We start from the raw sequence: 144179 nt of genomic DNA, 5'->3' as shown, positions 1-144179 counted from the left end.
AGCCTAGTGGGAACAAGGACTTATCTTGAGGCTCAGAGCAGAGAGTTGGGGGTCAGATTCCTGACACATTCTTTGTAATCAGCCACTGACTTATCTTACAGCAAGGCAAGCAGTCTTAACTGATAGGTTCCCAGTATTTGAGAGTAGCCACTATTTTAGAAAAGAACCAAAAGTTTTTCCACAGAATTACCTAGAGGACTAGCCAGAGATAGATATCCTGAAACCGCCTGTCAGGCCTGCACCCCCGACCCTTTACCTTTACCCCATTCTTGAGACTCGTAGACAGAATCCCAGCTTTGACATAGCCCTTCTTTGAGTGTGCAACTTTTTACTTGAAATAAACCTCTCAGTGCTCAACTCGTTGTGTTTTGTCTCTGCACTCTTCGAGTGCTAAGTGTCCTTGTTACTTTGCTATGTCATTCTATTCTCTAGGCTGAAGCACAAGCCTTCACTCTGTCTCAGACCCACCTCAGATTAGTGGGGAGGGGCTGCTGAGAGCTTCGGTTTGGGCTTGCAAGTTCCCATCACCTGGGTGATCCGGATGGAACTGCATCTACTATTGTGCTCTTTAGGAGCCTGCTTGAAAATCTCCTTTCTATGTCTTTGGGAAGTTCCCAGAACATAATTACACTCCATCCAGTGCTCTGTGGCTCCCCAAAATCCTGGGATGGTAGGAATTTAGAGCCCATGCTGTGCAGATTTAAGAGGACACTGGATGCCAGGTGACACTGGTTTTTGGAGTTAGCAAGAGAGGTGCCCTATGCCGAGCAGGAGTTCAGTGGACTTCCCTTATCTCTTTGTTCTTCCCTGTTGTGGCTGACTGCAAGGCAGCTGCCATTCCTTGCTATTCTTGCTTTAATGAATTCCTTCCTCATGTTGTACTCTAACTTCCTGCCTCTCTGAACCAACTTCCTCCCCAACAATATAATATGATATAACATAATAAATGGTATGATACTATAATATAATATACTCCTTGCATTTATGCTGATACTTCAAATTCAAATCCAAGACTACAACCTCTACTGTCTTTTTTTAAAAATCAAGGTCTCATTGATAAACAATCACATGAGCAACATCGTGGTTACTACATTCCCCCCATTATCAAGTCCCCACCACATACCCCATTACAGTCATTGTTCATCAGCATAGTAAGATGCTATAGAATCACTACTTGTCTTCTCTGTACTATGCTGCCTTCCCTATGCTCCCCCCTACATTATGTGTGCTAATCATAATGCCCCTTAATCTCCTAATACCTCCCTTCCCACCTACCCTCCCCAGTCCCTTTCCCTTTGGTAACTGTTAGTCCATTCTTGGGTTCTGTGAATCTGCTGATGTTCTGTTCCTTCAGTTTTTGCTTTGTTCTTATACTCCCCATATGAGTGAAGTCATTGGCACTTGTCTTTCTCCTCCTGGATTGTTTCACTGAGCATAATACCCTCTAGCTCCATACATGATGCTGCAAATGGTAGGATCTGTTTTCTTCTTATGGCTGGATAATATTCCATTGTGTATATGTACCACATCTTCTTTATCTATTCATTTACTGATGAACACTTAGGTTGCTTCCATTTCTTGGCTATTGTAAATAGTGCTGTGATAAACATAGGAATGCATATGTCTTTTTGAATCTGGGATCCTGTTTTCTCAGGGTAAATTCCTAGGAGTGGTATTCCTGGGTCAAATGGTATTTCTATTTTGAGTTTGTGAGGAACCTCCATACTGCTTTCCACAACTGTTGAACTAATTTACATTCCCACCAGCAGTGTAGGAGGGTTCCCCTTTCTCCACATCCTTGCCAACACTTGTTGTTTGTCTTTTGGATGGTGGCCATCCTAACTGGTCTGAGGTGATATCTCATTGTGGTTTTAATTTGCATTTCTCTGATGATTAGTGATGTGGAGCATCTTTTCATGTGTCTGTTGGCCATCTGAATTTCTTCTTTGGAGAAGTGTCTGTTCAGATCCTGTACCCATTTTTTAATTGTATTATTTACTTTTTGTTTGTTGAGGTGTGTGAGCTCTTTATATAATTTGGATGTCAACCCCTTATCAGGTATGTCATTTATGAATATATTCTCCCATACTGTAGGATGTCTTTTTGTTCTATTGATGGTGTCCTCTGCTGTACAGAAGCTTTTTAGTTTGATGTACTACCATTTGTTCATTTTTGCTTTTTTTTCCCTTGCCTGGGAGATATGTTCATGAAAAAGTTGCCCATGTTTATATTCCAGAGAGTTTTGCCTATATTTTCTTCGAAGAGTTTTATGGTTTCATGACTTATATTCAGGTCTTTGATCCATTTTGAGTTTAGTTTTGTGTATGGAGTTAAACAGTAATCCAGTTTCATTCTCTTACATGTAGCTGTCCAGTTTTGCCAACACCAGTTGTTGAAGATGTCATTTCCCTATTGTATATCCATGGCTCCTTTATCATATATTAATTGACAATATATGCTTGGGTTTATATCTGGGCTCTCCAGTCTGTTCCATTGGTCTATGGGTCTGTTCTTGTGCCAGTACCAAATTGTCTTGATTACTGTGGCTTTATAGTAGAGCTTAAAGTTGGGGAGCATAATCCCCCCAGCTTTATTCTTCCTTCTCAGGATTTCTTTGGCTATTCGAGGTCTTTTGTGGTTCCATATGAATTTTAGAACTATTTGTTCTAGTTTGTTGAAGAATGCTGTCAGTGTTTTGATAGGGATTGCATTGAATCTGTAGATTGCTTTAGGCAGGATGGCCGTTTTGACAATATTAATTCTTCCTACCCAAGAGTATGGGATGAATTTCCATTTATTAGTGTCCTCTTTAATTTCTCTCAAGAGTGTCTTATAGTTTTCAGGGTATAGGTCTTTCATTTCCTTGGTTAGGTTTATTCCTAGGTATTTTATTCTTTTTGATGCAATTGTGAATTGAATTGTTTTCCTGATTTCTCTTTCTGCTTGTTCATTGTCAGTGTATATGAGTGCAATAGATTTCTGTGTATTAATTTTGTATCCTGCAATTTTGCTGAATTCAGATATTCTAGTAGTTTTGGAGTGGAGTCTTTAGGGATTTTTATGTACAATATCATATTATCTGCAAATAGTGACAGTTTTTAACTTCTTTGTTACCAATTCGATGCTCTTTATTTCTTTGTATTGTCTGATTGCCATGGCTAGGACCTCCAGTACTATGTTGAATGAAGCGGGGCTAGTGGGCATCCTTGTCTTGTTCCTGATCCTAAAGGAAAAGCTTTTAGCTTTTCACTGTTAAGTATGATTTTGGCTGTGGGTTTGTCATATATGGCCTTTATTATGTTGAGTTTCTTGCCCTCTATACCCATTTTGTTGAGTTTTTATTATGAATGGATGTCGAATTTTGTTGAACGCTTTTTCAGCATCTATGGAGATGATCATGTGGTTTTTGTCCTTTTTGTTGATATAGTGGATGGCCAGTTGTGTCCTTGTTGAGATGTACAGGTAGCAGATATTTCAAAATGCCTGTCTTTAGTGCTATGGAATGGTTCTTAAAATTTCCATTTTATTTCATTCTCTTCAGGATTGTATACGAGGAATCCGCCATCAAAGGAGGTCATGGTATTATTGCACATTTTACCACCAGGTGTCGCCATAGTAACCTACACGGGTGTCTTGTGGCAATTTCCCGATTAGACCTCTCTCTCCAAGCACTGACATTTCAGCTCATTTTAAATAAATGTGTCATGCAACCTGAAACAGCTCAAAGACAATAAAGAGAATTAAAAAGGTGAAGGGAATGATATTGTATGAGAAGACCAATGAAATAGGAACCATGGTAAGAGGGCACTTTCCCCCACTGTGCATATAACAGGAGGACAGATGCATGACCTTCAATGCTGTAATTCTTTTTATAAAAAGAACTTCTGTGGACACATAGCATTTGTGCCTCCCCCCACTTCCCACCAATTCATATATTGACACCCTGATGCGCGGTGATGATATGTCGAAGCCCTAATCTCCAGTGATCTTCAGTGTTGGGGCCTTTGGGAGTTAATTTTTAGGTGAGGTCATGAGGGTGGGGTCCTTGTGATGGGACTAATGTCCTTAGAGAAAGGGGAAGAGACCTAGGAGGGCACTCTGCCATGCAGGCACATGGTGAGAAGGCAGCCGGCTGTATGCTAGGAGCTGAGTCAGTTGGCACCTTTATTTTGGACTTCCCAGTATATAAGAGCCATCCAGTTTATGGTATTTTATTACATATCTTGTGCAGACTAAGACAAGTGTCCGTAATATTGTCCCCATTGTGATTTTCAAATAACGTAGATATAAAAGATTTTAAGGCTCTTTACACATTGCTCTAGATTACTAAACCCTTGAGTTTATTTCAGAACCAAGAGTGCTGAGATGGAGTGGGGGGAGTGTGGTGTGGATGCTACAGAAATTTAAGGCAGTTTCTGTTTTCAGGAAGTGCACAATCTACCTGTGGAGATAAAAATACCCCATACTTGTGAATTATTACAAGGTTTTGTTTTCATACTTGTGAAAACAAGTATGTGAGGCAGCTTAGGATCCAGGCTAAACGGACTTTGAATCACAAGGGCTGTGTTTCGGGTCGGGGTTGTTCTGTGGAGAGCTGATTCTAGGACAGAGTTTGATGTGCACAGATTTATTAAGGAGCCCTGTGGGATCAGCATCCGTGCAACGGAGGCTTGAAGAAGGACTGGGAGGATGGAGAAGTCGAACCGGCATGCAGCAGCTGTGGCCGGCCCCAGAGGAGCCCTGGGGCCAGAAAGGCCTTTCAGAGGCATCTGTGTCTGGGCCGGTGGCTTGGCCTTTGAACTCTTAAGCGTTGGAGCAGTGATGTGGGCCACCCCAGTAAAGGGGTGAGTGTTTGAAAGTGAACATGGAAATGTTAATATGAAATAAAAAAGGTGTGCCTTGAGTTTTACTGAAGTGTATGCTGCTGAGACAGATGAGCTATCACAGGATTGTTGGTTAGTCACCAATTTGTGGAGCCATAAACATGAATGACATGGAAGTTGGCTATTCGACCTTCCAGAGATTAAGACAAAACCTAAGCCAGTTAGCAGATTTGGGCCAGATTCTGAAACCAAAGTCCAACTTTCATGCATCTCTGACCTTTCAACCTAGAAGTTCCATTTGGAGGAATCTATTTTAACTGTAGCAGGCAAATGTTGAGTCTGCCCTGTGTCCAGAATCTGAATAGAGATTCCTTTCTACACTGATCTGTCATATCACCTCTGTCCTGTATAGCAAAGCTCTGGGTGGTTGTGTTTGCCTTTCTGGGGTCTCTAGTCTGTTCCACTGGTTAACTGGCTCACCACCGCAGGGTATCACACTGTCTTACTAACTATAGTCTTGGTATATGGTGTTGGAAGCCTCCCACTCTAATATGTCTTCTTATCTGTTCTTGGCCTTTTACTTATCTATCTAACTATCAAAGTTAGTTTATTCTGGTTGTAACTATTGAGACTGCAACAGAAGAAAACTGAACTAAATCTCTGGCTCTAAAATTCAATAGTAACTTCAACTGGAAAATGAACTCAAGTTGTCCCTAAAACCTTGTAACAATTAACAGGTGGCAGTTTCCCTTTGTTCTCCCTATTTTCTGAGTCTCAGGGTCAGAGACAGTGCAGAAGGCTGATTTTGCAGAACCCAAGACATCCTGTCCCAGGGTCCTGAGGAGGAATTGATAAGAAAAACAAAAAGCCAGTGGATTGGTGCAATGTCTGCTCGGATCTTTGCCAGTAGCTACTTTTGTGTCTGTGCTCATGAACACCACGGCCTCTCCCATGATTTCTCCTCTAAAAGCCCTAAGTGCTTGTGCTTGAGGGGACAGTGGTTCTCTAAGGCACAAACCTGGACTCCCTCATTTGCTGGCAACTTAATAAAATATCATTTCCTTTCCTCAAAATTTGTCATTGTGTTTTGAGACTTTTTTTTTGGTATAATTAATATACAATTACATGAGCAACATTACGTTTACTAGACTCCCCGCATCATCAGGACCCCCCCCAACATACCCCATTACAGTCACTGTCCATCAGCGTAGTAAGATGTTATAGAACCACTACTTGTCTTCTCTGGATTGTACAGCCCTCCCCGGGCCCTCCACTACATTATGTGTGTTAATTGTAATGCCCTTTTTTCCCCCTTATCCCTCCCTTCCCACCCATCCTCCCCAGTCTCTTTCCCTTTGGTAACTGTTAGACCATTTTGGGTTCTGTGAGTCTGCTGCTGTTTTGTTCCTTCAGTTTTTTCTTTGTTCTTATGCTCCACAGATGAGTAAAATCATTTGATACTTGTATTTCTCCACCAGGCTTATTTCACTAAGCATAATACCCTCTAGCTCCATCCATGTTGTTACAAATGGTAGGATTTGTTTTCTTCTTATGGCTGAATGATATTCCATTGTGTATATGTACCACATCTTCTAAATCCATTCATCTACTGATGGACACTGAGGTTGCTTCCATTTCTTGGCTATTGTAAATAGTGCTGTGATAAACATAGGGGTGCATATGTCTTTTTCAAACTGGGCTCCTGCATTCTTAGGATAAATTCCTAGGAGTGGAATTCCTGGGTCAAATGGTACTTCTATTTTGAGTTTTTTTAGGAACCCCCACATTGCTTTCCACAAAGGTTGAACTAATTTACATTCCCACCAGCAGTGTAGGAGGGTTCCCCTTTCTCCATTACCTTGCCAACATTTGTTGTTGTTTGTCTCTTGGATTGTGGCCATCCTTACTGGTGTGAGGTAATATCTCATTGTGGTTTTAATTCACATTTCTCTGATGATTAGCAATGTGGAGCAGCTTTTCATGTGTCTGTTGGCCATCTGAATTTCTTTTTTGGAGAAGTGTCTGTTCAGATCCTGTGCCCATTTTTTAATTGTATTATTTACTTTTTGTTTGTTGAGGTGTGTGAGCTCTTTAATATTTTGGATGTCAACCGTTTATTGGATCTGTCATTTATGAATACATTCTCCCATACTGTAGGATGCCTTTTTGTTCTATTGATGGTGTCCTTTGCTGTACAAAAACTTTTCAGCTTCATATAGTCCCACTTGTTCATTTTTGCTTCTGTTTCCCTTGCCCAGAGAGATATGTTCATGAAGAAGTTGTTCATGTTTATGTCCAAGAGATTTTTGTCTATGTTATTTTCTAAGAGTTTTTATTTATTTATTTATTTATATTTTGGTATCATTAATCTACAATTACATGAAGAACATTATGTTTACTAGGCTCCCCCCTTCACCAAGCCCCCCCACATACCCCTTCACAGTCACTGTCCATCAGTGTAGTAAGATGCTGTAAAATGACTACTTGTCTTCTCTGTGTTGCACAGCCCTTCCCATGCCCCCCCACACATTATAGATGATAATCGTAATGCCCCCTTTCTTTTTCCCTGCCCTTGTAACTCCCTTCCCACCCATCCTTCCCAGTCCCTTTCCCTTTGGTAACTATTAGTCCATTCTTGGGTTCTTTGATTCTGCTGCTGTTTTGTTCCTTCAGTTTTCCTTTGTTCTTATACTCCACAGATGAGTGAAATCATTTGGTACTTTGTAGGGGCCGGCCTACGGCTGAGGCTGAGTCCCACTATGGCTGAACACCGCCCTTCCACTGTAGCTGACCAACGCCCTAAGATGGCGCCCGCTTCCTGGGCGCCACCCTTCCTGGTTTGGTGGCATTAGCATAAGGAAGTTGCTCCTATAGGCTTGCCCCATGCTTCCGTGCTCGTGCTCAACTCATGCACAAGGCATGCTACCAATCAGCTTAAAGGTCACGCATGATCTTGATCACCATAGGCCAGCTTCCTTTATATAAGGCATAAGCAGGAAAGAGAAGGAGAGTCTCTCTCCTCTCATTCTTCCTCTCACTCGCTCTCTCCGGCTGTTGCTTCTTCTCACTCACCTTCTCCCAACCTTCCGAGCAACAATAAAGAACTGAAGTGAACCAGGTCTGTGTATGTATTGCTGTCGTCACTGCCACAAGGAGCCAATGCGATAGTACTTGTCTTTCTCTGCCTGGCTTATTTCACTGAGCATAATATCCTCTAGCTCCATCCATGTTGTTGCAAATGGTAGGATCTGTTTTTTTCTATGGCTGAGTAATATTCCACTGTGTATATGTACCACATCTTCTTTATCCATTCAACTACTGATGGACACTTAGGTTGCTTCCATATCTTGGCTATTGTAAATAGTGCAGCAATAAACATAGGGGTGCATCTGTCTTTTTCAAACTGGAGTGCTGCGTTCTTAAGGTAAATTCCTAGGAGTGGAATTCCTGAGTCAAATGGTATTTCTATTTTGAGCATTTTGAGGAACCCCCATACTGCTTTCCACAATGGTTGAACTAATTTACATTCCCACCAGCAGTGTAGGAGGGTTCCCCTTTCTCCACAACCTCGCCAACATTTGTTGTTGTTTGTCTTTTTGATGATGGTGTTCCTTACTGGTGTGAGGTGATATCTCATTGTGGTTTTAATTTGCATTTCTCTGATGACAAGTGATGTGGAGCGTCTTTTCATGTGTCTGTAGGCCATCTGAATTTCTTTTTTGGAGAACTGTCTTTTCAGCTCCTCTGCCCATTTTTTAATTGGATTATTTGCTTATTGTTTGTTGAGGTGTGTGAGCTCTTTATATATTTTGGATGTCAACCATTTATTGGATCTGTCATTTATGAATATATTCTCCCATACTGTAGGACACCTTTTTGTTCTATTGATGGTGTCCTTTGCTGTACAGAAGCTTTTTAGCTTGATATAGTCCCACTTGTTCATTTTTGCTTTTGTTTCCTTTGCCTAGGGAGATATGTTCATGAAGAAGTCACTCATGTTTATGTCCATGAGATTTTTGCCTATATTTTTTTCTAAGAGTTTTATGGTTTCATGACTTACATTCAGGTCTTTGATTCATTTCAAATTTACTTTTGTATATGGGGTTAGACAGTGATCCAGTTTCATTCTCTTCCATGTAGCTGTCTAGTTTTGCCAACACCAGCTGTTGAAGAGGCTGTCATTTCACCATTGTATGTCCATGGCTTCTGTATCATATATTAATTGACCATATATGTTTGGGTTAATATCTGGACTCTGTATTCTGTTCCACTGATCTGTGGGTCTGTTCTTGTGCCAGTACTAAATTGTCTTGATTACTGTGGCTTTGTAGTAGAGCTTAAAGTTGGGGAGCGAGATCCCCTCCACTTTATTCTTCCTTCTCAGGATTGCTTTGGCTATTCAGGGTCTTTTGTGGTTCCATATGAATTTTAGAACTATTTGTTCCAGTTCATTGAAGAATGCTGTTGGTATTTTGATAGGGATTGCGCTTTAGGCAGTATAGCCATTTTGACGATATTAATTCTTCCTAGCCAGGAGCATGGGATGAGTTTCCATTTGTTAGTGTCCTCTTTAATTTCTCTTAAGAGTGTCTTATAGTTTTCAGGGTATAGGTCTTTCACTTCCTTGGTTAGGTTTATTCCTAGGTATTTGATTCTTTTTGATGCAATTGTGAATTGAATTGTTTTCCTGATTTCTCTTTCTATTAGTTTATTGTTAGTGTATAGGAAAGCCACAGATTTCTGTGTGTTAATTTTGTATCCTGCAACTTTGCTCAATTCTGATATTAGCTCTAGTAGTTTCAGAATGGAGTCTTTAGGGTTTTTTATGTACAATATCATGTCATCTGCAAATAGTGACAGTTTCACTTCTTCTTTACCTATCTGGATTCCTTGTATTTCATTGTTTTGTCTAATCACCGTGGCTAGGACCTCCAGTACTATGTTGAATAACAGTGGGGAGAGTGGGCATCCCTGTCTTGTTCCCGATCTTAGAGGAAATGCTTTCAGCTTCTCACTGTTCAGTGTGATGTTGGCTCTGGGATTATCATATATGGCCTTTATTTTGTTGAGTTACTTGCCCTCTATACCCATTTTGTTGAGAGTTTTTATCATGAATGGATGTTCAATTTTGTCGAATTCTTTTTCAGCATCTATGGAGATGATCATGTGGCTTTTGTCCTTCTCTTTGTTGATGCGGTGGATGATGTTGATGGATTTTTGTACATTGTACCATCCTTGCATCCCTGAGATGAACCCCACTTGGTCATGGTGTATGATCCTCTTGATATATTTTTGAATTTGGTTGCTAATATTCTGTTGAGTATTTTTGCATCTATGTTCATCAGGGATATTGGTCTGTAATTTTGTTTTTTGGTGGGGTCTCTGCCTAGTTTTGGTATTAGGGTGATTGTGGCTTCATAGAATGAGTTTGGAAGTATTTCCTCCTCTTCTATTTTTTGGAAAACTTTAAGGAGAATGGGTATTATGTCTTCTCTATATGTCTGATGAAATTCAGCAGTGAATTCGTTTGGCCCAGGGGTTTTGTTCCTGGGTAGTTTTTTGATTACCAATTTAATTTCATTGCTGGTAATTGGTCTGTTTAGATTCTCTATTTCTTCCTTGGTCAGTCTTGGAAGGTTGTATTTTTCTAGGAAGTTGTCTATTTCTTCTAGGTTTTCCAGCTTGTTAGCATATAGATTTTCATAGTATTCTCTAATAATTCTTTGTATTTCTGTGGGGTCCTTCATGATTTTTCCTTTCCCATTTCTGATTCTCTTTATGTGTGTAGATTCTCTTTTTCTCTTAATAAGTCTGGCTAGGGGTTTATCTATTTTGTTTATTTTCTCAGGGACCAGCTCTTGGTTTTGCTGATTTTTTTCAGTTGTTTTATTCTTCTCAATTTTATTTATTTCTTCTCTGATCTTTATTATGTCCCTCCTTCTGCTGACTTTGGGCCTCATTTGTTCTTCTTTTCCAGTTTCAATAATTGTGACTTAAGACTATTCATTTTGGATTGTTCTACCTTCTTTAAATAGGTCTGGATTGCTATATACTTTCCTCTTATAACTGCCTTCACTGCGTCCCACAGAAGTTGGGGCTTTGTGCTGTTGTTGTCGTTTGTCTCCATATATTGCTTGGTCTCTATTTTAATTTGGTCATTGATCCATTGATTATTTAGGAGCATGTTGTTAAGCCTCCATGTGTTTGTGAGCCTTTTTGTTTTCTTTGTACAATTTATTTCTAGTTTTATACCTTTGTGGTCTGAGAAGTTGGTTGGTAGAATTTCAATCTTTTTCAATTTACTGAGGCTCTTTTTGTGGCCTAGTATGTGGTCCATTGTGGAAAATGTTCCATGTGCATCTTGAGAAGAATGTGTATCCTGCTGATTTTGGGTGTAGAGTTCTGTAGATGTCTGTTAGGTCCATCTGTTCTAGTGTGTTGTTCAGTGCCTCTGTGTCCTTACATATTTTCTGTCTGGTGGATCTGTCCTTTGGAGTGAGTGGTGTGTTGAAGTATCCTAAAATGAATGCATTGCATTCTGTTTCCCTCTTTAATCCTGTTAGTATTTGTTTCACATATGTAGGTGATCCTTTATTGGGTGCATAGATATTTATAATGGTTATATCCTCTTGTTGGACTAACCCCTTTATCATTATGTAATGCCCTTCTTTGTCTCTTGTTGCTTTCTTTGTTTTCAAGTCTATTTTGTCTGATTCAACTCCTGCTTTTTTCTCCCTGTTGCTTGCATGAAATAACTTTCCCATCCCTTCACTTTTAGTCTATGTATGTCTTTGGGTTTCAGGTGAGTCTCTTGTAAGGAGCATATAGATGGGTCTTGCTTTTTAATCCATTCTGTTATGCTGTGTCTTTTAATTATACATTCAGTCCATTTACATTTAGGGTGATTATTGATAGATACGTACTTATTGCCATTGCAGGTTTTGGATTCATGGTTACCAAAGGTTCAAGGGTAGCTTCTTTACTATCTAACTGTCTAACTTAACTCTCTTATTAGGCTATTATAAACACAGTGTGATGATTCTTTATTTCTCTCCCTTCTTATTCTTCCTCTTCCATTCTTTATATGTTAGATGTTTTATTCTGTACTCTTTTGTGTTCCCTTTGACTGCTTTTGTGAATAGTTTTTATTTTTTGCCTGTAGTTAGTATTTGGTCAGTCTGCTTTCTTTGCTGTGATTTTATTTTCTCTGGTGACATCTATTTGGCCTTAGGAGTTCTTCCATCTAGAGCAGTCCCTTTAAAATATCCTGTAGAGGTAGTTTGTCAGAGGCAAATTCCCTCAACTTTTGCTTGTCTGGGAATTGTTTAATCCCTCCTTCATAGTTAAATGATAATTGTGGTGAATACAGTATTATTGGTTCAAGGCCCTTCAGTTTCATTGCATTAAATATATCATGCCATTCTCTTCTGGCCTGTAGGGTTTCTGTCGAGAAGTCTGATGATAGCCTGATGGGTTTTCCTTTGTAGGTGATCTTTTTTCTCTCTCTTGCTTTTTTTACTACTATGTCCTTCTCTTTGATCTTTGCCATTTTAATGATTGTATGTCTTGGTGTTGTCCTCCTTGGGTCCCTTGTGTTGGGAGATCTGTGGGCTTCCATGGTCTGAGAGAGTATTTCCTCCCTCAGCTTGGGGAAGTTTTCAGCAATTATTTCTTCAAAGGCACTTTCTATCCCTTTTTCTCTCTCTTCTTCTTCTGGTACCCTATAATGGAATATTGTTCCATTTGGGTTGGTCACACAGTTCTCTTAATATTCTTTCATTCCTGGAGATCCTATTATTTCTCTCTGCCTCAGCTTCTCTGTATTCCTGTTCTCTGATTTCTATTCCATTAACAGTCTCTTGCATTTCATCCAGTCTGCTCTTAAGTCCTTCCAGAGATCATTTCATTTCTGTAATCTCCCTCCAGACTTCATCCTTTAGCTGTTGCATATTTCTCTGCAGGTCCATCAGCATGGTTATGACCTTTATTTTGAATTCTTTTTCAGGAAAATTGGTTATATCTATCTCCCCAGGTCCTCTCTCTTGGGTTGTCTGAGTGATTCTTGAGTGGACCAGATTCTTCTGCCTTTTCATGACTATAGAAGTGGTCGCAAGCAGGTGGCACATGTGTCAGCTGGGAGAACAAAGTCCCTTCCTGCTTGCTGGTCACCTTACCCTTCTCTACTGCCTGTGTTGGTTACCCGCACACAGGTTGCAGTCTCTGGGTTAATCCTCTGAGCTGCTGTGGGTGGGGCAGCTGTCAAGGTAGCCCAGAGCCCTGTGGGGAGTGGCAGACGCATAGGGTGTGTTCTCCTGTGAGAACGGCACCTCTTCGAGCCTTGGACGGGTTTCCTCTGTCTGTGCCGAGCAGCTGTGCGCCAATGGCAGCCTCTCGGTCTGGCTCAAGTAGCTGCGCACTGGGAGGGGACTCTGTGTGGTTGCTGTGGGCAGGCCCGCTCTCCTGCTGCTCCACAGCTTTGGTGGGTCAGCCAGTTTGCTTGCAGCGCTGGCCAGGGGGAATGAATGGCAAGCAGCTTATCACCATCAGGGGCTTCAGAGCTGCATTGCCACCCAGGGGGTTAGGGTGCCTGAACTTCCTTAGGATGAGTGTGCCAGGACGATTCCATCCAGCTGTTAAGCCCTTGTCCTTTTAAGACTTTCAAAAAGGACCCACTTTTCTGTTGTCCCAGGGGAGCCAGTTGTGGGGACCCACTTTTCTGTTGTCCCAGGGGAGCTAGTTGTGGGGACCCACTCACAGTCTCCATCTCGGATTTTACTTTTATGTTTCTCTAATATCCAGTACACCATGCAATACGTGTCTGTGCTCCCAGTGCATATTACTAGGGCTGGTTATTTAGCAGCCCTGTGCTTCCACTCCCTGTGCATCCACTCCCTCCCACTCTGATTCCTTTCCTCCCACCAGTGAGCTGGAGTGTGGGGAGTGCTTGGGTCCTGCTGGGTCACAGTTTTGTATCTTACCCTTTTCATGAGATGCTGAGTTCTTGCAGATGTAGATGTAGCCTGGCTGTTGTACTATATCTTCTGGTCTCTCTTTTAGGCATAGTTGTATTTGTTGTATTTTCAAAAATATATATAGTTTGGGGAGATTTCTGCCACCCTACTCATGCTGCCATCTTGAACCTCTCTCTTTCCATTGTGTGTTTTGAGATTTGACTTTGTTGACAAGAACTGGTTTTTGATAACAAGACCATGGATAAATTGGAGGAAACTGATGTCTTTATAATATTAAATTTTCTAGTCCAAGAGCATGGAGATATCTCTCTCCATTTACTTAGGTAATTTTTAAGCCTCTCAAAGTTTTATCATCTTCCCCATATGGGCCTCTGGTTTTTAATCTGTAAACAAATATTTGAGAGGTATTTCCAATGACCAACACTGTTGATTCTACACATTCTCCTCTCTGGACTGGAGATTAAAGTAGGCTGTTGCTGCTTTATATTTGATCTGTCTCTTTTTGTGGGACCCATCTCAGAGTCACATTGTGAAGATTCTGTTGCTAGTGTCTTGTGTTCATGTTTATTTCAGGGAAATTATGATACCACCAACACAATTTTAGTGTTAAAATCTTGCACCCTGGAGACAGCTAAGATCAGTTTAAAGGGGTCATGAATTGTCAGTAGTCTTTGGGAAAGTTTTAATGGTCACTATGTATGATATATGGTGGCTTTAAGTTGGCAGTACATTTTTCAAGTCAGTCTATTTTATAATTTTTATTTTACTTGTGGTAAGTTTACCATCTAAATCCTTTTTAAGTGTACAGTTCAGTGTTAGGTATATTCACATTTGTGTGCAGCCAATCTCCAGAAGTTTTTCATTTTGCAAAACTGAAACTCTATACCCACTAAATAATAGCTCCCCAATCTCCACAACCTGTAGCAACCACCATTCTATTTTCTTTATCTAGGAGTGTGACTACTGCAGATACCCCACATACAGTATTTATCCTTCTGTGTCTGCCTTGGCTAATGTCTTCCAGGTTCATCCATGTCGAGCATGTGTCAGAATTGCCCTGCTCTTCAGGGCTGAATAATATTCCATTGTGTGTGTGGACCACATTTCTTTTACCCTTTCACTCATTAATGGACACTTGAGTTGCTTCCACCTTTTAGCTACTGCGAGTAATGCTGCTGTGAGTTCTTTTTAACTAATGCCACAGAATTAATTTTGAAAACTCTAAAGCTCATTTCCCCCAGCATTTGCCACCAGTGAATGGTGCAGTCTTTTACCAAGGTTGAAGTGCCCACCAGAGGCTTTCCTAAGGCAAATTCCTAAGGCAGAAAGACAAGAACAGGTAAGGGCCAGGGTAACTCTGGGGAAAAATCCCAGGGCAAAATACCTTTGAAACTGAAATCAGTCAAAGGGAGAAATACAGTGGGAGAAACCCGTTTATTTCTTAAAAGCAGTCATCCACTTCTGCTCTCCTGTGTCTCTTGCGTCCTGGCTGCAGAAGAGGAGACACTCTCGAGTCCAGATATGCTCTTGCTCACCCTTGTAATTACCCATTGGTATGGAGATGGACTACTTCTGTCCATCCCTTGAAACACCTATTGATATGGAGATGCACTAAGGCCAGGTGAGAGATTCTGGAAATATTGCCATTTTACCCACAGCCAGTCAATGATCTCTTTTAAAGTAAATATAACTACAGTAGAAGCCTTTTTCTCCAATGCCACCAGGATCAGTAGCTGGCAAGATAATGAAATTATCTTTATCAAACTCTTTAGCCTAAAACACAAAATGAGCATTGCTTTGCTGACCTCTTCATGCAGGGCAAGGCTTCTCTCTCAGGATGGGGCAGTGAATCAGCCTTCTGTGTACTTTCTTGAGTCACCACACTCAGAACTAATCAGGAACAGTATCCAGGTTTGGTTACTTCAGTGCAGCATGGATGTAGACGATGCTAAATAATCAGAGTGCCGAACCCTTCCAAGTTATCACAGTTTCTTCCTCTAACTGTTGAGTGGTTTCTTCCCCACAGAGAGTATTAAAAAAAAGGAACTCAAAAAAGTAACTTGTCTATATCTAATCTTTCCAAAGTTTTCCAATTAGTTTACATAGAAACTTTTGGCCTCATGTGTCATTGGTTTACACATTTTCAGTGCCATAGGTATAGTGAGATTAGTATAATGAAATTTGTGAGCAAGAAAATTAGATGTTTGCAAGCAAACAATTTGTATCAGCCAAGGCTGCTTCATGCAATGGTGCCCAGGAGAGCAATCTTGGAAGACAGAGGTTCAGTGTGTTCCCAACCCAGGAATGCATATTGTAGCAGGAATGGAGAGCAGGGGACGATGGGGTGGACTGGTCATCTGGAGGCCAGTTGGGAGCATGTCTATTATGTTTGAATAAACACATAAACATTGAACTATTTCAAAGCACTGCCCTTGATTCACAAAATAAATTTAAAAAGGCACAGTAATATTTAAAGAACTACAAAAACTAAGGACACATTAAGTACATCGTCTGGATTTTTACCAATTAGTAGCTCCCTTTAGATTTTGTCTCCTCAGTTGGAAGGAAGCCTTTCCTGTCCTCTCAAAGTTTAGTGTGCATATGAAGCACGTGGGGTGTTTGAATATGCAGATTTAATAGATCAGGCTGGTTTCATAGGTCTGGCATGGAGCCTATGGTTTTGTCTGCACACCTCTGCCTCCCCCTGTGCCCACAGGCATGGAGGACTGGTTCTTGAGTGAGTGGCCGGCAATTCAAGGACAAACGTTGCTCTGTGGCAGCTAGGAAGCAGCAGAACTAGTGCAAAACTAGCAGCTGGGGAGCAGAAAAGACAGGCAGGTTGGGGGGTTGGCACATGTGTATGTGCATGTGGATCTGGGAGCATAGGGTGACCACTCCCCACCCCGCTGGGTGACAACACCTGAGGAGAGCCTCTGCTGTCCACTGGAATCCCACTGTGTGGGGAGGCCACCACGGCCATCCCTCCAGGAACCTGCAGACCTGGGCAGTCCCCACTCTGTCTGAGAGCCTGCTGCCTGTCTCCTGCACCATGCAGCCATCTCTGGAGGTTTCTGTGCCCTTTGCCATGGAAGAAACTCCCCAGTCACTGTGTCTGTTGGCATCTCACCTTCCAACGCTGCATCTGCATGCTGTGACAGTGAAGCCAGCTGGGGTCTGTCCATCGAATGAGGGGTTGCTTTACTTGACGAGGTATAAAGAGACATTGGATCTTGGGAAGTCACTTAACCCCTCTCATGCTTCAGTTTCCTGGCCTATAGAAATGAGTAATAATATACATTTTCTATAAAGTTTGTAAGATGCTCAAATGAGATAATTATGAATGTGCTTGATAAACTGTAAAGCTCTAAAAAAAATTGACTTGTTAATGTTCTGTTATCTTTGCAGAAATAACAGCAATTGAAGGCAAGAAATGCAAGAGGGAGAGAAAGTGAGCAAGAATTATGTCCTGGGTGGAAGGAAGCCCTAAATAATGTAAGTCTTAGAGGAGCCAGCCTTCCTAGACCAGATTCCCATAAAAATCAAACCAGGAAGAAATAAAGAAAAGAAGTTAAAGTTCATGATGAAAAAACCATGTTTTTCTTTTAGCCCCTGTGGAGAGGGGTTTATTATTTTAGTGTGGCCATAGGAGTGTAATTCAGTTTTTCCCAATCAGAGCCTTCTGATGTGTTACCGTGATTCACAGACAATGGCGCACAGATTAAAACTCTCACTAGTATATTACTAATAGTTTATATTCCTGAAAAAGGAGGTAAGCTGAAGCAGAGAGATTACATAATTACTTTCCAGTTTATACCTTGGGTTTATCTGACATGAGAATTTCAGGAAGAGAAACTTTCTCACCCCACGGCAAAGAAAGAAAATCTCATTTCTTTTGTCACTAATCATATTTCCAAAATGCTTGTTAAAATCAACCTCAGCATGGTTACTGTCACACTTTGTAAATTATTATGTAAGAAATTCATTTTTCTAGGGCTAGGAAGGAGCTTAAATTGATAGGAACTCCCCTTCAAAATTTCTTCACTGGCGATAGTTATTCTAAAATACATTTATTATGCACTTTTGAATTATATTTGTCCTTCTGAATTATGTTCATCAAGATTCAAAAATCCATCAGTTCATGAAAATGTTAATTAAGTGCACTGCTTTTCTACCACCCACCCTTGTCATCAAAAGGATCAAATGCAATAAAAACAGCAAGCCACATTAAAATAAATTTCATTTATTCCATCTGATTTAAGACTGACACATACCTAATCACAAATATTCTAATCTGTGTGCATTCAAGACCTATTGATGATTTAAATCTTGTCTAGATTCTATTTAAATGTGTCCTATTAATGTAAAGCCACAAACTTCGAGAATAAAGGAATTCATACACTATTTTAGTTTGACAACCTTGACTTCATTAGGCCAAGTTTATCCTGACTCCACAGAACATGGAAATAGTGGTGATGGGGATGATAAGTATGTATTATTCACTGGAGTAACTACAGTGGCTCAGGCGCTTTGCAAGTATGCATTTTAATCTGTTCCACAGCACTCAAGTTTGGGGAAATGACTCAGAGCATTCGAATAACCTGCCAACATTCACTCAGTGAGAGGCTGAGCTTGAGTCCCAGACCAGGTCAGTCAGTCTCTTTCCAACTGTGGAAATACTTTACCAAATGAAAGGATAAACTTAATTTGAGGAATTTTAACAAGGCACTTGATTTAAATTTGGAGGCCACGTAATTCAGGCCGGTTGTCTTCCTTGGTTAACCTACTTCCCTAGTGTGTCTGGATTTGAGTCTCAAATAATATGCACTTGGGAGAATTAAGAGGAAAAAAATGTATTTGGTCCGTGGGTCTTTAAAAATGATCCAAGCTCTCTTTCTATTGTGGCTCTGTGGTAGAGCCACACCCACGAATCGGGCTTTAAATCAATTTCTTTCTGCCCATAAATTTCGAAGCAGCAAGTTCCGAAGGAGACTCGGGGACAGTTAGACAGTGACAATCATGGAAGAAAAATGCCTGCACGGCTCTCGCATGATGTCCCCTCCACTCTGTAAGCGTTGTCTAGAGTTTCCAGCTGTAGCCCTGCTGTGCTTGGACTGGAATCTGGGGCTTTTGGCAGTTGTATGAGTGTCCCATGGTCAGGCATGCTGTTGTCCTTCCTGTCAGGGACCACTCATGAGGCAGAAGAGATGCCTTTCAACATAACTAGCTTTTAATTCAAGGGAATCAAAACAGGAGCTGTGTGACCCTACTCCCAGTTCAGGAACTGTGAGAGGCTGGAAAATACTAGCCAAAAAAATGTGTTTCTTGGAAGGAATTTATAGCAGTATTATCTTCTAGGACATTTCATCTGCTGTTTCTGGCAGACAAAGTACCCTACACTGTGGCTTCCTGAGGCTCCACTGAGACAAGGCTCCTACTGACCCCGTGAATAAATAATCAGCAAGTCGATCCTGTGTCATGTGGGAGGAAGATCTGGCTGAGTTATTGAGAACCACAAACTGTCTATTCTAAGGAGGAGATTCTTAACCTGGGGCTATAGAGAGGCTTCAGGAGGTCCACGGACTGGGGAAGTTTGGCCTTTCCTGTGACAGTGACCAACAGAACTCAGACATTTTTCTATTACACTGTGAACTATCACAAAATTTTTAAATATTTGATTTGTTTTCTTTATAATCCTCTGTATTTTACTTCTAATGTATATAAAAGTACTGTTCTTGGAAGAGATGCACAGACTCCAGCAGAGTGCCCGCAAGCCCATGGCACAGGAAGGTTAAGGACCCCCCACCAAGTTCTCGTCACTGTGGGTCTAAGCTCTGTGCCTCTGCGGGCGTTGCCGCAGGTGCTCCGTAAATATGACTCATGCATCAAAGAACTGCCAAAACATGGGACTGAACGGAACACAGTTGCCTGGAGACTAACTCCCTATTAAATTGTTAGTTTTATTTTTTAAGGAAAGAAAGCTTCGATGCCTATAGAAGGCTGGCATGTAGTCTCTTTGCTCCCAAGCACCTCAGTAGCCCACCCCGGGGAATTTCCAGCCCCAACCAGAGGTCAAGGGGCACTCTTCCCACCGCTGCACTTGATGGCTTGTATTTTTCTTTAATTTGAAGGTCTGTTGCTGGGGGTAGGGATCAGCATACTTTGAAATAATCAGTGTAATCCTTCTATCCTCAAATATTAAGTACTACCTACATACAGGACCACGTGCTGGGTGCTAATGTATTACAATTCATAGTAATACTTGATTCCTTACAAATTCATAGTAATATCTCACATTTTATTGCCCTTAACAAAGGACTTCTCTATTTCCCATTTCATTCTCACACTGTTGAAGATGGTAGAATACCCCCATTCTGCAAATGAAGAAAATGAGGCCCAGAAAAATGAGGAAACTTGCCCCTAGCCAGTGGCAGAGCCCCAGCTCGAAACAAACCCTTTGCTTCCAATGGTCTGGGCGGTGGTGGCTGCTGCTGCGGGCTAGGGGCTGGGGCTGCACCTTGCTGCAGGGCCCGCCCTCCTACCTGCCTCAGGAGATCAGCTCCTCTCAGGACCCTGGTGCCTGTGTCTGAAGGATGGGTGAGGCCTGCCCTAATTCGACCCATGCGAGTAGTCCAACGGTTAGAAATGACAGTGACAGTAGCTGTCTGGCAGCTTGGAGAAACCCAGGGGTGTTCTCCCGTGTTGTCCCAAGCAAGGCTTTCTTTATAACCTCCAAGGAAATAAATCGTCGATATGTAGCCTATAGCCATGTGCCCAAGGGAACCTTCAGGTCTGGGGAAGTAGCCCTGGCCTCCAGAAAGGTGCAGTATGGCACAAGGACCAGTTTCCCAGCCAGGGCAAATATCCCACCAGACCCCGGGTTCCTTCTGCTCCTCTGTTAGCCAACCAGTTGCACTGTTCATCTCCCTGAATCTTGACCTCACCTGTTGACTTCTGTAGATGGATCACCACCATCAGTTCTGGGTTGATGTTGCTGGAGTGCAAGATGATAAATTCAGCCTGGGTCATGCTGAGCTTTGCCACTTGTGAGGTGGACCTGGCACATTGCATGGAGACACAGACTCGTGCCTTCCTTACAGAAATCTAAGCCACCAGCTTACACTTTTTTAAACACTATTCTGGCAACTGTTTTTAAATTTGTATATTGAGGAAAACCAAAACTTATTTTTTCAGACTTCCCAACAACTTCATGCCTGAAAAAGACTGTGTTAATTATTTCATTACAGACCTTGAGGAATGCTCCAAATACAAGGTGTTAAGTATTCTACTATGAAGAAGTAAAAATTTAAAAATCTATTTGTATTCCCTTCCAAAAATAAAAAATGTGCACCCTGATAAATTGTGGTGTTTCTGCCTCAGGGATACCAAGGTGAGCATTTCATACTTAATAGATTCTGTCACAGAGATTTTCTCTGCTCTTACAAATGCTTTAGTAGGATTGGAAAGCTAAAAATAGAGCTGAGGATAGCATTCATCCCCCAAATATACATACTTAGGAAGGCGTGCTGGGTTCAGGGACTGGAGGGGCCGCAATTTTCTGCTGCCTGCTGTCTGTTAACAACCCCCCTCTCCTAGATTTTTCAGGTTATAATGCTGCTTAAGGCTTCGCACCGGCAGACATTTTAATTTCCATCACCTGGGAAATTTAAGCTATGCATGTGTGGTATTCCAAGGGAGGTAGCAGTGATCATTCATAAGGTGTAACCTGACTCTGGACTTGAGATATCTGAATTCCAATCTGATTTTCTTGTGAGTTACTGTATGACCCTGAGACATTACTCCACAGGCCTTTTGGGAAATCTGGCGGAAAGTCTCTCCTGTCAGACAGAATGAGTATGCTTTTCTGGAAAGGGTTTTGAGTACATTGAAGGGACAGCTATGTCCACATGTGTATGCACAGCAAGCTGGGTAGGGTGGTGCCCTCAGCTCGAATCCATATGACTTTCCAGGTCCTGCACCCACCTATCTAACCAGAAACTCCCAATTCCAGTCTCTGGGCCAGGCAGTTTGGGTTCTAGCCTCTGTGGCCTGGGAGAAGCGGGGTCATTTAATATGATGGCAGTTCTTATAGACAGGAGAGTGGGTGGGCAAGCACCCCCATCTGGCTCCCTGGGCCTCATCCTGGGCTCTGCCTTGCCTGATGGAGCCACACAGCCAATCAAGCAACAGCAGAGCCACTCCCCTCCCAGCTGGGAGAGTAAGAAAAGCCAGATTTCTGCCAACATCCCATCATCGCTCCACACTTTCTGAAGCATAGGAAAGTCTTGAAAATGTATTTGGCCCTAACATTTTAGGGGCCACTGTCCAAACTACAGAGACAACTGCCCATGCAAATATTTTCTTTTGAGGCTATGTGGGCTATCAAGTGTTAAATAAGGCATTTGTTGACTGAAACAAATGTTTTGGGTTTCCCTAAATAAGACATTTGCCAGAATACATGCAGCCCTTGGCCAGCTGTCTTCCAACACAGCCGAAATGGGGATAAGCTGGTCTGCCATGCAGGGCTCAGCTCCGGCCTGTTAGGCTCCCTAGACTTTCTGCCCCGCTGTTTCAGGGGTTTCTGGCAGCTCCAGGCAGCAGACTGGCAGTGAGGGCCAGCGGGAGGCCCTGGGGAGTGGTGGCCCGTGGTCACTGTCCATGTGCTGCCTCGTGATCATGGCTCTCTCCGACAGCCTCATGCTGTCCTTGGCAGGGAGCAAATCTGGTTGTCTCCATCTTGTTATTTCACATTTTTTTTCCAGATGTGGAAACTGAGACACTAAAAGAAAGTAACTTGACTGTGTGGTAATCATTTTGATTTTGTGTTTTAGAATCTCCAAGCAGAGTGAGATAATCATCCCCGGGGTTTCTGGAAATACTTACAAATAAGCTGCTGTGGCCTGTATTGCCTGTGGCCCATTTGTGGTAAAATGTTGGGGGCACACCCCATTCTCGGAGACCTTGGGATTTCTTCTGGGCTACAGACTATGTCAAATTATGTAGAAATCTAGGGCAATTGCCCAGGCAAATCTCACTTGCTCCTGAATTGACTCAAATAGTGGAGGTGGGTGGTTTCAAACTTCTGTCCAGATTGCCTGGATATATGTGTCTATTTTCCCTATCACACTGCACTAGGAGGCCGTAGTGATGAGCTCTCTGTATGGTAGCCTCTCCACATTTTTTCCTTTAGAAATGTCCAAATATGCATAACAATAGGGAATATAACAATCCCCATGTATCCACCATCTAGGCTTTAACAATCTTAGATGTTTTGCCAGACTTGTTTCATCTATCTATTCCCCCCTTTCTTTCCTGGATGGTGTAAAGTAAATCCCAGACATCATGATGTTTCACACTTAACATTCTTTAGTATGCACCTCAAATATTTTTTATTGGAAATTTATTTTTGGAAATTTATTTATTGCGAATTTAGTGATGTCTGACCTCAAGGCTGCATGAATATTCCCGTAACCTTGACATACTGGTGGTAAGATCTACCAATGCACAGTAAAAGGGGGAGAATTGGGTCTACTCATAGCCTCTATAATAGCACACAAACATTTGAGCGTGTTATCCAATGTCCTTGGATACAGAATTTACTTACCTAAAATGGGAACCAGGCCTTTCCTAGGATGCATTTATTTCATCAAAATTTTATCTTAAAATATCTAGGGCAGAGGGGATTCAAGATGGCAGTGTGAGAGGTGAGACAGACAACTCCTCCCAAAACCACAAATAATACAAACATATAGGTAATTAATACAACTAACCCTAAAACAGCAACAGGAAAGAAGGGTGAACCAGACTGCATACAGACCTCATGAACAGAGCAGACCTCATGAAACAGGGTAATGTACAAAAGCCTTGATCCAGCAGGACCCAAGCTCTTCTGCAACCCCAGCTCACTGGCGGGAGGAAGAGAAATGGAGCAGGGAGGGGGTGGAAGCCTAGGACTGCTGAACACCTGGCCCTGGAGATCTGCTTTGTGAGCAGGAACCTACATTGTGTGGTGCTCTGGAGGTTGGGGAGCTCAGAAAGGCAGAGTGCCTGAGAGACTGAGAGTCTGGCCGTTTGTGCAGGAGGGGATCCACATCTGGCTGCTCTGTGACAGAGGAAAGGCAGGCAGTCTAAGAGGCTTCCTAGCAGTGAGAGGGTTGCTAAAAGGGCGGCGTTTGCACAGAGCTTGCTGCATGGGAGATGGGAGAGCTGTACAAGGTTGTCTGAGCACGCTCTGCCCAGCAGATTGGAAACTGAGGAGCTTCAGGCACTCTATCTCCCCAGCTGGCTGCTTAGCTCCGAGGCTCCCCACTGTGACCTTTCTCCTGGCCTGAGAGCAGTGGCTCGCAAACTGGCAGTCACTGCACTGGCATCAGGCCAGCCAGTGGGAGGCCCCACCTACAACAGCTAGAGACACCGAGCACAGCGGCTTACACCTGTGTGCTCAGCCCACTGGCTCTGACACTGGAGACAGGAACCGCAGACAGGAATCAGGAAACAGATCTTTACCCCCGAGGCACTGGCTCCACTCACCTATGACCTCCAACCTCACTCTAGGGACTGAGCATCTCCACAGACTGCAGCTTCTGGGCACTAGAGGGCAGCACATAGAAATATGAAACATCAAAAGAACATGGTTCAGACCAAAATCTCACAGACCCCAGAAAAAGGGCCAAATGAAATGGAACTACCAATCTGCGTGAAAGAGAGTTCAAAATAAAAATCATAAACATGCTTATGGAGGTACAGAAAAATATTCAAGAACTCTGGAACAAATTTAAGATGGAGATTCAATCATTAAGAAATCCCATATCTGAAATGAAACATACAATGGAGGGATTTAAAAGCAGATTAGATGTAGTAGAAGAGATGGTAAATGGAACAGAAATTAGAGAAGAGGAATACAAAGAAGCTGAGGCACAGAGAGAAAAAAGAATCTCTAAGAATGAAAGAATATTGAGAGAACTGTGTGACCAGTCCAAATGGAACAATATTCGCATTATAGGGGGTACCAGAAGAAGAAGAGAAAAAGGGATAGAAAGTGTCATTGAAGAGATAATTGCTGAAAACTTCCCCAATCTGGAGAAGGAGATAGTCTCTCAAGTCATGGAGGTGAACAGATCTCACAATGCAAGAGACCCAAGGAAAATAACATCAAGACATACAATATTTAAAATGGCAAAGATCAAGGATAAAGACAGACTTTTAAAAGCAGCTAGAGAGAGAAAAAAGATCACATATAAAGGAAAACCTATCAGGCTATCATCAGATTTCTCAACAGAAAACTTACAGGCCAGAAGGGAGTGGCATGATATATTTAATGCAATGAAGCAGAAGGGCCTTTAAATAAGAATACTCTACCCAGCAAGGTTATCATTTAAATTTGAAGGAGGGATTAAACAATTTTCAGATAAGCAAAAGCTGAGAGAATTTACCTCCTACAAACCACTTCCACAGTGCATTTTGGAGGAACCCCTATGGATCGAAGTATTCCTAAGGCTAAATAGATGTCACCCAAGGGATAGACAAAGAGTACAGAATATGATTCATAACATACAAAGAATGGAGGAGGAAGAAAAATAAAAAGAAGGGGAAAAAAAGAACCTTTAGGGTGTGTTTGTAATAGCACACCAAATGAGTTAAATTAGACTGTTAGATAGCAAGGGAATTGCCCTTGAACTTTCGGTAACCACGAATCTAAAGCCTGCAATGGCAATAAGGACATACCTATCAATAATCACACTAAATGCAATTGGTCTGAATGCACCAATCAAAAGACATAGATCACTGAATGGATAAAAAAACAAGACCCATCTATATGCTGCCTACAAGAGACTCACTTCAAACCCAAAGACATACACAAACTGAAAGTAAAGGGATGGAAAAAGATATTTCATGCAACTAATAGGGAGAAAAAAGCAGGAGTTGCAGTACTTATATCAGACAAAATAGACTTCAAAACAAAGAAAATAAGAAAATAACGAGACAAAAAAGGACATTGCATAATGGTAAAAGGGTCATTCCAACAAGAGGATATAACTATGATAAATATATATGCACCCAATAAAGGATCACCTACATACATTAAACAAATACTAACAGAATTAAAGGAGGAAATAGAATGCAGGAGCCCAGTTTGAAAAAGACATATGCACCCCTATGTTTATTGCAGCACTATTTACAATAGCCAAGACATGGAAACAACCTAAGTGTCCATCAGTAGATGAATGGATAAAGAAGAGGTGGTACATATACACAATGGAATATTACTCAGCCATAAGAAGAAAACAAATCCTACCATTTGCAACATCATGGATGGAGCTAGAGGGTATTATGCTCAGTGAAATAAGCCAGGCAGAGAAAGACAAGTATCAAATGATTTCACTCATCTGTGGAGTATAAGAACAAAGAAAAAACTGAAAAAACAAAACAGCAGCAGACTCACAGAACCCAAGAATGGACTAACAGTTACCAAAGGGAAAGGGACTGGGGAGTATGGGTGGGAAGAGAGAGATAAGGGGGAAAAAGGGGCATTACGATTAGCAGGTATAATGTAGGGATGGGGACACAGGGAAAGCAGTACAACACAGAGAAGACAAGTAGTGATTCTATAGCATCTTACTACGCTGATGGACAGTGACTGTAATGGGGTATGTGGTGGGAACTTGATAATAGGTGGAGTCTAGTAATCATAATGTTGTTCATGTAACTGTACATTAATGATAGCAAAACAAAAAAATATATATCTGGGGAAAATATTTGGTTCTTACAGTAAAGAGCGATTTTGAAATGGTTTTCTTATAAAGTCTACACTAGAATGAGGGCAATATCCATAAGGAGAAGAGGCAAAATCTGTTCTGTCTCATTCAAGTGCTACGCTCCACTTCCAACCCTGATATCTGGGTAATGGCAGGTGTTACCTGGGTGATCTCACTCTCCCAATTCACATCTCTGCTTACAAATGTGTCACCTTTCACACATAGGGATGATGTCAGCCCTGAGCACTGGCCCAATCTCCTAGGGCTCAGCTGGCGCTTCTCCACCTGTACCTGGTCGCATGGTCAGCCGGTATATTGGAGACAGGGGAGGGTTAGGCTGGTGCTGAGGCAGGCTGGCTCCTGGGTGGGCCCCCTTGGCATAGTGCTCTCTCTTACAGAGATGACTGGCCTTTCCTTCACTGTCCATCCCTCAGCTAACTGAAGCCATCTGTTTTCTTCTCTCCCACATCTCTGTATCCCAAGTTTTCCTGGGGGAGTTTCTAGGAGTTTGAGTTCACAGAGCTTGTCATTAGCTCTCGGCCTTCAGTAACAAAGGCATGGCTTGAACTCGTGTTCCGGGAACCCGTGTGTCAGGACTTGTGTTGGGGGGACCTGTGTGTGCTGGGCAGTGTTGGGACAGCAGATAGTGTGGGCAGGGTTCCACAGCAGCAGCACCACGCCTTGGGCACTCGCTCTTGTCGGGCACAGTCTTAGGCCCTAATGCCTTGTCTTCTTTGCCCGTCATGATGATAGTAGGTGAGAATAGTACCCTCATGTTCTGATTGGACAACTCAGGTTGAGAGGTACATACTCAAGGCCATATTGCTAATTCTGAACCAAGTCTGTTCATAACCCTGAAGCTTATGCCTCTTTTTCTGGATTTGAGGTACCATGGGGTATGTTCAAATCTGCTGTTCTTCTTTAAAATCCCTATTTTATAATGCAAGTTCTTCTTACCTTTGGAGATGCCAGGGCTCAGGTGCTATTCTGGATATCTGGGTTAGGACAAGGTGGGCCTGAGAAACCTGCTTCTTTCTGCTCAGGGCTTGGGAATGTGGAGTGCTGCAGTGTCTGGCCAGCGTTTGGTCCAGATCTCCTGAGGTGCATGAAGGAAAACTGCCTCCAAAATGCCTTTATGCAGAGTGCTCTGAACTCTTCTCCAGGACCCTGGCAGGGTAGCTAGTAAAAATTCAGGGTCCCCAGTTAAATTTGAGTTTCAGGTAAACTAGTAATTTTTTGGTGTAAGCATGCCTATGCAATATTTAGGACGTGCTTATACTAAAAAATTATTTGTTTATCTGAAATTCACATTTGACTTGGGGGCCTGTATTTTACCTGGCAACCCTAGGCCCAGGGTCCTCAGGACTAGCCTGGGCGGCTGCGGGTGATGACAAGTGTCTGAAAACTGCAGTGTCTAAGCCCGGCCTGAGGCGCCATCGGAGGCCCCCAGACCTTCCCTTGCCTGGGGACACTGGGTGCCCTGTGAGCAGCTGCAGATGCACAGGCCTGGCAGGAGAGAGCATCCAACTTTGCATGGAGGACCCTGGGCGCTGGACTGTAAGGAAGTGCCTCGTGGTGTCTGGAGACAGAGTGACCTAGGAATAAGAGAGGTGTGTGAGGCAATCTGAAATGGGTCAGTCCATGATTTTGTTTGCTGAGGCTGCTATAATACAATACCACAGACCAGGAGGCTTACACATCAGAAATTTAGTTTCTCATGATCCTGAAATCTGGGAGTCCAAGATCAAGGTGCCCACAAGGCTTGGCTTCTTCTGAGACCTTTTCCCTTAGCTTGCAGACGGCCACCTTCCCATGTCTTCACGTGATCTTGCCTCTGTGTCTGTCTGTGTGCTCTTCTTATAAGGGCATAAGACATACTGGATTGGGCCCCACCCTCAGACCTCATTTTAGTTTTATCACTTCTTTGTACCCTATCTTCAATGCAGTCACCTTCTGAGGTTATAGGGGTTAGAACTTCAACACATGAATTTTCAGGGGACACAGTTCAGCCCCTAAAAGCCAGAATAAGATTCTGTGAGCATGTGAATTGGTATGTGCAGGGGAATGGCTCTGTCTCAGTGCCCCAGGGCCCTTCCTCATACACATCCACAGAAGCCACATGAGCTAGACTTGTATTGCAACTGAATCCAAGTCTTGGCAGAACACCTGTAATCCTGAACAAGAGGGCGGGCAGGCCTTGTGAGGTGCTGCTGAGTATTTCCCACTTGCGTCCTTCCTTCTGGGGACATAGTTCTCATTGTCGCCCAGGTTCTGACAACCCATGAGATCTTCTGCCCTGTCCTCCCCTACTTACAGAGCAGTTGCAGGCTCTGCACTGGCTGGAGCAGAGCATTAGCTCTCTGGGAACAGAGTCCCACCATTCTGGCTACTGTCACCTGGATCCTCCAGTTTCAGTGCTGCCCTGTGGGGGCAGTGGCATCTTTGGCTCCACTTCCTTTCACTGTCCGTGTAAATAATCCGGCTGAGATGGGGCTTGTTGCGGCTTTCCTGCCCAGTCCATTAGTCGGGACTTAACCTCAGGCTCCACTCTGAGGTACGGGAGGCAGGCAGTACAGACAACCTGAACACAGGGAGGAGGCACCATGGGGAGCTGGGGACACGCAAAGGACACTGTTCAGATGTACTCAGGGGCTGTGGCAACTGAGAGGCTCCTGTCCAGATGACTGGAAATTTGGAAAGCTGGATAGTTGGGTTTTTTTCCTTCCTGTTTCTTTGCATCCAAAGGCTACACAAATATCAAATGCTGACCCCTAAGTATTGACTGTGGACATTTTAGAGGATATACTAAAAGAGGAACTCTGTACTGATAGGGGGAATAGTTGAAAGCCTGAAAGCAGTATTGTCAGTTAATACCTCGGGCTCAAAAGAATCTGGAGTTCAAATCATGTTTCCTTAACTTAGAAGCTGTCTTATCTCAGATAAATTACTTTACCTTTGTAGGCTTTGCTTTCTCAACCAGCAAAATGGGAATAGACTTCACTCAAATTGTGAGGAGAGCATAACAATTTACTCATTGTGTAGAATTTGCAGAGTCCAGCTCTGCGGAACCTGAGAGCAGTTGGTGGAAGTTGCAAGAAAGACACAAAGAAAGAAAAGTTGGGACGACAGGAGGTCCGCTGCCTGCTGATGGCAGACCAGTGGCGCAGTTTTATATCTTAGCACAGCTTATATACACAGGGTCACTCCCGTGAGCTGCCCACAATGTTCTCATTTCCGGGCTGTTCAGGGTGGTGCTGGCAGGCTCTCACATCCGGCTCTCCACATCTCCCCCTTCTTTCTTTATTTGATGCAGAGGGAGAGAAAAGAAAAAGAAAAAAAAAAAAAGAAAGGGAAGAAGGCCTCCCAACACAGTTCTCTCCTTCAGCTGCCCCTTCCTGGTGGTTCACAGCAGAAGCGGGAAACAAATCCTTGTGCAATGAGGGGGTGGCTGCTGTTGGCCAGGTCCCTGTCTGCTACCTGAGTCCTGATCTGAGCTGGGCTTGGCAGCGAAGCAGCCATGTGGGCAGGAGACCTCCCTCCAAAGAGATGAGGATTTAGGCCCTTGCAAGGTCGTGGGGATGAGGATCTGTGCCCCACCTCTGTTGGCCCCTCTGCAACTGTGCCTGACTTAGGTTGTTCCTCCCCTGAGGAATCATACCCGTCTCTGGCTTACCAGCCATTGGCCATCCTCTGAGGCCAAGCAGGGTGGTGTGAGTGACAGAGGATCAGTGTCCCCCGAGAGGGTCAGTCCTCTGTCTCCTTGGTTGTTTATGCCCCCGTGGCCTCCACGCCCAGCACCTGCCTTGGGATTCCCTCACCAGCTGGTGGGGCCCTGGCTCTGGTCACATGACTTGGGGAACCCAGGTTACTTCTTCAGGGAGAGCCCAACCCACAGCACTGGACAAGAGAGACAGATGGCATGGCACCAGCCCCCAGGTGGCTTCACCCTCAGCATGGGCAGGAAAGCCCAGACATTGCCTTGGGCGAGTGGACCGTGAGACTCTGCAGAGTGCTGAAGGAGAAGGAAGGCTCTGCTCAGGAAGGAAGAACAGAAAAAGGCTGTGTTCATGGTGGAGGGACTGCATCTCCTTCTTTGTTCTTTATTTGAAGCTGTAGGTGGTGGATGGCTGCTTGGTCTGCATCGATTCTTCTTTGGAAGGCATGCCAGGAGGCTGATAAAATGCAAAATAGAAAGATTATAGCAAGCAACAATATAAGTAAATACCAAAGGGTATGCCTGAGCGTAGAGAAAGGATTAAACCCCTCAAGATGCTTAAGAACTTCTTTTCCTTGAATCTAGGGTTTTCACTAGTTCTGGAACAAAACAGCAATTACAAGTGATAAAAGACTTAGAAATGGCTATGATTAACACAATTGACAAGAAAATTTGGTCATTTCTGTAACGTGTAACAGGTAATAATTTAAAGTTTAGCATCATTCATTTGACAGTGGTTCCCAAGTAATTACATATTAAATGTATAAGCCGAATTAGCCAGATATTTTTCCCTGATGAGGAGAAAAAATTCCTCTGACATGTTCCAGGGGCCCTGTGGAAAATATCAGTTAGCTAGAGGTAAAAGCACCTTTTTGAATTTGATTTTGGGAAGTTGTCAAAAGAAAGTTTTTAAGGCACTTGCTTAAATAAGATTATAAATTGTTAAAGAAACAATATTTAGTTACTCATTTAATCAAAGTGACACAGAGGGCCACATAGTTGTTAGCAAAACTTAGCTCCTTTAATATTAAGATTTTTGTCTTTTTTGAGTATGCAAACATATTGCTGAGACATTAAATACAAGAATAAGCTGTTGTAAACTGGTATACTAGCAAGTCTTTATGCACAGGAGGAAGGGTTTTTCTCCCACAGAGTATCTTTATTATTATAATTTCCTGGTTTGGGTCTCTCCCCATGCTAGTCCCACCTTAACTGAGACTACAGCTAGCATGGCCAGAAATAGGTTCCCCAGTTCTCTTGGGTCTTGTCCCTGGCACCGGATTAGCGTTTCTCCTTCTTCAGCCAATCTTTTGAGTTGTCCCCACGTTGGGGAAAGTGCTTTTCGCATTTGTTGTGATGATGGGTGTCAAGGGAAGCAGACTTCAGGGGTGGTTCACATCCTCTTCCGGGGAGTCAGCCCCTGCATGATGATGCTTGACCAGCCGCTCCGGGAGCCAGTGGGGACCTGTAGCAGACTTAGGGAAAATACAGACGTGACCTCTCCCCCAGAGAGGCACTGGGTCAGGTCTTTGCCAGACACCCGTGAGGGGGTCTTTCCATCTGACCAATGCAAATTTTTTGTTCTGAGGGGTCCAAAATTTGTCTGCTGCTGTGAGGCCTTGCCCAGCCACAGAAAGAAAAAAATAATGTAAACAAGGCAAGATTTAGTTGGTTTGCTGGGGAGGTCCCGTATTCTCCCCCCTTTTGTTTAAATAACTGATTTTTAAGAGTGAGATGGGCCTTTTCTACCATACCTTGGCCCTGAAGGTTATAAGGAATGCCCGTCATGTGCTGGATCTGAAAGGTGGAACAGAAATGCTGGAAGGCTTGTCCTGTGTATCCAGGCCCATTATCAGTTTTAATTTTAGGAATACCCATGATGGAGAATGCGTGCAGAGAATGGGAGATGATGTGTTTACTGGCCTCTCCCATTCAGGGGGGAAGCACATATGAAGCCAGAATAAGTATCAAGGGAAATGTGAAAAAAAGGGGTATTTTTAAAAGATGGGACATGGGTAACGTCTGTTTGCCAGATTTGATTTGGAACCAGGCCTCAAGGGTTGACACCAAGGGGGGAGTGGCAATTTTGGCACATCCAGACTATCTGCCTGGCCTGTTCAAGAGTGACTCTGAATTGTTTTTTAAGAGTCCAAGAATTCTGATGAAACAATCTGTGCGACTGTTGGGCAGCTGAGATAAGAGATTCTGAAGTGAAGGTTAATCCTTTAGGGGAAGCTTTCAGGCGGTAGTGTCGGCAGCCGCATTACCAGTGGTGAGAGGTCCAGGAAGACAGGTGTGTGCACGGAGATATCCAACATATACTGGACGGCCCCTTTGAGTGCTTTCTGAGCTCTGTGGAGTAGGTGAAAAACTTTCTCAGCAGTGGTGTGAGGTATAATGGTGGTCTCCACAGTATGGAATGCCGTGAACACATATTTACTATCAGTATAGATGTTAAGGGGTTGTTCTGGGTATAACTCAAGTGCCCAAAGCACTGCCACCAGCTCCACCCTTTGGGCGAGCAGTGATGAGTGCGGCAGCAGTGACTGCCTTCATGGGTGTGAACAGCGGAGGTGCCTCAGCTGGATCCGTCCATGTAGACAGTGATTGCACTGGGGATGGGTTTGCAGCACATAATCACAGGAAAGGTAGAGGAGTGTCCTTAAGAAATTGTAAGAGCTTGTTGGACAGATAGTGACAATCAATTTTCCCAGGGAAATTAGCGAAGGCCAACTGTCACTCCTCAGAAGTGAACCACAGCCAAACTTGTTGCTGGGCATTGTAAGGGACAGTAACGAGGGAAGGTTCAGCAGCCATAAGCTGCCGAAGCTGGGCCCTGGCCTTACGAACCACATCACACACCAGGACATGATAAGGGGTAAGATGTTGAGGAGGGGAATTTGGGAGATGAACCCATTCAACAGGTCCCAGGGGTTGCCATAAAACACCGGTGGGAGTTGGGCTGTTGGTGCAATGACTGAGACAGGTGCCTGGGGATCAAGGTGAAGCACATGAGCACGTTGAACGGCATCCTCAACAATCTGTGAAGCATCTTTGGTGATGAGTGTGAAGTGTCTGGGGGAAGAAGGGTCAGGGTCATACTGAATTGGAAAAGAGATTGTAACTGCCCCGTGGTATGTCTCAGGGATGGTCTTAGCCAATTGATGTCTCCAAGTAGTTTTTGAAAATCATTGAGGGTATGAAGGTGCCTAGTTCCTATCTCCACCTTTTGGGGCTGAATGGTCCTTTGTAAAATATGAGTTCCCAAGTAGGAGAATGGAACTTGAGTTTGCACTTCTCAGGAACAATGCAAAGTCCATGTCTATCCAATTGTATTTTTTTACAATTTTTAATCAAGCTATTATTGATATACACTCTTATAAAGGTTTCATAGAAAAACAATGTGGTTACTACGTTCACCCATATCATTGAGTGCCCCCCCCCACCCCATTGCTGTCACTGTCCATCAGTGTAGCAAGATGCCACAGAGTCACTACTTGTCTTCTCTGTGCTATACTATCTTCCCCGGGATCCCCCCCACACCAAGTATACTAATCATAATACTCCTCAATCCCCTTATCCCTCCCTCCCCACTTGCCCTCCCCCACCCCTCCCCTTTAGCAAACTGGTGTGAGGTGATATCTCATTGTGGTTTTAATTTGCATTTCTCTGATGATTAGCGATGTGGAGCATCTTTTCATGTGTCTATTGGCCATCTGAATTTCTTCTTTGGAAAAGTGTCTGTTCAGATCCTCTATCCATTTTTTAATTGGCTTAGTTGTTTTTTGTTTGATGTATGAATAGTTCTAAAATTCATATGGAACCACAAAGGCCCCAAATAGCCAAAGCAATCCTGAGAAGGAAGAATAAAGCTGGGGGGATTATGCTGCCCCCATGAGCTCTTTGTATATTTTTGATGTCAACCCCTTATCAGATATGTCATTTATGAATATATTCTCCCATACTGTAGGATGCCTTTTTGTTCTCCTGATGGTGCCCTTTGCTGTACAGAAGCTTTTTACTTTGATATAGTCCCACTTGTTCATTTTTGCTTTTGTTTCCCTTTGTGTATGGGGTTAGACAATAATCCAGTTTCATTCTCTTACATGTGGCTGTCCAGTTTTGCCAGCACCAGTTGTTGAAGAGGCTGTCATTTCCTCATTGTATGTTCATGGCTCCTTTATCATATATTAAGTGAATATATGCTTGGGTTTTTATCAGGGCTCTCTAGTCTGTTCCACTGGTCTGTGGCTCTGTTCTTGTGCCAGTACCAAATTGTCTTGATTACTGTAGCTTTGTAGTAGAGCTTGAAGTTGGGGAGAATAATCCCCCCAGCTTTATTCTTCCTTCTCAGGATTGCTTTGGCTATTTGGGGCCTTTGTGGTTCCATATGAATTTTAGAACTATTTGTTCTAGTTTGTTGAAGAATACTGTTGGTATTTTGATAGGAATTGCATTGAATCTGTAGATTTCTTTAGGCATGATGGCTATTTTGACAATATTAATTCTTCCTAGCCAAGAGCATGGGATAAATTTCCATTTGTTAGTGTCCTCTTTAATTTCTCTTAAGAGTGTCTTATAGTTTCTAGGGTATAGGTCTTTCACTTCCTTGTTTAGGTTTATTCCTAGGTATTTTATTATTTTTGATGTAATTGTGAATGGAATTGTTTTCCTGATTTCTCTTTCTGCTAGTTCTTCATTAGTGTATAGGAATGCCACAGATTTCTGTGCATTAATTTTGTATCCTGCAACTTTGCTGAATTTGGATATTAGTTCTAGTAGTTTTGGAGTGGAGTCTTTAGGGTTTTTTATGTACAGTATCATGTCATCTGCAAACAGTGACAGTTTACCTTCTTTACCAATCTGTATGCCTTTTATTTCTTTGTGTTGCCTGATTGTCATTGCTAGGACCTCCCGTACTATGTTGAATAGAAGTGGGGAGTGTCGGCATCCTTGTCTTGTACCCAGCTTAAAGGACGTTCAGTTTCTCACTGTTAAGTATGATGTTGATTGTGGGTTTGTCATATATGGCCTTGGTTATGTTGTGGTATTTGCCTCCTATACCCATTTTGTTGAGAGTTTTTATCATGAGTGGATGTTGATTTCTGTTGAATGCTTTTTCAGCATCTATGGAGATGATCATGTGTTTTTTGTACTTCTTTTTGTTGATGTGGTGGATGATGTTGATGGATTTTCGAATATTGTACCACTGGAATAAATCCTACGTGATCATGATGGATGATTTTTTTAATGGATTTTTTGAACTCGGCTAACATTTTGTCAATAACTTTTGCATCTATATTCATCAGGGATATTGGTCTGCAATTTCCTTGTTTTTGTGGTGTCTTTGCCTGGTTTTGGTATTAGAGTGATGCTGGCCTCATAGAATGAGTTTGGAAGTGTTCACTTCTCTTCTACTTTTTGGAAAACTTTAAGGAGGATGGGTATTAGGTCTTCACTAAATATTTGATAAAATTCAGTGGTTAAGCTATCTGCTCCAGGGGTTTTTTTCTTAGGTAGTTTTTTACTACCAATTCAATTTTATTGCTGTTAATTGGTCTGTTCAGATTTACTGTTTCCTCCTGGGTCAGCCTTGGAGGGTTTCATTTTTCTAGAAAGTTTTCCATTTCTTCTAGGTTATCCAGTTTGTTAGTATATCATTTTTCATAGTATTCTTTAATAATTCTTTGTATTTCTGTGGTGTTTGTAGTGACTTTTCTTTTCTCATTTCTGATTCTGTTTACATGTGTAGACTCCCCTTTTTTCTTGATATTTCTGGGTAGAGGTTTATGTATTTTATCCATATGTATTTTGAGTAGTATGTAAAGCTGAGACAAGATCTCTTGGGGTCTGCATGGGAGCAGAGAATGTCATCCATACAATGGATAACATATGCCTCTGGGTACTTGTCATGCAGCAGTTGAGTGACCTGTGCCACAAAAGTTTGATATAAAGTGGGGCTATTAGCAATTCCTTGGGGAAGTACTCTCCATTGGTATCTTTTCATGGGCTCTTTAAAATTCACTCAGTGCAAGTATTCCCTATCTTCTAGATGTAAAGGAGTAGTGAAGAAGCAGTCTTTCAAATCAGTAACATTTAGGGAGTGCTTCCAAGGGATCATGGTAGGTGAGGACAGTCCCAGTTGGGTCGTTTGCATCGTAATCACGACAGCATTAATCTTGTGGAGGTCCTGTAGGAGTCCCCAGTGACCGAACTGTTTCTTTTTTATCACAAAGATGGGAGTGTCCCAGGGACTAAGGGATTCCTCAGTATGTCGGCTTCCAATTGCTCCAATACCAGCTGTTGGGCAATTTCTAGTTTCTCCTGAGTCAGGGGCCACTGGTCCATCCAGATGGGCTCGTTAGTCAACCATTGTATCTTAGATGTTGGGGAGATTCCTTGGAAGCCTTTTGGGTCCAGCGAGTAGGACTTGAACGACCTACTTTGACTCTTCAGAGGCAGGAGATACCAAGGCCCTTAGGGCAAATTTGGTTGGTACTGTAGGCCAGACCACTCCTGGTGAGGCTGTGGGGAGATCAGGAGTGACCGACCTTGGCCCCCATTTCCCAGGCAGGTCCCAGGGACATGTCCTTGATCAAGCATCATTTGAGCAACTGTGGCATTGGAGCTATAGAGCAAGATGGACATTTGGGCCAGCACATCTCAACCCCATAAGTTGACAGGGAGATAATCAATGTAGGGCTGAAAGGCACCTGTGTGACCCTTTTTATCTGACTATCTCAGGGATTTGGAGCTATGTAAGGGACCCTGAGCCATCCCTATGCCCTGCAGGCTAGTCATGGATTCTTGTGTGTGGGCAAGAGGGGGCCATTGCTTTAATGAAATAACTGACACATCAGCTCCTGTAACCACTAGGCCTTAGAAATGCTTCCCATCAATCCAAAGAGTCAAAGTAGGTCATTCAAGTCCTACTCGCTGGACCCAAATGGCTTCCGAGGAACTGAAACCTCGGTCCCCTCTTGACCGGGTGGACTGGCACTGGTCAGTTTATACATAAGGCAGCACACCAAATTGTGCCACACGGTCTGAGGACAACATTTGAATAATTCTGAAAGGTGAGCAGCACATTAATTTCACCCGTGTAGTTGGAGGCCATGACCCAGGGGTGTACCTGCAGTCCTCTCAAGTTCCAGCTACTCCTGCCTAAAACAAGGAGGTAAGGGGCCATATACCCCCATGGGAATAGCTTGGGGGTCCCATGTCAGGAGTTAGTATGAATTGGGAGGTGGGAGTAAGGCCCAATCCTTCACTTCCTGGGGTTGCTCAGCAAAGCTGTTCGACTGTTTTGTGTGAGAAGAGTAATCGAAGGAGTCATGGACAGGGTCCCCATTATTTGTTGGGGCTGGGGCAGGCTCTGTCAGGAGTTTCCCGACAAAGGTAGTTCCTGAACATCAGTTTGTGACTTACAGTCATTGGCCTAATGCTTGCCTTAGTGGTACCTCAGGCAAATTCCAGGGGTCCTAGTCTGTCTTTCCCAGGGCTGCAGGCAATGGAAGGAGGTGCCCTCAGAGGCTGCTCTGGGTAATGGCACTCGAGCAAAATGGCTGACTGTCCACAGCGAAAACATCTGCCATTAAGGTGACACTCTGTCCCTTGTTGGGGGCAGGACTTTTGTAATGTGGCCACCAATGCTGCACACTGCACGTAGGAAGGTCCCACATCCATGCAGGGTTTAACAGAGTCAGAAAAGGTTCCCTTTTTTCTATAAGTCTGAATGAGGCCCCATCATGTACCATTTGCATTTTCATAGGTCAGCTGTTTAGCAAGAATATTCCCAACCTTAGAATCAGGAACTACTCTGGATATAGCCTGTAGTAAGTGAGATACAAATTCCTGGAATGGCTCATCCCGGCCTTCCTGAATGCAGCTGAGCTCTTCAGTTTTAGTTTCTGCGGTGGGCAGGCTTCTCCAAGCCTTGCTCCTGCAAATATTAATTTGCTGATATGCTTGTAAAGTGAACTGAAGCTGATTCAGCATGGCAGAATACTGCCCTTCCCCAGCCAGCATATCTAGGCTGATGGGGATGTTGTGCATTTGATTTCTATCAGCCTGTTGTGTGCACAAGTCTACAAATTCACTCTTCCATAGTAAGTAATCTCTGCCTGTAAGGCAGGCCTTAGCTAACATCTTCCAGTCATTAGGAGCCAGGGCTTCAGATGATATCCCCTCTAAGAGAGCAAGAGTAAAGGGGGCAGTGGGACCATACTGGGAGCAGGACTGTTTGAGATTTTTCAAAGTTTTGAAAGGGATAGAGGTATGATATCTGACATTTCCATCCCCCTCCCACCTCTCCATAGCTGGTAGGCAGAGGGAGTGGAACCCAGATGTATCCTCACCTGCTTCTGGCTTCCTGGATGCTGAGCTGCAAAACTGAGCAGTGGGTGGGACCAGGGGTTGCCCTGGTGGTAATGGGAATGGAATGCCCCCAGTTAGACTGACTACTAGGGGGGGTGCAAAGGCACAGAGGGGTTCCCTGCTTGCAGTTCTTGGCTCCGAGGTCTATTAGGACAGAGGGGTGACTGCGGGGATTTAGGGAAGACACTTTCAATTTTCGGAAAGCAGCCAAGATAGCCCTGGTATCGGTAGGGTGTTACAAGGTATCAGGAGGCCCTGTGTTGCCCTCCCCCTCCATCTCGGATTCCAAGGAGGAAGATTTCTCCTGCTCAGAGTATGAGTCCTCCTGGTCGCCATATTGGATGCCATGTTGCCCATTTCCAGGGGGCTCCTTCTCATATTGCTGTTCCTCCTGTAACATCTCTTGTTCATACTTGGGGGGGCAGTGGCTCATTGTCTAGTTCATATGTAGGAGGCAAAGTTTCATCACTCCCTGTGGCCATGGACTTTAAAGGCACCTCATACCCAGTCACTGTCTGCTTAAGGTATTCAGCCATAACGTTTCCTTCCAGAGGTTTATCTGGCAAATGGGAGACTTCAAGGGAGAGGTACAGACTCTCCTTCACCAAGTTCCATAAAGCAAAGGTCTCTACAGGAAAGTCCCAAGGCCCATGAAGGGTGAAGCACTGTTGAAGCAGCAGCCCCACCTTTTGCCAAGTCTGCTCAGTTACGGTCCCTTCTTCGGGAAACCAGGGGCAGGTCTCCTGCACAAAAGCGTGAAAAGATTCTAGCTGCTGGCTGTGCACAGTTACTGCCACAGGCGCGAAGGATAGCTTTAAGCATACGAGCAGACTTCATGGTCCTTAGACCCTGATTGTCCCATGTTTTACTCCTGACTCTATTACTCTCGTAACCTATTACCTTATTTCCTGATGTGCGTCTGTTCCTGGGAGAGTCTCCTCACCTCAATTTTCAGTCACCCCATTCTCAGGTCCCTGTTTGGGCACCACTTGTAGAGTTTGCAGAATCCAGCTCTGAGGAATCTGAGAGGGGTCAGTGGGAGATGAAGGAAAAACACAGAGAAAGAAAAGTTGGGACGACAGGAGGTCCATTGACTGCTGATGGCGGACCAGTGGTGCAGTTTTATTTCTCAGCACAGCTTACATACACAGGCTCACTTCCGTGCGCCGTCCACAATGTTCTCACTTCCAGGCTGTTTGGGGTGGTGCTGGCAGGCTCTCACATTCAGCACTCCACACACAATGCACTTACTATGTGCCCAGTATATGCCACATGCTTCATATACATTACCTCATTTAATTCTCACAACAATCCCCAAAGATAGGATTGTTATATCAATTTTAGGGGTGAATAAGCTGAGCCATTGAGGTTAAGTAACGTGCCCAAAGTTAAAGCTAGTAAATGTTGGATGGAGCCAGAGCTCCAACTCAGGACAGACTCAGTCCAGCTCCTGCTCACTTGTCAGCGGCTACAAAATAAACAGAAAAATCAGACAACCTGTCAGGTAGAGTGCTTAGCACATAAGCATGATACATAGTAGCTGCTGTTATTTTGATTTTCCCTAGCTTGAATTTGAGAAAACTGACAAGTGCAAAAAAAGAGGATGTTTTCTTTCTTGTGTTTTTCAAATTTTCCACGCGAAAAAAATCTTACGTTTGCAATCAGAAAAAAGTATTGAAAAACAAAAATCAATGGCAATCTTTAAAGAGGCCAGATGAAAGAAATCAGGTTTTGAGATCTTTCTTGAAACTGGCTGCCTGCTGGCAGAAAAATACCGAACACCTGAAACCAGTCCACAGCCGACAGCAAGCCTCCCACCATGCATGCAGGCCCAGACTGAAAGGTAAACCTTGGCCCAGGGAGGCTGTGCAGCCACCTTCCCTGGGGCGGTTGATAGGACAGCTGTCCCTCGGACCGTCCTAGATCCCTTTTGCATGTTTGAGGCCATGTCTGATGACTACCCAGCAGACAACGTGTCTGGCTGATTTGGGGTCCAAGGAGTTCCTTGGGACTCCGGGGTCTCCTCAGTTGCCGAGGGTGGGCACGCTCGGGGCTAAGAAGGAAAGGGCCCTACTGGCCATTGTGAAGTCACTGTTTGGTCTCCTTGACAACCTGGGCCCTTACGCAGGGCGAGCCTGGGAGGCCGCAGTCCTGGACTAGACGGGTCCCCTTGCGTCGCGGAGGCCCCCACTGAGCAGCATGGCCATCCGTTCCGAGACTTGGGCACATCTGCCCAGCGCTCCGACGAGAGGCCTGGCCGGCATGGCGTATGCGCGGCCCAGTGGTCCACGGCGCGGCGGCCCGCAGCATGAGCTGCTGGAGAAGACGGCGAACCTGACGCGGGGCGGCCCGGCCGCGGCCAGCGACGGCGGCTCGGGCTCCTGGTGCTGGCGACGGCTCTTCCGGAGAGGCGCCGCCCCCGGCTGGCGCAGGACGAAGGCCAAGTACACGCGGCCCGGCCCGGCGGCCCCAGAGCGCGGCCTGTGGGGCCACCCGCGCCTGCAGAGGCTGCTCCAGAGGCTGGCGGCGTGGCGGGGCCGCTACCTGCGGCGCAGAGAGAAGCCCGGGAGGCTGGAGGAGATCCCGCTGCTGGGACTGGGCCGCGTGCGCGGCGCCGACTAGGGGCGGCCGCGGCTGCCGACCACGCGAGGCCCCGTGCGGGTGGCCCGCGGGCCCCTAAGGCCGCCCCAAGCCCCCAGAGCATTGGCTTGGTTTTGTTTATAAAAGATGAGAAATGAAAATAAATCGGACACCATATAATGGAAAACAGACTTCTGGGGTATTTGCACTCGAAACCGTGCTCCGTCGTGCCGCTGTTTCAACAGTTACCCGCCCGTGGTCCCCGGTGGGGCCTGTCTTTCCCTCGGTGGCGCCGTCCCTGCGGGGCTGTGGGACCGCGGGTCGGGCCGGGGTGGGGCGGTGCTCCTCCCGCACACCGGGAGGGTGAGGGTGGCGGCGGTTCGGCCTCGGCCCCGTCCCGGGTACCGACTGGCTCCGCCCTGGGGACCGACTGGGTTGAGCCGGGCGCTGAGCTCCTCTCCCGGGGTCAGTGAGAGAACTCTACGTTCCTGTTTTGTTCACAGACATTTATGAACCCGCATAAACCAGCATTAGAACCAAGGTTTTGGGGTGGGATGTGGGGACTGGGAACCAGAGCCAGAGATGAAAGAGCAAAAGGACAGAGGGACCCGGGATCGGTGGGTCTTTATCCTCGTTCTTTAACTCATCAATAAAAAACTGCTAGATTCTCTGGCTCCACAGGCCTGTGGGGATGAAAGTAAAATATTAGAAGCGGAAATGCTTTAAGTGCAGCACGGAAGGGCTATACAGAGTCAAGGTGTTGATTAAACTTCAGAGTTGTCGTCTCTCCTCCGGCTATTCCCAGACCACTGTCCCCACTGCCTTCCTCCCGCCCACCCTGCCCAGCTGCCCTGTAAGCCAGAAGCCCTGAGCAGTGGGCCTAGAGGCCTCCCCTGCATGTGCTGTACTGGTGTCTGGGGAGCTGCCTTCTGGGGGCCTCCCTTTGCCCTTGACCTAGAGACTCAATCTCTGGGGCCGAGGGTGGTGGATGATCACAGAACCTGTTTAATTCACTGGAAGTGATGAACCGTCCCCAAGCAGGAACCTGGGAAACAGGCAGAGAAAACAAGGCCTAGGCCAGAAAGCGAGCCCAGCAGGACAGAATTCTCTGTAATTAAAGTCAGGGGAATCTTGTGCTTTTACACCTTTTTATTCCCGCCTTAGCCCAGACAGCTAACTTATTCTACAGGGCTGTGATGTGATAGGGGGAATGCACTCTCCTCAGAAAAGCCGTCAACGCTCATAAGGAAACCATTCCTGCTACCTAACCTATCCCAAGATACCTGAATTAAAAAGCTGTTCCGTAGGGAGAAGCCCAGTAGAATCTTTGCTACTGGAGAGGTTGAAGCTAAGAGGCCAAAAAAGGAGACATGTAAGAATACCAAACTGCTGAATCCTCAGATACCAATCAGAGGGGCTGTTAAATAATATGTAAAGAATTCCAGCTCAGTAACGCTTCCTGGGTTTCTTTCAGAAAGGAAAGAGCCAAACTAAAGCAGAGTTAATCCTCTCCAACCCTTATTTGAATGTAGCCGTGCCTTTTTCTTTTGACTGACAACCCATGGCTTCCACCATACTTCCTGCTCATGAGGCTAAGGGAATTGGTCTGTGTGTGTGTGTGTGCGAGCATGCTTGCGCACACACACACACTCGCACAACACGGAGGCCAGCTCTGGGAATGAGCACAGGGCACGAGGTCACTGTTTAAGAGAATTTATTATGGTGGTTCAATTTGTGTCCCTGTCTTCCTCGTTTCACTGTAGGTCTCCACACGTTTTTGGTCATGCTGCCTGCTGGAACTGTCGCCTCCTGGCCATTGATTACAGTGGATCCCTCGCAGCTAGGAGAGTGGTTCCTGGGCTTACACACTAGCAGGTGTCTCCCAGCAAAGCCCAAAGGCAGCAGAAACACCGCCTTGGAACGCAGATGCTACACAGGGTGTTGGGATGGAGCGCCTGGCAGACCCTTGCCCCGCTACCTCCACCCCCCAGCACACACACACCATCCAGGAATTTTCCTTCTGATCTTCCAGGACTTGGGTGGTACTTGCACGTGACTTGCTCCTCCTCCTACACGCATATTCCTTCAAGCTGAAAACCAGTAAAAAGGAATGCAGTGCCTCATTATTCAGCCATTTTCCATCGAGCACTTTCCGGTGCAGATATTCCAGAAGAGCATGTCTCTTGGCCAAAGGAGGTAGGGTCTTTGCCTAAATAGAACTTGTTCAGCTGCTTCTTCCTCTTTCGAGGCTTTTCTAGCCCCAGATTCCCTTCAGGTAGCTCTGCCTCAGGCCACTTCAAGGGGAACTGTTTGCTGTAGGGACACCCTGGTACTGAAACTGGAGCTGGAAGACGTAGACCCCCCCAGGCAGCTCTGGGACAGCTCCTTCCTCTGCCTCTCCTGGGCCCCCACGCCCGCCCCCTTCCTCTCTCGCCATGGAGAGCCAGTCATTCTGTATTCTCCTGGCAAATCTGGGGTACATGTCTGAGGGTCAGATAATCACCATTATTCCTTTGGCTGAAGCCAGGCTACTTCCTGGGCGGTTGACCAGCCTGGAGTCTCGCCTCCTTTGAATCAACAGGTCCATCCCCGTCCAAGGCCCTGGCTAAGAGAAGCCTCGAACTGCTTCCTGAAGAGGCAGTGGGGAATGGGCTGGGAGCTGTGTAGTTTTCTTAGAATGGATGGTTAGGTAAGGCGGACACTGAGATTGACATGTTCATTCTGAGTTTGTGAAACTTGCGGCTGCTGTTCCACATAAGCCATGAGGTGGGCATCTTTTTTTTTTTTTTAAACTTCCTGTTCAATGCTGCAAATCTTTCAGTTCAAACCTCTGCTCGCAAAGCAAACAGCACCAAATTGTAACATTCCAGTTCTCTGAGCTGGTTTCTGCAGTCTTCTACGTCTCCTCTGTCTTCTATGCCTTCTCTATGAGGAGAATGAATTGATGCCATGATCCTTCGTTACTTTCAATAAACTGCCTCACAACTAGAGGTGAAGTAAATGCCATCCATGTTATCACAAATGACAGGATTTCCCTCCCTTCCAAGGCTGGATAACATTCCATTTCATAGACATACCACCATTTCCCCATCCATTCATCTGTGGATGGACATTCAGGTTGTTTCAATATCTTGGCCAATGATGAATCTAAAATAGCCAAGCTCATAGAAGCAGAGAGTAGAATAATGGTTGCCGGGGGCAGCCAATCAACTCTAAGTTGCTAGGTGTAATCCATATCTGATTCTGATAAAAATGAAAACATCATCTTGATATATGCTCTTCTTCTTTCTCATATGCTTGTCCTTCATGAATGCTTTTCTGGGATTTCTTTCTTCTTTCCTCTGGCCCCTGGCCCATTCCTTGGTCATCACGGTTTCCAGCAAGCTTTCTCTGACCCTCCCCTTCCCCAGAATGCTAAGTACTTTGCATATTCACTTAACAACTTTGATTAAGCACCAGGTTACTGCTCTGGATTCTGGATGGAGTGAACGAGAGAGGATGAGGTCTCTGCTATCATTCTAGTTCTTCCAACATGTTTCACTTCGACCTCTCCTCATGCTCGAATCCCTTCAAGTGTCTTCTGGAACCCTCAAGTTGGGACCAATTCTCAGTGCAATTCACACTCCAGAAGTCCTTGTGGGATCAGACTGAAGCTAGTTCCCAGCTTATATATCCTTAGTTTCATCCTGGTTTAGTTTTCTTCCACTTCCTTCTCCTGTCAGTGGCAAGTGGTTACAGGCTTGTTTTCTTCTAGCATTCCCCAAATCAAGTGCATTTCACCGTCTCGGGGGGTGTCCACACCAGCAGGGCAGCTGCCTTGAGTCCACAGTTCCAGGCGCTTAACCAGATTCTGGGCTGTTAACCCGAATTCTCCCCTTGCTTCTCAATCCCTAGAGATGAGCACTGCCCTCTGCAGTTACTGTTGGCGGTTTACTTCAGTGTTCCTTGTTTGTTCTTCCAGTTTTCCAACACCATTTAACGAATTCCTTATATTTAATTCACTCACTTCTGATGATTTAGCTGAAGAAAGAAATCTCCCTGGTGGAAGAAGGCTACTTTTCATGTTCAAGTGTAGAGATGGCTGTCTAGCCTCCAAGTGGGCTTTCAAGGTTTAATTTTAGGAAATAACTCAATGCTAATTCTTCATTCCTAAAAAAGTATGCTATCAATCTGGCTGTACGTGAGTGAGCTTTGCAATTTTCCCCTCTTCTGCAAGCAGTCCTCAATCCGGCGCAACCTACTCAGCGGCTAGTAGCAGCTGGACTGTGCCCAGCCTCCACAGGAGACCCGAGTTAGAGACCTTTGCCGACTCGAGCTTCACAGTTCGGAGCCTTATCTCTGCTGTCTGGAGCCCGGGTAGTGCGGAGGGGCCGCAGGGAGGAGAGAGGAGCCGGTGGGGAAACTCCGGGCTGCCACCCGGCCCCGGCCAGGCGGCCGGAGGACCCGGGACCCCGACGCCCCCGCCCCGGCGCCTTGGCGAGGCGGGCGCGCTGGGTCCCGTGCTCTCCGGGGTGCTCCGAGGGCTCCGCCGGCCCCCCCAGCTCCGACCGCCACCGCGGCCCGCGGCCCCTCCCCTTCGATGCCCCGGGGCCACCGGGGCCGCGGCCGCGCTCCATGAAGTGGGCATCTTGAGGAAGTCATCCTCACCAATTCTGTACCCTGGATGCCTTGTGATGGGGTTTCTGGACCTGCTTCTGCCCGAAAGGTGGCCTGGCCTTTCCATCTTGCCTCCCTTCTTTCTCTTTAACAACAGATCTTCTTTGATTATAACGCTGACGTCACTCCTGCTGTCGCCGGCAGTTCTCAGGAGAGGTGTTCGCACACTTATGAATCTGGCAGGGCAGGGCAGGGCACTGCATTTTAAAATAAGAACTACGGGGCTCAGAGAGGTTGTATTAAACTCTAGTGGTAAAACAGGGATTTAGATGTATTTCTTATTTCAAGTGCAATGCAGTTTGTATATCACAGATGCAGTGATGCTGGAGGGCCTTTGTAAACAGAAAATTTTATCTGATAAATGCCTGGTACATAGTAGGTGTCCTTACTGAGTGAAAGAATCTGAGGGAAATTGGTAAACTTTTCATATGGAAAGCCTCCTTTCCAAAGGGAAAATGTCATTAAGTTCCGAGCTTATCCTCAAGTAACAGAGCTGCCAGAGAGGCTCTTCTCCTTCTGTGGAACAGAAAAGATGCTGAAGGCTACTCCCCACAATTTTGGGAGTCCACTGACCCCAGTGACAAAGTGAGGCAACTTAGTGTGTGAGGAATGATTTGCCTTCTTAACATGCTTTAGGTTTCTTCTGATCTTGGAGGGTGAAAAAAAGTAATGTCCATGCTTAAATCCAGTAGATTCGGCCAGCATGTGGCCGGGAGACAGGCGCTCCAGCCAGCAGTGTGCAGGCTTGCCACTGAGCGGCACCAGGGCCTGGCGCTTCTGAACACTGCCTCCTGGTGTGCTTGGAGGCCTAAAGGAAGGGGCTGGCAAGGGACAGGCAGGGCTGTACCCCCACCAATCAGTGCCTCCGTGGACGAGGACATCAGCCTCCTGAGAAGCTGGCATTCTGAGTCTAGGGTGGTGGCTGCCAGCAGCGGGGCAGCTCATGGTGGGACTGGGAACTAAGGGGAAGACCCTTGGAGAAGAGAATTCAAGAGCAACCTTGAATTGCTTCACTCTCTGAAATGGAAGGGGAAGGAGGCTGTATCTGGCTTACCGCCCATGAGCCCAGAAGGAGCCTTAGCCTGCTAACAGGTCAGAGTTCTGAGAGCCTCGGAAGCTTCACTCTGCCGAAGTGCTCTGTGGATGTCATCCAGGGCTAAGGCTAGGCCTGTGGGCGGGGAGAGGGGTAAGATTTAAGATGCCTCCCCAGTCGGAATTATACAGGTATGGGTAGACCATACTTTATTTTATACAACATTATATTCCTGATAACCACTACATGAGTTCAATCAGTTTTTTTTAAATGTTTTTAATTGTGGTAAAATACACATAAAATTTACATCTTAACCATCATTAAGTGTACAGTTCACTGTTTTTTTTTCATTAAGGAATCATTGATATACAGTCTTATGAAGGTTTCACATGAGCAACATTGTGGTTACAAGATTCACCCATTATTATCAAGTACCCACCCATACCCCATTGCAGTCACATCAGCATAGTAAGATGCTATAGAATCACTACTTGTCTTCTCTGTGCTGTACTGCCTTTGCCGTGACCTACCTATATTGTGAGTGCTAATTATAGTACTCCTTAATCCCTTTCTCCCTCCCTCCCAACCCACTCTCCCCAACCCCTCCCCTTTGGTAACTGCTTATCCCTTCTTGGACTCTGTGAGTCTGCTGCCGTTTTGTTCCTTCAGTTTTACTCCTTCAGTTTTGCTTTGTTTCATTCCACAGATGAAGGAAATCATTTGGTACTTGTCTTTCTCCACCTGGCTTATTTCACTGAGCATAATACCCTCTAGCTCCATCCATGTTGTTGCAAATGGTAGGATTTGTTTTCTTCTTATGGCTGAATAATATTCCATTGTGTATATGTACCACATCTTCTCTATCCGTCCATCTACTGATGGACACTTAGGTTGCTTCCATATCTTGGCTATTGTAAATAGTGCTGCAATAAACATAGGGGTGCATATGTCTTTTTGAATCAGGGATCATGTTTTCATCTGATAAATTCTTAGGAGTAGAATTACTGGGTTGAATGGTATTCCTATTTTAAGTTTTTTGAGGAGCCTCCATATTGCTTTCCACAATGGTTGAACCAATTTACATTCCCACCAGCTGTGTAGGAGGGTGCCCCTTTCTCCACATCCCCACCAGCATTTGTTGTTTCTTGTCTGTTGGATGTTGGACATTCCAATGGTTCAGTGTTACTAAGTACAATCACATTATTGCCCAACTCACCATTCATCTCCAGAACTCTTCCTCTTTCAAAACTGAAATTCTGGGCTCATTCCTCTCTCCCCAAAGCCCCTGGCACCCACCATTCTTCTTTCTGTCTCTGAATCTATTTGAGGTATATCATATAAATGGAATCATACAGTATCTGTCCTTTGTGACTGGCTTATTTCACTCAGCATACTGTCCTCAAGGTTCATCCATGTTGTAGCATAGATCAGATATTCCTTCCTTTTCAAGGCTCAATACTATTCAATTACCCCCACCCCTTTTTTTGCTTATCCATTCATCTGTCATTATGCTTAGGTGGCTTCCAACTTGGGCTAATGCTGCTATAAACATGGGTGTACAATATCTTTTCAAGACCCCGCTGCCAATTTTTTCCACAAGTGGAATAGCTGGATCATATGGTAGTTCTCTTTTTAATTTTTTGAGAAACTTCCTTACTATTGTTAGATAGCTACATCTGGGGAGGTCTCCCTGTGCACTAGATGAAACCTCAACCTGTAGGGAGGGTTCTTGATTCTGACAGAGAAAGAAATCTTGACTAGGTCAGATGAGTGTAGGTAAGGAAGGAATTCATTAAAGCAAGAGTGGTAGTGAATGGCAGCAGCCATGCAGGCAGCAGAGATCAAGAACAGAGGAGTGAAAGGGAAGGTCACTGAACTCCTGCTTGGCATATGGAAAATCTCTGGCCAACTCCTGAAGCCAGGGTCACCTGGTATCCAGTGTCTGCTTGAATCTGCATGGTGTGGGAACTAAGCCTCTACCAACCCATGATTTGGGGGAGACTCAGAGCACTGCATAGAGTAAGACTGTGTTCTGAGAACTTCCCAAATCAAAGAAAGGAGATTTTCAGATGGGCAACTAAAGAGCATGATTGTACAGCTGCCGTCCTGTCCAGGTCACCCAGGTGACAGGAACTTGCAAGCCCAAATCAGAGATCTCAGTAGCCCCTTCCTACTTGTTTGAAGTAGGATAGAGAGAGTGAAGACTTGTGGTTATGTTTAGAAAATGTAATGAAACAGTGAAGTAAACAAAGATGCTTACCACCGGAAGAGCACAGAGACAAAATGCAATAAGTTGAGCAGTGAGAAGGTTTTATCTAAGGCAAAGTACAGACTCGAAGAAAGGGGTGTACAGGCAACCTCAGAAAGGAGGTGCACTTAAGGGCATAGGATTCTGTCTTTTAAGTCTTTCAAGAATAGGGCAAAGTTGGGGTTGGGTACATAGGCTTGACATGTGGTCTCATGATGTCTATCTCTGGTGAGAGATATTATGTCATCATCTATAGTCTGTCCTCTAGATATTTTGTAAGATAAACTTAACACAAGAATTTCTTGATCCTGTTCTTCTCCAAGATAGTGGTTACCCTCAAGTGGGGACATATCACTTAGGACTGCTTGCTCTGCCTTAAGATAGGGTCAGTTATTGGTTGATTACCATAAAGTACATTAGAAATCTTATTTCCTCATAGGCAGGAAAAATTAATCATGATGCTTGTTCCACTGGTTTCCATATTGGCTGAACCATTTTATATTCCCACTAACACATACGGTTTCAATTCTTCACATCCTACCTCTGGTTACTTTGGTTGGTTAGTTTGATGGCATGGGTGTGTGGTAGAATATTACTATGGTTTCAGTTTGCATTTCTTTAGTGATTAGTGATGTTGACCATCACTTAAGCCATGTGCTTATTGGCTATTTGTGTATTTTTTTTAAAATAGAAATGTTTATCTTTATTTCAGAATGATCTATAGGACTTTATCCAGATAAAGGTCCTGTTAGCTCTTCTCAGAGGTTGCAGCTCTTCCGCTGCCATGTTGTGTGTATCTTTTTTTGAATGTCTTTCAATGTCTGTTTGAGTCCTTGCTCTGTTCTTTTCTTGCATTGGAGTTCTTTTATCAGGTATATAATTTGCAAATATTTTCTCCCATTCTGTAGGTTGCATTTTCACTCTGCTGATTGTGCCCTTTGATGCACAGAAGTTTTAAATTTTGATGTAGTCCAATTTATCTATTTTATTTCTTTTGTTGCCTGTGCTTTTGGGTACCATGTACATGAAATCATTGCCAGTGCTTTCTTCTAAGAGTTTTATAGTTTTAGCTCTTATGTTTAGGTCTTTGATTCATTTTAAGTTAATTTTTGTATGTGGTGAAAATGGCAAGATCTCTGAGCACAAACACTCCATTCAAACCCCTGTAATAAGAGACTTGATAAAACTTTACCATGGCTAATAGCAGCCTAAGGCCCTGTCCCTGGGACAACTCAACCTCCTTTTGAGTTCCTGCCTGGAAAAGCTCAGGCTGTCAAAAGAATTTACTGTTTGTTCTGGCCAATACCTCTGGATAGGGCTTTGACTTCCCTTTCTTGGACCATCTACTAAAATGGGTTTACAATTATGAATCATTCCTCTGTTCCTTTGAGATGCACATGTATTGCCTACAACTGAGCAGTATCTTTCTTAAGGAGCAAGAGGGCACTTCTTTGAAATGTAATCATCAGAAAGCATAGGGCTCCAGTCTCTGTTTCTGTGGGAGGATGGACTTGCACCGTTGATAGCTGCCAGATAGCTGGCCCAGCTGGCCAAATTACATTCACACTGACCAACCCTAAGTTATTTTCCACTAGAGGCTGTGGGTAAAATTGCAGTATTTCCAAAATCTCTCACCTGGCTTTAGTGCATCTCCATATCAACAGGCGGTTCAAAGGGGTGGAGAGAAGTAATTCATCTCCACAATGGGTGATTTACTTGGGTGACTGAGGGCTTATCTGAACCTGAGAGGCTACAGGGAGGATTCACTTGTTTTTGCTGGAGCTTGTTTGTAAGCAATAAACGGTTTTAAACTTGATTTCTCCCTTTGATTTTGATTTCAGCTAGGCCCCGGGGTTTCCTCTCCCCAGAGTTACAGGGGCCCCCACCCCCTTCTTTTAAATCTCCCAGTCACCTCTGCATAATAGAACGGAGCTCCCCTCTTTCCCTGCTCTCGGTAATTACTGAGTAAGATATACACCACTTTTATGTCTGGCTTTATCTTTCACAATTGCATGAAGTAAGGGCCCAACTGTATTCATCTGCATGTGGGATATCCAGTTATCTCAACACCATTTTTTGACTGGATCGTAAAAGAACAGGGAGTTTGTCATTCAAAAGGCTCTTGAGTAAACCCTTTAGTAAAGTGAGGAATCTTTTCATGTGACAAATACTTCCCTAATTTTTTTTTGTAACGCATGCCTTCATATACTAGATTTTTAAATAATGCTCTTTTTACATAGGGGCTCACAATTTACAATATGCCTCCCTATATAATGTTTAATTTAGCTCTTTTAAGAGGTCAGGAAGTAACGGAGGCCTGGACCGTCCATCTCCTGCCTGCAGCCCCACTGCCCCCCTTGCTTCAGTGGCAAGGGCTAAGTGGATTGCTCAGTGGCGGGGTTCTCTGATTTAAACTCATCTGTGGCCCCAGGCAGTAATATCAAGTTGGAAGCAGCCAGCAGGGATTTCATTAGGTCAGAAAGAATGGTTTAATTCTGTTACATCTTCAGTTTGAAAGTTAGGAAGAAGCCAGCACCACAACTTAAATACCTGGAAAGGGCCGTGAGATTTGTGTTTTCCTAGTAAAGCCCTAGACTATTACTCCTCCTGTCTGTCTGTGTTCATCCTAGTGAGACAGGGACCATGGGCTTAGACAGAATAGGTGAGGGCCTCCAGAAAAAGCAAGGCAAGATATTTACAGTCAGAGCAATATAACTACATGCAAGGAAACCCCCTACCAAAACCGTGTTAAACATTAAGCTCTAGAATCATTCTTCAGTGAGATCAGTTAATATTCCCCAGATAAAGAAGAGTAGCACATGTTTTTATTATGCTAATCATTTGTAATCATGTGTAAGATTCACCTTAGCATGCTAAAAGCCCAGGCCTGTGTGAAAGGGTATCTCGCCGCGACCCTCCTTACCCAGAATGACTCAGGAGACACGGGCCCACGCAAGAGACTTTATTATCTGAAAGAGAGAGTGGCTGCTCCAGAGGGAGTGGGGGAAGGGAGAGAGGAGAGAGAGAGAGGAGAGAGAGAGAGAGAGAGGGAGAGAGAGAGGAGAGGGGGAGAGAGAGAGAACAGCCGGACAGAGAGACAGAGACAAAGAGAGAGAGAGGGCAGCAGAGAGACAGAGAGAGAGTGACAGAGAGAGGGCAGCAGCGTGGTGCCTTTTATTGTGGTGGATCCGCTCGGCCTGTTGCTTTGGGGGAGGGTCGGGATGTTTAGAGATAAGGTGGGGTAAGCCCCAGGCAAGCCCAGGCATAATTCTCACTGGCTTATGTGCTTGGGACCATGGGGCAAATGGAGGATATATTACTACATTCTTACACTATGTGCTGTCTTTCCTCCTTCAGATCTGATGAGGTGATTTGCAAACTGGGCAACTAATTTAGCATGCAGACCCAGCTGTAAACAACATAGTAAAGGCAGGAAGGATTCCACCTTAAAGATAAGATTGCATTTTAACACCCAGGAAGTTTAAGAAGTAAGATTCTTAACCTACTCTTTAGCAAACAGACAATACCTCAGCCCACCTTGGGGGCTGGGCAGGCGGCCTTTTGATATGCTCCTAGGCCAAGACGCCAGTATCCCAGGGAGAAATTAGAGCAGTAAATTTCTTGTGTTAATTTTTAATATTCAGGGACCACTAAACAAGTCCACACTCCTAAGCCTTTTATTCGGTTCCCCCAAATCCTCAACTGCCTATAAAACCCCCAGACAACACACCACTATGGGCTCTCTTGTCCCCTCCCAGCTCACGCCAGGAGCTCTGTCTGTCCTCTCACTGTATCTCTCACTAAAAGCCTCTGCCCTGGCTCTCCTACCTTGCCTGCTTGCTAAGTTCATTCTTCGACTCTACAAACAAGAACCCCAGCATCATTAGGGGGACCTGGGGATGGGAGGAGGTGTAGAGGAAGGCACGACCCATTCTCCCTCTTTGGGAAAGAATCCCAACTGCCTGTGGGTGCAGATGCTATCTCCACATTCATAACAGGTCTGTTGGCAACACTACTGGGGTGGGGTGGGGATTGAGGCATGACACAGTGCTGTTAAACTCTGGGGCTGCAGCTGTGGGGACAGGAACCTGGCCCAGAGAGTGTAAAGTCACACACACCTCTTATGGCTACGTGCTGATTTGCTCAGCATTCATTTCTCAGGCTGCTTGGGCAGAACATCTCACTGACTCTTTTGGAACTCCCTTGTTCCCAGTCTCAGCCAATGGGTTTGCAAAAGATTGACCCTTGGTCCAGGGAGGGGCTTGATTGGCCTTCCAGTGGCACAGTCCTGGATGCACACGATTCACTGAGGAGTTAAAAAGCACTAGGCCTCATCCCTAGAGATTCCAGTTTAGTTGTGGCTGGGCTCAGTTGTTGTTGTTTTTAAGTTAGACATTATTTTTAGAGCAGTTTTAGGTAGTAAAATTGAGCAGAAAGTACAGATTTCCCATATGCCCCTTCCCTGCCCCCATTATCAACACCCCCCCAGAGTGGGACACCTGTTAAGTTGGTGACCCTACACACACATCATCACACAGAGTCCACAGTCCATATTAGGGTCACCCCTGGTGCTGCACATTCTAACGGTTTGGACAAATGCATAAGGGTGTGTCTCCACTATTATAGTATCAGATGGAGTATTTTTGTAAGAATGAGAATAAGTTAGCACGAGAGTAGTCATCTTAAGGGCCTAGAAGCAGTTTTCTGAAGTTGTGACTTAAAAGAAAAAAAAAACTGGAACTGGGTAAGGCCTTGGAAAACAAGTTAATCATGAACACCGGGATGGGGGCAGCTGTGGCCTTCGGTCAGCTAACCTTGGTCAGTTAATCCTACATACCAAGCTTATCGTGCAGAACCTCCCTAACAATTGAGGAGTGGTCTTGTCTTGCAAAGATAATGTGCAGCTGTGGAAAATTACTAAGAGTTAAGTGTTTTGAAAATGCTATATAAACCGTTGGTTTTGAGTGCTCGGGGTCCTTGTTGAGACCCGCTGCGTCGGGCTGACACTTGGACCCCAGCTAGCTGGTTCCTGAATAAATTCCTCTTGCTTATTGCATCAAGAGACGCCTTCTGTGAGTGATTTAGGGTGGCGCTCTCCTCTGGGAAAAATCCAACATTTGGGGGCTCGTCCGGGATCTGCGCTCACCCCGCTTCACTCCCGAAGTCGCTCTTGGAGGAAGAGGTAAGATTAGTGGCGCCTTGGGTTGTCTGTATTCTGTTTTCTGTTTTTCGGTGAGACCGGTCAGAATTCTGAAAGGGTACCCGTTGTCTGGCAGCCGTCCCGGTCCCGTGAGGGGTCGCGACTGCGGTCGGTAGACGTACTAGGAGCACCGCAGGCTGCAGCCCTGGGGGACGCCTCGGGGAGGTTGGGGGGCCAGGGACGCCTGGTAGCCTCCCGTCTGTTTTTCCGGCAAAGTGAACCTGATGAGATAGGGTTGGTTTTTGGGCGCCGAGAGTATCAACCCTCTGATTCCTTTCGGTTTCTGTTTGAGACTCTGAGGAGAACTAAACGCGGCCGCTGTGTGTCTAATTTGTGTGTGTCTTTGTTTTTTGTGTCTTTTACGTGTCTAATTATTGTTATACTGACAATGGGATAGACGCAGACGACCCCCTTGTCTCTCATGACAGACCATTTTTCTCAGACGTTAGGGAGAGAGCTCACAATTTGAGCACGGACATCAGGAAGAGAAAATTTCGTGTTTCTGCACCTCAAGTGGCCATCCTTTAATGTTGGCTGGCTGCCGGAGGGAACCTTATCATTATGTCTCAGTCTGTATGTTTGTGTGTCTAAGTGTGTAAATGAAAATATCTTTCTACCTCCGGATAGTATTAATGAAATTGATTTAAAGACAAGCACTTGTGAAAATTAGGCATTCTAAAACTTCCAGAAAATCTGATGGAAAATGTTAAGCATTAATGCTAATTTGGGTTTGCCTGAGGCGGGCATGTCATTGTAGTTATCAGCTGCCAAAGTTTACTTAAAGTCATTTAACTTGATGTTACCAGTTAAACATTTCAAGAAAATGCTTGAAGAAAAGCTTGACTTTGTCTAATGTTTAGTAAAAGTTTTCTAAGTAATCTGGCATAGTTGCTAAAAATAAGTAAACAAGTGTAGCAAATAAACATCTTAATAATAATACTGTATTAATGTATAACAGTGTGTATGTATGCAAACAGCTTGAGAATTTTTGTGGTAACCAAAATTTTTAAAGTTTGCTAAGTTATATAGACATATTTTGTGCCTAATGAGAAATTGTGTTGTAAAGCACATTTCCAAAAATGATAATATATGTTCATAGATGAAGAATGCTAGTGTAACAGTTTACGGTGGCCTGTTTTTCAGTGTTCACTGAAAGTTAAAGTATCAAATGATTTTAAGTTCTAATGAAAACTACTTAAATAAGGAAAACATTTCTCTATGCTAAAAGATGTATGTTTTAATAAGAGAAGGTATAAAGAATGGAAACTCATCTGCATGCTAAAGAATGTGTTTTTTGATAAAAGAAAGTGGCTTTGTTCTAAAGTGCAGCTGTTTATGTTAGAGAGGGACGGAGAACAGAGACAAAGAGAGAGCAGTGTGGTGCAGCAGCATGGTGCCTTTTGTTGTAGCGGATCCGCTCAGCCTGTTGCTTTGGAGGAAGGTCAAGATGTTTAGAGATAAGGCGGGATAAACCCCGGCAAGCCCAGGCATAATTCTCACCCATTTATGTGCTTGAGACCATGGGGCAAATGAAGAATAAATTACTATATTCTTACAGATATAGTCATGCTATGTGAAATTAAAGCAAGTGAGTCTTGATATCAAGTGCACAGCAAAATTAGAATTTTGTTTCCAGTTAAAAAAACAAAACAAAAGTTTTCTTTAACTGTTAGTCTGCTCTTAATGTTGAAAGATTGCAGAGTTCTCTAATTGTTTTATCAAAGCAGTTTCTCATGCTTAAAGTCTCAGTGAGTTGCCAGAATATTTTTTTTTTAAAATGAAATCTTAATATTAAAAAGACTAAAAGCTAAAGTTTGTTAACAACTGTGTAACCTTTATTTGCCTTTGAAATATTTTGTTATTGAAAACGATTGCATGGCATGAGAAATTGAATTATTTAAGTTAACAAACCAAAATTTATTCTTAAAAATTAAATTGTGTAGAATCTGGACAAGATTATGTTTCTCCCAGAAAAACAGGTTTCACTGTAAAAGTTTAGATGGGCAAACGTGTGACCACTTTTGAAGAAGGTTGTAATAGATATTTTTGAGAACCACCAGGTCTTCTTGTTTAATTTATATGCTGTGGATATGTTTGTATGTTTTAAAAAACATGGAGGACTCTCCATATTTTTTAATGCAAATGATCTTATAAGTTGCTATGCAAATTCTATTAAAAGCTCTATCTACTATTAAAGAGTAAAACATTCTTGAAGCTTTCAGGGAAGACCTGTAGACTTAAGCACTTTCTCTGCTTTTTTGTATCTGGTCTTAGACACTTATGCTGAGTTATGTTCTTATTATTTTCACTGTTTGTAAGCTATTAATTGTATATAATCTTTAAACCATCCAAATATCCAGCATACATTTCCATGTCACCACAACCCACTATTGATGCCATGAATGAAATAGCTGGTTAGAAAGCCAAAGGTCATCATTTCTCAATCCCTAAATGAAGAAGTAAGATGCCTGATCTCTTTCATCTCAAAGCATATTTCTGGTCAAATCTGAATATCTGTGTAAAAGAAAGACATTTAAATTTGAGATTCTGCTTAAACTTTTAAGTTGAATTTGACTATAGCCATATTCATTCTTTGTATGTATCTCTAACAGGTCTTTTGTATGCCTGGTGATATTATAATCTGCCTTGAGTTTGGACAGTTCTTTCAGCTAAATGTGAATTCTTATTGTAGCTTTTTTCCCCTCCTGAAGATGAAAGCAGAAAAATCTACCATCTGCTACCATTCTCTCAAGAATGCTTGGTAACATAGATTATTTTGACTTTGTATATATTGTCTTTAAAAACTGACAGCAGCAGTCTCCCCTGCTGCCCCACCTTTTTAAGATATCTCGTTTACTGTGCTGGGTATATAGACAATAAATGTGTAATGATAGACAGTTCTAAAAGAATTAAATGCAAAAAAGTGCTTTTACCTCTAGTTAACTCTGATACTTTCCAGAGGGCCCCTAGAACATGTCAGAAGAATTTTTTCTCATTAGAGAAAGTATTTGACTAATTTGGCTTATTTATCTGATATATATATATATTTACCAGGAAAGCACTGTCAAAGAGAACAATGCTAAACTTTGTTACTGAATGTTTTGTATTACAGAAATATCAGAATTTCCTTATGTCAACTGTCTTAACAGTGAGCTCTCGTCAGATCTTTGACCATTGTCATTTGTAAGTTTTTTGTCATTTATAGTCACTGTTTTGTTGTTCCTGGACTGGTAAAGAACTGGATTTCAGCAGAACAGGTATTAGTTGCATAAGATTACATAAACTAAAGAAAATGGTTTTGTGTCTTTTTGTTTCGAATGTTGCTGATAGTGTTTTGAGCTTGTTCTCTTAAGCTGACAACAGTTTAGTAGATGGCTGTCTTTATAAGCAGAATTGAGACATCCTTCTCTCTACCTGATCCCTACAGAGTTTAAAAACTTTTGGTGACTGTTTTTGTATTCCATGGCAGTATGTTTATTTGCACGAGTTTAGTAAGAATCTGCTTTCCTTGTGAGAAGACTAAGAACACTGGTTATACTGCCAGGGCTTTGGCTGGAATGTCATACCTGAGAGACATGTGCATGGACTCAGATGTGAACAACTTTAAAGAACTAAGATTGACTTTATAGGGCCAACAAAGCCCCTTGGAAGAACTAGCCTGGTACCTTGCTTGCAGAGTTCCCAGCAGCCTTACCAGGTGAGTAAAGAAAGTCGCTTCCTGGCAGGTGCAGAGACCTCGAGAAGAGAAGAATTCATCCAAATCTACAGGTACTGCAGGCAAAGCCTGATGGCAGGTCTGGCTTGGCTGTCTAGCCTCAAGAGGCCTTTAAAAGTTCAATCTGAAGTTCCTTGCAAAAAGTTCCAGCAAAGCATATTTAAAAGAGCCTGTGTAATCAATTGCTCTTCTTGCTGCACTTGTGCAAATAATCAAGCCAGCTGTTAATTATTTTCTTAACCTGGTTACTTCTAATAAAAATGAAAGTGATTTTAAAGTATTGTTTCAATAACGCAGCCTTCTTCCAGAATAGAAAATCCAACTCCAGATGTTGGTACATAACCTAATAACACAATTTGTTTTATCTTGCCTAGAAGCCACAAAACTGCAAATAGTAATAGAAACAAAACCCAGAATAGAAGCGCCAGCCTTCTGAGGCCCTCTCAACTGACCAGTGCTAGAGACCTAGCTGCACCCTTTACCGCGCCCCCTTCTCAGCATAAAGCAGCCAGAGCGGTCATCGCCCCTTTTCCCTAGCAGCAGCTAGAGTCTCTACCTGTAGAAGAGAGAATGAGACAGGGACCATAGGCTTAGACAGAATAAAGTGAGAGCCTCTGGAAGAGGCGGGGCAGGATATTTGCAATCAGAGCAATGTAACTACATGCTGGAACTCCCCCCTACTGGAACTATGTTGAACATAGAACTCTGGAATCATTCTTCAGTGAGATCAGTTAATGTTCCCCAGATAGAGAGGAGTAGCACATGTTTTGTTATGCTAGTCATTTGTAATCGTGTATGGGATTCGCTTTAGCATACTGGAGGGCCCGGGCCTGTGTGCTGTCTTTCCTCCTTCAGATCTGACTAAGTAATCTTGCAAGCTGAGCAATTGACTTAGCATACAGACTCAGCTGTAGACGGCATAGTAAAAAGCAAGATTCTTTAGCAAATAGACAATATCTCAGCCCACCTTAGAGGCTGAGCATGCAATCTTTTGACATGCACCCGAACCAAGGCACCAGTGTCCCAGAGAGAAATCAAGGAAAGAAATTATCTTTAATATTCAAAGACCCCTTCCCCGTTAAGACTTTGTGTTTGTAAGGCGACACCGAGCGCAGACCCTTGAGCCACGGTAGAAAAGACCCTACTTAGTGTTACTGACCACCCCAACAGCAAAGTTAGTAAGATTGCCACCTGGATCCACGCATCTCATGTGAAACCCGTTGTCTCAGCCGAGACAGCTGACGATCATCTCACGTGGAGAGCCCAACCTACTGAGAATCCTCTCCAGCTTAAAAATCACCAGAAGACCCCTAAAGTGACCAGGTGTGCGTCCAGAGACACCAACGCTGTTTAGCTGACCCACACACCGTTCTCAAAAACTATTCCAAGATAACCACGTCAGCTGGACAAAGACAACCTTCAAAAGCTAAGACTGCGCCGTTCATATTGTGCCTTTCCCCTATTGCACTACCAAACAGATGACCTCTAATTTCATGATTGAAATAGTTACAAGAAGAAGAGGGGAATGTAAGAATGAGAATAAGTTAGCACGAGAGTAGTCATCTTAAGGGCCTAGAAGCAGTTTTCTGAAGTTGTGACTTAAAAGAAAAAAAAAACTGGAACTGGGTAAGGCCTTGGAAAACAAGTTAATCATGAACACCGGGATGGGGGCAGCTGTGGCCTTCGGTCAGCTAACCTTGGTCAGTTAATCCTACATACCAAGCTTATCGTGCAGAACCTCCCTAACAATTGAGGAGTGGTCTTACCTTGCTCTCGCTTAACCCCAGGATGTATGTCTTGCAAAGATAATGTGCAGCTGTGGAAAATTACTAAGAGTTAAGTGTTTTGAAAATGCTATATAAACCCTTGGTTTTGAGTGCTCGAGGTCCTTGTTGAGACCCGCTGCGTCGGGCTGACACTTGGACCCCAGCTAGCTGGTTCCTGAATAAATTCCTCTTGCTTATTGCATCAAGAGACGCCTTCTGTGAGTGATTTAGGGTGGCGCTCTCCTCTGGGAAAAATCCAACATTTTCACTGCCCTCAAAGTCCTCTGTGCTCCACCTACTCAGCCCTCCTTCCCCCAAACTTCTGACAACTGATGTCTTCATAATTTTGCCTTTTCCACAAATTGGAACACACACTGTATAGCCTCCTGAGATTGGCTTCTTTTACTTAGGCATTTTTAAAATGCTCCCATCAGTGCCACTAAGTGGTTTGAGAGCCTATCTTGCTTACTGCATATTGCATTTTGTGGCTCCCCTTGTTTAGCTCAGGATAGGTGTTTCCCCAGGAGTCTAGTCAAGAGTAGACCTCGGACTTTGCTAAACAGGCTTTTTTTCTGCTGGCCTGATCCCTGCTGTAGCCACAGGGCCACCATGAAAAGGTAGAGCCAGGAAATGGAGAGAACCCAAGGCTGGGGCCAGGAAATGGAGAGAAACCAGGCTCTGACACATCTTTCGAACCCAGTGGGTAAAGCTGTGCCTGAAGCCAGATCTTTCCCTGGGCTGTTTAGCTGGATGAGTTAGGATGCTTTTGGCTCTGATAATAGAAACTCAATTCAAAGTGGCTTACAAATAAGGATGTTATTTCACGTTATAATAAATCCACAAGGAGGCCAGTTCCAGGTTTGGGTGATCAACAGCCCAATAAGGCATCAAAGACTCAAGTTTTTCCATCTTCGTGCTCTGCGTCTTTGGTGTGGTGGCTCTGTCTTCAGCAGCTATTAGGTGCGAAATGGCTGTGCAGTTTCCATGCAGCGTCTAGGTATGACAGCATCCCAAAGAAGCAGAGGACTATATCTTTCAATCTTCCTTGTAAAAGACTGAGATGGAATACATGCCAGTGATGACTAAAACACTTAGATATAAATCTTAAAAACATGTTCAAAATTTGTATGCTAAAATCCGCACAGCAGTAATGAAAGAAATCAAAGATTTAAATGAACGGAGAGACAGAGCATGCTCATGGATTGGAGGACACAGCAGGGTAAAGATGTCAGATCTCCCCAGATGGCCATGTGGTTTAGTACAATTCCTGTAGAAATCCCAGAAAGTTTTATTTTATAGACATTTACAATATTCTCAAGTTTGTATGGACATGCAAGGGAGCTAGATTAGCATGAACAATTTTGGAAGGGATAAACGGGATGCTCAGTGTACTGAACTTCAACAGTGTGTGATTGGTGGAGGAAAAGACATAGGGCGAGTGGAGCAGAATGGAGAACCTAGAAGTAGGCCTACATTAGTGTGACTTGCTGCTTTTTGACAAGGTGAAAATTCAATTCAATGAGAAGTATAGTCTTTCCAACAAATGGCGCCAGAGCAATTCAACATCCATAGGCAAAGAAACAAAAACAAAGTAAATGAGCAAAAATACCATGACCTAAAGGCTTGGGCCCAGCCCCTTGCACAAAGGTGAGCTCACACTGATCACAGCATTTACTTAAAGCTCAGATGTAAGACTATAAAACTTAGAAGGAAGCATAGGAGAACATCTATTATCTAACAGGTCTTGGTGAAAAGGTCTTAAGACATGACACTAAAGGCACAATCCATAAAATAAAACATTGAAATCTGGACTTCATCAAAATTAAAACCATTCACTGTACTGAAGATCCTATTGGGAGGATGAAAAGACAAGCAACAGACTAGGAGAATATATCTGCAAACCTCATATCCAGCACGCTTCGTACCTAGAATGTATAAAGAGCTCTCAAAATCGAACAATAAAAAAACTCTCCAAATGGAAAACAGGCAAAGGATATGAAAGGCATTTCACCTGTTGGCACATGGTACATAAAGAGGTACTCAACATCACCAGCCACTGGGGAAGCACAGGCGAAGGCCTGAACGAGCTGGTACAACTGCTCATCCCAGAGGAGGAAAACTTCAGTTCACACACACAAAACTAGCCAGATGTTTGTTGTGGCTTTATTTGTACCAGCTAAAAAATGAGAAACAATGAAAATGTCCCTGGAAAGGTGAGTGAGTGAACAGATGGTGGTATGTCCCTGATGCAAGAACTACTCAGCAGTGAAGGGGAGAGGGCTTGAGACACCCATGCCCCAGCTGGAGCTCCCCAACTCCTGCCATCCTGCTGCCCACTCACCCACCCAAGTTGCATTTATAGATGATGGAAACGGGGGATCAGAAGGGCTGGACAGCCCTGGAGCACCCCAAACTTAGGTTCTCTCTGGACTCCAGGAGGCTGCTGTGTTGGGGAACCCAGCTGTGGGTGAGCCAGGTCTGAGCAGCTGAGCAGAGGTGCTGGGGGCACCTGGGCGCCCTGTGACCTCTGACCCCTGCCCCTCAGGCCCTACCCAGCACGGGAGGCTTGGGGACCCCAGCTGGTGGGACACAAGTACGAAGTGCCGCCTCTGCAGGGGGAGTCCAGGTCACATCCCGTGTCCTCCCTGATTTCGGACCTTCACCAAAGCCGCCTCCTCAGACCACTGCTCCTCCTGGTCCTCAGGTCCTCACTACCCCATCCCGACATTTACCACAGCCCCCAGTCCTGGAGTGCTTCCCCTCAGGTCTGAGCTGCCTGCACTCCAGTAGGCTCCTCGCTGGCTTCTAGATGGCAGCCTTCCCAACTGCCGCAACACCAAGGCCTCCCTCCTGCAGAGTCTGCGGGACCACCTCCCTGCAGAGGGGAGTGCCCTGGCCACAGCGCCAGACTGTCCACCCCCCCAAGGCCTGAGCCGCAGGCAGCCCAGGCTCAGCACCTCCCCTGCACCCCCACCCCAGTCTCTGTAGCTGAGAGCAGTCACTGCCTGGGAGGGCTGGCCTGGAACTGGCATCCTCCTCCCACCCTGCCCCATGGCATCCAATTCACTGCTGAGGCTCAGCACTGCCTCTTGGAACAGCCACCTTCCTCCGTGGTCACCACATCCTCCAGGCTCCTAGAGGCACCTTCCCACCTGTCTCCTGCTCTACTTGGCTCCATCCATCCACCCGAGAGCCACCAGAGGGACCTCCTCCCTAGTTCTGCACGCTCTGCGAGGTCCAATCACATGGCCCACCTGGGGTGCTAGGCTCTCACCTGCTGCCTCATCGCACACCTCCTCACCCAGATGCAGGGTGTGGGCCACACCTCAGGCCCCTCGCCACCCTGGCTGCCCCGCATATCTGCTCATCAAAGGCCCATGTCACACGGGACCCTGCAGCCGAGACCTGCTATTGTGGCTAGAGTTTGGAATCATGACATCAAGGTCCAAATCCAAGTTTTGCCACAAACTGGCTGTTGGTGTCAGGCCAGAAGTGGTCTATGCAGAACACTTGTGTGTAGAAGAGCCAGAGTGGTCAGGATCAGCCATGTGTGGTGGGCCAGAAGTGGTCCCTGCAGGGACCCCTGTGTGACCAGAAAGGGTCTATGCAGGAAAGCCTCTATGCAGACAGGGTAGAAGTGGCCCATGCAAGATGGACAGTCAAGCGGTCCAGGCAGGAACACCTGTGTGCAGACAGGCCAGAAGTGGTCTCTGCAGAAACTCCTGTGTGTGGACACTGCTTCTCTTTCCTTCCTGTCAGAGTGGCAGCCACCTCATGGCCCTGCTCTGAAGGTCACTTAGACACTTGCCTGGGTGAGACCTGCCATCAGGAGAAGTGGAGGCTGTGATGCGCAGGGGAGACGGCATCACGGGATGTCCCAACCAATCAGGGACATCCTTTCGCATTCCAACACATTTATTTGCAGCACACTTAAAGCAGGAGTTCCCACGCCCCCGACCCTAGGTGACCCACTTCCGCCCCAGTTCCCCTCCTCTGCCCTGCAGGGGGCAGCATGTGCAGGGAACATCACCCCTTCAAGGAAAGAAGACATTTCTCAGGTGGAAAAGCTCTCAGAAATCCCTGCACTTGGCCATAAAAGGTCTCCAGGATTTGGACCTGGGCCTGCTGCTGACACAACTGCCTGTCTTCTTCCCACAAGGCCTCCACCTCCCGCTCCAGGAGGAGTACTGGTCCTGAACCAGGCGGAGCTCGGCTAGGGACCCCTGTGTGCTCAGGGCTGGGGTTTCCTCTGGAGCCAGCTGGCAGCCCCCCTCCTCCTGAGCAGCATGTGGCAAGGCCTGGGCTTCGGGTGAATTCTTCCCTTTTTGGGACACCAATGTTAGAAACAGATTTTTCACATTTCAGTGTTGTCCTTTGAAGAGAAGACCCCAGATTATATGCCCCCAGGACATGAGGCTGAAGCCTATTCCAGACCAGAGGTCTTCAGGCCATAGGCCCAGCAGCATCTGGACACAGTGATCAACCAGGGGGACAGCCCTCTGAATGGCTCCCAGCACTGGCCAGGCCTCGGCATGCAGCCACGACACGGTGACATTCTGGAGCACGCTTGGGACAGAGGCGGCAAAGTCTGCCTTCACAGACACTCCCGAGCCCGGCCCCTCCTCGGGAAGGTGGAGGTCCTCCTGGGCTGGCACCCTCAGACGTGCCATGTCTGGGACAAGATAGCCCATGTTGTCGGGTTCAGGCTGGACTTCCTGCCTCGGCTCCTGGCTTTTTTAGTTTCTTACACAGTCACTGGATCCTGGCAGGGAAGGAGGGGTCCCTGGAGCCCAGGCATCACTTTCTGGCCACAGGAGCACCACCTGTGACCAAGAGATGTGACTGGGCCCCAGGCTGCCAGATGGTGACAGCAGATCTCTGAGCCCACTGTCCTCATTCTCTGTACCAGCAGGGCTCACCGACTTGGGAGACATCTTGGTGACAGGGTGCACGAGGACAGGTGTGAGGAACTTCTCCTCTACCATGTAGCAGCCTCTTCCAGCCATCTCAGCCAGGCTCAAGAGAGGCCCTGATGGCCACAGGCACACAAGAACTTTGGAGGTGTCGGTGGAAACGAGGCAAAGGGCCCCTGGTGTGCAAGAACGATGGGTCCAGAAGGATGGGGAGCTGGAGCTGGAGAGCTTCTGGTCAGTGTGATGTCCTGGGCACTGGCTGGCTCTGTGGTGCCCTGGGCCGTGGGGCTTCCAGTCACCATGGTGTCCTGGGGTCAGGGTGACCCTGTGGTGCCCTGGTCCTGGGGGCTTCCGGTTACCTCGACATCCTGGGGCCTGGCTGGCCCTGTAGTGCCTTGGGCCGTGGGGCTTCCGGTCACTGTGGTGTCTTGGGGAATGGCTGGCCCTGTGGTGCCCTGGGTCAGGGGGGCTTCCGTTCATCGTGGTGTATTGGGGCATAGCTGGCTCTGTTGTGCCGTGGGGCTACTCATCACCGTGGTGTCCTGGGGACTGGTGGGTCCCATGGTACCCTGGGCCAGGGGCCTTCCCGTCACCGTGGTGCCCTTGGGCCTGACTGGCCCTGTAATGCCCTGGTCCAGGGGGCTTCTGTTCACCTTGGTGCCCTGGGGCCTGGCTGGTCCTACAATGCCTTGGGCCGGGGGTCTTCTGGTCATCGTGGTGTCCTGGGCCGGGGGATTTCCGGTCACCGTGGTGTCCTGGGGACTGGCTGGCCCTCTGGTGCTGTGGGCTGGGGGGCTTCCAGTCTTCCAGCTGTACCGGACCCTTGTTTGGCCAACAGTGACCTGGGTCGTGGGGCCTGTGGTCAGCATGTGCTCCCGGGATTTGTTTCCCCTTTGTTACCCCTGGGGGACTGGCTGGTGTTGTGGGGAGGTGGGCAGGTGGGCTTTGGTCCCATTCTGGGTTGGGTGTCCTCAGCAGGTCGGGCAGGCTACGTGAGAGCTCAGGATGTGTGTCTCTATCTATGCGCATCCCGCTGGGCACGGTGCTGGGCTGCGGGGCGGTGCTGTGGGTATCGGGGTGGCTCTCCCCAGTGGGGAAGCTGTTCAGTGCACTCTGCTTCCGGGCCACCTGTCCCCAACCGCCGATTGGGGATGTGGGGCTGAGTGGCTTGCCTGGAGGGCCCGGACCCAGGAGTTTCTGGGTGCGGGTGTGCGGGCTGGCGGGGCCGCAGAGGGGTGCGAAAGTGGGTGCCAACGTGAAGGTGGAAGGCAGGGTGCTGGCCAGGGATCCGGGGCAGGCTGAGTGGGCCACCACGAGGGTGTGGGGGACATGGGCCTGAGCCTGGATGTGGGGGACACTGCAGAATGCGGCAGGCAGCAAGAGCAGCAGTGAGACCGCCATCTCTCTCCTAGGACTGGGTCGCTGGGTGCTCTGTTTTTGTACCCACCTGGCGTGTTGCAAACCGTCTTCACAATGTCAGCCATTCTTCTGACCAATAGGCAGGTGGCTCTCATATCAGCCTGCTTGCTTGTTCAGCCAATAGCCAGGCGGCTCTCACCTGGCCTTCCTACATCACAGCAGGTGGCCCTCCCGTGCCTGCACCACCTGGGCTGTTTCCCTGGCAGCACCGCTCACGCCACCAAGCCCTAGTTTCGCAGGGGAGCCGCTGGGGAGGGTCACGTTTGATCCCCCACCTGCAGGGATCTGAGAGTCCGCATGTGGTCGTCCGTCCATAGGGTCCACTCCTCACCGGCCTTCCGCCCAAGGGCGGGGAGGGGCCTGGATGCTGTCCCTGCAACTGCTCCCTTTGCTGTTCCAGCGGCTCCCACGTGATAGTCGGTTCTGAGATCCAGATGTTAGGGAAAGGGGAATGGAGTGCAGGGCCTACTGCAGGTGGCCCGGACGAGCACAGAGGTGATGCTCCAGAAGTAAGAGTCTTCACACCGTGGGTCCCGGACAGCAGGAGAGTGGGCTGGTCAATGAGAGTGGAAGTACTGCTCTTAGACAGCACCCCTCACCCCTCCTGTGCAGTTGGCTGCTTGTTCCCCGTTGCTGCCTCCTCAGCAAAGCCTTTAGCCCTGCTCGCTGCTGACCAAGACACCCTGATGGGCATTTTCAGTGACTTCTACATTCACAGTGATAGTCTATCCCACACGTGGCCTTTGGGTCCCTGTCCTCGTCTCCTGTTGCAAACACTGTTGCTCTTTTCCCCAGAGGTCATGTCTGTCTTCCACACTGAATAATGGTCATACTACTAAAGGTGTGTTGTTCGGTCTCCTGTTGATAGCAGGCACATTCCCAGGGAATGCGTCCTGGCAAGAGGACATCAGTACTGGTCCTCCTCTCTCTTTGCTGGAATTGGTTGGGAGTGAAGCGGGCTTTCCCCCCAGTTCTGGCCAATAGGGCCCCAGCGCCAGCCCACTGAGCGCCCACTGTAGGCAGCAGGTAGTTTATCTCATTAACTGAAGAAGGGCAGGTGATAGGAATCCTTCCCCAGTCTTGCCTTGACCTGGTAGTGTGAATATGCAATGCTTGGAGCCATAGCAGACAAAGACTGTGAGGAGAGGGTAGGTGGAGGGCAGAGCAGCAGGTGCCAGGACTCTGCTGGCTGGGGACACTGCCCACCATGGGCCTGCCTACCTCAGCCACTTTGTTGCTGAGATCATGACCACCTGTTGTTGATGCCTCTTTGTGCCCAAGGAAATCACATGAAACTGAAACTACCCAGTGGATACATTGCATCCCCAGAATGATCCATGTATGTTGTATAAATATTTCTTGTGCTGACCCTACTTAAATTTGTATTTACCTGGATGAGACATCAGCCACTGTCAGAGCCATAGCTCGTTCCCTTTGCATCCCTGGTGCCCTAGCATCTTGGTTCCCTCAGTCTGTGCTCAACGTATGTAATGAATAAAAGTGTCATCAATAGCTTACAGTCTCAGCCTTCAGCAGAGCACAGCCCTTAACTCAAATTCTTCACTATGTAAAACAAAACTAGCACACACAAAACCAGAGAGCTTGACATCAAGAACCTGACAACTGAGTGCTCTACCTGTGGTCGCTGCTGTGACAGCCAGTCAGGGACGTGTGTGGGCCTGGCCCAGTTGATGCAGAGCCCTCGGGTGAAGGCCTTTGTCTCCACAACCCCTGCAGGGAGGGGAGCTGCCTACAGACAGCCCTCCGAGGGGTATGCTGGGATCTGCACTCTCTATTGAGGTGCTTCATCCTCCTGTCCTAAGAGAGAGCGTTATTCCATCAGCCCGATTCCACCTGCTGACTGCACACAGGGCAGGGAGGCCATCATCTCAGTGAAGCACTGGCCCACTTCTTCCAGCCGCACACTCAGAGAAGGCATATCGTGACTCAATTTAAATCAATACGCTCCCTCCTCTCAAAACCCATGGGGAAGGCTGAGCATAATCTCCTTTACACCAGTCACCTTATTTCCGGCTCCCACGGAGGAAGCTGCCTCCATTTCCTCACTGAGGAAAAGCAGGAAGAGACGGTGAGCCCCTTCTCATCACCTGGCCCTCATGGCATGGATGCCCGAGGCACCCAACTGGTGAGTGAGGCTTTAGAACTAACCCTGGCCTTGGCCCTGGAGTCCGTGCTGCAGGGCCTCCTGGTGGCAGGAATGTACAGAGAGCTCCTAAGGAGATGGGTACAAACGTGCTGCCAAAACACACCTAAAAATCATCTGGGAAGGAAATTGGGACATTGACAGTGAAACCTAGGGGCTGGCAGCAGAGATGGGAAGTGACAGCTATAAAGTCTTCCTGGTGCAGCGGGGGAGCGTGTGGACGAGAGAGCACGCCAGGGGTCTCACTTGGATGTGGGCTGTAGTGGGAGAGGCTCACAACATTGGCTTCTCTGTGGAAGGTAGCCTCCAGAGCTGGTCACGTCCCCAGCCGCCCCTGAGGTCCGCGCAGGGATGACGCCTTCTGTGGGAGCCGCACTTCTCGCCAGTGGCCATACCCCTTCGGGACCTTTCCTCAGACCTTGGCATCAGCACCCTCTGTGCTGTGAGCATCCTTCTTGGTCAGACTGGTGCTGACCACGGCAGAGAAGTCTCATATTACCTTGCTTAACAGCTGGAGAATGAAACAGGACAATAAGGATTGAAGGGCTGGGCTGGGGGCATGCCCCTCCTGAGTCTAGGGGTTCACTTCTCTGCCAGGCATCAGAGGACCCACGGCTCTCTGCCTCCTGCTCGGACCCAGGGGTCACTGCTGCAGGCCACTGGCACGCTTTGCTTCCCCACAGTTCTTGTTTGAGGATGAGAGCCCATTTTGTTTGGACAGGGCTTCTGCCTACCCCCTTCCCTTCCCACCATCGCAACCTTAATGGCACACAGAGGTTTGGGAGGCCCCCTTCACTCTCTTGCATTTTGGCCAGGATCTGACCTGCCATCTACCAAGATCTGTAAGTTAGTCCTCCCCTGGTCAGCACCACTGTGTCCTCAACCCCATGCTCCTGGGCCTGTCTGGGCCCCCTGTGAATGGACTGCAGTAGAAAAAAAGGTGGGCCGCTTTCTGGGTAGCACCAGCTCCAAGGAATCTGAGGACACCAACAAGGGCTGCAGAGGGGAACAGCTGAGGAACACAAGGCCATGTGCATGAGCAGGCTGCCGCGACAGGGGGTTGCCTCAGGGGCATCTGTGCTGGTGGTGCAGGTGGGACCTGGAGTAGGAAGGGCCCAAGGAGTGGCAGGACTATCAACCGGAAGCCAGGCCAGCTGACCCCTGTGCTCCCTTCCCCAGCCAAGATTGGCAATGAAGGGGTCTTTCTTCAAGTGGGCTGGCGGAAGCTGGAGTCGGAGAGACGGTAAGAAGGCAGCAGCTAGGGACTCTCAGGGTCCTGGGAGCGTCCATGCCATGAGGACCAGTGTTCAGGTTGCTACCCTACACCCCACCTTACCTCACACCCCAGTGCTGTGTAAGTCGGAAGATTTATGTCTGCAAGACAAGGGCAGGTTGGCATGGTGAGGAATCCATTGTCTATGGAAATTATTTTTTAAGTGAGCTGGGCTGATTGGGAGAGTAGTGAGCTGGACAATCATGCTAAGAAATGTCTCTAGAACCCAGTACATGAGGATAAGGACGCAGAAAGTAAGAGAGACAAATCGAAGTGGCTCCAGCGTGCACACACCAGGCCTGCTGCACAAGGCTGGGCCACAGGGAGGGGCAGGACCCAAAGGAACGAGATCCTCTGAGAGTCCCAGCCCAGGTCAGCAGGTCGAAAGGGCCCTTGGACTATTTGATGCAGGAAAAATCAAATAGACGTAAAAGGGCAGGGATGAGTCCCCACCCAGTATGGTGCCATGAGCTCCCTCAAGAGGCTTCACCAGCTCTGCAAGGCTCTACTGCTCCCTTCACCCAGTTCATCCAGGGCTCCCCTTGTCCTGCATCTTCCTGGTCTCTTTCTGGCTCCCTCCCTACTGTCTTTTCTTTATGGTAGTTGTCACTGCCTGGCATTATATGGGTTATGGTTTGGCTTACTTGCTTATGCCCCATGGCTTGTGAATTCCACAAGTAAGGCTCTGTCTTCCCTGTTCATGGCTTTCTGCCCAGCACCTGGAACAGTCCTGGCATAGAGTAGATCCCAATAACATTTTTTAATGAGTGAATTAAGGCTATATATTCAATCTAAAAAGCCATTAGAGATCAATGCTATGTTGCCCACAAAGGAGAAGTAATCCCATTGATAGCAGACTTCTCCTTAGCAACACTGAATACAGCAAGGGAGCAATGTTTTCAACTGCTGAGGGAAAAGATCATGTAGCCAGAATTGTGTACCCAGCTAGATGATTAGGAGTGACTGGGAGATAAACATCTTTCCTCTCGTTTAGATGCTGGTGCATGAGGCATGCACATGGCACACCCAGAGCGTGTGTGCACACAGGGTCTTGGGACTGTCCATGGTCAGAACTCCTGCCCCAGCAGCACAGGCACACCTTGATGTTGCTTTGCTGAGCCAGCCTCACGGTCGTGTTGTAATAACCGCACCACAGCCGCTGCTCCACCATTAGGTGGTCCATGTGCTTCTTCTTTAATATGCCGGCTGCCACAGGCTGGTTGCTGCTGTGCTCCCTGAGGTGCTCGATCCTGCGCTTGTACAGCTTGGCACTCTTGTCCTCAGCCTGGATGGACTCCACTGCCTGGGACATGCAGCACACACGCTCAGGATGGGGTTGGGAGCAGGCTGCCCACGCCCACGCCCATGCCTGCAGAAAGGAGGCAAGGGAAGGGCGAGGATGCCAGGCCGTCCCTGGACAGTGTGGCAGGCGTGTGCTGGGGAGGCATGTCCGACCTGCCCTACTGGAGGTACCACCACCCGGCTCTAGGGCCTATACCTCCTTCAGCAACACTGCCTCTGCTCTACATATTCTGGGGCTGCCAAATGTGTAATTTTAAAGGTTTTACCTTCCTGGTTAACTGAACCATTTATCATTACAAAGGCACTCTCTTTTTCCCCCTTCCTTAAAGTCAACGTTGCTCACAATAAACAGATGGAAATGCTCCTCCCCACACTGCCCAGGACAGCGGCTGTCGGTCACCTTCAGTGTGGCTCAGCCAATGAGGGACTGAGCCCTGCAGTTCCACTCGGTGCCATGGGTCACATGTGGCTGTGGCCTGGACGGCACAGGTCAAGCCTTGCGGCTGGCACTCTCTCAGCACACTCCACTATTTCTTCCCTTCCAATTGCTGTCAAGCCAGCTGTCAGGATACCTGATGTTCCTTTAGAATTGGTATTTTTCCCTCTCGCTGCTTTAAAGGTTTTTTTCTTTCTCTTCTCTTTAGTTTCACTACGTGAAAACCCTACATGGGTTTATTTTTACTTATCTCATTTAGGATTCTGAACTGGAGACTTCCATCAGTTCTGAGAATCTCTGCCCTGCACCTGTCTCTTCTGTGGACCCTTGGCCAATTCAGCCAAGCCATTGCTGGCTTGGAAGCCTCCCACCCCCATGTGCCTTGCCTCACCCTGCCACCCCCCTGCTATGTGCCCTGCCTCATCTGTGTTATGTTCCATGTTCTCCAGCTTACTTCTAGCTCACTAATTGCCTCTAGTTTCGTCTAATTATTAAGTGTTAAAATGTGTTATAACAAACATCTAAGTTTTTCATTTCAGTTACTGTGTTTTCTATGTTAGAGTTTTATTTGGTTCTTTTAAAACTCAAGTCCCTTTTTATACTTTCTGCCCTGCAGGTATTTTCATCTTAAAATGTGGTAACCACGGTACCCGACAGCTGCTGACCCTGTGGTCTGCGCACATCTCTTCCTACTGTCTCTGCCACATCTTCTGTGCCTGCTTACCTCTTTGCTGACTGTACCCGAATAACTGGTGTCTTCTGCATGCAAGAACTGCATTTACTCGGCCTGGTGCCTGTGCACCACCAGCACCACTTAGACCTGAAGGTGAGGGGCCCCTGTTGCCCAGGGTCCTGACCTGGGCTTCAATGCTTTGAAAGGGTGAGTCTGCTCCTGGGACCCTCCATTGGGTGCAGGCCTCTAGGGTAACCATCAGGCCCCTCTGCTGGCCTGGGTCCTAGTCCACCAAGGCCTCAGAGGGGCTCACGTTATGTAGCCAGCACCCCAGGGCTGCAGTCACCTTTCTGTCTGAGCCCTTCTGTACATAACTAAGATGTTTTAAAATGTCTATCACAATCTTGGGGTTGTTCTCAGTGGGCATATTAGTCCAAACTATCCTATTTTTTCCAGGAACGAGAAACCCTATGGCCGTTTGGAGGTGAAATTCTAAAAATAATAAATCTGCTACCTTTCCTGGCCTTCTGTCTGGGCTGGACACTCTGGGCCTACAGGAACAGGAACATGGGATTGTAAGCTGCCTGCCAGCCCGACAGAGGCTCCAGAGCACAGCCACGTGGAGGGAGATGCCCTCCCAGGCTCCCTGCTGCTGCAGTGACAGCCCTACCTTGTACCACCTGGCCTCTGGTGCCCACACCCAGAGGGCGGCCCTATTCCTGAAGTATGGGTGGGTGGGGCGGGGCCTGGGGGCAGGGCAGGCAGGATGGTGGGATGCAGACTGACCTTCTGCTTGAGGATGCTAAGCTTTTCCACCATGCCATCAGAAGGCTGACCACAGAGTCCACGGTAGGGCAGCCGCTTAAGGTCTTCTCCAGCTCGGCCACCACCATGATGACGTGGCTTGTCTCACAGTTGATGTTCTTCTGAGCAGCTCGAAAGCACTTATTCGGTGTTTCATAGGGCACCTGGAGGAGAGAGAAAGCTGCTGAGGGGCCACCATCCCACTGCTGTTTGAGCCCCAGTCCTACAAGGACCTGCACCGATGAAGGGTCAGTCCTGCTCCTGGCTGAGGAAGCGAGCGCTGAGAAGCATCCTGTCTCTACATCTACAGGCATAGTGCAGCCTCCGTTCTTTCCACAAAACTGTTGGTGCTCCCTGAGAAAACTGTCACCAGTCACCTAGAGTAATAAACAGGTAAGGAAATGAGCAAAAGGGGAGTAGTGCCAAGGGCTTTAATCAGTCAGTCAGAAAGACCCAGGATGAACTATGCTGAGACTGTGGGTGCAGCTAGGGTGGGAGGACATGCAGGCACACACGGTTTAAGGTTAAATAAAGTGCGGGCATCACATGCTGGAAATTATAATGTACATCTAACTCATCTCAATGAAAGAACACTTTTCCTCCAGCTATAAAAATAACCTTCCTACAGAATGCATGAAAAACACAGACCAAGGGTAACTAGAGGGCTCCACTCCCACTCTGCCTCCCAGAGAACGTGTGGCATAGAGCAGATATGGCAGACAGTGGACATGGCAGAGCATGCATGGCAAAGCACAGATGTGGCAGAGAGCAGACATGGAAGAGCACAGATGTGGTAGAGTGTGCACAGCAGCACATGACATGCCTCCCAGCCCTCCCTGTGCCCCCCCAGTGCTCATCACTATGTGACCAGGCTGTGGACCCAGCACTGCACCCTTGGGCATGCTGGGGACACCCACTGAAGACAAGAGCTTCCCATTGTTAGATGCTCAGCAGCATGCTATGTGGGTGGCCAGCAGGCCCGTGCAAAAGTCTGTGGCCACTACTCTACCCAGGCCCATGCAAATACCCTGTCTGCAGCTGTGCCTGGCTGTAGGGAAGGTCCCACCCCAAGGGTGCCCTGCCAGCTCCACCACCACTTGTGAGGCACCAACTGTGCTCCAGGCACTAAGCCTGGCAGAGAAGAGGTCCAGGGCTGGCTTGACACCTGGGCTTCTGGAGAGCTCAGACCCAGGGCCACAGCCAAGGGGGGACCACACATGGCTCCTCCCCAAAGACCCAGCAAGGCCAGCACGTCCTCACCCCTTGCTGCCACTCCTGCTCAGCGTCCCCAGGGACACGGCAGCAGAAGTAGACGTCCCTGTCCACACCTCAGGGTGGCAGGCAGAATGCCATCAGATGAGCCTTGTGTGCCAGGGGCAGAGGGCATGGTCAGCGCAGCCGTCCCCGGGACTCTGCTTGCTGATGAGCAAAGTCTCACCCTGTGTAAGGAGGGCAGGGAGCTCTCGGATCACAACACAGCTCAGGCACTGGCACAGCAAGCAGCAGGAGACAGCCAGGCCCAGGGGGCCTGTTCTGGGGTTCAGAGCCACCTGTGGACCCCGGGTGAGCAATGGGCACCTGCCACGACTCCTGGGTGACACGTGCAGGCCTGTTGGGGCCACGTCGCTGGCTCCCCCACCTGCCCTCCTCCTGAGGTCAGTGCTCCCTGTACACAGTGGGAGGCTTCTTGCTTCTTCCCACACCCACCACCAAACACACCCCGCTTAGAGATGGCACCTAACAGTGCTGGGCACACAGCAGGTTCTAACAAATGTGGTCAATGACCGAAAGCAGGCAAAGTGCAGACAGGACGAAACCCCCCAGGGCAATGCTCTGGAGCACCCTCACCTCTGCCCAGCCTGCCTCCCGCCCTGGACTCCATCAGGGCTGCCCCGCCATGAGACAGGCTTTCTGGAGGGCATCAAGTACACTCAGTCTTTGCTACAGCCATGCCATGGTCTGGTGTGACTGAGATGGGGCATCTTTGCAATGGAAGCAGCAATGGGCTGCCCTCAACGTGGCACGACATACACAATACCTGAGACACTGACATACCTGCAAACTGCCAGCACAGAAAGGAGGTGTCAGGAGTCCTCAGCGGCATCTGCTGTCCGTAACCTCCCCAGGCCTGTCCCAGGCATCTGTGGTGCACAGGGAATGGAGCAGCTACTAGCAGATGGCCAGCTGTGAACACGATCCCCTGGCAAATTGATACATGGACTTTTAGACGATTTATTAAATCTAGCAGCAGCTTTGATGTTTTCATCATGCACATGGGAGAAATGTGCCATGATCCTCTTCTGATCTGTGAGAGAAGGATTCTCAAGTATCTACAGCCTTTAGGAATACTGAGATGTCATTTACAACAGTATAATCAAGTCAGTGAATTTTCAAGTTAGACAAGCAACCAAATACAGATTTCTTCTGGAGGTTATTTTCACAGGACAGGGCAACAATTTCTAGTCACAGGAGTCTAACAAGATTCTGCTGTGCAGAGTTGCAAATAGTTATGAATATTCATAACTGTCCACTTTACAAAAAAGACAATCTGTTGAAAGTTCTTAACTGGACCAACCAAATTCTCTGAACTACTTCTGTGATGTCAACTGGTGTCTTTCCCAGTGGCAGTTTGGGAGTGGAGCACAGTTCTCATCAACTGGACTCCTTTGGTTAATAATGAAGAATTATTTTTCAAGGGCAGGCTCTGAAATTTCATTATATGACAGTGTAAGAAAATAACCGGCCTGTGGAGCTGTATTTGATTAGCACAAGGAGAGAGGGCTGACTAGGATTTTTAAAATAAAAGTCTAAGAAGAGTACATTATTTTTTCCACATTAATAAAGTCGAATGTGCACACTTCCTACAACCTTGTAATTCCACTCCCAGAGAAATCCTTACATCTGCAGCAGGAACTATGCATTGTATTATTCACAGAAGTATTGCTCACAATAGCAATAAACTGGAAACAGCCCAAATGTCCATTAAAAGTAGAATAGATAAGTAACATTGTGGTATATTTATACTATACAGCAGTGAAGATGAATGAGCTATAACTACACACCTAAGTGGCATGAATTTTATAAGTGCAGAATTTAAAATATCACAGGAGAACACAATGTGATTCCATTTCTGTCAAGTTTTAAAATAGGTAAAAACAAGTAACATATTGCCAGGGCTGCACCTGTGGGTGTTACAACCATAGAGAGAAGCAAAGGAATGGTTAACCCAGAGTTGAGGACAGCCTGGGTCCTGCTCATGTTCTATTTGTGAAGCTGGGTGGTGGGTACAGGGAGGTGTTCTAATTTTCAAACTGTCCATATACACCCTATATATTCTTTCACGTGTTTCACAACAAAGAAGTCATTTAGAAGAGGGAATGGGAGGAAGGTGCACGGACTTTGGTCATGGGCCAGGGGGTGTAGGGCAGGGCCTGCTTGTTTGTTAGCTGAGATGCTGTGAAACACATTTCATGTTCACGGGAATGATGCAGTGGAGACAGGGAGATGGTAGTTACAAGGCAGAGGGAACAACAGTGGAGCCAGTCTGTGCAAGATGGGCTAAGGCAGGATCCAGTGAGCAGGGAGGCGCTGACTTTCATAGGGGCCTTTCCCATGGTCACAGGGACAGGGACTCAGGATACAAATCCAGGTGGGTTTGTAGATGAGGAAATAAGAGGGTGTGGATGACAGAAAATAGATACACTGGTCTTTGTGCTGGTTCCTGACACGGGGAGCTGGAACCCTTGTGACTGCCCAAGTGTAGGAGCACTGGAGCACTTTTGTCCTGCGCAGTCCACTCTGGGTGGTGCCTGGACTGGCAGGTCAGCAGAAAGACCAGTGGTGATGAGATGCTTGGTGCTTTCACCATTCACTCCGCACTGCCTCCATTTTCAGCCACTCTCCCCTCTGAAGGGGGGTTGAGCAGGTCTGACCCCCTCTCCATCTTGGCTGAGACAGGTTACCTTGTTCCTGAGGGCACTTACTTGCAAGCCTGTAAGGACAGTTCACTGAAGTATGTGGCTCCTCTTCACAGCTGCTTCAGGTTGCCCAGGCACCAGGTCCCATCCATCACTGGGACTTGGAATGTGAAGCAAACAGGCTGGCAGCCAATGTTTCCCCTAAAGGAGGCCCACTAAGTGCCCAGGAGCATTTGGTAGAACCAGGCAACTGTTTCCAAGTGAAGAAGCTCATGGCAGATGGACGAGGTGCAATCCTGACGGGCGCCCGAGCCCTCCCAAATTAGGGCAGGCTGCAGAGTCCAGGTGCACTGCACCGTCCAGTCTCTGGAGGTGGCTGCCTCCCTGACCAAGTTGAGAGGCAGCCCCCAACTCCTATTAGCTTTTCCCTTGGTTTTAATAAGAAGGAAACTATTCACATTTCCCAGTGTAGGGCCAAGGTATGATACTCTTTGGGAGGGTTTTCCTTTTGGGGTAAAGAACCAGAGGGACGTTTGAGAGGTCTCAGCAGTACTCTGGGCTCAGAATTCATGAGGAAATAAATAATCAGCTGCCTCTTTCTAATTTACCTCTTAGAAAATATAGCAGGAATCATTAATTTGTTACCACAGACTTCTGCAAACTTAGAACAAGGCCAATGTCTGGGTGATAAGGACAACTTTAGGAGCAGACCATAATGTGGAGAAAACTCTTGCTTTCCAGTGTATTTGGCATCCTTTCTACAGGCAAGACCAGTTGCTTTACCAGATCTGAGTCTGGGACCAACTTGTTATATTCTATTAGGAACCTATTTGGACTGGGGTGGGGGGAGTTCCCTTTGGTTCCTGTCCTTTAGGTGAGAACAAATGGCTGATACACCATTCCCACTTAGAGTTAACAGGCACTGAGAGATCACAAGACCGCCATTACTTATTTAACAGTAAATTACATTAACTCTTAATTCAAGAGGTTCTGAATTAGTCAAGGGAAATGTTACTCGGCTAGGTACAAGGCCAGTGGAGGAGGGGCAACAGAGAGCGGGTCCATACCAAGTGAACCTTAACCTAGGCTCCTGCTCCTGACGCTCTGAGATGGGGTGCCGGATGCACAGCAGGGCATTCCTCTTATGGGTCTGTTCGCTGCATGCCTGGGGAACGCTTCCTCCCTTCTCAGTTTTGCCTTCATTCACCAGAGGCCAGGCTGCCACCCTCGGCCTGTGAGGGGTGTGCTAATGCTCTCCTTGGCAGCTAAGGAGCTGGCCTATGAACCTGAGCTCCAGAGGAATTCATGCAAGTAACTGTCCATGTGAACACAAAAGCAATACATGATGGAGGGACTGCCATGTCTCTGCAGAGCAGATGGGATTCTTGGGTTTTAAAAATAACCTCCCACCCCCAAACACAAATACATTAACAACTGTACTTTCCTGGAGGTCAGAAAGCACTATAAAACATTTCTTATAAAAGTATTTTTTAATAAATGATGTATTTCAATGTTGTTAACATGATAGCCCAATGCTTTATCAAGGTAGCAAAAGTGAAGATTCCTGGTATTTTTTATATAAACCCTATGAATGACAGTACATTTGCATTCAACTTCACAAGAAATATCTTCAGGTTCATGGAGATTCTCTGACAGCCGTGACACCTTTCAAACAGTGAAGATGTGTACTGACTGAGCAGACAACGCAAGTCTAATTGAGCTATGCTCTAAAACCACACCGGAGAAGGGGACGATATGATGCTAGCACAGCCAGCCTGCTGAACAAAACCCAAGTCACTGAAAGAGACTGTCAAAATGACAGAGTATCTCACAGAAATGGAGCCATAAGACACATGGACTAGAACCCTGGAGCAGAGAATGTGTTTCTACCCGTTTTGAGATGGAAAGAAGCCATGGATCTGGAGTCCTGCAGCTGTCTGTAGGGTTGAATTTCCTCAAATGCACATTGCTAATGATGGGTTAAAACCAGAATTCCCTGCTCTGTACAAATGCTGGTGAAGGTAGCTGGCGCTATTTCTGTGGGTCAGAGCAATAGTTGGCTGGATCTCAGGCATCAAGTGGAGGCTCTCCTTACATCCCATCACTGCTTTCTACAATTCTATAGGCCACGCTTTCCAAAGCTGATGCCGTCTTAGGGCTGAAAACAAAAATCCCCAAGAACATTGAAAACCAACAATAGAAACCAGCAGCTTCTGATCCTCTCTAATGCTGTATTACTGTCTCACCTGCCACAAGAAACGTTTCACTTGGTTATGACCACGAAGACAATCTGATTCCATCAATCACGTGTGTCTTAATGACTGGATTTTTGATAGAGGATTTTTCTTAACAGAGATCAGGTTGAGAGAAAAATAATTTTTTCCTTCAAGGGCAAGGAAAAGCTGGTTAAATGCTAGTTAATTAAATCCATTCTGTATTTTGAACTGCAGAAAAGGAACTGACTTAAATGAGATTTTCTAAAGTAAAGACATTTAATTCTCAATCAATTAGATTATAAGGTATCTCATGTCCAGAATTTTATCTGATTCTTAGTATGATAATTGGCCTTAGGCCACTATTTACTTGACTAGGACCCTTTACCCTGTTTTTAAACCTCAAATGCTGATGAAAGTAAATACAACAAAACAACAACAAAATCATGTGTGCTGAGGTGTAGAATCTGGATAAGCACAGATGGGATGTTCCTGGCTTTTCACCAAGAAGTGCCTAACTGATGGCCACTCCTTCATGTGTGTCAGGAGCAGATTTAAATCGCATATATGTGAATGGATAAGAAAACTGTAATCCACATTTTAAAAAATACCAAGCAAACTGTATCACTAACTTTTCACTAACTTGGGTTTTGGTGATGAGCCTTCTTTGAAATTCTCTGCTGGAATCTTAGTGTTTTATTCTAAATCTTATTTTTTGACCTGAACCAAGTCAACTTTCCATAGAAATCATATATTCTTTTCTTCTGTTATGCTTCTTAAAACAAGTGTTCTGCACCCTAAAGAACTGAGACTATTGTAGTGGCTTTCCTCTCCAGAAACAGTACAGTCAAAAGCATAAATTAGGTTAAGTGGCTTCGTTTTCCTCAGGTCAAAGCTATAATCCAAGGTTTATTTTCCCTATGAACAGGGTGTGCTTAAGTTGATAAGATGAATCAAAATCAGCTTATGGAAAAGTTACAAATGTAGTTTACTGAAAGATATGTATCTTTATAAATAGCAATAGCAAACAATCCAACCTACAAGTTTAAATAAAAGTAGATGACTTTAAAACAATATATATAAAGCTGAAGTTACTGCCTTGGATAATTTATACACTGCATCCAATATTTTATGTAGGACATTCATTCTTAAGGCAGAAAAATTGAATTTGACATGTAGTGACTTAGCTGTTACATCCACGGGTCAAATTAAGAGTGACTGGGATGGCAATATCCTCTTTGCTTTAAAAGCTAATACCTGGAGAGAGGATTAACTATGTCAGTGTGAGAGGTGAGACAGAGGCTTCCTCCTAAAACTGTGTATAATACGAAAATATAATTAATACGACTAATCCTGAAAGAGCAACAGGAAAGAGGACTGCACCAAACTGCATACACCTGGAAAAAAAATAAACCTCACGGAACAGGGTAATGTACCAAAGCCATGGCCTGGCAGGGAGGAAGAGAAACAGAGTAGCGAGGGAGTAGAGGCCAGGGACTGCTTAACACCTAACTCCAGAGATCTGCTCTGGGAGCACAAATGTACATTTCATGGTGCTTTCATGATACTCTTATGATTAGGGGGTTGGAAAGCTAAGACAGGCAGAACTCCTGGAGAGACTGAGATTCCAGCTGCTTGTGGAAAGCAGGGATCCATATCCGGCTGCTCTGGGACAAAAGAAAGGCGGACAGTCTGAGAGACTCCCTAAGAGCAATAGGGCTGCTAAAGGGGCAAGGATTGCACACAGCTTACTGCTCAGGAGAAAGGACAGGTAGAAAAAATTGTCTGGGTGTACTCTGCCCAGAATGCTGGGAACTTCCTCGATCTTCAGGCGCTCTAGTGCCCAGGCTGGCTACACAGCTCGAAGGACCCCCTCAGTGATATGCAGCCTACCGAGCCTTTCTTGCAGCCAGCTCCACCTGGCTTGCAAATTGGCAAACCCTGCCCTGGCGTTAGGCCAGACAGAGGGAAGCCCCGTTTACAGCAAATACAAATGCAAAGCATAGAGGCTTATTCCTGTGTGCTCAGCCCACTGGTTCAGGCACTGGAGGCAGGCATAGCAGCCGGGAGGCAAGAAACAGCTGTTTCCTCCCTCCAGGCACCAATACCGCTCCCCTGTGACCCCTGACATTGCTTTAGGGGCTGAGCAGCTCCAGAGAGTAGAGCTTCTGGGCACTAGAGGGCGCCATATACAAATATGAAACGCCAAAGGAACATGGTTCAAAGCATTAATACAACTCCTGAGAAAGATTCAAATGACATCCACCTCATGAATCATCCTGAAAAGGATTTCAAAATAAAAATCATTAACATGCTCATGGAGGAACAGAAAAATATTCAAGAACTCAGGAATGAATTCAGGTCAGAGATCCAATCGTTGAAGAGCACAATAGAGGGTATTATATAAAAGCAGATTAGATACGGTGGAGACGATAAATGAAATAGAAATTAGAGAAGTGGAATACAAAGAAACTGAGGCATAGAGAGAAAAAAGGGTCTCTAAGAATGAAAGAATATTGAGAGAACTGTGTGACCAATCCAAACGGAACAATATTCGCATTATAGGGGTACCAGAGGAAGGAGAGAAAAAGGGGCAGAAAGTATCTTTGAGGAGGTAACTGCTGAAAACTTCCCCAATCTGGGGAAGAAGATGGTCTCTCAGGACATGGAGGTGCACAGATCTCCCAACATAAGGGACCCAAGGAAGACATCACCAAGGCATATAGTAATTAAAATGGCAAAGATCAAGGATAAGGACAGACTATTAAAAGCAGCCAGAGAGAGAAACAAGACCATACACAAAGGAAAGCCCATCAGGCTATCATCAGACTTCTCAGCAGAAACCTTATACCAGAAAGGAGTGGCATGATGTACTTAATGCAATGAAGCAGAAGGGCCTGGAATCAAGATTACTTTATCCGGAAAGATTATCATTTAAATTTGAGGAGGGATTAAACAACTTCCAGATAAGCCAAAGCTAGGAGAATTTACCTCCCACAAACCATCTCTACAGTGTATTTGGGAGAGACTGCTATAGATGGAAGTGTTCCTAAGGGTTAATAGCTGTCACCAGAGGTAATAAAACCACAGTATAGACAGTATAACAGTTAATTACTGAGCAAGTGCAAAATTAAATCAACCACCCCCAAAGTCAATCAAGGGATAGACAAAGAGTACAGAATATGACACCTAATATATAAAGATTGGGGGAGGAAGAAAAAGGAGGAGAAAAAAAGAAACTTTACATTGTGTTTGTAATAGCATAAAGTGAGTTATGCTAGGCTTTTAGATACTAAGTAAACCTTGAACTTTGGTAACCATGAATAGAAAGCCTGCAATGGCAATAAGTACAAAACTATCGATAATCACCCTAAATGTAAATGGACTGAATGCACCAGTCAAAAGACATAGAGTCACTGAATGGATAAAAAAGCAAGACCCATCTATATGCTGCCTACAAGAGACTCACTTTAAACCCTAAGACAAACACAGACTAAAAGTGATGGGATAGAAAAAGATATTTCATGCAACTAATAGGGAGACAAAAGCAGGAGTTGCAGTACGTGTATCAGACAAAATAGACTTCAAAACAAAGAAAGTCACAAGAGACAAAGAAGGACATTACATAATGACAAAAGGGTCAATCCAACAAGAAGACATAACCATTATAAATATCTATGCACCCAACACAGGAGCACCTACATATGTGAAACAAATACTAACAGAATTAAAAGGGGAAATAGAATGCAATGCATTCATTCTAGGAGACTTCAACACTCCACTCACTATGAAGGATAGATCAACTACACAGAAAATAAGTAAGGACACAGAGGCACTGAACAACACATTAGAACAGATGGACCTAACAGTCATCTACAGAACTCTACACCCAAAGCAGCAGGATACACATTCTTCTCAAGTGCACACGGAACATTTTCAAGAATAGATCATATATATACTAGGCCACAAAAAAAGCCTCAGTAAATTCAAAAAGATTGAAATTGTACCAACCACTTTCTCAGACCACAAAGGTATGAAACTAGAAATAAATTACGCAAAGAAAATGAAAAATATCACAAACACATGGAGGCTTTACAACATGCTCCTAAATAACCAATGGATCAATGACCAAATAAAAACAGAGATCCAGCAATATATGGAGAAAAACGACAACAATAATTCAACACCGCAAAATCAGTGGGATGCAGAGAAGGCTGTGCTGAGAGGAAAGTATATTGCAATACAGGCCTCCGTCAGGAAAGAAGAAGAATCCCATATGAACACTCTACCCTTACAATTAAGGAAACTAGAAAAAGAAGAACAAATGAGGCCCAAAGTCAGTAGAAGGAGGGATATAATAAAGATTAGAGCAGAAGTAAATAAAATTGAGTAGAATAAAAAAACAGAAAGGATCAATGAAAGCAAGAGCAGTTCTTTGAGAAAATAAAAAAAATAGATAAAGCCCTAGCCAGACTTACCAAGAAAAAGAGAGTCTACATATACAAACAGAATCAGAAATGAAAAAGGAAAAATCATGACGGATACCACAGAAATACAAAAAATTATTAGAGAATACTATGTAAAATTATATGCATATGCTAGCAAACTGGGTAACCTAGAAGAAATGGACAACTTTCTAGAAAAATACAACCTTCCAAGGCTGACCCAGAAAGAAACAGAAAATCTGAACAGACGAATCACCAACAACGAAATTGAACTGGTAATCAAAAACCTACCTAAGAAGAAAAGTCCTGGACCAGATGGCTTCACTGCTGAATTTTAACATTTAGTGAAGACCTAGTAACCATCCTCCTTAAAGTTTTCCAAAGAGTAGAAGAAGGGATACTTCCAAACTCATTCTATGAGGCCTGCATCACTCTCATACCAAACCAGGCAAAGACACCAGAAAAAAGAAAATTACAGACCAATATCCCTCATGAACATAGATGCAAAAATAGCAAAATATTAGCAAACCAAATTAAAAAATACATCAAAAAGATCATCCATCATGATCAAGTAGGATTCATTCCAGGGATGCAAGGATGGTACAACATTCGAAAATCCATCATCATCATCCACTATATCAACAAAAAGAAGGACAAAAACCACAGGATCATCTCCATGGATGCTGAAAAAGAATCCGACAAAATTCAACATTCATTCATGATAAAAACTCTCAACAAAATGGGTATAGAGGGCAAGTACCTCAACATAATAAAGGCCATATATGACAAACCCACAGCCAATATTATACCTAACACTGAGAAGCTGAAAGCGTTTCCTTTAAGATCGGGAACCAGACAAGGATGCCCAGTCTCCCCACTTCTATTCAACATAGTACTGGAGGTCCTAGCTACAGTAATCAGACAACACAAAGAAATAAAAGGCATCCAGATTGGCAAGGAAGAAGTTATTTATACTGTTCTTGTTTGCAAATGACACGATATTGTACATAAAAAACCCTAAAGAATCCACTCCAAAACTACTAGATCTAATATCTGAATTCAGCAAAGTTGCAAGATACAAAATTAACACACAGAAAACAATGGCATTCCTATACACTAATGATGATCTAGCAGAAAGAGAAATCAGGAAAACAATTCCATTCATAATTGCATCAAAAAGAATAAAATACCTAGGAATAAACCTAACCAAGGAAGTAAAAGACCTACACCCTGAAAACCATAAGACACTCTTAAGAGAAATTAAAGAGGACACTAACAAATGGAAACTCATCCCATGCTCTTGGCTAGGAAGAATTAATATCGTCAAAATGGCCATCCTGCCCAAAGCAATATACAGATTTGATGCAATCCCTATCAAATTACCAACAACATTCTTCAACGAACTGGAACAAATAGTTCAAAAATTCATATGGAAACACCAAAGACCCCGAATAGACAAAGCAATCCTGAAAGAAGAATAAAGTGGGGGGGGATCTCACTCCCCAACTTCAAGCTCTACTACAAAGCCATAGTAATCAGCACAATTTGGTACTGGCACAAGAACAGAGCCACAGACGAGTGGAACAGATTAGAGACTCCAGACATTAACCCAAACATATATGCTCAGTTAATATTTGATAAAGGAGCCATGGACATACAATGGAGAAATGACAGTCTCTTCAACAGATGGTGCTGGCAAAACTGTACCGCTACATTCAAGAGAATGAAACTGGATCACTGTGTAACCCCATACACAATAGTAAACTTGAAATGGATCAAAGACCTTAATATAAATCATGAAACCATAAAAGTCCTAGAAGACAACATAGGCAAAAATCTCCTGAATATAAGCATGAACTTCTTCCTGAACGCATCTCCTTGAGCAAGGGAAACAAAAGCAAAAATGAACATATGGGACTACATCAATCTAAAAAGTTTCTGTACAGCAAAGGACACCATCAACAGAACAAAAAGCCATCCTACAATATGAAAGAATATATTTGTAAATGACATATCCGACAAGAGGTTAACATCCAAAATATATAAAGAACTCACATGCCTGAACACCCAAAAAGCAAATAACCCAATTAAAAAATGGGCAGGGGATATGAAGAGATAATTCTCCAAGGAAGAAATTCAGATAGCCAACAGACACATGAAAAGATGCTCCACATCAATAATCATCAGGGAAATGCAAATTAAAACCACAATGAGATATCACCTCACACCAGTAAGGATGGCCAGCATCGAAAAGACTAAGAACAACAAAGGCTGGCGAGGATGCAGAGAAAGGGGAACCCTCCTACACTGCTGGTGGGGAATGTAAGCTAGTTCAACCATTGTGGAAAGCAGTATGGAGGTTCCTCAAAAAACTAAAAATAGAAATACCATTTGACCTGGGAATACCACTCCTTGGAATTTACCCAAAGAATACAACTTCTGAGACTCAAAAAGACATATGTACCCCTATGTTTATCGCAGCACTATTTACAATAGCCAAGATATGGAAGCAACCTAAGTGTCCATCAGTAGATGAATGGATAAAGAGGTGGTACATATACACAATGGAAAATACTCTTCAGCCATAAGAAAGAAAGAAATCCTATCATTTGCAACAACATGGATGGAGCTGAAGGATATTATGCTCAGTGAAATAAGCCAGGCAGAGAAAGACAAGTCCCAAATGATTTCCTTCATTTGTGGAGTATAACAACGAAGCAAAACTGAAGGAACAAAATAGCAGCAGACTCACAGATTCCAAGAAGGGACTTGTAGTTACCAAAGGGGTGGGGTGTGGGAGGGCATGTCGGGAGGGAGGGAGATGGGGATTGAGGGTTATTATGTTTATATACATGGTGTGGGGATCACGGGGAAAACTAGCACAGAGAAGGCAAATAGTGAATCTGTGGCATCTTACTACACTGAAGGACAGTGACTGCATTGGAGTATGGGTGGGGCCTTGATAATATGGATAAATGTAGTAACCACATTGTTTTGCCATGTGAAATCTTCATATGAGTGTATATCAATAATACCTTAATAAAAAAAAAAGAGTGCACTAGGATGGATACTCTTTGCCACAAGGACTTCCCTGGGGTGAGGACTCCTCTGTTAAGAGTATATTATGTAAGAGACACACATTTGGGAGAACAAAAAGAGGAACTGTTAAGACACACAGATAGGATTTTTCCACAAGAGTCAATGAGACTAGGCTTCCTATTATGAGAGGAATCTACTCTCAGAACAACGAACAAACCCCAGCATACTCCTGGACAAGGTGCATGAATGTGGGAGGCATCACAGAATCAAGTTTTCAGAGAGTGTTACTTTAGACTCTGGTTTTCAATGTCTAGCAGGGAAGAGAGCCTGAATAGTTGACAGCAACTGAGATGTCCAGTCACACTGCTACTCAGAAGGCTGCCACTTTGGAGATTCCTGCCCTATCAACAATGCTCAGGGGAAGCATCTATTTATTCATATCAAAGGAGACCCCAACATGTGTGCAAAACATTCATCAGTTACCAGCAAGAATATCTCCAATGAAAACCATTTTAGTTACAGAATCAGAGGAATCAAAGCCAGACAGACACAAGAATGGCCACCCTGTCTCAGTGGACATATATTTGGGATGAAAGCAACCACTGAATGGGAGTCTTGGGAGATGTGCTTTCAGAGTGGAGCGAGGCCAGGAATATTAGGCTGAGGCCACCTCTCCCACAGACAAGGTCCAAGCCCCCAGCTGACTGTGCTCCTTCACCTCTGCATCTAGGGCTACAATGGGAACAAAAACCAACACAGATCCACAAGGCAGTTCCTAAGCAGCTGACTGTAAGTACCTTCCTGTGTGCCTGCTGTTTATGCTGGAGCTCTGGCAACCATCAGAAGTATATAAACACATGAAGATTTTCTTCCTTCATGGTGGCAGGACTCCATGCAAGATCTGTAAACAGCTTTACAAAATACTGTAAACATAACTTAACAGAGCTTGTATAAAACAGAAGTAAATCCAAATTTACAAGTGGATAAAAAACAGAGGGCAGCTTCACACAAAGTCCTCCCTCCTATGCCACATGATTTTTTTTATTACAAATATAATCCTGAGCTGAAAAACTGGGAAGTGGGGGAGAGCCATCTTTGCGTACAAAATATCCAAGGACGTTCATCTTTTACTTTTCTCTAGTGATAGTCAACCGGCAGAGACAGTTCTGAAGGTGTGACTTTGGACACTTATAGCTTAGTGTGGCGCCCAGGTCTGGGGCCTGCTGTAGTGCTCGCCATGGAAGCAGACGCGGCTGCGTCCTCTGCCTCCTCTAGTTCATCCTGGAGCTCCTGGCTGACGCTGGACTGCAGGGCCGCGGGGGTTAGCCACTCCTTTGGGAGGCAACTCTGTAGAAAGGGTATACAGGAGCTGAAGTAGGCAAGCCGATTGATCCAGCGAGGAATCTCTTTCCCACAAAGAATCTAGAGGACAGAGTGTTGTATTAGGTAGGAGAAGTGAAGGGTGTTGGGTCCACACCAGAGTAAGGGCAGGGGATGAGGGCTGATGGGCAGAGAGGCCACTGCACTCTGGCCTTTGACAAAAAGCAGCTCCCACCTCAGGAGCCCAGGGTCCCTACTGTCAGCTCCGTTCCTGCCTTTCTGAAGAACCTTGTCCAGGTGCTTACTTTTTATGTCTGCACAATCAAGCTGGTTCCATCTGGCTCCTTTCTCAGATCTTTGCAACTATACTGACACTCCTGTGAAAGTACTTTGAATAATACTACTGAAGACTCTTGTTAATCCGAGATATCATTAGAGTAACAGACCCTCCAGGAAATGGTCAATCTTGGGTAATTTTCGACCTGAATTCTTCTCAGATTCTTTTCTACTTTCCTCCAGTCTCTATCACTCCATTTTTCCTGGCCCATACTTTACCCCTTTATTTTTGTCCTTGACCCACTTTTTCCAAGGAGTTCCTATTGGTCATGAAAGAAATATCTCCACAGATGCGGCCCTGGCTTTGCGACTCCCACCACAGGAGTGGAGGCCTGGCTGAGCTTCACTGGGGAAGACTCTACTGGGGAAGCAGAGGTGGAAACTGGACCAGGAGTCCTTTCCTGCCAAGCTGCTGCATCTATTTGCCCACTCCCCATCTTCATCCTGCCCTTGGGACTCCCAAGCCCCGCCTCTTTTTCCCTATTTCAAGTGGTAAAAACTGGGTCTTTCACAATACCAACTTGTTTATCACCACCCTCCTCCTTTCTGCAGACAACACTGGGTGCCACTGTCCTTCCGGCACCTCTGCCTCCCAATCATTTTTATCTGAATACATACATCCTCCCAACACAGAATTAAAACAAAAAAAGCACCCCCCACCAGAAAAGTGTAAGCGAAACAAAGGACTATAACTGTACTGAGTTGGTGGTATAATTACACAGACATTATTCCAATTATCTGAAAAAGTGACTAGTATTCCTACTGAGCAAGTCTATAGACAGAACTGCCAAACCCTTCACTTCAGCACTGTAGTAATCACATCACTGATAGTAATCACATCACTGATAGAAAAACCCTCTGCCTGTTTTTAAATGGGATTATTATTAAAAGGCTGATCTAGGTAAAAAGAGATAAAACAAATAAGTATGTTGTTGCTAAGAATTGGGATTTTGTTATTTAGGATAGAGAAGATCTGGATATGCTATTGATGAAGTCAAGTAAAAACCCTGAACCTGAATTTGAAGCAGAATTATTACTATGAAGCTATAAAGTCCTAGTTTTGTTCACTGGAAAAAAATCTAGAATCTATCACTGATTCAGTAGTGATGAGCAACACTAATGCCTGGATTAAGGTCTGTAAGTATTTCCTATTAGAAGGAAACAGCTCTGAGGTAGAAAATATAAGTGATGAACCTGGAATAATATTGTCATACCAAAACACAAACAGGCTATCCAAGATTATCTGGGTTGTACGTGAAGACTCAGGAGCCAAACTTATGAGGCTTCCACTGATCAAAGAGGAGACAACAGTAACTGCACTGAACTAAACACATCAAATATTTTGACTGATTTATTTTCAGTGAGGTATAGGTGACATTTAACATTATATTAGTTTTAGGTATACAACATAATTTAATTATTTATATACACTGCAAAATAATGACAATTAGTTTAGTTACCAAGAGTTAGAAAGCTTTTTTTTCCTGTGATGAGAGCTTTTAAGATTTGCTTTAGTAATTTTCAAATATGCATTGCAATATTACCAACTATACTCACCATGCTGTACATTACACCTCAAGACTTATTTCATAACTGAAGTTTGTGTCTTTCGACCCTCTTTGCTCATTTCACCCACTCCCAATTCCCCTTCCCTTTGGCAACCACCGATTTGTTCTCTGTATCTGAGTCTGGGGTTTTTTTTTTTTTCATTAATCAGTGAGATGATGTAGTATTTGTCTCTGACCTATTTCACTGCGCATAATGTCCTCAAGATCCAACCATGTTGTCACAAATGGTTAAGAGTCCATTCTTTTATATGGCTGAGTAGTAGTCCATTGTATAAACACACATACCACATCTTTATCCATTCATCCACTGATGGGTGGTTATGTTTTCCCATGTCTGACTACTGTAAATTATGCTACAATGAACACAGGAGTGTGGATATCTTTTTGAGTCAGTGTTTTGTTTCCTCTGGATAGATACCCAGTAATGGAATTGCTGGCTTATGTGCTAGTTCTATTTTTAATTTTTTAAGGAACCTCCATACTGTTTTCCACAATGGCTGCATGAATTCACATTCCCACACAGAGTGCACAAGGGTTCCCTATTCTCTCTCCACATCCTTACCACCACTTGTTATTTTTCTGTGATCATTCTGACAGGTATAGGGTGACATCTCATTATAGTTTTGATTTTCATCTACCTGATGATTAGTCATTTTCGTGTGTCTGTTGGCATCTGTGTTTCTTCTTTGGAAAAATGTTTATTTAGATCCTCTACCCATTTTTAAATGGGATTGTTTTTTGTTTACTGAGCTGCATGAGTTCTTTATGTATTTTGGATATTAACCCCTTATTGAATATATGGTTTGAAAATATTTTTTCCCATTCAGCTGGCTACTTTTTCATTTTGTTGATGGTTTCCTTTGCTGTACAGAAGCCTTTTAGTCTGACACAGTCCCAATTGTTTATTTTTTGCTTTTGTCACCTTGGTTCTTAATAGATCCAAAATCATGACCAACACGGGTGTCAAGAAGTTTATTGCCTATGTTTTCTCCTGGAGTTTTATGGTCTCTTTCAGGTCTTTAATCCATTTTGAGTTAATCCATTTATTTGTGTCTTCTTCAATTTATTTCATCAAAGTCTTATGGTTTTCAGTGTACAGGTCTTTCACCTACTTGGTTAAATTCATTCCCAGGTATTTTATTCTTTTAAATGCAATTGTAAATGGGACTGTTTTCTTAAATTTCTCTGATTGCTCATTGTTAGTATATAAAAATGCAACAGAGTTTTGTACATTGATCCTACAGCATCTTTACCGAATTAATGCATTTGTTCTAACATTTTTTTTGGTGGAGTCCTTATGGTTCTCTCTATATAATGTCATCTGCAAATACAATTTTTACTTCTTGCCTTCCAATTTGTATACCTTTTATTTCTTTTTTCTTGCCTAATTTCTCTGTATAGGACTTTGAATACTAGGTTGAATAAAGTGGTGAGAGTGGGCAACCTTATAATGTACCTGATTCTAGAGGAAAAGCTCTCAGCATTTCACTGTTGAGTAGATGTTAGCTGTGGGCTTGTCACATATGGGCTTTATTGTGTTGAGGTACATTCCCCCTATGCCCACTTTGTTGAGAGTTTTTTATCACAAATGAATGCTGAATTTTGTCACTGCAGTCAAGATGATAGGTAACAAGCAGGGCATGGCTATGTTCCAATCAAATTTTATGGATATCAAAATTTGAATTTCATATAATTTACATGTCACTATATAAACTTCTTTTAACTTTCTTCAATAATTAAAAAATGTAAAAGCCACGATTAGCTTACAGCCCATACAAAAAAGTGTTGGTGGGCTGGTGTTTCACACAGATTATAGTGGTTTGCTAATCCTTATTGTAGAGGAAACATCCAAATTGATAACTATGATGTTAAATAATGATAATTCTCAGAATTTTTGGAACAGTGTTGAACAATGGAGTGCATGTATCAGCAATCAGTTATAATTAGCTATGATTTTGTCTGTCTGTAACTGGTTATGTGACACACATCTCCAAAATATGTTGTCAAGGATGTAAAGGCATATGAGGTTTCTTAATGTTATTAGAGTGTGTGACCAATTAAATGAGTTTGCCGTGATTACATGGAGTTGATTAAAATAGCTCCTATATCCCTCACTATCCAGAATTCTAGTCTCAGCTCTGTCACTGATAAGCTGGTGGCCTTGGCTAAGTCATCTAACACTTGAGTGTCAGTCTCTAACTAAATTCAGCACTTATACCAGGGAAAGCATGAAAACTGTTATCTAAAAAGGTACTCCAATAATACTCAGAATTGCTCTTTGAGCACTCAACTGTAACATGGTTTCAGGGTTAGAAAGGGTACAGGTGATGTTACAAAGGCTCAAAAAAGCTTTGGCAGAGAGAATGAATCAATATCAGAGTAAGTAATAATACAGTACAAACAGCACCAGACTAAGTAGTCAGGGACCTAATCTGAGTTCTCCAAGTCATTTCTCTAGTGGGGCCTGTTTTCCTCACTGTAGGGAAGTGGTTTAGAGGCCAGACAGTATCTGCCAATTTTAACATTCTGTGCATCTCTGAATGCATTCCCTACAACTGTGATCTGGGGTCAAGGCAGCTCTGCACCACAGTCCCTGGTCTCTGAAAACCAGCGTTTTCTCTATGGTTACCTCTTGGTATCCATGATTCACAAAACTGGCAGTGCTTCTCCAACAACTATGTTCATAAAAATCATCTGGGGGATCACATTAAAATGAGGGTTCTGATTCAGTACATCTGTGGCGGGGCAGAAATTATGCACATCTCACAAAATCTTACATGATGCTGCTGATCCTCAAAACACACTGAGAAACACAACAACATTGTGTGGCAGTCCAGCCGGTAAGCTGTGCTGTGGAGGCCACGAGGGAAGGCACAGAACCAGGTTGCTCGGCGTGTGCAGAGAGGGTTGCTGAAATGTAGCTCATTTTCTCCTTCCCTTTCTTCCCAACTTCTGTAGTACTACTGAGGCTGCTCCTGTGACCAGCTGCAAAAAGTCAGAAAGCTGGGATGCTGCTTCCAGTGCTATTTAATTCCCTAGGCCTTAGTTTAGGTCTTTTAATTTCTTCCCTCCATTTTCTTTTTTAAGGTCCTGCAATTTTGATCTAGTTTTAGTCTTCTGCCTTGGATTCAAGAATTGCAAAGGTGAGTTAAGTGACTGTGTGATAAACTGGCAGGATAAAATTTCAAGACAGGGGAAATGAATTACTTAGTAATAAGTAAGAGCCAGGAAAAAACCTCAAGTTGGGCAATTAAAATTTAGGAAAAGAGGAATCTTAGTGGCTAAGAAGCAGAAGTTGCTGAGGCATTAATCTCTTTAAAGTGAAAATTTCAGGTTGTAATAAAATTAATAAGAATAAAAAAAGACATTTATTTGTACTCACTCTCTACCCACTGCCAAGTTGGGAATAGACTTAAAATTTAAACCTGCACAGACTTGAAAGTCACCAACTTTCAGAAGGTCATTCATGCAAAGGAAAGAAATATAATACCATACTTGTATAACACGAAGACTCAGAAAAAAATGAACCAAATACAGAAGAACAGTGAGTATACTTGTAAATGTTATTTAGTTGAAGAATTTTTAGGATAAAATTTAAATTACCTCTGATAAAGCTGAAGAAAAGTGATTGCAGTTTTTATGCATCAAATGATAGGCATTCCCTTTGTATTCTTTTCCCAGCTCTTCTACAATTTTTTCTATATCATCTTCTAGGAAGTCAGTGCTCCCTAAAACAACAGCTTCTCTTAAAGAACAAAAAGAAACAAAACAAAAACACAGCTGTGTGAGTTTTAGGTATTTATAAAAAGCATGTTTAAAGACTTGCTTATTTCCAGGAATATTATGACTGAGGTAACAAAATAACAAAGCAGGGTTTATGTCGTAAGACTAAAAGTTATTTTAATTTCTACTTTTCTGCAATAAGTGCTTCAGAAGTAGTATACTACATCTGAATAATACAAATGCAAAAGAAGTAATTTTCTTTATGAAACGATGTCATTATATTAAAAATGAAATATCACAGTTATTTTACAACTATTATATAAGTAGCTACATCATTAAAGGACCAGACCTATGCCGCAAATATTCCTACTTAGTTACACTTGCCATCTAATTGTTGGCCACATGCTCACTTAGCAATAATGGTCTAAGTTATATGCTATTTGTTGCAGTGAGATACTAAGGATTAGATTTCTTTAAAGCATTGTCAACTGTAACCCCCTCTACCCCAGCCGCAAAGTCAATAAACCCCTATCCCCAAACTACTAACCTGGATATACAAATAGACATTATTCAATAGAAAGCAGACTTTTAATCAAATATAAGTTAGGCATCCAAGAAAGCTGAAAATACTTAGAAAACCCGTTTATCTAGTAGTTTTGTGAAAAGGGAGACCCAAGGAATAGATTCAGGATGATATTACAGCACTCCTGTGGGTAAATGTTTGAAATCAGTGATAGGCTAAGAGAACCATGAACTTAGCAGTGATAAAATTGTGTAGCCCTTCACTGAATTTTAATGTTATAACCTCATTTCACTCTTTCTCACTTGCAAGTGAGCTATCACAGGCCCAGAAGTTTCCTTAAGTTTCTCCTTGAAACTAAGGTTCTAAATATCACTTGAAATACAAACCTTAATTAAGAAATGGAAATTTGATTACCAGCAGTCAGATTTCCTACTCATAAAGTTCCAGATTACTCTCACATACACATTTTAGGTCTATCAACACACGTAATACATGTAACCTTGACAACAGCTTCCCAGGCAATCAACTATATAGTTATTTCAAATTTAGCAAGCGTCCCTTTCTTTGCAAAAATGAAGAGATTTTTCATAGTGTTAGGTAGGTCATAAAACTTTCTTCCATTGCTCCCCAAATAGGAGATTGAAGGGAAGCAATCATTAGATATGAACATATTTTCTAAAATAGGATCTGAGTTATACCAAAGTAAAAACATTTTTAAAGTAGAATAACTTACATGGATTCTGAGTAAAGCAATAGACTTGGTTATTTCAGGCACTTTATTTGGCCAGTTCCCATCTTCACACAACAGTTTAGATAGATATGATTTTAAAATAAAGTGTCAACAACTAAAACAACATTAAAGAAACATTTTAACTTTCTAAATTTTAATCTACAGAATGAATTCTGTATGACTGAAAACAAGCTTTGGCACCTAAGGCAGTGTAATAAAAATTGTCCTCCCTACTTACTTAAATTTAAATGTTTCTCCTAGTTCAGAAGCATTTCCTGGGGAAATTTCAAATATTCCAGAAAAGGGATAAGGATGGCCACCATAAGCAAATTCTGAAAAGAGAAAACTCATGATTTTTAGTATTTATCACATAAAATTTAACCAGAATGCTGAATTAGCTTTAATAAATAATGAGGATAATAATACCATCTAAATATTTTTCGGTTTATTAATGCTTTCACAAACACCTCATTCAACTATTACTTGTACAGAAGAGCTAATGCAGAAGATCTGAAACTAATCATGAATGACACTCAAAGGTGATCCTGACTTCTATGCTGATTTTGCTTATATTGGTAAAAGAGTGACCAACTCAAAAAGTGACTACGGTTTCTCAACCTATTGTGTTAAACTAAGTAGGTGGTTAGTTCAGTGTTTTGCTACTTTCTAAATTAAAGTAAGAAATTTCAAAATTGTACTTTGCTGGAAAAACTGTCCAGTAACAATGAGTTTTTACCGTTCTTGGGTTGAAGACTGTTGGTTTATTTTTGAATAAGAGTGAAACATTTACAAGTATGAAAAACTGAATCTAATTCCCTCATTCAAGAAAAAATAAGCTGCCATAGCCTTACAATTCAGTCAAAGACACACACTCTCCACAACAAGTCTTTTTTAGCTAGGAGGGAACTACATGTGTTACAATGAATGTATATCTAGGCTCATCAGATACAAACTCTCTGGTTGTTTCAAATGAAGAAGGAACTAAAATTTCTGGCTATAATTCTGACACGAGATACTTAGTGCACTGCAAGAATTCCAAACAAATGTTTAAGTTAATCCTAGAGTATAAAATTTATTAAATATAATCTTAATAGGTCTGGGAAAGAACAAGGCAAGTACTAAGTTTACTTTTGATTCAGACCTTTCAGGAAAAAGGCAATGATATAGGTAAGAAACAAAGTGTTTAGCACTCAGTTTTGAAATATACATTAAAATTTTTTTTATGATAAGAGTTTTATAAAACATTGTGGATAACCAGGCTGGAGATGGAAAGATTATGTTTGGATTTTTAAGTTTCTCAATTATATTAAGTAAGGAAAGTTACAGAGCAATCATTCACCTATTTTCAAGAAGCACTGTCACTTTTAGGAATATGTATGGCCCTAGCTTTGCTAAGCTTACATGTCTATGTCTTGAACCATGTTTCTAAGTAATCCTAAATTATTTTATGAAGGGGAGCTATAATTAGGCAGTTAAAAGAGCAATGGGCTATTATTAAGAACAGTTGGGTTCAAGTCTTACTTCTGCTAATTATTAGCAGTGTGACTTTCAGCAGGTTTGGGTTTTGCTTTCTTCATCTGAAAAATGGAGAAAATGCCACACGCCCTTACCTACCTCACAGCAGCATGGTGATATGGTTCAAAACCTGACGGCACTTGAAAAACTAACACACCATGCCAATTCAGTTAAAAAGAAAAAACACTCACAATTTTGGCAAGAGCCCAACCAAGTAAGGGAGCAAACCCTTGATTCCATCCACAGCAATACTACAACCACTGAAACTTTCACCGAAAGCCTCATTGTTTTTTGGGATAATTTGGCAGATGCAGCCTTTCAAGTAAAATGGAGCTCAAACAGCAGATCTTTACAGCCAACATTTAATATGCTACAGTACTTCTAGAAGCAGCTTATGTGGAATATAAAAAAGGGACAGTAAAAACACCATACTGACACATTTAAGTAAATGAGCCTTTTCTTTGAATTAGCTATAGCTGCTATGCTGTCTTCCGGATAACTGTGTAAACTGCAGTAACATATTCTAAGAAGTCACAAAGACTGCCTAGCTGAACAAGTGAAGGTGTTTCTGCTATAGGGTGAGTTTTTTATTCAAACTGTTACACAACCCTGATGAAATTGGCAACATGATCTGATTTATGCAGATCATTGCTGCTTACAACTTGATCAGGAGTAAATTATTCTACCCCGAAAGTGGGAATTAGAAGAAAGGAAAAAGCTGTTGAAAACAGTCACTTGGTTTGAGTGGCTCCTGTCATGTTTATCATAAAAAGGGTAATAAAGAATAAAAAGGGCTGAGTAAAGACAAAGGCCATCATTCTTGAGCACAAAAGCTAGAAGTAATCAAGGGCAGGGTTTGCTCAGTGATGTTTTTAAACTTTATAACTGTACATTGCACGTTTACAAAAGTAAATTTGTTACTGAAATTCCCTCAGGAAATTGGTATTTCAAGTTTGATACTCTCTAGCATCAATTCTCTATCAATCCAAATAACTGTTCTCATACTAGTTTTCAAAGTGCATGGTTTCTTAGGAACTCCAATGTTTATTAGAGCAGAGTTGTCATGGTTTAGCAATCTCAAAAGGAAAATACTTTTTAAGAAGTAGCATTCACAATATAAGATAACTAAATGAATGGATACTTGTGTACTTTGAGTACTTTCTCTCCAAAAGCATTCAACTTCTGGCATTTTTCCAAAATACAGTATAAACAAATATGGGGAAATTTTCTACTTTCTGCAATAATGTAGAGAAGTGGTTTAAAAAAAAAAAAAGAAAGAGTTGTTGTTATGATTTTGCTACTTCTTTAAAGGAAAAACATTTCAGAAAGTATAAAGTATATTTTAGACTGTGTGTGCACGTACCTCTGCCATATACTTCAATTCCTGAATGAAAAACTCCAATTCCAATGGATGAGGTGTATTCATTCATCCAGTACTAAAAAAAAAAAAAGATTCAGAATGCCTGTTCATTTACACTTCTGCCTTATAGGAAGCTACTACTCCCAAATCCTTCTGAATATTCGAATCCCATTTCTTTTTTTTCCTTACAGCTCAGAAACTCCCATGATAACTACCCACTTGGTCCTATCTCTGTGTTGATATAAAAGCCCTCCTGTTAGTCTTTTTTTTAAAAGTGATATACAATGTCTGTTTTCCTATCTAGACATATATATGACCCATATGTCCTGATTCAGCTCAAAGTTTGATAATGACAATATAGGAATAAATAACATGAGGCACAAAAGTTAGGGCAATTTTCTTACTATTGGTATGAAGAAAAACTTCCCAGAAAAAGATAATAGCTGAACTGGGTTTTAAGGAACAAATGAGATGTCCCCAGATAGAAAATGTGGGGTGGTGGGGTAGGGTGGAAGGGAGTGGGAAGAAATGCCAGGAAGAGGGCAGAGGAAGCACGTAGGTAATGTGATATGAGATTATAGGGATGACTATGGAAATATTACAGGTGGACAAGAGGGAGTTATACTGAGAAGAAGGTACATGAGTTATTAGCTCATGAAACATTTAGGTAACACTTAACAGTGCTACAACCTATGTGATTTCTCTCAGGTTAGAGGACAGATTTATTTGTCTTCAATTTTTCTATGTTTCTATATTTAGTCAAGTCTTAAACCTGGCTCCAGACTCTTAGCCAGTTTCTCCCAGACCAAGGAAAATGCACATTCTCATATGTTGCTGGATGAAATATAAATGGATTAGGATTCGCCCCCACAAAGTGTACCTGGAAGCAAAATTAAGCAATGAAATCCAAGAAATATATTTGGAAAACAAGGGATTTTCTCATATAGAGATCAAAATATTCATTAAAACAAAATGGTACTGTTTCTTGCAGGAACAGATCCTTGTGTGTGTGTGTGTGTGTGTGTGTGTATTTATATATATGTAGAAGAATTGGGTGTATGTGCATATATACATATATATATATATATATATATATATATATAAATCTAACCTATTAAAGGTAGTGTTTAAAATTAATGATAAAGGATAAATCATTTAAAATGTATTGACAAAATTAATATGCATAAAAACACATTCCACATACCTAAAAATTCTAATGTGTCTAAAAATTATCATATAGTGGAATAAATTTTAAAAATCTTAGATGAAAAAAGCTAACCTAAGTAAAGTAAAACCTAAAATTTATAGAGGAAAACAACAGACATCCAACATAGACATTTACAACTTTTTACTGTGTAAAACACAGGGAGAAAAAACTGTAACACATATATCAAAGATTAGTATGAGAATGGATCTCCTTCTCTACCTGATTCTATTTAGTTCCTGATTTTGGATGGCCTGAATTTGGATGGGTGGTTAGGGAAGTGAGGGACACCTTTTTATCTGAACCAATTTGATTTTGGATGGAGTATCTACCATTCCCTTTTTATCCATCAGACTGGCAAATTTAAAAAAATACTGCTAATACTTGGTGTTGATAGGATGTGAGGAAAACACTGCAGAAATGTGAATCAATGACAGTTCATTAATCATTTCACTTCTTGCCATCTGTAAAAACACTTTTGAACACATGCAAAGACATGTTTCAGGACATTAAATGCAGTTGTCTATGATACTGAATAACTGGAAACAATCTAAGTATCAGTAGGGAAATAGTTAAATTATGGTAAATCAGTATTATGAATTATCATTATAGCTACTAAAAAGAGATAATTCAATCCACATAGACATAAAAAGATACTTAAGACACATAAAGTAAAAACACCAACCATAATACATTATCTGTAACATGACCACATTTTGGTAAGATAAACAAATAAATATGCCTGTATGTTTACATGCCAAATATGGAAGAATAAAATTCCATCAACTACAACAAAAGTTTGAAGCATACAGATTAAACTGTTAATAGTTTGAGGGAGGGGAGTATATAATAGCAGGACTGGAGCAGTATAAAGGGTTACTTTCACTTAAAAATGTATTTATTTATTTATTAGGGTATAACTGACATACAGTATTATGTATGTTCCAGGTGTATAACACTGTGACTTGATATTTGTGTACACTGTAAAGAGGTCACACACTAAATCTAGTAACCACGGAGGTCCTAGCCATGGCAATCAGACAACACAAAGAGATAAAGGCATCCAAATTGGTAAGGAAGAAGTTAAACTTTATTTGCAGATGATATGATATTATACATAGAAAACCCTGAATACTCCACCAAAAAACTACTAGAATAACCGAATTCAGCAAAATTGAAGGATGCAAAACTAATACAGAAATCTATTGCATTCCTATATACTAACGATGGACTAGCAGAAAGAGAAATCAGGGAAACAACTCCATTGACAATTGCATCCTAAAGAATAAAATACCTAGGAATAAACTTAACCAAGGAAGTGAAAGCCCTATACTCTGAAAGCTATAACGTACTCGAGAGAGAAATTAAAGAAGACACCAATAAATGGAAATACATCCTGTGCTCATGGATAGAAAGAATTAATATTGTCAAAATGGCCATCCTGCCCAGAGCAATTTACAGATTCAATGCAATCCCTACCAAAGTACCAACAGCATTCTTCAATGAACTAGAACAAATAGTTCTAAAATACATATGGAACCACGAAAGACCCTGAATAGCCAAAGCAATTCTGAGAAAGAAGAGCAAAGCTGGGAGCATTACACTCTCTGACTTCAAGCTCTACTTTAAAGCTACAGTAATCAAAACAATTTGGTACTGGCACAAGAACAGACCTCATAGATCAATGGAACAGAATAAAGACCCCAGATATAAACCCATGCATATGTGGTCAATTAACATATGTTAAAGGAGCCATGAATATCAATGGGGAAAAGACAGCCTCTTCAACAACTGGTGTTGGCAAAACTGGACAGCTACATTCAAGAGAATGAAACTGGAATACTGTCTAATTCCATACACAAAAGTAAACTTGAAATGGATCAAAGGCCTGAAGCCATGAAACCATAAAACTCTTAGAAGAAAACATAGGCAAAAATCTCTTGAATATAAGCATGAGCAACTTTTCTTGGACACACCATCCTAGGCAAAGGAAACAAAATACAAAAGAACAAGCGAGACTACATCAAACTAAAAAGCTCTGTACAGCAAAGGACACCATCAGCAAAACAAAAAGGCATCCTATAGTATGGGAGAATGTATTCATAAATGACTCATCTCATAAGGGGTTAACATCTAAAATAAAAACTCATATGCCTCAACACCCAAAAAACAAAATAACCCAATTAAAAAATGGGTGGAGGACCTGAAGAGACACTTCTCCAAAGAAGAAATATGAATGGCCAACAGGCACATGAAAAGATCTCCACATCACTTATCATCATAGAAATGCAAATTAAAACTACAAGGAGGTATCACCTCACACCAGTTAGAAGAGCCACCATCCAAAAGACAAGAAACAACAAATGCTGGAGAGAATGTGGAGAAATAGGAACCCTCCTACACTGTTGATGGGGATGCAAATTGGTGCATCCACTGTGGAAAAAGAAGTATGGAGGTTCCTCAGAAAACTAAAAATAGCAATACCATTTGACCTAGTAATTCCACTCCTAGGAATTTACCCAAAGAAAACAAAATTCCTGATTCAAAAAGATATATGCACCTCTATGTTTACTGTTGCACTACTTCCAATAGCCAAGATATGGAAGCAACCTAAGTGTCCATCAATAGATGAGTGGATAAAGAAGATGTGGTACATATACACAATGGAGTATTATTCAGCCATAAAAATAAATATTGCTATTTGTAAACATGGATGGATCTAGAGGGTATTATGCTCAGTGAAATAAGCCAGGTGGAGAAAGGCATATGATTTCACTTATTTGTGGAATATAAAAAACAAAAACAGAAGGAAAAAAATAGGATTAGACTCATAGACACTAAGAAGTGACTAGTGGTTACCAAGGGGGGAGGGAGAAGGTGGCAAAGGGATGGGGGTAGGAGGGTGAGGGGGAGAAAAGTGCACAGTAATTCGCAATCACAATATAAGCTGATTACAAGGACTGTTGAACCACTGTGATGTATATTGATACTTTAATAAAAAAAATCTAGTCTCTATTTGTCATCTTACAAGGTTAATACAATGTTACTGACTGTAGGCCCCATTCTGTATACTACATCCTCCTGACTTAACTTTATCTCTGTAAGTTTGTACTTAATCCCTCTCAACATTTTGTCCTCAACACCCCAATCTGGCAATCTCCAATCTTTTTTGAGTGTGGGTTTTTTTTTTTTTTTTTTAGGTTCCACATGTAACTGAAATCATCTATCTGTCTTTCTCTGACTTATTTCACTTAGCATAATACCCATAAAGTCCATCCATGTTGTCGCAGATGGCAAGATTGTTCATTCTTTTTTTGTGTCTAGTAGTATTCCATTATCTATCTCCTACATCTCCTTTATCCATTCATCCAATCAATGGACACATTGTTTCCATATCCATCTCTTGGATATTGCAAATGCTGCTGCAATGGACATAAGGGTGCATATATCTTTTCAAATTAATGTTTTTATTTTCTTTGGATAGATACTTAGCAGTGGAATTGCTGGCTCATACGGAAGCTCTATTTTTAATTTTACGAAGAATTTCCATTCTGTTTTCCATAGTGGTGTCACCAATTTACATTCCCTTCAACACTATGCAAGGGTTCCCTTTTCTCCACATCCTCACCACGACTTATTGGTTATCTTTTTGAAAACAGCCATTCTGATAGTTGTGAGGCAGTATCTTTATTGTGGTTCTGATTTGCATTTCCCTAATGATTAGTGATGTTGAATATCTTTTCATATGCCTGAGGGCCACCCCATATCTTCTTTGGAAAAAATGTCTATTCAGATCATCTGCCCATGTTTTTAGGGATTGTCTTTTTGTTACCAAGTTGTATGAGTTCTCTATTTTTGGAAATTAGCCTTTTATTGGATATATCATTTGCAAGTATCTTCTCCTATTTGGTAGGTTGCCTTTTCGTTTTGTTGATGGTTTCTTTTGCTGTAGAGAAGCTTTACAGTTTGATGTAATCACATTTGTTAATTTCTGCTTATTTCCACTGCTTTAATTAGCAGATTAAAAAGACACTGCTGAAACCAATGTCAAGGAAGCTCACCACTTATACTTTCTTCTAGTTTTATGCTTTCATATCTTACATTCATGTCTTTAATCCATTTCCAGTTGATTTTTATATATGGTATAAGATAGTAGTCCAGTTTCATTCTTTCACATGTAGCTGTCTAGGTATTTCCAACTCCATTTATTGAAGAGAATTGTCTTTTCCCCACTGTATATTCATGGGTCCTTTGTTGTAAATTGACCATATACGTGTGGGTTTATTTCTGCTTCTCTATTCTATTCCATTGAGCAATGTGTCTGTTTTTATGCCAATACCATACTGTGTTGGTTATTATGACTTTGTAGTATAGTTTAACATCAGGGGGTTTGATGCCTCTAGTTTTGTTCTTCATTCTCAAGATTGCTTTGCCTATTCAGGATCTTTTGTGGTTCCTAACAAACTTAAGGTTTATTTGTTCTATTTCTGTGAAAATTGTCATTGAAATTTTGATAGGGGTTGTAACTGAATGAATCTGTAGATTGCTTTGGGTCATTTGGGCATTTTAAAAATATTAATTATTCCAATCCATGAACATAGTATATCTTTCCATTTAATTGTGTCTTCTTCAATTTCTTTCATCAGTGTCTTACATTTTTCAGTGTATAGATAGATCTTTTACCTCTTCTATTAAATTTATTCCTAGATATTTTATTATTTTGGATGTGATTAAATGGGGTTGTTTACTTCATTTATCTTCTGATAGTTCTTTACTGAGTTAACTGATTAGTTCTAACATTTTTTAATAAGTCTTTAGCTTTCTACATACAGTTATCATATCATCTGCAAATAGTGACAGTTTTGCTTTTTCCTTTCCAATCTGGCTGCCTTTTCTTTTTCTGGCCTCAATCTTGTGGTCAGGACTTCCAACACTATGTTGAATATAAGTGGGGATAATGGGATCCTTGTCTTGTTCCTAATTGCAGAGGAAAAGCATTTTTCGCCTTTCACCTTTCATTATTGACAGCAACTTAAATTTGAACACATTTCAAAACCCTACAATTTTACTCCCTCCACCAACATTTTATGTTTTTGATGTCACTTTTTAGAGCTTTTTATTTTATGTATCCCTTATGCAATTATTGTAGTTCTAGCTAACTTTACTACTTTTGCCTTTGAACCTTAGTGGCTTTATAAATGATTAATCCCTTACCTTTACTATATGTTTACCTTCTCCAGCGAGATTTTTACTTTTGTATGTTCTTTTATTATTAATTAGAGCCATTTTTTTTCCAGCTTAAAGATGTCCCTTTAGTATTTCTTGTAAAGCCAGTTTAGTAATGATAAACTTATTTAGCATTTGCTTATCTAGAATATTCTTCTCTCTCCTTCAAATCTGAATGAAAATCCTTTCACACAGAATATATTATGTCATGCCCTTCTGGCTTTACATTTCTGCTGATAAATCTGCTGACAATCTTATGGGGTTTCCCTTATATGTAAAAACTAATTTTTCTCTTCCTGCTCTTAAGATTCTCTATAATGTCCCTTGTTGTAGCTCTCTTTGGATTCATTTTATTTGTAAATTCCTGCAGTCTTCTTGGACCTGACTGTCTGTTTCCTTCCCTAAGCTAGGGAAGTTCTCAGACACTATTTCTTCAAGTATGCTGTCCCTTTGTCTCTCTTTTCTCTTTCTGAGACCCCTATAATGCAAATGTTATTCCACTTGATGTTGTCCCCAAGGTCCCTTAAGTTAGCTCATTAAAAAAAAAAATTCTTTCTTTTTGCTACCCTGTCTAAATAAGTTCTATTGCTTTACCCTCCAGCTTGCTGATACATAAACCATCCATGTTGCAACTGAGCCTCTCTAGTATATTTTTCAGTTCAGGTATAGTGACTGACTATCCTGATTCTACTGCTCTGTGACTTATTTGGTACTTTCCTATATTTTCTCTTTGTTGAAGTTGTCTCACTGTGTCCAGTCATTCTTCTCCTGAGTTGGGCATCATTATGACCATTACTTTGAATTTCCTATCAGGTGGATTGCTTATCCCCCATCATTAAGATTTTGTCTTTTTCTTTCATTTAAAACACATTTTTCTGTTTCTTCATTTTGCTTGACTCTTTTACATTTGTACATATTAGGCAAAACAGCTTTCAGGCCTGAAAACCTTGTGTAAGTGATGATCCTTCTCATTCCACATTGACCTAGCACTTGGCTGTCTCCTGAATGCTTTTGATTGTCCAAATGGCTTGATTTATTCCTGATATACCCCCACTGATGAAGGCATGCCAAGATCTGTCAGTGACCCAAGGGAAGGAAACTAATTTGGCACCTAGTTTCAGGCTGAACACAAGTCAGATTCTCAAGTAGCAGCCTTTAAAGGCTGAACTCAATCCCTGCTGGCCTCCTGACCAGGAGATCCAGAGGTTTCCTCTGGACAACAGTTGCAAAAATTAGGATTCCAGATGAGTGTATAAACTTCTTTCTGGGAAGGCTGCTTGAGCTTTAACAAGGCCAAAGGGGTGTACAAGGATGATGTCTCCCTGCTTATGTCCTCTGGAAGTAACTCCTTAGCCTCTAGATACGTGGGAGACATGAAGCCTATCCCTCAGGCTGAAGCTCCAGGCCAAGTAAACAGGCTTTTCCCACAGGAACTCTGGGATTGTGTTTTAGTCTGCTATCTGTATAGTATCCTGTGGATGGTGGCCTGCCAAGAGCTGTCTTTCTGATTGTTACAGTCCTGTGGAACTCTGGAACACCAACCCATTTGGCCATCAAGGCCTGGTGATCAACAGGTATCCCCCATTTGGACTGCAATACCTGTTTGCTTTAGCAATGCAGTGGGAGGGTCTAGTGGGCTGGGCATGCTCACAGGCTTCAGAAAGACAGTAGCAAAGTGTCTTGTCTGTGTGTACCCCCAAGCTTTAGCAATGTAGTGAGAGACCCTGGTCAGTGTGCTGCCAGCGTTTGGCTAGGAGTGGGAGGATGCCACAACTGCTAATGCTTCCTGGTCTTAGCATGTACCGTGACTGCTTTCCCCTGCCCATCCCAGTGGGGTGTGAGAAGAGTACAAAAATGGCATCCACCAGTGGCTCTGTCTCCAGGGGGCATTTCAATTGTCCTCCACCCCTCCAAGCAAGCCCCAAGACAGAAAATTAATCTCCCTCACATATAATCCAGGTACTTTTCAAACTACTGTTTTTTTTTTGGCTGGGTCTTTGAGGTGAGTGAGACTGCACATGAGCCCTCCAAGGGTGGAATCTCAGTTTCTTACAGCACTTTGGGAACCTGGATATTAGCTTAATTGGTTTTCCAACATTCTGGGGGCTCATCATCAGGGGCCAGGGTGCCTGGTGTGGGGTTCCAACCTATTGCTTCTCTGGGAGAAACTCCTGTTTGGTAAAATCCCTCCTTAATGTGTGTAGTTACACCAGGCGTGGTTACTCCCACAAGAACGTATTTCTGTCTCTCCTTCTCTACATAGTACTTTTTCCTTTGTTGTAGAGAGCAATTCATCCAGTTTTCAGATCTTTTTCAGAGGGAAATAAACTTTATATAGCTGTACATTTGGTGTGTCTATGGGAGGAGGTCAGTTCAGGATCTTCCTACACTGTTATCTTGGGACCCACGCTCCTCTACAAGATACTTTCACTTATAACTATTTTAAGATTGTTTTTCTAAGTTTTATGAAAAATGTGTATTCTCTTTTTATAATTAGAAAAATGTTATTTTAAAATAAAATACTCTCTTAACAGGTCTTAATTTATTGGAATCGAAGAGAATACACTGTATATACATAAAACATAAACAACAGCATTATTTGTGCTGTCAAAATACTGGTAACAACTTAAATGTGCACCAGTGTACTAGGTGAATACACTATGATATATTCACACAATATCTGAAATACTAAAACACAATCCCAGAGTTCCTGTGGGAAAAGCCTGTTTACTTGGCCTTTTTTGGTTCATAGCCATAAAAAGAAGGGGAATGCTCTTGAGGAACTGAAAGGGAGTAATTTCCAGGATATATTTGTAGGGGAACAACAACAGGAGAATAGAAGCATGGCAAAATGGTACAGAAGCTAGTTTGAAGGGGATTCTATTGATCAACTTTGGGAAGATTTGAATATCAAAGAAATAATGACAATAATGGACTATAACATACTGAATAAAAAGATAATCTCATTCTCTCAGACTGTTCAAGTACAGTTGGACAATATCCATCATATCATAGACAAATTTTCACAAATGCCTAGGGTGCCTAACTGGTTTTCTTGGCTTCACTGGAGATGGCTGGTAATTATAGATCTGCTTTGGTTATGTAACTGTATTCCTATTATGTTAATGTGTATGTGCAATTTAATTAGTAGTTTAAAACCTATACATGCTTAAATTACTCTACAAGAAGATATGTCAAAGAAATAATCAATCTTCCCATGTTTTCTTCTGTCTGCTACCTCTATAGCTTTTCTTCTTCCTTCCTAATTACAACCGTTAAATAGAATTTGTACCTCATATCGAATTTAACCGAGTATCGTAATTCCTCCAAGTGGTAAAGATACTTAAAGACAAATGCTGGGCATAAAAGCCACAGGGCATAAATCTGCAAAGAAGTAAAAAGCTAACCTTTTCAAACAATATGGCTTCTCTCTCACTTACCAACTTTACATTTCCCTGTATGGCCCCGGAAGATGACTGGTTAGCCAGAGACGGGTAAGATTCCTCAAGGGAGGAACAACCTAAGACAGGCACAGTCGCAGGGGGCCCATCAGGATAGAAATTGGGGATCAACAGAGGTGAGGCTTAGAACTTCACCCCCCGTTTTGGGAGAAATCTTCTGCATCCGTGGATGTTTTATTGCCCTTGTCTAGCTTAGATTAACACATAGTCTACAGGCACACACCTGATCATCTACATTTGCTCTCTTACAACACTAAACTAAGTTTTCTACCTTTATCTTACATCTACCTACCACTTCAGCACTTTATTAAAAAAAAATAATAATAATAATAAAGGGAGAAATGTGGGATCCACATATAAATCAAGTATAAAAATCAAACGAATATTCATATTTGACCTGATTGTTTATAGTTCATAATGCGTGATCAAAACCAAAAGTTTCTGTGATGACTGCCCTTGTACTGTTCACCATGTAAGAACTTATTCACTATGTAAGAATTTGTTCACCATGTAAGAACCTGTTCATTATGCTTCAGAAGATTGGAGAACGACGAGAATTAGGCTTGGGGTGGATTAATGATTGTGCATTGAGCATTGACTCCCCTATACAGAACTCTATTGTTGTTAACTACCATTTGATCAATAAATATGAGAGATGCCCTCTCAAAAAAAAAAAAGCAAATCACAGAAGACTGCCTACAGTATAATACCATTTTTATAATGCTTAAAAATAAGCAAAAGGAAGTATCTATTGTTTAGAAGCTTTCTTAGCTGGGAAAACTATTATTTTTAAGTAAAGGATAAATATGCAAAATTCAGGATGTGGTCGGTCATGCCTGGAGGGGGATAAGGGAGTGGGGTGGGGAGGAGCCCACAGAGAGAGCCCGTGACCTTCACCGTGGTCTGGGTCTTCAGTGACAGGGTGACTTCCAGGTTTCCATCTTGTTACTGAGTCCTACATATTACATAGTATGTTTTCTTTCTTGCATGTGTCAAGTTACACATAATAAATATTTTTATCAGTTAAAAAAAAAAAAAGATAATCTGAGTCTATAGTAATACATACACATACAAAATGAAAGGAGGGAATCTCGTCCTTACAGAAGAAAGCCAGCTAATACATGTAGATGAAAAGGCAGAATCAGGTAATCATAACTTTGCAATCCCCACCTGACGTAGGCAAGGAACATGGATGTTTAAGGCCACTGGAAGAGGTTGCTGGAGAACAATGGTCACAAGGTCTCAAAGTACATTTTTCCTAAATCACAAGGAAAACAACACCTTTGCAATGGGAGAGTATGGTGAATGTTACCTTATCCAAGTAATTAAACTAAGTATCATCAGTTAGAGAAACTGATGTTATGTGCCTCCTGACGTGATGAAACCGAAAGGACAAAAAAACATACGTTGTTAGTTTTCTTGCCAAATATGTTAAATGGGATATAACCGTAAGGAAAAATCAGTAAGTCTGGATTGTGGGACATTGTATAAGAAAAGTGGCCTGATCATTTAAAAAATAATGATGTGAAAGTCGAAAAAAGGGTAGTTATTCTTTAGAGCAGATTAAAAAGATGTGACAACTAAATGTAATGGAGGAAACTTGCCCAGATCCTACATTGAAAAAAAAAAAGCCAGAAGACATTACTGGGATAAACGGGGGAAACATTAATATGTACTATACACTAGATATTATTCTATTAAATGAAAAGTTCTTTGGTGTGAATAATAATACTGTGCTTAGGCAGAGAATGTCTGCCTTCTTAGGAAATAGATGTTGACCTCTTTATAGAGATGAATGTTATAAAGTCTATGACTTTCTGAGTTAGTGTGAGTGTGTGTGTGTAGGAGAGGTTAGGAGAAAACAAATATGTTTAAAAACTGGTGAATCTAGCTTGAAAGTATACAGACTGTACTTTGCTTTCAACTTTTTTTTGAAGGTTTTAAACATTTTCAAAATAAAAAGGAGGAACTAGAGTGTATGAGCTAGTCTTTGCCTCCTTACAACAGAGGAGATACCTTTCCAAGTTTCTTGCTATCCTTCTCCTTTCTCCCCCTTTTTACATTAAGAGAGTGGAAAATACCACAAGGTGATCGTGCAAGTCTGAATGAAAATTCTGCTACTCTTTTTCCAGTCAATATTTTCCTTGGCAGCTAACTTCTAGGACTTCTATTCCTTTTTCCAATTGAGAAATCCCCTTGTTTATGCTGTGCAATGAGTATGCTGACATATACTTCCTTAACAAGGGCACCAACAGGCTTTTGTTCTGGATGCAGACAGCTCTACTTTAAAGTTACCTTTTCTCTTTTTATGCTGTGAGCTTCTCTTTCAATATATATATTATTTTCCAAAAAGAGATACATACATAATTGGTTTGCCTGCAATAATCAAAAGGTGTTACACGCTTGCTAAACTGAGCATTTATTTACACATGATGGATGATATAACTTAATTTTAACAATTTATCTTCTACTTGAGGAGTAATGTTCTTTATAACACATTTCTATAACAGAATGTTTTATTAAGAGATAGAAAGGTTTTCATGAAAAAAAAAAAACCACAAAAAAACAAAAACAAAAACCCAAAGTCAAACAATGACTTTTGGGAATTAGGATGAAAATGCATTTATCAGACTGGGGATCCTGAACTCAGAAATTTACCTTCATTTGTGAAAGGACAGAGAATAAAAAGCTCTTCCACGTTTAGGGATACCATAATTAGAACCCCTTTTATGTTGGTTGGGTATGTATTATACTACTTTATAATTTCCCTGCATTCAAGACTTTATATTCTAAAAAATAAAACGACATATTTTGACAAATTGGGAAAACCTGTAAATTGACAGCAACTTAAAAATGCACCATCCAAATATTTGGTCCATCCTTTGGAATTCACTATAACGAGATTTGACCTATAAAAGGTTTCTAAAGAATTTCTGAGATACTACAATGAAAAACGAGTGGCTAACGGGTTTGCAAGTGGTAGTGTCACCCTCTACTCTCAGATGGAAAGTTGGACAATTAGGTCAAGTGTTTTTGTTTAAGGTTATAGGAAGTCCACAGTTGTTAGGAAAATGATCTCACCCTAGACATACTCGTCTGGACAGTACTGAATGGCAGAAGTCTACCTGATCCTAGAATTTTTTTTCCCAAAAGGCCCTATCTGAATATTCTATGCCAGGAAGGAATTAATGTTCATGTTGCTCATTCACTGTTAACAATTAGGGGCTCAACAGTTCTTTGTTTTCATGCTTCTTTGTATTTTCTATCCCTAGAAAGACCTCCAAGTTTAAGAATTGATTTATTTGAAAGATTAAAGTAACTACTAGTTGGAAATCTATGAATAGACATCTTTATTGGCCTTACAGAAATAAAAAAAGATTATAAAAGAATACTATAATCAACTGTTTAGCAACAAATTAGGTAACTGAGATGAAATGGACATAGTCCTGGAAAGACACAAACTACCAAAACTAACCCAACAATAAATTAAAAATCTGAATTGATTTATAATGAATGAGAATGAAGGACAAGAGAATAAATTATTAATTTAAGAACCACAAAGAAAAAGCTATCACCAGATGATCTGATGAATTCTACCAAGTATTTAAAGAATGAAAACCAATTCTTCACCAACTACTTCCAAAGAAAGAAAACACTTCCCAGCTCATTCAATGAGGCCATAATTAATTTGACATCAAAACACAAAGGCATCACAAGAAGACTTCAGATCAGTATCTTTTATGAATACAGGCTCAAAACTACTCAATAAAATATTAGCAAATTGAATCCAACAACGTATAAAAAGGATTATGTGGACAAAAAAAAAGATGGCAGTGTGAGAAGTGAGGCAGAAATCTCCCAAACAACATATATTTTCTTAAAAATACAGCAAACACAAATATTCCTAAAAGAGGGACCAGAAGAAGTAAGAGTGCACCAGCCAGTCTACATCTGGGAGAAGTGAATGGTCTTATAGAAAAGGGTAAAGTAAAAAAGCCGAGACGCAGTGGGGACCTGAGCACTTACCCAACCCCAGCTCACTGGTGGGAGTAAAAGAATCAGAGCAGGAAGGGAGTAAAAGCCCAGTACTGCTAAATACCCAGCTCTCAAAATTTACTCCAGGAGTTCAAACACACATTGCATGGTGCTCCGGAGATTAGAGGGGCTGAAAACTGAAGGCAGAGATTTAAGACTGCAAACAGGTTCCCACAACCAGCTGCCTTGGGACAAAGGAAAGGCGGGCACTTTGAAAGACGTCTCAACAGTGAGACGGCTGCTAAAGGGGCAAGGGTTTAGGAGAAGGAATAGGTGGACAAAATCATCCCGGCACACTCAGCCCAGCAGGTTGGGAACTTTCAGGAGCTTCAGGCACTCCATCCCCCTGGCTGGCAATGCAGCTCCGAGGTCCCTCACCATGAAAGGAGCCTGCTGATTCTTCCCCCCCTCTGGCACCTATGGGCAAACCCACTGTCTGCGCCAGTGCTTCAGACCAGCTGGAGGACAGCCCCACCTAGAGCAACTACACAGCTTAATGCAGAGGCTTCTCCCTGTGCGTGGATAACCGGCCCTGACAGCAGAGGTAGGCATTGCTGCCGGGAAGCACGAAAGGGCTCAGCCTTCCTGGGAGACACCCACACCGCTCACCTGCGACCCCTGATATCACCCTAGGCCATCTCCAGGATTGTCCCGCCTACTGCAGTTTAGGGGACTAACCCAGAGGCCACTCTCTGTGTGTGGCTCACTGGCCATGTCAGTGGAGACGGGCACTGTGACCAGGAATCAAGAAAGGGCTTTGTCCTTCAGGCAGACACCTGCACCACTCACGTACAATCACCACCACCGCCTAGGCAAGCAGGAGGGCAGCCCCACCCATGGTAGATTCAGGGATTAACCCAGAGGCCGCTCCCTGTGTGCTGCTCACTGGCCCTGACAGCGGAGAGAGGCACTGCGACCGGGAAGCAGACAAGGGCTTTGTCCTCCCAGCAGACACCAGCACCACTCACCTGTGACCACTCGCATCACTCCAGGACTATGAAAATGCAGAATAACCTTGTTCAATCAAAAATCCCTCAAACAACAGAAAGAGGGCTCTGTGAAACTGAAATCATTAATCTTTCAGAAAAAAATTTCAAAATAAAAGGCATAAGCATGCTAATGGGACTACAGGAAAATATTCAACAACTAAAGGATGAATACAGGAGGGAGACAGACACCTTAAAAAACACAACAGCTGAAACAAAATGAACAATGAAAGGATTTAACAGCAGATTAGATGATGTAGAGGAGACAGTATATTGAATAGAAATTAGAGAACAGGAATACAAAGAAGCTGAGGCACAGAGAGAAAAGAGGATCTCTAGGATTGAAAGAATATTAAGAGAACTGTGTGACCAATTAAAACGGAACAATATTCGCATTACAGGGGTACCAGAAGAAGAAGAGAGAGAAAAGGGATAGAAAGTGTCTTTGACGAAATAATTGCTGAAAATTTCCACAAGCTGGGGAAGGAAATAGTCTCTGAGGAGACAGAAGGGCACAGATCTCCCAGCACAAGGGACCCAAGGAGGACAACACCAAGACATATAATAATTAAAATGGCAAAGTTCAAGGACAAGGACAGAGTATTAAAAGCAGCCAGAGAGAGAAAAAAGACCACCTACAAAGGAAAACACAGGCTATCATCAGACTTCTCAGCAGAAACCTTATAGGCCAGAGGGGAGTGGCATGATATATTCAATGTAATGAAACAGAAGGGCCTTGAACCAAGAATACCCTACCCAGCAAGATTATCAAATTTGAAGAAGGGATTAAACAATTCCCAGGCAAACAAAAATTGAGGGAATTTACCTCCCAAAAACCATCTCTACAGTGTATTTTAAATAGACTGATCTAGATAGAAGTGTGCCTAAGACTAGATAGTTGTCACCAGAGAAAATAAAACCACAGCAAAGTAAGCAGACCACCTAAATATTAACCAAATGCAAAATTATTTATAAGCCCACAAAGTGAGTCAAGAGATACACAAAGAATATAGAATATGACACCTAATATATAAAGAATGGAGGAGTAAGAAAAGAGGGGAGACAAAAAAGAATCATCAGACTGTGTTTGTAATAAGCAAGTTATGGTAGACTGCTAGATAGTAAGGAAGCTGCCCTTGAACCTTTGGTAACCACGAATTCAAAGCCTGCGATGGCAATAAGTACATATCTATCGATAATCACCCTAAATGTAAATGGACTGAATGCACCAATCAAAATACACAGAGATACAGAATGGATAAAAAAGCAAGACCCATCTATATGCTGCCTAGAAGAGACTAATTTTCAAACGCAAAACATACACAGACTTAAAGTGAAGGGATGGAAAAATGTATTGAAAGCAAACAATAGAAAGAAAAAAGCAGGAGTTGCAATACTTGTATTAGATAAAATAGACTTCAAAACAAACAAAGTAAGAAGAGAAAAAGAAGGATATTACATAATGATGAAGGGGTCAGTCCAACAGAGGATATAACCATTATAAATATCTATGCACCCAACATAGGAGCACCCAAATATGTACAACAAATACTAATGGAATTAAAGGGGGAAACAGAATGCAATGCACTCATTTTAGGACACTTCAACACACCACTCACTCCAAAGGACAGATCCACCAGATAGAAAATAAGTAAGGACACAGAGGCACTGAACAACACATTGGAACAGATGGACTTAACAGACATCTACAGAACACTCCACTCAAAAGCAGCACAATACACATTCTTCTCTAGTGCACATAAAACATTTTCCAGAATAGACCACACACTAGGCCACAAAAAGACCCTTAGCAAATTCAGAAAGATTGAAAGTGTACCAACCAACTTATCAGATCATAAAGGTATGAAACAAGAAAAAATTGTACAAAGAAAACAAAAAAGCTCACAAATACATGGAAGCTTAACAACATGCTCCTAAATAATCAATGGATCAATGACCAAATAAAAACAGAGATCAGGAAATATATGGAGACAAATGAAAACAACAACTCAACGCCCCAACTTCTGTGGGATGCAGCAAAGGCAGTACTAAGAGTAAAGTATACAGCAATTCAGGCCTATATAAAGAAGGAATAACAATCTGAAATGAACAGTCTAAATGCACAATTATTGAAACTGGAAAAAGAACAACAAACGAGGCCCAAAGTCAGTAGAAGGAGGGACATATTAAAGATCAGAGAAGAAATATATAAAATTGAGAAGAATAAAACAACAGAAAGAATTAATGAAGCCAAGAGGTGGTTCCTTGAGAAAATAAACAAAATAGATAGATCCCTCGCCAGATTTTTCAAGGAAAAAAGAGAATCTACACACACAAACAGAATCAAAAGTGAGAAAGGAGAAATCACGATGGACATCACCGAAATACAAAGAATTATTAGACAATACTATGAAAAACTACATGCTAACAAACTGGATAACCTAGAAGAAATGGACAACTTTCTTGAAAAATACAACCTTGCAAAGGTGACCCAGGAAGAAACAGAAAATCTGAACACACCAATTACCAGCAATGAAATTGAACTGGTAATCAAATAACTACCAAAGAACAAAATTGCTGAACTAGATAGCTTCACCGCTGAATTTTAACACACATATAGAGAAGACTTAATACCCATTTCTCTTTAAAGTTTTCCAAAAAGAGAAGAGGAGGAGGTACTTCCAAACTCATTCTATGAGGCTAGCATCACTCTAATGACAAAACCAGGCAAAGACACCACAAATAAAGAAAACTACAGACCAATATCCCTGATGAACACAGAATCAAAAATACTCAACAAAATACTAGCAAACCAAATACAAATATACATCAAGACCTATTCACTATGTAAGAATTTGTACTCCATGTAAGAACTTGTTTGTTATGCTTCAGAAGATTGGAGACTGACGAAAATTAGGCTTGGGGGTGGATTAATGATTGTGCATTGAGCATTGACCCCCCTATACAGAATTTTATTGTTGTTAACAATCATTTGATCAATAAATATGAGAGAGGCCCTCACACACACACACACACACAAATATATATATATACACACTTCCAATTGTAAAATAAATAAGTAACTGGGATGTAATGTATAGCATAAGGAATATAGTCAAAATATTGTAACAACTTGGTATGGTGATAGCTGGTACCTAGAATTATCATGTATATAAATGTTGAATCACTGTGCTGTACACCTGAAACTAATGTAATACTGCGTGTCAACTACCCTTCAATAAAAAATAATTATCTAAAAAATATATATATATATATATATATATATATATATATATATATATATATATATATATATATATATACATCAAGACCAAGTGGGATTTATTCCAGGGATGCAAGGATGGTATAACATTAGAAAATCCATCAACATCATTCACTATATCAATAAAAAGGACAAGAATCACACAATCATCTCCATAGATGCTGAAAAAGCATTTGACGAAATTCAACATCCATTCATGATAAAAACTCTCAACAAAATGGGTATAGAGGGCAAGTACCTCAACAAAATAAAGGCCATATATGACAAACCCACAGCCAACATCATACTTAACAGTGAAAAGCTAAAAGCTTTTCCTTTAAGATCGGGAACAAGACAAGGATGTCCACTCTCCCCACTTTTATTCAACATAGTACTGGAGGTCATAGCCACAGCAATCAGACAACACATAGAAATAAAAGGCATCCACATTGGTAAAGAAGTAGTCAGACAGTCCCTGTTTGCAGATGACATGATATTGTACATAAAAAACCCTAAAGAATCCACTCCAAAACTACTATAACCAATATCTGAATTCAGCAAAGTTGCAGGATACAAAATTAATACACAGATATCTGTTGCATTCCTATACACTAACAATGAGCTAGCAGAAAGAGAAATCAGGAAAACAATTCCATTCACAATTGCATCAAAAGTAATAAAATACCTAAGAATAAACCTAACCAAGGAAGTGAAAGACCTATACCCTGAAAACTACAAGACACTCATGAGAGAAATTAAAGAGGACTCTAATAAATGGAAATACAGCCCATGTTCTTGGGTAGAAAGAATTAATGTTGTCAAAATGTACACTCTGCCTAAAGCAATCTACAGATTCAATGCAATCCCTATCAAAATACCAACAGCATTCTTCAATGAACTAGAACAAATATTTTTAAAATTCTTATGGAACCACAAAAGACTCCAAATAGCCAAAGCAATCCTGAGAAGGAAGCATAAAGCTGGGGGAATTACACTCCCTGACTTCAGGCTCTACTACAAAGCCACAGTAATCAAAACAATTTGGTAGTGGCACAAGAACAGACCCATAGATCAATGGAAAAGAATCAAGAGCCCTGATATAAACCCAAACATACCCAGCCAATTAATATATGATAAAGGAGCCATGGACATATAACGGGGAAATGAGAGCCTCTTCAACAGCTGTTGCTAGCAAAACTGGACAGGTACATGTAAGAAAATGAAACTGGGTAACTGTCTAACTCCATATATAAAAGTAAACTCAAAATGGATCAAAGACCTGAATGTAAGTCATGAAACCATAAAACTCTTAGAAAAAAACATAGGCAAAAATCTTGAATATAAACATGAGCAACTTTTCCCTGAACAAGTCTCCTCGGTCAAGGGAAACAAAAGCAAAAATGAACAAGTGGGACTACATCAAACTAAAAAGCTTCTGTAGAGCAAAGGACACCATGAGTAGAACAAAAAGGCATCCTACAGTATGGGAGAATATATTCATAAATGACATATCCAATAAGGGGTGGACATCCAAAATATATAAAGAGCTCACGCACCTCAACAAACAAAAAGCAAATAACCCTATTAAAAAATGGGCGGAAGGTCTGAACAGACACTTCTCCAAAGAAATTCAGATGGCCAACATGCACATGAAAAGATGCTCCACATCACTAATTATCAGGGAAATGCAAACTAAAACCACAATGAGATACCACCTCATACCAGTTAGGATGGCTAATATCCAAAAGACAAGCAACAACAAATGCTGGTGAGGATTGTGCAGAAAGGGTAACCCTCCTACACTGCTCGTGGGAATGTAAATTAGTTTAACAATTGTGCAAAGCAGTATGGAGGTTCCTCAAAAAGCTCAAAATAGAAATACCATTTGACCCAGGAATTCCACTTCTAGGAATTTACCCTAAGAAAGCAGCAGCCCAATTTGAAAATGACAGATACACCCTTATGGTTTATCGCAGCACTATTTACAACAGCCAAGACATGGAAGCAACCTAAGTGGTCCATTGGTAGATGAATGGATAAAGTTGTGGTACATATACACAATGGAACATTATTCAGCCATAAGAAGAAAACAAACTGTACCATTTGCAACAGCATTAAGGGAGTTAGAGGGTATTATGCTCAATGAAATAAGCCAGAAGGAGAAAGACAAGTGACAAATGATTTCACTCATCTGTGGAGTCTAAGAACAAAGCAAGAACAAGGAACAAAACATCAGCAGACTCACAGAACCCAAGAATGGACTAACAGTTGCCAAAGGGAAAGGGACTGGAGAAGGTGGGTGGGAAGGAAGGGATAAGGGGATTTAAGGGGCATTATGATCAGTGCACATAATATAAGCAGAGCATGGGGAAGGAAGTATAGCACAGAGAATACAAGTAGTGACTTTATAGCATCTTACTATCCTGATGGACAGTAACTGTAATGGGGTATGTGGTGGAGACTTGATAATATGGGTGAATGTAGTAACCACAATTTGGCTCATGTGAAAGCTGAGCATAAGTTTGTATATGAATAATACCTTAATAAAAATTAATAATAATAATAATAATAATAATAATAATAATAATAATAATAATAAGGATTATTCACCATGACCAAGTGAGATTTATTACAGGAATGGAAGGTTGGCTTAATATCTGAAAAATCAATTAATGTTATGTAACGTATCAAAAGAATAAAGGAGAAAGTTCACATGACCCTATCTCATCACATATAGGTAAGCATTTGACAGCATCCAACACTTTTTCATGATAAATGCACTAAAAAAAAATCTAGGAATATAAGGGAATTTCCCCAACCTGTTAAAGTGCATCTATGAGCACTGACTGCTAATGTCATACTTAATGGTGAAAGACTTAATGCTTTCCCTTTAAGATCAGGAACAAAACAGGATGTCTCTGCTCTTTCACTTCTATGAAACCTGTACTGGAGATTCTAGCCAGCACCATTGGAGAAGAAAAAGAAATAAAAGACACCCAGAGTGGAAAAGAATAAGTAAAATTATCTCTATTTTCAGATGACATGATTGATCTTATACATGGAAAATCAAAAGAAATCATTAAAAACCTATTAAAACTAATAAACAAGTTCAGCAAGGTTGCGTAACTACAAGATTAATATACAACATCAGTTGTATTTCTCTATACTAGCAATGAACACTACAAAACTGAAATTGAAGAAAACTTATAGTTGCATCAAAAATTTTTAGAGATACATTAAAAGAACTAATATAACTTTTTATATTAAAACTATAAAACATTATTGCAAGTAATTAAAGACCTAAAGAAATGGAAAAGCATTCCAAGCTCATGGATTAGAAGACTTAGTTATTATTAAGATGGCAATACTACCCAGGCTGACCTACAGAATCACTGCAATCCTTATCCAAATCCTAGCTGCCTGTTTTGTAGAACTGACAAGCTGATACTGGAAATTCAAGAGACCCATTATAGCCAATACAGTCTTGAAAAAGTTGGAACAATCACACTGCCTGATTTCAAAACTTAGTACAGAGCTACAGTAATCAAGACAGTGTGCTACTGGCACAAAAGACAGATCAACGGAATAGAATTCAGTTGGGAACTGAACTGTATGTACATGGTCAACTGACCTTTGACAAGGGTGCCAAGACAACTGAATTGGAGAAAGAAAGTATCCTTCCAAGTTCAACTGGAACAATTGGATATCCACATAGAAATGAATGACATAAGACTCCTAACTCACATCACATATAAAAGTTAACTCAAAATGGATGAAAGACCTAAATTTAAGAGCTAAAACTATAAAACTCCTTGAAGAAAACAAAAGTATGTCTTCATGATCTTAGATTAGGCAATGGTTTCTTAGCACAAGCAACAAAAGAAAAAGGAGGTAAATGAGACTTCATAAAAATTAAAACCTTTTGTGTTAAAATTAAACTAAAACCAAAAATATAAACAAGTATTGACAAGGATATGGACAAACTGGAATCTTCATCTACTGCTGACGGTAATTTAAAATGGTATGGGTTTTAGAAAAGCTTAACATTTCCTCAAAATACTAACCTGGGAGTTACTACATGACCCAGCAATTTCACTCCTGGGTTTATACCCAAGAGAAATGAAACTATATAGTTACACAAAAACTTGTGATCAATGTTCACAGCGGTATTATCTATAATAGACAAAAAGTGGAAACAATCTATGTCCATCAACTGATGAATGGATAAAGTGTGGTATATCTATATGATGTAATAATATTTAATAAAAAGAATTGAAGTACTGATGCATGCAGAAACATGAACAAACTTTGAAAACATTACACTAGCCTAAAGATGTCAATTACAAATGAGCACACACTGTACGATTCCACTGATATGAAATCCCCAGAATAGTTAAATTTATACAGCAAGTAGATTAGTGGTTACATGACTGAAAGGTTTTCAGGGAAATGGGGAGTGACTGCGAATGGGTACAGGTTTTCTTTTTGGAATGATAAAAATTTTCTGACTGTGATGATGGTTTTACAATTCTGTGAATACACTAAAATCCACTGAATTGTATAAAAGGGTGAACTGCATGGTAAGTGAACTATATCTCAAGTAAAACAAAAAAATGCTAGGAATAGAAGTAAAGGAACTAACTTGTACCAAATGGCAAAGGAGTATCATTTTATAGTTGGAAAAACTAAACAAAAACTATTCTATAAATACTGTGTCTCCCAATGTTAAATTTTCCTTCACATACAATATATATTTTGTACCCCCACTAAAAAAAAAAAAAGAAATCTGGCATTATAATAAGGTTTTCCTTCTGTTAGCAAAATGAGAATGAATAAATTCATGAAGAAGAAAGTTTCCATTTCCCTGTTCTTGTTCTAAGAAATGGTCCAATATAAACTTTATTATGAGTAAAATAAAACATGTAGATCATGAATGTGGGGCTGACTCAAAAAATGAAAAGAAAAAAATACCAGCTACCCTAAATGTTTTTTAGTAACACAAAAGATGATTGAATAGTTCCTGGGCCCTTATCCCCAAAAACCTTTAAAGAGGTTACTTATGAAATTACAGGTTGCATCCCTAATTCCAGGCAGCTGCCTTCAAAAATGAGCTAACACATCAAGAATAGAATAAAACCTAACTCAAATATATGTATTCTGGTCAGCTACCTCTTCATATATGAACAGCAACCCATTAGTGACAAAATTTTTAGAATTTATATTATGAAGTAAGTTACATATTTTTCTTTGGTGTGATTTGGAGAGTTGGTCAGGGAAAGGCATGCACTCCAAATGTTTGTGCTCTTGTTTGGGCTTCTATTATTAGAGAACATGCCTGAGAGCCTGAATATTTAAAAACTGGGCATATGCTGCCTGTGGGAGACAGGCGTTTAATTCAAGGTCAGCCTGCCCTGTCAAGTCCTTCTGCCTCAAAGTCTGCCAAGGTGTCGGCTCCTCCCTGCCTCTGACCTGCAGATTTGGAGGGAACACAACGGAATGCTGAAGATCTGAAAGGCCAGCCACGAGACTCAAGGCGTTGCAGCACAAGTAATGCCGAAAAGGCACTCCTCATATTTATTGAGCAAATGAACTTAAACATCTAAAGAATTCCAAGTAGGGGGTTCAACACATGATCAACACACAATCATTATCTGACCTTGAGGCTAGCCCTAGGGCATGACCCTCCTCAAGGACACCGAAACCATGTGAGGGCAGTCACGAGTTGTAGGAACTGTTTTGGCTCTAATCATTCTGTTGTAGGAAGAATAATCAAGTCATATGTATTTGTATATTTGATTTCTATTCTACTTCATTTGTGTATTAATCCCATTAATCCCACACCAAAGCTATGCAGCAATATGGATGGTACCTATTTTAAGTGGGGATTTAATGAGATAACTGTAAATAAACAAAACACAAAAAGTATATGAGGACTGAGCCTTTTACAGGATGATTTCAGTTGTGAAACTCCTCTAAAATGATTTGCTGTTGCTAGTTATTCATGCTGAAGTATTTGCTATCCTCTCATAGTTTGAGGTTTTTGAAATAACAGTAGTTGTTTCTCAATGCTTCTGGCCCTTGGTTTCCACCTTTTGTCATTACTTCAAAAAATTATTTACTACCATCAAAACATTTCACATGTCATCTCTGCAGTAAAAATTCCCCTACAAATCTCACAGAGCTTCCTTAACTTGGTATGTGGAAATTTATGCTTCTTTTATGGTGTGGTACACCATGAAACACTGATATTTTCTAACAGAAGATCCATTATAAATATGCAGCATGAAGTCACAGCCAGGAACATATACCCATGAAAAACAAACAAACAAAAGCTGCTGAATTTGACATGACTGGATGTTAGTGAGATTTCTGCTAATTTTTGTTGGCTATGTCTTCACTGATTTTGTTGTCTAAATAGTCACAGACGCCAAAAATTTTAAATTACACACTTGGGAGAAATGGATAATCCAGGACAATTTTATCCAAACATTCAGCTTTTTATTTGAACTGGGAAAATACCACTTTTATTCCTAGAGCTTGGTCCAAGTTTAAGAGTAAAACTAGCATTCAGGAGTCTAGTTTAAGAACCCTTGCTCCAAGGCAACCACAGGCTGGGATGAAGAGTTACATATGACACTGGAGCCAGCCTTCAGGGCAAGTGCACCACACACACAGGCAATGCTGTGAGAGAGGAAGGGCACAGAGCATTAGGGGGAGATCCACTAAGACAGGCTACATATCAAGTTTACCCAGTGCTGACAAGTATATAATCCCTCAGGAATTATGAGAAACCAGATGTTTTCACTTGATAGTTTAGTTTGATTCTTCTCAAACCTTTCCTAACATACAAAAGGAAAACAGCCAATCAGCCAGATGCTACCACAAATAGTTTCTCTCAAACCATGAAACCACAGCAGTTACCACAACATCATTACATCAACCACCTACCTAAACCATCTATACTGAGGCTATCATTTGGTCAGCTTAATCTAAGGCTGTCTTTCCTTTAGGGTCAAACAGTAAAGCCCACATAGTCCTCTATTCCGAGTTAGACCACAAGGACATTGCTCTGTTATTTATGAATTTACCTCAGATATTATTACTTGGATAAAAAAATGGTTGATTCAAGTATTATCACTAACACAAGCTGAAGCATTTAAAAAAAAAGTGAGAAAAACTGGCTGAGTGTCGGGAGGCTGGGGCTCTTTGTTTTGGTTCTTACATGCATTTGGTAACTTTTTAAGGTGCCCCATCTGCCTCAAAAGTGTCTGATTTCAATTTATATCCTGGAGCCAGAACACCTTGGTTCAGATTGCTTCACTACTTACTAGTTTTATGACCTGGGGAAATCTATTAATCCTCTCTGTCCTTATTTGTAAAATGGGGATAATAAATACTATCGTTCACAGAGGACTGTGAGGATTAAATGAATATGCATAAAGTACTTCGAAAAGTGCTTGACCCACAGTAAATATTAAGTGCTAGTAGTAGCACATATATATATTTATTGACAATAAGCTCCTTCCCTAATATTTTTGTTCTACATACTGGTAAAGAGTTGTATGCATGTGTAAATAAGATCAGTTGCGGCTGTTAAGTCTCAGAATTTTTAAGAATCTTTGGAAACTGATGTCAAATCACTAAGAGCAGTGACTCACTAAACTGAATAGCAAACAATGGCACAGTTAATTTGAGTCTACTTTAAGATTGCAAGCTCCCTGTATGGCCCCGGAAGATGACTGGTTAGCCAGAGACGGGTAAGATTCCTCAAGGGAGGAACAACCTAAGACAGGCACAGTCGCAGGGGGGCCATCAGGTGAGAAATTGGGGATCAACAGAGGTGAGGCTTAGAACCTCACCCCCCCGTTCTGAGAGAAATGTTCTGCATACGTGGATGTTTTATTGCCCTGGTCTAGCTTGGATTAACACATAGTCTACAGGCACACACCTGATCATCTACATGTGCTCTCTTACAACACTAAACTATGTATTCTACCTTTATCTTGTATCTACCTACCACTTCAGCATTTTATTAAAAATAATAATAATAAAGAGAGAAATGTGGTATCCACATATAAATCAAGTATAAAAACCAAATGAGTATTCATATTTGAACTGACTGTTTATAGTTCATAATGCATGAGCAAAACCGAAAGTTTCTGTGATGACTGCCCTTGTACTGTTCACTATGTAACTTATTCATTATGTAAGAATTTGTTCTACATGTAAAAACTTGTTTGTTATGCCTCAGAAGATTGGAGACTGACAAAAATTAGGCTTGGGGTGGAATAATGATTGTGCATTGAGAATTGACTCCCCTATACAGAATTTTATTGTCGTTAACAACCATTTGATCAATAAATATGAGAGATGCCCTCACAAAAAAAAAAAAAAATAAAAAAATAAAAGGACAGACTTCCAATGGTAAAATAAATTAGTAACCGGGATGTAATGTAGAGCATAAGGAATATAGTCAAGATATTGTAACAGCCTGATAGGGTGATAGCTGGAACCTAGAATTATGTATATAAATGTTCTACCACTGTGTTGTACACTTGAAACGCATGTAATGTAATACTGTGTGTCAACTACCCTTCAATAAAAAATAATTATTAAAAAAAAAAAAAAAAAGATTGCAAGCTATTATTTATATTCCTGGGAAGTACAGATTTGAGTAAAAGATCTGTGTAAGTAAGGCAGTGGTTTAATAGGATGGTTATATATTCATGAGGTTATACATATACATGAGCAGAGGGCTGGAGAGCCACATCTCACTGTGGCGCTAGGACATTCCAGTCTTCCTAAGCCTTAGAGATGGTAAATATACAAGAGGGCCAAGGAAGGGCTACTAATTCTCTCACTACCTTTCCTGAGATCAAGCAGAGTCACTGAAGCGTAGGAGGCTTTTCAAAACATTCTAAAGTATTAATAAAAGGTAATAGGAAACAATTCACAGAAAAGTTATCATTTAAAAATATATAGGAAGGCAATAAATACATAAATAAGTACAATTACTTTTGAGTTCAATCTTGCCTCAATGCTTAAAAAACTGGCCTAAATTTTCATTTCTTAATTACAGAAGTGAATTGACTATGTTATATTATAGTTATGTATTAAGATGTTAAATTATTCTTCTGATAGAGAACCTTCATTAAACTTAGTGAGTGATGTGCCTCATCAACTTTGTAAGATTTTTTGCTTCCTGTTTGAAACCACCAACTAAACAATATCCCCCCCAGTCTGGAATGTAGTAAAATAATATAACTACCAGGGCCTGGGCCTGATTTCCTTAAAAGGTAGTATTAAATCATCTAAGTATCAAGTCTTACTGTTTTCCCTAGAAAACAAGAACAAGTGTTCATGGAATTCAAGCAAGTGTCTTACTTACTTCCCATAAAAAGGTGCTCAGGAAATAGAGAAGGTGTTTCAATTGAGTTAAAATCCAAGACAGGCAGTGAACAGTGGAGATGTGGGATAATTACTATAGTGCCACCTCATATAAAACTGTTCTTGATGTTCACGCAGTTAAAACTACCCAGTGCTGGGCCTCAGCTGCTACCTGACAGGCTAGGGAGAGATCCACTAAGACAGCAGAGAAGCCAGACCCTAAAGGTGAACAGCTAGCCAGATGGCTGAAACACGAAGCCATTGCTGGAGTCCTGCAGGATGCTCATTCCTCATCCAAACACCGGCAGTGAACAAGATGACGTAGTGGAGAAAGTACTGTCTCAGGAAGACAAGTCAGAGGAACTTCAGGTGAGTACAACGAATCTTTTAAAATTAATTACTATGTATCAAGCTCTGTGGATAAAGAGTTAGACACTGTCCCTGCCCTCAGGTTCACTGCAGAGTGAGGACCTTAAAAATCTAAGTTGCTGCCTTATCGTTTGATAACCACAGATAAAAGAGCAACAGGTCAAAATGAATGGGGATTGAAATAGCACTGTTCTTACTTGCTTCCTTATATTAGTCTTTTAAAAGTAATACATTTCTGGGAACTTTGATAGACACAAACCCCCAGCTTGAGAACATGATACATCAGGGTGGATGATAGGTGGAAATAATACTGAAGTACCCCACTAATTCTACTCAGTTCAAAAGCATGAGGACTGGAAAATATTGCAGCATATTCATATACTGATTGGAATGACAGTAGAGGAAGAAAACTGATGAGGCAGAAGAGAGTGGTGACAATTCTGAGAGGGAAGTCTTTGCATAAGAGTGGGAGGATGGGATCCAATACACGGTAGAAGGTTTGACATCAGATAAGGACATAGGTGATTCATTCCCATCCAACATCAGAGGAGGGAGAGCAGATGGTAATAGGGCAATGGGAGTGGAAGGTGAGAAAACTTTCCTCAGGTTCTCCCTCTTTTTTTTTTTTGAGTGAAATAAGCAGTGAGGTTATTAGCTGGGAGGAAGGAGCGGGGAAGGATACATTAAATCCTGTAGTCTTGGAGAGTGGGAAAGTCAGCTGACCGGGGAGATAAGGAAGCATTGCCAGATAGCATTTAGGAGCCTCCTGGGGTTTGTGGTCACAATTTTAAAGTGAGATTAGTCAGTGTGGTGGTGTGCTTTTCTCTAGCTGCATTCAGCTGCTGAGCTGTAGAGTAGATGGAGAGCTCAATTTAACTAGGGTTGCCAGACAAGTATGACAGAGGGAATAACTGTAATGGTAGACTACAGAATCTAACTTAGATTGGGGGGGGTGTAAGGAATCGGTATTTTAAGGAATTGGCTCATACAATTGTGGGGGGTGACAAGCAAAATCTGCATGGCAGACTGGCAGGCTGGAGACCCAGGAAAGAGCTGATGTTGCAGCTCATCAGAGGCAGAATTCCTCCTCTTTCAGGGGACCTCAGTCTTTGCTCTTAAGGCCTTCAACTGATTGGCTGAGCACTCCCTTCCCACCACCCCCACCATGGAGAACAATCTGCTTTACTCAAAGCCTACTGATTTAAATGTTTATCACATCTAAAAAATACCTTTGCAACAACATGCAGACTGGTATTTGACCAAACACTGGGTACTAGCTTGGCCTAGTCAAGTTGGCACATCAAGTTAACCATCACAGAATATTCACAGATGTGGATTTTTTTTTCCACTGCCCATTTATGAATTCCAGATAGCATAGAGTGGACATTAGTTTAGGGAGAGGTGTGAGATTAGGACAAATAAATAGAGAACCATAGCATTTTCCAACGACGGGAAGACCAGGAGAAATATAACGTGGTGGTTAAGGGCATGGACTTTAGTGTCGGAACTCCTGGTTCAAGACTGTGCTCTACCACTTATGGCATGATTCTGAGCAAGTTCTTCAACTAAGCCTCTAGTTTCAACATCTTAAAAAGGGATAATAACATGGAGAATGGCTTAGGGCAATGGCAGGCATACAGAAATCACTCAACAATGTTAGCTCTTATTATGAGAAGACAATATTATAAACCAATTCTCTCCAAAAATTACTTTAAAATTTAATGTTACCACACTTAAAATTTCGGTAATTTTTGACAAACTGATTCTAAATTTTATTTGAAAAATGTGAGGAAAATTTAAAAAGTTCTGAAAGAAAATAAAGAGAACCTTCATTATCAGATATTAAAACATGCTAGAATACTGAGATTAAACATCTGATAATGGTGCAGGAAGAGGCACCTAAATAAATGAATAGTGTGCAAAGTAAAGAAATAATACATATATCCATGATAATTTAGTATAGGAAAATTGTGACATGTACCTCCAATTAACATGAGGAACCATGGAGCATTCACTAAAGTGTTGGGATAATTGGCTTTCTACTCAGTAACAAATATATAGATTACTTCTATAATTTTATTCTAGCAAAAGCCTTTCCAGGGATGATATGAAAAGGAAGGTCATAAAACAACAGTTTTAACCACATGTAATTTAAAATTTCCATAAGGCAAAGGACACTATAAAATACTTAACAAGCTTAATAGGGGATTTTAGTTTATTTACTGTTATTTCATAATTTATATGCTTGGATGTACATGTCTACATTTTATATTTTTCTTTTTGTTCTCTTACACTCTATAGACTATGTTTTCTCTGCTGTTTCACATCTTGATCTGACTTTACCCCAATAATACTTATATTTACATGAAGAAAATTCACACATCCACCAAAATACAATTTTCCAATGCCAACAAGAATCAACCCTATGTACTGACTTACTCTTCTGTAGGGATGACTGCTGGATGCTTTACCTCCTCCCTCTCACTCAAGGTCACTATAATCTGAGACTAAATGTTTTTAACATCAGGTTCATACTCTTTGAAGAGTAATTCTGGATACTGGCATTGTTTTTAACCATATATAAGAGTTTTGCTACATTAAATAAGCACTGATGTACTTGGCTTTTTCTTTTACACTGTCAACACCCCATTAAGTTCTTGACTCATCTTTTAACTTCCCAAAGGTACATGATACTCTGCGCTTTTGTACATGAACAACAACTTGAGAAGCTATAGCATTCAGACAGTAATACTCTGTAGAAAATGCTCCATTTTATTTAGGCTTTGGCATCATTAAAGAGAAGTCTTAAGTTAGCTTGACTTTGTTCCCTTCTAGTAACTTTTTTGGCCTCTCTGGAATTTGTAGGTTTTCCTTTATCTTTAAAACTTAGTTAAACAGGCTTTGGTTGAATGTTCCTAACTTTAAAAAAATTCTGCTTAGCACTTGGTCCTTCTAGATATTGATAATGACTCTTCTATTCAGAGATGACTTTCTAAATCTTCCTATTTTCTCTTTAGTTTTCAATCTTCTGCTCAGTAACTATAAGGCTATAGTTTTAAATTGGGCAATGGTGCTTTTTCACCTTTGTGGAATCTACCCTAACATCAGATTGTGCCTTGAGAATATTAATCTATTTGAGAATCTACTTGAGAACATAAATCAGAAATTCCCCTAAAAAAACCTCATTTTTTCACTGTACATTTAAGAGGAGGCACGTGCCTATTTACCTGTTGTATGTGCTTAGCCTTGGCCTAGAACATTCTCTCCTCTTTAGCCCTACTGACACTTACTACACCACATTTTTTACTTGTGTCCAGTATTTTCACCATGAGCATCTTTGCCACAAAAGTGAAAAATAACTGGTTGACAATTGGTTTTCATTTCTTCATTGAGGAATTAACTGCCTTTAGAGAGTTAGTGTGTTAAAGTCAGCTGTCAGTTTGGTTTCATTTCTCCATGGACAAAATTCCCATTCTTGTATTATACAAATCTTAACTACAGTATAGCCTATGGTCTATAGAGGTGGTGGTCTTAAAATAAAACAGGGGGAGATTAGCTATGTATATATTGACTTGACAGAAAAAACAGTAATAAAACTTACTGTAATTGTGAAATAAGAGTGTGTGAAGCCAGACTGCATACTATATGACACTACAAAATGATAACATATCAGCGACAGTGATAACAAAGCTCAGTTACAAATGCATTACAGCATTAGCATTTCTTCTACATTTCTCACAGACCTGGCCATCTATCAATAACAAGTGACAATATTCTAAGGACAACAACAGTTTAGACAATACAAAGCTCAGTTACAATTATGCATCCTAGTATTTGAAAACTGACACCTCTTTTGATGAAAGAAGAAATTGTAGTGAAAAAAGAAAAAGTGCAATGCCAAATGAGGAGAAATGTATGCTACTACAAATGAAGACTTCGAAGACAAGTGCTTAGGTACAATCCACAAAATAAAACTATTTTTGCACAGGATTGCCATGAATCTACACATTTTAAATGTATTCAAAAATTTTCTACTTTTATAATAGTCTTTCAAATTTTATTACTCATTTTTCATGCTTCATTATGTCCTTTTTAATGAATATCCCTCTTTTTCATTAAAATAAAATGAATTTTGGCACGAACTGAGGAGAGCCATCTTGTTCCTCTCCATCTGTGAGTTCGTATCATCGCCTCCATCAGTGCCAATGTGCCTGTATTATTGTCTGACGCTTATCTTTTGTTTTGTTTTGTCATTGCCTGCCAGGGTCCTAGATTCCATCCTCAGTTCCCCTGTCCTGCTTGCCCCAGGCCCTGGGTGTGCTCAGGAAGGCTGCGCAGTATTGGAGAGACAGAATGACCTTCTGGCCCTGAGTCCCTGAGATTCAAGATGGTGGTGTGAGAGGTGAGACAGAGAACTCCTCCCAAAACCACAAATAGTACAAAAATATAGTTAATTAATATAACTAACCCTAAAACAGCAACAGGAAAGAAGGCTGAACCAGACTGCATATAGACATCATGAACAGAGCAGACCAAAGCCTTGATCTGGCGGGACCCAAGCCCTTCCGCAACCCCAGCTCACTGGCAGGAGGAAGAGAAACGGAGCAGGAAGGGGGTGGAAGCCTGGGACTGCTGAACACCCAGCCCTAGAAGTCTGCTTTGTGAGCAGAAACTTATACTGTGTGGTGCTCTGGAGGTTGGGGAGCTGGGACAGGTGGACTGTGTGAGAGACTGACATTCCGGCTGTTTGTGGAGGAGGGAATCCACATCCAGCCATGTGTCAGAGGAAAGGCAGGCAGTCTGAGAGGCTTCCTAGCAGCAAGAGGGCTGCTGAAGGGGCGGGGGATGCACGGAGCTGGTGTGCAGGAGAAGGGAGAGCTGGACAAGGTTGTCTGAGCATGCTCTGCCCAGCAGCTTGGGACCTTTGAGGAGCTTCAGGCGCTCCATCCTCCACCAGCTGGCTGCTCAGGTCCGAGGCCCGCCACTGTGACACGCAGGTGAGCCTTCCTCCTGGCCTGAGAGCACCAGCTTGCAAACTGGCAGTCACTGTGCTGGCATCAGGCCAGCCAGAGGGAGGCCCCGCCTACAAGAGCTAGAGATGCCAAGCACAGAGGCTTACACCTGTGTGCTCGGCCCACTGGCTCTGACACTGGAGACAGACACCGCAGACAGGAATTAGGAAACAGATCTTTCCTCCCCCCAGGCACCACCTCCCCTCCCCTATGACCCCCAACCTCACTCTAGGGGCTGGACAGCTCCAGAGACTGGAGCTTCTGGGCACTAGTAGGAACCACACAGAAATATGAAACATCAGAAGAACCTGGTTCAAACCAAAATCACACAAACGCCAGAAAAGGGGCCAAATGAAATGGAACTACCAATCTTCCTGAAAGAGAGTTCAAAAATAAAAATCATAAACATGCTTATGGAGGTACAGAAAAATATTTAAGAACTCAGGAACGAATTTAAGATGGAGATTCAGTCATTAAGAAATTCCATACCTGAAATGAAACATACAAAGGAGGAATTTAAAAGCAGATTAGATCTAGTAGAAGAGATGATAAATGGAATAGAAATGAGAGAAGAGGAATACAAAGAAGCTGAGGCACAGAGAGAAAAAAGAATCTCTAAGAATTAAAGAATATTGAGAGAATTGTGTGACCAATCCCAACGGAACAATATTTGCATTATAGGGGTACCAGGAGAAGAGAGAGAAAAAGGGATAGAAAGTGTCTTTGAGGAGGTAACTGTTGAAAACTCCCCCAATCTGGGGATGGAGATAGTCTCCCAGGCCATGGAGGTGCACAGAACTCCCAACACAAGGGACCCAAGGCAGACAATACTGACATATAGTAATTAAAATGGCAAAGATCAAGGAAAAGGACAGACTACTAAAAGCAGCGAGAGAGAGAAGTAAGATCACACACAAAGGAAAGCCCATCAGGCTATCATCAGACTTCTCAGCAGAAACCTTACAGGCCAGAAGGGAGTGGCATGATGTATTTAATGCCATGAAGCAGAATGGCCTGGAACCAAGATTACTTTATACGGCAAGATTATCATTTAAATTTGAAGGAGTGATTAAACAGTTTCCAGATAAGCAAAAGCTGAGAGAAATTACCTCCCACAAACCACCTCTACAGTGCATTTTGGAGGATTGCTATAGATGGAAGTATACCGAAGGCTAAATAGATGTCACCCAAGGGATAGACAGAGTACAGGATATGATTCATAACATACAAAGAATGGATGAGGAAGAAAAAGAAAAAGGAGGGAAAAAAAAGAACCTTTACGGTGTGTTCGTAATAGCATATGAAGCAAGTTAAATTAGACTGTGAGATAGTAAGGGAATTACCCTTGAACCTTTGGTAGCCACAAATCTAAAGCCTGCAATGGCAATAAGTACATACCTATCGATAATCACCCTAAATGTAAATGGTCTGAATGCACCAAACAAAAGACATAGAGTCACTGAATGGATAAGAAAACAAGGCCCATCTATTAATGCTGCCTAGAAGAGACTCACTTCAAACCCAAAGACATACACAGACTGAAAGAAAAGGATGGAAAAAGATATTTCATGCAACTAATATTGAGAGAAAAGCAGGAGTTACAGTACTTGTATCAGAAAAAATGGACTTCAAGACAAAGAAGGACATAACATAATGATAAAAGAGTCAGTCCAACAAGAGGATATAACTATTATAAATATCTATGCATCCAATACAGGATCACCTACATATATGAAACAAATACTAACAGAATTAAAGGGAGAAATAGAATGCAATGCATTCATTTTAGGAGACTTCGACACACCACTCACTCCAAAGGACAGATCAACCAGACAGAAAATAAGTAAAGAGACAGAGGCACTGAACAACAAATTAGAACAGATGGACCTAACAGACATCCACAGAACACTCAATCCAAAAGCAACAGGATACACATTCTTCTCAAGTGCACATGGAACATTTTCCAGAATAGATCATATACTAGGCCACAAAAAGAACCTCAGTAAATTCAAAAAGATTGAAATTGTACCAACCAGTTTCTCAGACCACAAAGGTACGAAACTAGAAGTAAACTATGCAAAGAAAATGAAAAATCCCACAAACACATGGAAGCTTCACAACATGCTCCTAAATAACCAATTTATCAATATCCAAATAAAAACAGAGATCAAGCAATATATGGAGAAAAATGACAGTAATAGTTCAACACCGCAAAATCTGTGGAAGGCAGCCAAGGCCGTCCTAAGAGGAAATTATATTGCAATACAGGCCTACTTCATGAAAGAACAACAATCCCATATAAGCAGTCTAAACTCACAATTAATGAAACTAGAAAAAGAAGAACAAATGAGGCCCAAAGTCAGTACAAGGAAGGACATAATAAAGATCAGAGCAAAAATAAATAAATCTGACAAGAATAAAACAATTGAAAGAATCAATGAAAGCAAGAGCTGGTTCTTCGAGAAAATAAACAAAATAGATAAACCCCTAGCCAGACTTATCAAGAAAAAAAGAGAATCTACTCACATAAACAGAATCAGAAATGAGAAAGGAAAAATCACTATGGACACCACAGAAATACAAAGAATTATTAGAGAATACTATGAAAAATAACATGCTAACAAACTGGATAACCTAGAAGAAATGGACAACTTTCTTGAAAAATACAACCTTCCAAGGCTGTTCAAGGAAGAAACAGAAAATCTGAACAGACCAATTACCAGCAATGCAATTGAACTGGTAATCAAAAACCTATGTAAGGACAAAATCCCTGGAACAGATGGCTTCACCGCTGAATTTTATAAAACATTTCGTGAAGACCTAATACCCATTCTCCTTAAAGTTTTCCAAAATATAGAAGAGGAGGGAATATTTCCAAACTCATTCTATAAGGCCAGCATCACTCTAATACCAAAACCAGGCAAAGACACCACAAAAAAAGAAAATTACAGACCAATATACCTCATGAACATAGATGCAAAAATACTCAACAAAATATTAGCAAACAGAGTTCAAAAACACATCAAAAAGGTCATCCATCATGATCAAGATAGATTTGTGCCAGGGATGCAAGGATGGTACAACATTTGAAAATCCATCAACATCATCCACCACATCAACAAAAAGAAGGACAAAAACATGCTGAAAAAGCATTTGACAAAATTCAACAATCATTCATGATAAAAACTCTAAAAAAAATGGGTATACAAACCCACAGCCAACATCATACTTAACAATGAGGAGCTGAAAGCTTTTCCTTTAAGATCAGGAACAAGACAAGAATGCCCACTTTCCCCACTTCTATTCACCATAGTAATGGAGGTCCTAGCCACAGCAATCAGACAACACAAAGAAATAAAAGGCATCCAGATTAGCAAGGAAGTTAAACTGTCCCTGTTTGCAGATGACATGATATTATACATAAAAAAACCCTAAAGAATCCACTCCAAAACTACTAGATCTAATATCTGAATTCAGCAAAGTTGCAGGATACAAAACTAACACCCAAAAATCTGTGGCATTCCTATACACTAACAATGAACTAGCAGAGAGAGAAATCAGGAAAACAATTCCATTCACAATTGCATGAAAAAGTTTAAAATACCTAGGAATAAACCTAACCAAGGAAGTGAAAGACCTATACTCTGAAAACTACAAGACACTCATGAGAGAAATTAAAGAAGATACCAATAAATGGAAACACATCCTGTGCTCATGGGTAGGAAGAATTAATATTGTCAAAATGGCCATCCTGCCTAAAGCAATCTACAGATTCAATGTAATCCCTATCAAAATACCAACAGAATTGTTCAATGATCTAGAGCAAATATTTCAACAATTCATATGGAACCACAAAAGACCCCAAATAGCCAAAGCAATCATGAGAAGGAAGAATAAAGCATGGGGATTTACACTCCCTCACTTCAAGGTCTACCAGAAAGTCACAGTAATCAAGACAATTTTGTACTGGCACAAGAACAGACCCACAGACCAATGGAACAGACTAGAGAGGCCAGATATTAACCAAAGCACATATGGTCAATTAATATATGGTAAAGGAGCCATGGATATACAATGGGGAAATGACAGCCTCTTCAACAGCTGGTGTTGGCAAAACTGGACAGGTACATGCCAAGAGAATGAAACTGGATTATTATCTAACCCCATACACAAAAGTAAACTCAAAATGGATCAAAGACCTGAATGTAAGTCATGAAACCATGAAACTCTTAGAAAAAAACATAGGCAATAATCTCTTGGACATAAACATGAGCAACTTCTTCATGAACATATCTCCCTGGGCAAGGTAAACAAAAGCAAAAATGAACAAGTAGGACTATATCAAACTAAAAAGCTACTGTGCAGCAATGGACACCATCAGTAGAACAAAAAGACATCCTCCAGTATGTGAAGGTATATTTATAAATGACATATCCAATAAGGGATTGACATCCAAATTATATAAAGAGCTCACGCACCTCAACAAACAAAAAGCAAATAAGCCAATTAAAAAATGGACAGAGGATCTGAACAGACACTTCTCCAAAGAAGAAATTCAGATGGCCAACAGACACATGAAAAGATGCTCCACATCGCTAGTCATCAGAGAAACGCAAATTAAAACCACAATGAGATATCACCTCACACCAGTTAGGATGGCCAACATCCAAAAGACAAACAACAACAAATGTTGGCGAGGATGTGGAGAAATGGGAACCCTCCTACACTGCTGGTGGGAATGTAAATTAGTTCAACCATTGTGGAAAGCATTATGGAGGTTCCTCAAAAGACTCAAAATAGAAATACCATTTGACCCAGGAATTCCACTCCTAGTAATTTACCCCAAGAATGCAGCAGCCCAGTTTGAAAAAGACATATGCACACCTATGTTTATTGCAGCACTATTTACAATAGCCAAGAAATGGAAGCAACCTAAGTGTCCATCAGTAGATGAACAGAAGAAGAAGAGGTGGTACATATATACAATGGAGTATTATTCAGCCATAAGAAGAAAACAAATCCTACCATTTGCAACAACATGGATGGAGCTGGAGGACATTATGCTCAGTGTACTAAGGCAGGTGGAAAAAGACAAGTATCAAATGATTTCACTCATCTGTGGAGTGTAAGAACAAAGGAAAAACTGAAGGAACGAAACAGCAGCAGACTCACAGAACCCAAGAATGGACTAACAGTTACCAAAGAGATAGGGACTGGGGAAGATGCGTGGGAAGGGAGGGATAAAGGGGAAAAAGGGGTGTTACGATTAGCATACATAATGTAGCGGGGTGGCACAGGGAACGCAGTAGAACACAGAGAAGACAAGTAGTGATTCTATAGCATCTTACTATGCTGATGGACAGTGACTTAACAATGGGGTATGTCATGGGGACTTGATAATAGGGGGAGTCTAGTAACCATAATGTTGGTCATGTAATTGTACATTAATGATAGAAAAATAAAAAAAATAAATAAATAAAAATAAATGAATTTTATTTTTATGTTTTCTGACTTATGGCCAATTAGTTATGTGGTGGAAATGTTTGCAACAAAAATGCTTCTGGCAAAGATGTTTATGGCAAAACTACCGATAACTACATTTTACTTAGTTATTAAGCTTTTTCTGTTAATAGATGGCTCAGAATATGTGCTTCATGTTAACTTTTTTAACTATATGTATTTTCTGGATACAATTTTCAAAGAACAACAACAACAAAAATCCATTTTCATCACTAGGTTAAAATAACAGGACAGGAAAGATGCCAATTCTTCCCAAGTTATATTACAGGTTTAGTGCAATTCCAATTAAAAATAAAAACAAAAACTTATGGACTACTGGGTATATATCCCAAAGAAGTAAAGCAGGGAACTGACCAGATATCTGTATACTTACACTCATAGCAGCATTAACTAACAATAGCTAAAGGAAGCAACCCCAATGTCCACTGAAAGATAAACAAACAAAATGTGATACTACATATAATAGACTATTAGCCAGCCTTATTAAGGAAGGAAATTGACACATGCTACAACATGATGAACCTTGGATGCTATGGGAAGTGAAGCCAGTCAGTTATAAAAAGACAAATACTTAAGTGATTTTACAGCATCTTAATACGCTGATGGACAGTGACTGTGAAGGGGTATGTGGGGGGGACTTGGTGAAGGGGGGAGCCTAGTAAACATAATGTCCTTCATGTAATTGTAGATTAATGATACCAAAAAAAAAAAAAAAAAAGACAAATACTGTGTGCTTCCACTTATATGACGCGTAAGTAGTAAATTTCATAGAGCCAGAAAATAAAATGGTGATAACTAGGGGCTAACGGATATGAGAAATGGGGAGTTGTTACTTAATGGAAATAGTTTCAGTTTTGCAATATAAAAAAGTTCTGGAGATGGGTGTACAACAATGTGAATATGTACTACTGAACTACACAGTTAAAAATGGTTAAGATGGTCATTTTATGCGTATTTTAACACAGTTAAAAAACCCAAAAGACAAAAAATGACTGGAATTTTTTCAAAGAGCTTTACAAAGTACTCTGAGAACAGGAAATGAGTAACAGTCAAGAAAACTTGGGAATGATAATGAGAGGAAACTGGCCCAGCTATATTCTAAAATATGCTGTGAGCTTCCAATAATTAGCGTAGCAATGAGACTAAATTCAGCAAAGTCAGGAAGATTTTTATTTCAAATAATGTGGGATCAATTAGTTACTATTTAAGTTATTTGTTTTGGGGATATGGGGCCATCACAGTTGTATACTGAAATATGTTCCAGATAAACTGACGCTTAAAATTATTTTCATGTATCTCATTCCCCTTTCTTACAGTTGAAGAGTTGAAGAGTATTTTGACAGTCTTCCCGTTACATTCTACTAACCAACTGGGTGACGCTTAAAACAGTAATGTTGCTTTGGAATTTGAATCATCTTGTAGAAAATCAGACAGTCAACAAATGGAAAATCTAAGCATACTCTGCTTAAGAAAAATCCATTTTAATAAAAGAGCTCAACCAAAATAGTAGGTTCTCCTTGGTAATTACAATTAGTTTACAAGTTTCATTAAAGTCTATTTTGTTACCTTCATCCATCATCATAAATATGACCTTGGAACTGATACACACTGCAGTTTGAGGGGAATGCAGTCACTGCCATGCTTGGACCTTTAACACATGAGTATTGCCAACAACAAAAGGATTCCATACTTCATTTTTTGAACACTTCAATTTTTCCATTTCAAGTTACTATGTAATATTTATTCCATGTCAAGTCAAGGGGCTGCTAAAAGGGAACATTGAACGTTTTGGGATTTACAAAGTACCCTTCATAGATGGTGTGGTAGGCAGAACGACACCTTAAGATGTGCACACTCTAGTCCCTAGAACCTGTAAGTACATCAGAGAGACTTTGCAGGTGTAATTAAAGCTACAGACCTTAAGATATGGAAATTATCCTGGAACATCCTTGTGGGTCCCATCTAACTACATGACCTGTTAAAAGCAGAGAACTTTCTCTGGATGGAGGTAGATAGATATGGCAGAAGGGTGGTCAGACAAATTTGACATGTGTGAAGGACTCAGTGTGTTATTTTTGCTGGTTCTAAGATTAAGGATGCAGATGAGGAATGCATGAGCTTTAAGCAGCTAAGAGAGGCTCCTAGCTGATGGCCAGCAAGGCACAGAACCTCAGCCCTACAACTGCAAGCAACTGAATTCTGCAAACAGTCTGTAAGGCAGCAGGTGTGCTCTGGAACCTAGGCCATCTGACCCCATGATTTCAGCCTTGTGAGACCTGGAGCAGAGAACAGCCCAGCCCACCTGCACTTCTGACCCTCAGAAATGTGAGATAATAAATACGTATTGTTTTAAACTGTTAAGTTTTTGGCAATTTGATACTGCAGCAGTAGTAAACAAATGCATACAGAGATTGAATTCTTTTCCCATACATACTAAACCAAAAAAAAAAAGAAGAAAGAGAAAGAAGGAAAAAAGATACTGCCATGGTAATGTAGGAGGAAAGATTTATGGTTGTCCTTTTTCAGTAAGACTCATGAGTCACTGTTTCTATGTCAAGTGGGAGTAGTATTACTGGCCCAAGAAACATTCTTGGCACAAGAAAATTAAGACTAGTTCCTTTTACTGTTTAATTTAGGTTAAAATTCAGGAACTGACAAGATTTTCAGAAAGATAAGAAAATTAACAGATTAAAAACCTTTCCTCAGTCGAGTCCCTAATGTTTTAAAAAAAACAATGTCAAAGAATATTTGACATTTTTCCATCTCATTCCCACGATCCTCCCCCCTTATTTGGTCACCCTATTCCAACAATCACAGATAAAATCAGTACTGTACTAAGTAAAAGTACAAGGAAAAAGTAAGTATTTGGCACAAGGCGGCAAATCAGATAACCTTTCCCTGACATTTAGGTACTGGCACCATTTGTAACAGAACTGCCCAGTTAAAAATCCAATTCATTCAGTAAATATTTACTTACACAACACCTAGGGACAGGCCCTGTTCTAGACACTGATGACAGTATGATGCTGTCATGGAATTTAGTCTAGTGGGATGCGCAGAACTGTAACACATGCAGTGGTTGAGACATGTAGAAAGCACAACTAAGGAGAAGTTCACGCAAGTCTAATGAATAAAGGCTAAGCTACAGCCAGAAGGACCAGGTCACAGCTGACTAAGGCTGGAATAGGACAGTCCAGATGGAAGGACTAAATCTGTAACAATGCTGAGGTGTGAACTGGTGTACTACAGCCTGTTTAGATTATCTACAACATTTCCACGTGTGAGCGATAATTATGTGTGTATGTTGCAGTGGGGAACTCGTAGGGGATGGGCCTTTAACAGTCAGGGAGAGGTCACATCATGAAGGGCATTAGACTTTATCCTGTAGGTGAATTTTAAGCAGATGGATGGCATAATCATTTATGTTACAGAAAGATTACTTTGGTAACAGAATATGGATTAATATGAAGTAATACTAGCAAACTGAAACTAGTAAGGCAGTTTATTATACAGAGATAAGGAGAGCCTGAACCTGAGAAGCAACAGTAGAAATGAGGATAAAGCAACAAATTTAAGGCATATCTAGGAAGTAAAATACGTGACAGACATCATAGGTTCCCAGCTAACTGCCATCTCCAATTCCCTGCCTTCCTTCCCTACAACTCCCCATAGAGGCTAGAAAAGCCAGACGGTCTCTTTCTCAGCTTCACTACAGTCACATGTGAGCCAATTCTGGACAATCTCTTGGGAAAGGAGGTGGCTCTGGCAAAGTCTTTCCTTTCTATTAAAAGGAGAACAGTGCATGTAGTAGAGAAAGGCCATACTCATCTTTGTCTATCTTTGTCTTCCTTCACATCCTGCTGAATGAGGATACTATGTTTGGTGCTATGACAGTCATTTCACAACTATAAGGGGACAAACCAAGAACAAAAGCCAGCATGCTGAGGACAGCAGAGTAAAAGGATAGCAAGTCTTGATTCTTGAGGACCTGGCTGAGCTGCTGAACTAACCCAGGGACTCTATCTCAGGACATAAGTACCCTTCCAGCTTAAGCCATTCCTGTCAATCTGTTACTTTCAGATAGAACTAACCAAACTAAATCAGAGAGACAGGGACTGATGCCTTGATATGAAGGGTTTGTAAGTAAGAGCAATTTAGTTTTACTCCCAGAGTCTGGCTTGGAAAACTGAGTAGAATAAGATGCTGGTTCTTAAGATAAAATGACAACACAAGAGGTATTAGAGTGAGGGGAGGGGGTGGTGGTAAAGGGAAAGGTTTTGAGGTGGGGAAAGGAGGGAAGAGAAAAAGTATGTTCATGGACATACTGATTTAGAAACATTATGGAGTCATTCAGGTGAAGGGTTTATTTAGATGAGTTGAACTCCTTCAGAAAGTCTGAATTAGAGCTAAAGATGGGAAATCACACCTGCAATGACATCACACCCTCAGAGAGGAGTGAAAGGAGACAGGAGGGTCAAAAGAAAGGAGTTGGGACCAAAACTTCCTTATTTGAAGAGTCCTAGAAAGTATTTATTTTCTATTAAGACTCTGAAGATGTACACATACTATTTAAAAACAGAAAGAAGACTGTTTATAATAGAGCGAATCTACAAACATCATCACACTACTGCATATTTTTATTTTATAAAAATTCCTTAGTAGCCAAGGTAACCTGAAAAGCACAGAATCTGGATCTATGACAAATGAAGATCTTGTGAAGGACTGTCCCAGCAAGTGAGACTGTTGTGAATCACCAGCTTTACTGTGTACGACAGTACTTAGAAATATGTGAATAACCTCATTCCCAAGACTCAGAAAATAACTCTAGGACATGTTTTATTGGTGGCAGATTACCCCAAAGTACAAAAAGGAACATAATCACTGAGAAGGCAGCAAGCAATAATTTAGCAGTACTGCGTAAGATTAAGTAACCTTTTGAGGATTATACTATTCTCCACAAGAATTGTGAAGCTGACACAATTAGTTTTTACATGTGGCAGAGTTATGGGAGAAAAGACATGATTAGCAACTCCCAATCTAGTGAACACAAGAGTAAAGTCAGAGCCAGAGCAGGTGACAATCTTACAGACAAAGAGGCACAAAGATACATGGCAAGAGGTCCCTATAAACAGTGATTTTAAGTGCAAAACCAAAGGCTAATTTTCATGTTTACAGTTTCGATTAGACAGGCCTGCACAGAGAATGGCAATCCTCCTCAAAGCTACCTATGATGAACAGGATACTGCCAAAGAAAAATGGAATTTACCCTTAATATCAAGCAAAAATGTTTCCAAAACCAGTAATGACTTGAGAAAAATGATTATAATTGATACAGATTTGTATCTCAACCCACTGGCCTTAATTCTAAAACATCTGGTAGATCACACTGTTCTCTATTAGGAAAACTTAAAATGGTTCCCCCTGGCTCAGAGACACCTCAGCCCTTCATTCCAGCCCCTAACTAATAAAAAAGTTCTAATTACACTTTCAGTTTTGTCTCCTTTCAAGCATCCTACACTCTATTTATACTGGACCAGCTGATATTCCCCAACTACAACCTGTGCTTTCGCCTCCTGCCATTCTCCCAAGCTGACTGCTTCTTGTGGTAGAGACCCTACCCATTCTTCAAGTGTCCCTCCTTTATCGCTCGGTTTTCCCAATTCCACAAACACCCGCAGTCTTCTCCTCTACATCTTGCTCTGCTCTTATCAAAATCATGCTGTTCTGAATTGTTACTATTGCTGAATTAGTGACATGAAACAGTCACAGACCAAAAAGTTTTCAGAAGAATAAATTTACAAGGGCAAATTTACTAGAACTATTTACCATTCTGATAAACATTCATATGCTCCTTCTTCTCCTGTTGATATGGAGAAGCAATATATAATAAACATAGGCATTATTCAGTAGAAAAGATAATGAATCAGTCTGTGCTCTAGAAATTCTAGACCCTATTTTTTGTTTTCTGGGCAGGCTTAGCTTACCATTTTCTCTACCTGTTCCTCTGTAACTACCTACTTTAAAAAGTGATGTGAGGAATAAGATCTTTTGTTAAATAGTATTTTCAACATCTTTCAGTACACTCCTCTTTCAAATATCTCTAGGTTTTCCTATGTTTTCTACAATTAGCAATGATTTTTGTGATTCATAGAATATCTCAAGTGTAAGAATATGTTTTTTTTTTTTTTTTTTAACAAACCAAAGCTTCTCTTTTCCTGTATTTTCACAGTATCTTTTAGCTAAGAAACTGTGGCCCTCTGGCCATTGCATAATCTTAATTTATAAAGGGGTTTAATAATCTAGCATTAAAGCATGCGGTGCTCTCAAGAGCAGAATATATCCTGAGGGATGGTTTGTTACAGTTTTCATGAATAAAGAAACGAAATTCACATCACTGGGGTGGGGCCAGAGGGACAAAGAAACAGTAAAGTGTAAGTAAAAAAAACTAAAGGTATCCAGCTGGCCACCAAAGTTTGAATCTAGAGATTTCTTTTCTTAGCCAGTGACAAAGATCTTATAAAGTGCTATGCTTTTCTAGGTTATTGCTCTCTGTAATTTTTTTTTTACCATGTTTTACTTTTCTCAGCATATTAATCCATCTTCTTTCACCTGCAAGCTCATCTGCAAACTGTGAATGCACCACAAGTCCTAGTTTCTAGGGCTGCCGCATTTAATTCTCAGATTATGACATGGGAATCCCTTTCTATCCAAGCTGTTAAACTGTAAATTCAGAAACTTATAAATAATGAAAAAGAATAAAAAGTTTGTATCTGGGAATGAGAATCAAGGCTCCGGACCTCTAGTATCAGCCAATAAAAATGATGGGACTTTGTCATTTGCCAATCCCTTTAACAAGAAATGAAAAACATCGCAGGCAGAGGTAACCCTTAACAAAAACTAATCAACCAAAAGCAAACAAAACAAAGTACACATCTAACCGAAACAATTCTCTACCAGGTATTTCAATGCAATTGTAAAGCAAACCATTCCTTGGACTCGCTTCTGTGCGCTTGCAGTACCGAGGTCAGGTGACACAACAAACAAGCTCTTCCCTGCCCTCTTCTGTGGTCACGTCAGATACCTGTTGCATCACCTGGAGAGTGATCTTCAGAATCTTGGTAAGGGGCACCACCGTGATCTCTACGTAATTCAGGCTGGACTGTTTTCTTGACAAATTTTAGCCTCATTCATTTTTATGAGGTCGCCCTGAAGGCAGGGATGTGTTGGCTCCTGTTCCCCTTTGAAGAGGTTCTCGCACAGGCATCGACGCTGTGACTTTCTGGACGTTGGCGCTTGGGAGTTTTTGAAGACTTGGGCAGGGGGAACTGTACGGCTGGGCAGGAGCAGGAAGAGCGAACGCTCGGGAAAGGTGAAGTGGGGTAGCCCGGGAGCCCCGGCGGAGGCAGTGAGAAGTCGGACCTGCGACGGAAGCTCTGGGAAGGACACTGCTCGCCCGCGAAGGTGTCGGGCCCGGGGCCAGGATCCGGGCCGGGCTGGGGGTGCGCACGGGGGAGGGTCAAGCCGAGCGCGGCCTCGGCCAAAGCCCTCAGGCGGACTGGAAGCACCCACAGGCGCTGGGACGCGAGCGAGGGCTGGGAGTGATTGCTCCCCTCCCCCCGCCCCAGAGAACTAAGCTGGAGGCGGAGACGCCGGGCAGGAAGCGCAGGGGGCCGGGCCGCCAGGGGCCGCACTCACCATGTCGTACACGTTGAGCACCACTAACTGGTTAGCCCCCATCCTCCTCCCGGCGGCCGCCGCCTCGTCCTCCAGCCACTCCGTCTCCGCGAGGCAGAGGTTGTTCCCACCCTCGCGGATACTTCTGGGAGCCAGAGCCGGGCGCTAAGCGCACACTCCGGCGCTTGGCAGCCAGGGCGGGAGCATCGGGGCCCAAGCGCCGCCAACGTCCCCCTCCACACCGACGGGGCCGGTTCGGTCGCTGCCCGCGCGGGTTCAGACACCTCCCCTCGGCGGCAGGCACGTGGGGAGAGGCGGGGCCTGAGCGAAGGGCGGTGCCAGGCGCCCGAGGGCGGGGCCGGCCCAGCGCCGGGGCTGAGCCCGCCTGCGCTCTGGCTCTCAGCAGCCGCACCTCGGGACCTAAAATGGCGCCTCTCCACCCTGGAGGAGCGACGTCCCATGAAGACTACAGTTCCCAGCATGCATCGAGGAGTCCCGCTCAGCGCCTGAAGCGCAGAAGCGGAGTCTCAGCCG

General features: G+C 42.4%; 3 protein-coding genes across 4 annotated transcripts; 1 reads left to right on the top strand and 2 right to left on the bottom strand.

The window, feature by feature from the left end:
* Positions 1 to 40900: 40900 nt before the first annotated feature.
* C9H1orf202 (chromosome 9 C1orf202 homolog) lies at positions 40901 to 41421 on the top strand. Its single transcript, XM_057507863.1, has one exon. It carries the CDS (start codon positions 40901 to 40903, stop codon positions 41258 to 41260), a length of 360 nt encoding a protein of 119 aa, XP_057363846.1. The 3' UTR covers positions 41261 to 41421.
* Positions 41422 to 68505: 27084 nt separating this feature from the next.
* On the bottom strand, positions 68506 to 73134 carry LOC130684938 (E3 ubiquitin-protein transferase MAEA-like). Its single transcript, XM_057507860.1, has 2 exons — positions 72803 to 73134; positions 68506 to 70908 (listed from the first exon to the last, which is right to left on the bottom strand). Exons 1-2 carry the CDS (start codon positions 73132 to 73134, stop codon positions 70800 to 70802), a joined length of 441 nt encoding a protein of 146 aa, XP_057363843.1. The 3' UTR covers positions 68506 to 70799.
* Positions 73135 to 78208: 5074 nt separating this feature from the next.
* On the bottom strand, positions 78209 to 143928 carry DESI2 (desumoylating isopeptidase 2). Of its 2 annotated transcripts, XM_036931419.2 has the most exons (5): positions 143667 to 143928; positions 97513 to 97585; positions 94873 to 94966; positions 93262 to 93403; positions 78209 to 87856 (listed from the first exon to the last, which is right to left on the bottom strand). In XM_036931419.2, exons 1-5 carry the CDS (start codon positions 143706 to 143708, stop codon positions 87623 to 87625), a joined length of 585 nt encoding a protein of 194 aa, XP_036787314.1. In that variant the 5' UTR covers positions 143709 to 143928; the 3' UTR covers positions 78209 to 87622. The 2 variants fall into 2 exon arrangements, with proteins under 2 accessions (XP_036787314.1, XP_036787332.1); XM_036931437.2 differs by lacking the exon at positions 94873 to 94966 and having other exon boundaries at positions 93262 to 93398.
* Positions 143929 to 144179: the final 251 nt, after the last annotated feature.

The sequence above is a fragment of the Manis pentadactyla genome, chromosome 9 (genome assembly GCF_030020395.1).
Source record: "Manis pentadactyla isolate mManPen7 chromosome 9, mManPen7.hap1, whole genome shotgun sequence".
NCBI classification, from domain to species: Eukaryota; Metazoa; Chordata; class Mammalia; order Pholidota; family Manidae; genus Manis; species Manis pentadactyla.
Note: the sequence above shows the minus strand (reverse complement) of the source record. Positions and strands in the feature narration are given on the sequence as shown.

Excerpts from the sequence above, each read along its gene's own strand:
- C9H1orf202 (XM_057507863.1), top strand. The coding sequence starts at position 40,901 with ATGGCGTATGCGCGGCCCAGTGGTCCACGGCGCGGCGGCCCGCAGCAT.
- LOC130684938 (XM_057507860.1), bottom strand. The coding sequence starts at position 73,134 with ATGCCTGTAGATGTAGAGACAGGATGCTTCTCAGCGCTCGCTTCCTCA. Across the intron at positions 70,909-72,802 it reads TTAGCATCCTCAAGCAGAAG|GCAGTGGAGTCCATCCAGGC; the intron begins GTCAGTCTGCAT and ends TGCATGTCCCAG.
- DESI2 (XM_036931419.2), bottom strand. The coding sequence starts at position 143,708 with ATGGGGGCTAACCAGTTAGTGGTGCTCAACGTGTACGACATG. Across the intron at positions 94,967-97,512 it reads AATTGAAGTATATGGCAGAG|AATTTGCTTATGGTGGCCAT; the intron begins GTACGTGCACAC and ends TTCTCTTTTCAG. Across the intron at positions 93,404-94,872 it reads GGAGAAACATTTAAATTTAA|AGAAGCTGTTGTTTTAGGGA; the intron begins GTAAGTAGGGAG and ends TTGTTCTTTAAG.